Genomic DNA, 105,463 nt, shown 5'->3' with positions numbered 1-105,463 from the left:
TGTTAATTTTGAAAAAGAAGATTAGTCTATGCAATTATAATGGATTATTATCAGTCAAAATAAGGTAATGAATAAATATATATTTCGAGGATTAATGATCTTTGATGAGTTAAAAGATGCATTGATGTTTTCCAAGATTTATCTCCGATTTAGATATTATCAGCTAAAGATTAAGGAAGAAGATATTCCTAAGAAAGCTTTCAGGACTCAATATGAATGCTATAAGTTTATGGTAAAGTCGTTTGGTTTAACGAATGTTCCTGTGGCATTTATGGTTTTGATAAACTGAGTATTTCAGTTATACTAAGACTAATTGATGGTAGTGGTCATCGATGATAATATGGTCGTTTAAGACTAAAGAATACGATGCACATTTTTGCATGATTCTCCCAACTCTTCGAGAGAAAAATTGTATGTTAAGTTGATAAATGTGAGTTCTAGTTTTCTAAAATTACATTCTTACCCATGTGGTTTTAGCTGAGGCGATAAGAATAGACTTTAGGAAAGTACAAACCATAGTCAAATGATAAATTCCAGAGAGTGATTCTGAGATTCGAAGTTCTTAGGACTTACTGGTTATAATTGAAGGTTCGTAAAAAAACTTTTCGATGATTGTCTCCCCTTTGATCAAGCTATTGAGAAAATATATGGTATTCAAATAAATTGATAGTGACGAGAAAATTTCAAAATATTAAAGAGAATACTGATAGAAGCCTAGTGTGAGTGTAATCTAATCTGGAAAATACTATGTGGTCTATGTGTTTCATAATGATTTGGGATGGAGTTTATGCCAAAGCACAAGTTATGGCTTATGCTTTATAGAAATAAGAATCAGGGAAGAAATTATCTGACTCACGATCTTGAGTTAGCATGAGTTGTGTTCATTTCATAGATACCACTGGTGAGTGATGTATTTATATTGATCTCAAAAGACAAAGTATGTGTTAACTAGAAGGAGTGAGAATAAAATAAATGGATTGAATCCCTTAAGAATGATGATGTACTTATTGACTACCCCAGGAAAGGCTAATGTGGTAAATGATTCGATAAAGCTGAAAGACATTTCTATTCTGAGAGTTTGAATGCATAATTGTCTTTAAAAAAAAGATAGTGCTTTGATTGCAGAATTAAAGTTGAAGTCTATTGTTAGATGAGTAAATGATCTTCAAAGAAAAGATGAAAAGTGATTGTCAAAGATAGATCAAGTAGGAAAAAATGAAACCATAGACCAGTTTGATGGATGCTATTATTGAGGAAAGAGTCGATAGTAGTGGCAGATATGAAAAGAATTAGCATCGAGTATGTTTCTAATGTATGTCATGCCAACAAGTTAAAGTAGAGCATCAAGTGACTTCTTGATTGTTGTAACCGATTTCCATCACTTAGTGGGAATGGAACGAATTACAATGGACTTTGAAATAGGTAAATATTATTTAAGATAATTTCAAGATAGTTGTCGATCGACAGAAGTTACTTAGACTTGAAAAGAAAAGAGATATTTATCAAGTTAATGATAAGTGTTTCTTAATGCATCGATTAAATCATTCTCATGTTATCACTGAAGGATTAAGATTCATTCATAATTTAACTTGTGAAAAAGAACAGTACTTATTAAAGTACGTTAGAGAAATCAATGTTAAGGAAGTTGATTGAAAAAAATAGAATAAGATACAAAAAAGCAGTATCTTCATCTTTTTACATCCAGTACATATTGAAATTCGAGGATGAATTTTTCTTAAGGGGAAAGATTGTAATACCCTAATTTTGGTTAGTGACCAAAACATAAATTTTGAAAGTTTGGTGACAAAGTAAAAAGTTGGAAAAGTTTAGGGACCAAAATTGTAATTTAAAAAATTATGTATTTGACCCGTAATGATATTTCAACCCCAAGAATGATTTTCCATGGGAATCATAATTTTGATATTGAATTTGTGTTAAAAGCTATAAAGTAGTAAAAATCGAAAGAAAATCGGATAATTGGATCGAACCAGAATTTTACAAAAATTTGAAGGATGATAGATAAAGGTTGTAAATATTATTTCCAATTTTGAAACAGTGAAATTAACTTGGATCAATGGAATGAAGTCGATTTTACATATTTAGCTGAAATTGAAAATTAGTAACTAATTATGTTTTTGGGCAAAAGTGGAAAATAGATTTTTATTTGTTCATAGTTGATTTTGGAATATTAAAAGGGATGATAGTGCATTGGAAAGTTGAAAGTATCATGTTTCATTAAGGTAAAATGATAATTCACATTAAATGAATATTAAATTCATTATATTAGATTAAGCCAAGTGTATTATGTTTTAATTGAAGAAAAATCAGAAATATTTAGTTCTTACCGCCACAAAACGTGCATCACCATAGCTAAAGGTAAAATTTATTTTTATTTTTAAGTTTACTCGATTGATTTTTGAATTAAGCTATTAGATAGAGATTTAATCCCCTTGAAATTCTCTATCATATGGTATAAATATTACATGGAGATCATGCTTATATGATGAGTTGGGAATAGGGTTATGTAGGCTTTGTTGATTTTGAGGATTTGATGAAAGATTTTTATGTTTTTTTATGTTGGAGATTAATTCTAAAGCTTGTATGATGATTAAAACTACTTGAAATTGGGTGAAATTCCATTTGGCCATGACCTAGGATTTGAGAAAATTTTGATTTGGTTAAATTATGTTAGGGCTTTGATTGTAGAAGCCTTGAAATGTTGTTTAAAGGTGGAATCCATGCTTGAATCAAGTGAAAATCAAGAACCCTAACCACTATGATATTCGGCCCTAAGGAATTAATTAGGGAAAATTATGAAAATTTTCCTAGGCTTAAAAATGATGTTTGAAAGGTTCTACAAGCTTTAGAAAGTTATTTGGGTCATTTATAATTTTATGAAAGTTGGGGGATTTATTAAACAATTATAGAAAATTATTGGTTTATGACTTTATGTGAACTTATTTGGTCCATTTTGTAATTTTATTAATATTGCACTATAATTTTTTAATAATAATATATAATAAATATAATAAACTAATTCGATTAAAAAGGTATCATAGATTTTTCTTGAAAACATCCATTCCAAAATAAATAAATAAAATCCATGTCAACATGGTGATTTTTTTGGATAGAAAACATAGTGAAATAGATGGTAATAGGTATGTTTTTAAGAATATATATATATATATATATATATATATATATATATATATTACTATATTATTACTTACTACACTGATGGAGTTAGCATAGGATGAGGTGTGTCAAATAACATCCCAAAATTTTTAAAAGAAAAAAAAAATTCTATATAATATTTATATGTATAATATAATTAAAAATGAATGGCACCTTTTTAAAAAGGTTTTAACACTCCTAAAAAAATTATCCTATATTCGAAGAATTGATAAATTTTATTTAAATATATAATTTAAAATTATTACACCATATTTTTAAATTTCTAACTCTACCTCTGACTTACCAGAAACAATTAATTATTTAGACTAACTAATGACGTGATCAAATTATGTCAATTTAATCGACAGATGTTGGTTCAAGTGGTAAGCAGATTGATGTCCTTTAAGCAATGTCTCAAGTTTGAATCCTTGTGCATGCAGAAAATCTTTTTTGGGAGACTCGCCTATCAAAATCAGGTATGCGACGTAGATCAGTACGAATTAATCAAGACGAACCTTGAAACCAATAAAATAACCAAAAAAAAGTATGCCAATTTAAATAGCAGCGATTAAATCACAAATTTAAATGCAATATAAGATGAAGACAATAAGTAATAAAACTCCGTGTTAACCAAATTTGAAAATGAACAGTTAAAAAATAGAATAAATATCATATGAATATATAATTTATTTCTAAAATTAGATTGAAACGAAATCTATGGAATTTAAATTATTTAATATATTTCATAAACATTAAAGGAATGGATTATAATATTGAAATCTAAAGTTTAAATTACTAAATAATTATGTGGAAATTTTTATTAAATAACTAATTATTTAAAACGTCTTGAATTCAGATTATTTAATCGTCCCTATTTATAAAACACCGAATTAATGCAGACAACAGCTCAACCACAAGCAATCAATTGCTTTTTGTTTAACGAATAACATAGATTAGGGTTTCGTTTTGTTTAAAAAATTGTTAATCTTTTTTATAGTCGCTTACATAAGGATCTAACCTTTCATAACGACCGAATAAGCACAACATTTTAATATGTGCAGATAAGGGTTTAACCTTTTAAAAATATCGAATAAGGGCATATCATTTTTTTAGTATGGAAAAAATAAGGGTATAGTATTTTAAAATTTTGAACGTTTTCTAAAATTAATATCTTATTTGCACAAATTTAAAAAAGTTAAACTCTTATTAAACTGTTGTGAAAGGTTCAACCCTTATTGAATATACAGAATATTATGTTTTTAATCCACCCTTTTAAAAGATCAAACTCTTATGCGAGCAACCCTAAATATTATATCCTTGTTTGAATATTACCTCCAAAAAAATTTAAGGTGAAAGAGTAGTTTAAAAGATGATGAACAAACTGGTCCCCCAGACAATAGAGGGACGCCACTACAGATTCACGTATGATACAAGTTATCAACGAATTGAAAGCAATGGGACATTAGTGGGAAGCTGAGCAGGCCATCAATGGCAGTAAATAGCTCGACCACCTATGTAGTACTATATTTAGCAGATAAATGAGTGATTAAATTTCCTAGGCTTTAATGTTACACGGCACACCGTCCTAATTTCAAAGGTACATCAATTAGGGTAGCTTTATCTTTAGGGTTTGCATTAATTTGGTTTCTGGTTTAGAGTGTCCATTATAGCGTTATTATGCGTTGCATGTTCAGATATTTGAGATGTCATACATCCAACTCGATTCATGAAATTCGAATACTCATAAAACTCGGTTTATTGTACTTTCGAGTCATGAGCGTCTAATTCATATTTATGGAAGTGCAAAGCTGAGTTCGCCTACATGTGGATACCCACATACGGAGTTAGAATTAATATTGATAGAAGCCGAAGTATTAGATTATTTAAAAAAATATAAGACTGATTAAGTATTTAAACTTGAAATTCAGTATGACCAAGCAATCTCAGGATTAGGAATTGTTGTTATCTTTAAAGTCCCGACTTCAAGCACGTATCTAAGGGTATGAGCATTCATTGACAAATAGTTGAAAGTATTTGTAAATATTACCTTGTATTCACCCTATAATAAAAACTCAAAAGACAACTTCTAATATGTCTAAATTTAAACTTACAACGCTTAAATTATAATTAGACTAAAAATTTGAGAACACAAACTTATCATTCTTTAATTCGACCTCTACTTGATTAAATATTTAATAATTTTTTATATTTTTTAAATTTAAATATTTATTTGACATGAATCAAAATAATATTAAATCAAACTAATTACTAATGGACTTGATGTTCTTAATATCGAATTTAATCAGATTCGATAAATTAATAACGAATTTAACATAAATATATCTTAACCCAGATCTGTAGTCCCCATGTGCCATCGATCTTTCCCTTTCTCTTCTTTCTAGCGCAAATTTCACAGAAACAAACAAACAAACACGAGGGAGAAAAGTGGTAAAGGAATCGTATTGTCGTTGGAAGCAGCCAAGCTGCTAAAATCCAAGTGGTAGTGGTGGACTTTCAATCTTCTCCCTGCCATAGTTCAACTGTTTCTCATTGTCTGAAGCTCTTTTCTTTCAGTGTTCTACTCTTACACCGATAAATCATAGTACTAAATTGCAGTTACGGATGCGGTTGCAGTGCGAGTGATATGAACCTTACAGTTATATTTGTTTCTAAAATAACTACATATTTAAATTGCCGATGTGATTAAAATGTCGGAGTGGGTTGGAAAACCAATACGATGTGGCTGTAATTTAGTATTATGCGCTACATACTCTTAAAACCAGCAGGCAGAGAATATCTACAGCAACTACAATCCAAACCCTTAAACTACAAATAAACCCATCCACATGAAAACAACGGCACTGATACATTTCTATGTAATGCTCATACATGTTGCAGTGTACACTTTTCTGGACCTGTGAATGCATGAGAGTTTTAAACATGTCACACGAAAGTTTTCAGTTGGTCAAGCTCCTTCGAGTTTAGCCAACAGTTTCATTTAACAAACGATTTGAAAATGATTACTAACGGACACACCAAGAACGAGAAATTCGTAAACATAGACCAGTCACACAGTAAATTTAATTGCTCAAGTTTGCAGCACAAATCTCCCTCTCTTCTATATAATATTATTAGTTATACCCCAAATCCCCAAAGCCTCAAAATGAAAAGGAAATGAGATCCTCATCTAGTGTTTTATAGCGAGGACTGCAACATATACCCCCCAAAACCTAACCTAACAATAGAATACGTCATGCAATATATATATATATATATATACATACAAAATAGAAAACAAACTTACTGGATTAAAAAAGTTGCAGCAAAATGATCAGCTAAGTCTCTCTCTTCGAAATAATGCCAGATGGTGACGAAGATGATATATACTCTATGTTTCTTGGACTCCTTCAAGAGTCCGAGTAACATAGAGTATACCTTCGAAGAAGGATCCGAGGTTCCTCTCAGCGCAAACAAGGGTTTCCCAACCTTTTCGATAATAAAACTCCAGGCTGAATTATTGCAGCTGACATGATCGCTCCGATCCAATCTTCTCCCATGCTTGTATCAGTACTCAACTTTAGATTTATTCCCAAATCCCACACCATTTTGATTATATAGAAACTAAGTGCCTAGGGGGGAAAATAAAAAGAAAATAAGACTCGATAAAGAGGGAGAAAATTTGAAGAAGTGTTCTACTTTTTTTCTTTTGCTAGATCAACCCGATGCTTGTTGGATCATGCCAGGAACCCATATTGTGTTCCAATAAACTGCTGGATCGGATAAACCAATTTGCTCAAGCTGATTCTGGCATGGTACTTTGGCATCTTTCATGGTTATTCCATTTTCGACATTACTAATCATTTGAAGATCTTGGAAAGGTGCTAAGGCTTCAGTGTTTTTAACACCACCATTGTTGTTGAATTTGTGCTGGTTAAGAGTGGAAGCTAAAAGAGACGCAATGGTGTGTGATAGAAGAAGATGAGGACCCAAAGATATTGAATAGCTCGAAAGAGTGGGTTATTCTGGTAAAGATCAATACTGTCCCCAGAAGAAACCCTAATCCAAGAGCTCATACTTGGCTGATAAGGAAGATTGATTAATCCACAGAAGGGTCATTAGCTAACCCATAAACAAAGGGTGAGTACTTGAGGTTGAAGACAATGGAGGGATAGGATTTGCAGTTGAAGAAGCACCGTTCCACCACCGAAAGCTGAACAAGACGAGTAGAAGAAGAAGAAGAACTTTCCTTTTAACACGCTTGTTCTTCCGACGCCGCCGATAGGAACGTTCCTTAGAGTGCCACCTCTTGTCCAATAACGCTTACAAACTCTGCAAAAGTGTCTGGGCTGGGATAAACTGTAGTTGTTGTAGTAGCAGAATTTTGTTGGACGAATCACAGCGAGGACACTTGAGTGCTTGTTGCCGCTGTTCTTGGCTTGGTTTCTCCATCAGGGTCTGCAGCAAGAGAAGGGAAAGAAAGAGATGAAGCAGGGTTAATAGGGTAAAAAGAGGACGACACAAAGTAGATACTCTTCCAAAAGCAAAGCAACAAAGAATGGGTCATGTTTCTGCGTAAATAATTGATTGATTGAGAGAGAAAGAGAAACCTGTGACCATTCATTGCTAGTTGAAGAGATAGTGACCATCTTCTCGTAGCTACTCAACATTTCCATCTGTTCTAGGCTAAAGGAATCGATGAAACTAAGAGACAAGGAGCAGGTGGCAAGGTTGAGTCTTCGTTGAATGGTGTTGAAGCTTTGAAATATTACTATGAAATATGGATGACTCTCTCTCTATGTGATTTAGCATTACAAGAAAGAATGCCCCCTTTAAATTGTCTAATTCTGCCTTCAGTCTCTTTACTATTTGATTTTGAACATTAAGGTCCATCATTTGTAACTATTAACCTACTTTTCTTTAAATTTAAATAAGGGTGTAAATGAACCGAGCTTGAATAAATAATGTTATAATTGTGTTTATTTCTTTATTTTGAAGGTATTCTTATTTGGTTCATATTCGTTTAAATAAGTTGAAAGTTCCCTCGACGTTTTCAGTGGTTGGATATTTTTACTTTCAACCCAAATAAGTTGAGGGACTACATTTTAAAAGTTCAGAGAGTTTAAGGACCGGGGCAAAAACTAAACCTTTTATAATGTTTCATTTTGACGAATTTGCACGTGATTGGGGTGTGTCTATCATTGAAATTAACTAGTATTTTAATGGAATAAAAGAATAGGAGAAAGGAATGTATGTTAACGGAGCACAAATATTCAAAATCCAAGAACGAGACATGAGGTGAAGAGATGATGATGAGAATAAGTTGAGAAGTTCAAGAAAAGGGACACTACATATGAAATTATTCCATTCCACATCACTATACGTGAAAACATTCCCCCCTTTGAATATTGGGAGAGGGAATCCCTATAGAGAGTGCACCCCATCCCCCAATGCTCTAGCAAATCCCACTCCTTCGTTTTTAAATATTTCAACGGGGTCCTCAAAATATTCATAATTCTTTTTGTTACTTTTCGTCAGATTTAATATGAAGTATATTTAAAATTCGCAAAATATATGTGTTCAATATTTCTGTTACACCACCGTTCTTATTGAACTATATGCATGTAACATATATATATATATATATATATACACCGAGATTTATTCTGGAGGGCTCAATTTCATGTATGTTTTCCATGAGCTAATGGTGTGTGGAGCATAAGCAGGAGTTGCAGGGCCATGTGGTGGGCAGCATAGCTTAATTATAAAGTTTGAAAAAGGAAAAGGTAAGGGTTGAGGAACAAATGGATTTTGTAGTATTTCAAGGGATCCTCCCACCTCCTCCAACACCCCACCTCAATTATTCCTGCTCACCCTTTGATTCTTCTCTTCAAAAATATAATAAATAAAAGATTTAATTCTACTTTCAGTCCTTAATACTCTTTGAACTTTCGAAAGTTTAGTCTCTACTCGTCTGATATGAAAATAATTAAAGTCGGTTTAATTTCAATATCCACAAGATTAGTTTAAAATATTCAATTGATATTGATATTGCATTAAAATTTAATAAAAGTCGGTTTGAAAACACAGTATTCTCGATTAGACTTTAATTTCTGAATCAGCCAAATAAGGAGGCTAATAAAATTAAGGGATTAAAAGTATAAGGTTTATTATTTAGAGATTAAGTAAAATAATTGTAGATAAATTAATTTCAAATGTTCAAAGAGTGAAAGAGCATATGGACTAAATTTCAAAAGCACAAAAAGTAAAAAGATATGGAGCAGAATTATACAGAAATTTAAGTTAATTTAAGGACAGAAATTTACAACTAATTATGGGCAGGAGGTATTTGGCGTGTTTAGGTTAAGGTAGATGATGATCGCCTTAATCTAATTAATAATCTGGTGTATGCCATGTTATTGTTCTCAATTATGCTTACTTTTTATAATTTATTCATTATTATTATTGTTGTTGTTGTTGTAAACTTTATCCTTGTTAATTTGAATGGTTGGTACCGTCCGAATTAAAGTTGATATTATGACATAGAGCATGATATGATAAAAATAGCACACATGGACCAATAATATTAATACTTATATATAACAAGGTGATAGTACTTGATGTCCATATGGTATTAAAAAATGATAAATCCCACTTTAATCTCTCGGTCAAACCTTTGCAATTAGGTCCCTAATATGGAAAAATAATAATGGCAGTGATACCAGGTTTCCTGGTCATTAAAGGGTCTTCCAGAAATACAAAATTTTAGGGTTTTCGTGGGTCTTAAGAATGGTGTGGGAATGGGACAGATCCATACATTTTTATTTTATGGTAAATTACACTCAATGTCACTTTTATTTTAAGTCTATTTTATTTTAGTCATTAACTTTTTCAAAAAATATAAGTTTTAGTCATTTACATTATCGATTTGTTATGTTTTGATTATTAAACTATTAAATTTTATTAGTTTGATAGCATGACACATTATAAAAATGTTAATTTTTAACTTGATCTTTAAACGTTAGACAAAATATTAATTTGGCCACCATTCTTTTCCCTCTTCTTATACAATTAAGGGCATGCATGGGTCGGATCAAATTTTTGACTAGCCTGAACCGACAGGAGTATTATATCCCTCCACTCCTCACTTGAATTCGACTCGATTTCTATGATAAGAACATATGTATATAAACTGACATTTATATATAATTCTCATTTTTATGTAAACTATAAATCTAATTGAAAATTAGAGAGAGAGATATTATAACAATTATCTATAAATATATAAATACCAATTATACTATTATTCTCGAATCGGATTTGATTAAATATTTTCATCCTACACTTAAGCTCAATCTGACTTTATCCTTAAAAAATAGAACCCAACCCAACTTAAACATATTTTTTCGGGGGGGGGGGGGGAAATTGACCCTATAAAATTGACCCAACTTAAAAATTTTATTTGATTGATTTCATCCTTACCAATAATCTTATATCAAAATCGTACTGTCAATGGGGCTCGAAAACAATTTTTTGGAACGTTGAACCTCTATCAAACAATTCTATAAGATTAGGCTCTTCTTTAATACTTAGCTTAAAATACATGCAACTAGTAATAATTAAATGATTATTCTTTGGACATATGAATCTCAGTTTCTTAACGGCTATTGTGATCTTGGACTTTCGATTACATGTAGATATCGACCGTCTCGTAAATATATGATCGTCGTTTGTTTTTATTATTTTGTCGTTATTAGTTTAGTTATGTTGATGAGACATTGCTAGAGCGATAGTGGAACGCTGGTCCCTCATTTGCCTATGATTTTCATACGACAATATACCTTGCATTTGCTTAGGGATTTTGGATATCGATATTCACTCAAACCCACATTTATATATAATAGACTCTTAGTCCACTGTTTTCTTTCTATTTATTTATTTATTGGTCGATTTGATTCACCCAAATGTTAGTTTAATTAGGTTTTATTATTAAGGGTATAGTATAGAAAAAGTACTGAATTATGTTTAAATGATGATTTTGATTATTTATTTTTTTAATTTATATAATAATTATTAAATTTAACTGATAATTATAAAATGATTATTAAATTTTATCATCTATATAAAAAATGATCACTAAATTATTATAGCATTGCAGTAACCGTTTTGTAATATTTGATAAATATAATGACTATTTTATAATTTTTAAAAGTTCATTGATCTCTGGCCTACTTTACACTATTAATAAGCATGGTTGCTAAACTACTGATTATATATCGATAAAACGATCATATATGTCTAAAGAATGAACATAAATCAATAGTTCAAGTTCATTTGTATGTCAACATAGGAGTAGTTTCTCAACTTTTGTTAAGTACAAGGATCATATTCTGATATATTAAAGTAAAGAGATCAAGTTGTTCATCTTATAAACTAGAGTGATGAAATTCATAATTAGACCGACTTTTTCATTACGGGCCATAATTTAAATTTGGCGGAGCCCAAAGAGCCTTTGTTTTTATTTGTTTTCCATGGGCCATAACAAGCCGACCACTAGATGTTGACAGCGACTAACTGCTTTAAACAAACCAAAGGCATGATTTAGCCCAAAGTGACACCTATGTTTTTGGACCACACTTTGCCTAATACATATCTTGGTCTCCTTCAGGAATCGGACCAACAATCTCAGATTATGATAAATTTAATCTAAAATGTTGAATAAGTTTGGGATAAATCACTCCACTTTTAGGGTGCTAACGTTTCAGTCACTCAAACGTTAAACCCCTAACGAAAGTTAATGTTTTGACCATCCAACTTTTTTTTAAATAATTTAAAATGATTACAAGATAATATATGTTTATAATCATTCTTAACCACTGGCAACCCATATCTTATAGGGATAACTACTCCAACATGTAACCTCTATAGAGAACAAAACTAGCTTTACAATTGAGTTCATCCAATGGGATATGATCATCCAACTTTAAAATGCTAATGTTTTGGTCATTCAAATAACATTTTTTTATATCGAAGACGACTTAAATTACATTATTATATGCAAGAGAGTCTAAACTATTATATTTAGTAGTGGTCGAAATCGAAACATTTTCATCTTAGACAAACAAAGACCCCTACCTGCTCCTAATTTTATAAACTAGGGGCTAGAAACCCTAGGTCGTCGTAGAATGATTGTGAAATTATATAGGTGGAGCCTAAAATAATGATAAAAAGGGTTAAAATTTCCAACCAAATTACATTTACATGAATTATTGGGGTTCATCAAGCCCTATTATTGTACCTACTAAATATAAATTGAACCTTGGAAATGAATCCGTGGCCCCCTAAATAGTTTAGGGTCTAACATGAACGCTTCAAATATAGATATACGTATATATTCACAACAGATATAATTAGATTTTCTTTTTAAATTATATTCATATATTTTAAAGATTATTGTTGAAAATCATGTCTTTATTATCATATGTCGAAGTTGAATTTTTCAGGAAGAAATGAAATCCGTTTATATAAAAGCGGGGAAAGTATAGGATAATGGTAAAACAACCCTCGTCTATAATGAATGCAGGAGGGGTCCCTTGGTACAGAAGGTGACAGCAAAGTCAACCTCCAATTGAATCGACTTAACTTGAGGCAGGAGCCACAGTCGAGCGTGACCTCCTCATACAATTAGACAATGGGGACCAATCTACTCGATAAAATGTACGAGACGATGTGGTCCTGTTTTGCTTTCGAGCATGGGAGTAGGAGCAAACCGGGGCACGAGGGGCTTTTTGGCAGCTTCCCACTTACGTGCAACCCCGTTGGCTTAGACGCCAAACTGAGAAAACAATGGGAGAATTATATATAGGGTGCTATAGGAAAATTGTATGTATTATGATAGTTGAGGGGCCGTCTTCAAGCTAACAATGGACCATTTCCAATGGGTTCTTTTAATCCCACTTTTACATGTTTTGCCAGCAAACTGTCCCCATTTCAGGAAAAGGACTATGGATAGTAATAATATCAACCCATCAAGTAGTGGTCTCATTCGTTAAAAGAAGTTTTATTTTTTTTAAGGATTTTGAATTTAAACAGTTGTATTTATGAGTTTGTGCACCTTGTCAATAGTTTAAAAAGATTATGAACAAATACACATTGTAATCATCGTAGACTATTCCTAAAAAAACTATCACTAATATATATTTTGGTTCGAAATGTAGTCATAAGGGATTCGAATAAGTTCAAAATTAAATCAATTCAAATCTGATTTTATAATAGATATTTAACTTGAATTCGATCGATACTAACCTAACATATAGAGTCACTTCCTTTAAAAGAAATGGATTCATGACAAGTCAAAATTTTTTAAGGATAAGGTCAAATTGGGTCAAGTTTCAGTTTAATATGAAAATCAAAATGCAATCCAAGATAATATTATAAGTATTCCTTATATATTTAGGGTTAATTAAAATAATACATTTTTATTTATTTTTTTTTAATTAGTATCTTATTTTGCCTAATAAAATAAGATTTTTTTATAAATTAAATTAGTTCGAATGTGAATTTATATCTCAAAAATTGAATCCAAATTCGAATTATATGATAAATAGAGATATGTTTAACTCGAATCGAGTTTAAATATATCAAAAATCTAACTTGACCCGACACATAATCATCCATAATTTCTTAAACCAAACTCTTATAGCATTATATTTTTATCTACAATACTTGAATTTAGAATCTTCCTTAAAGGACATTGAACATTTAATCGTCGATTCAACAAAACTTCTATATATATATATGTATGTATATGCAATAGAGAACAAGTCAAAACAACAAGACTTTTTTTATTAACGAAACAACAAAACTTGATATGGATAAAACGGTCTTTGCAACAAGTTTCTTAACGTGAAAACAACTTTATTCTTCAAGTTCTTTCACCAGAAGTCCTTTAATTATAGTTCAAATTTTAAATTGGTCTTGAAACTCAAAAACATTTCAATTGAGTATCCAAAATATCAATATTATGTTAATCATGTATTTTCATCAAGTTTATAATCAATTCGAATATTAAATTTCAGTTCAGATATATGTGGAGTATTTTTAAAATATGTAGATCAAATTATAAATACATACATGTCTATCATATAAATGATTTGAATTTAATGTGTTAAAAATAATTTAAAGTGTGAATTTAGAATCTTAACTATAGTTTGGGGACATCACTATGAATTAACCTTATAAATGCAATAAAGACTAAGTCAAAGAGCACCAGTACATGATATGGATAAATCTTCACTATACTTTTCACTCTTGTCTGACAATATTTAACGTTATATACCAGTTACCTCCTGTCAGATACACCCTGTCAAAAATTTTGGTATAATAATATTAGGTCCTTATAAATTTAGTGAAATCAAAATTTTATCTTTTCTAATATTTTTAATTTAAATAGTTTATTCCTTAAAATATTTGATCATAGATCAGTTTCTATATTTAATATACATGTTTTTGCATTAAAAGTCATGAAAAGTCTACAGATATATTTATGTCTATTATAAATATATATTTAGAATACAAATGTGAAATAATTTTTTATTCATAAAATTCAAACTCGAGACTTTATTAATAGAATACGATGCTCCATGACATTAGATTTAAGGCCTTGTGAGCTAAATTTATTCCTTTGAGCTTTTCTACCTTCTTTCAACTGTGGAACTAATGGTGACAAGGACCGAAATGGAACTTTATGGTCCTCATACATGATTCTCTCTTTAACCTTCTTATCTCTCAAAAGCCTCCCTTTTTTTCTTATTCTTCTCCATTGTTGTCTCTTCCTATATATAATCCACATCTCTGCTTTCTCTCCTTCGTGTTCAAACCCGGAGATGGCAACCAGCAAAGCCGAAGGCAAGAGGAGGCTAATGGAGTTGGAAGAAGAGGAAGATCAAGAAGAAGACGAAGATAACACCACCGGTGACGATGAAAAGAAGAAGAGAGGGAAGAGAGGATACTCCGGCGGGTCAACCCTACCCGCCTGCCAGGTCGAGGACTGCCCTGCCGACATGACCGACGCCAAGCGCTACCATCGACGGCATAAGGTCTGCGAGTTCCATGCCAAGGCTCCCGCCGTTCGAGTTGCTGGGATCCATCAACGCTTTTGCCAACAATGTAGCAGGTTTGAGTTTCCCATAAACCCTAATTTTGTAATTCAACTATACCATAATTAAAAATGTTGACTTGTTGACTTGGACTTGTAGATCATTGATCTAATTTTGTGATTATTTTCTATTTTCATGAAATAATATTTTTTTCTATTTAGAAATATTTCAGATTAAAATAGGAAGATGGTGAATAAGAGTCTTTTTAATTAAATATTATTGTATATTGATTCTCACGGGATGTATTCGCTTTAATTTTTTTTAAATAAAAGATAATCAAATTGTACTTTATGATTATTTAAAAATAAAATTGAAACTGAATATGACATTAGAACCAAATATTTTGGTTTGGTTCGATTCAGCTTTGCAATTTCTATTTGTTCATCATTTTTTTAATTCAATATCCAAAAAAAGGAAACTTCAAAAGTTAAATCAAATACAAACATATATGTTTAAATTCATAAAAAACAATATTATTAGTTGTATGATTTTATTAATTTAAATTTATCTTATAATAAATTTAAAACAATTATTGATATTATTATTTTTTAATTTGATTTAATTTGAAATAAATAGGTTTCATAGAAAATTGAAATCCAATCGACAAGTTAGATGTCTAAATTGAACTGTAAGATGAAAAATTCAACCCGAATTGTATAATTTGATTGAAATCGATCTTTTGATTTTATCAATTTCGTTACCCAATTGTACTTATGTGAGAGAGTTGTCACTAATCGTTTTTTTAAGTATAATATTTATCTATATGAATTTGTCTTATTTAGAATTAACCCAAACTATATAATCTCTTTAAAATGATTATGATAATGCAGGTTTCATGAATTATCAGAGTTCGATGAAGCGAAAAGGAGTTGTAGAAGGCGTTTGGCCGGACACAACGAACGACGTCGGAAAAGCTCATCTGAATATCATGAAGAAGGATCGAATTATTAAGTAGCTTGAAGGCAAGCTTATGATACTTCATAACTCACCCTCGAATTTACTATGAAACCTATATATAGGAAGGCCTTCACCAATGCTCATCTAAGATGAATTTTAGATGTAATGGTTTGCTCTCTCTCTTCTGTCAATCTGAATTATGCACCTTTTCTTGCTAGCTCTGCAAGAAAATCTATCTTTATCTATGGAAAGCCTTTATATATATGTGTGTGTGCGCTTTTTTGTCGGTCTCCTTCGGCCGTTTAATGCTTTCTTGTATGCTTTGGTTCATTACATGCATTATTTCCAACATAAAAACTAAAATCTTTAGGGTTTGGTCATTTATTTGTAAGCTAGAAACTTTAGGGTTGTTCAATTAACAAAGATATAAAGGATATATATATATATATTAAAATCGAGGTTTTAATTATTCATGAGTTTTGAGGGTTTGTATAGTATGAATTGGAAGAGAGTTATCTTTGTGATGGACATATTATTTTATTAAGAAACAATTACGAATTTTGTAAGGTGTGTCTGAGCATTAAGTAATCAATGAAGATCAGAGAATAATTAAGATAATCTTGAACGGAAGAATACATACAATTAGTGTGTAGTTAGATTAAAGATTTATATCTCTTGTACTACGGATATTATAGTGAATTTTTCTCTAAGTTAGACTCTGTGAGTATAATATTTGGTCCATCTTATCTATGTAAGCAAACTATTTTGTTTTCTTATTTATAGAATTATTATAAAATATACCAAATATATAAAAATTTCAATGCGGGTTAGAACTAGAACATACAAATATGTACGTACGTATATATATATATATATATATATATATATATATATATATATATATATATATATATATATATATATATATATATATATTTGTACGTGGGCTTAATACTAAAGTAAGTGTCAAAACTATATCGCTTTTCTCGAATAGGTTCTTAAAGTATTTTTTGACTCATCCCGGTGTATAACGTTACAAACGTTACCACTTTAGGTGCCCGGACCGTCGACGATATTAATTTTTCCCGTTAAGTGACACGTGTCCCAATCTGGTAATTTTAAATTTTTTATTTAAAATTAAAAAATCAAAATTATATATTTTAAAAAAACACAAATTTTAAAATAAATCCAAAAGTTTGAAAACCTTCATTTCAACCCCTAAACTCACGCCGATTGTTGGCATTTGTTGTCGATGAAGCTCCACCCGACCTCACCTCCTTTGGTGATCAAAACCCTATGAAACCATGATTGATCAACGATCGATCGACGACGAATCGATTTTTTATATCCTGCGAACCCTAAGATAAAAATTACGATCCCACGCTACTTCGATGATCAATCAGCGACAATTACTACAGTTTATAACTAGTAAGATGGCAAGGACTACGTCGGTGGTTGTGGTCGTGGCCAGAAAGGGCGACATTAGTGGGTTAATGTTAGGATTTGGAGATTTTAGGGATTTTTTATATTGTGAGATAAATTAAGGTTTTTAATAAATATAATAATATTTTTTAAAAATAAAATTTAAAATCACCAAATTGTGACACGTGTCACTTAACGGAGGAAATTAACGTCATTGACTATCTTGACACCTAAAATGATAACGTTTTTAACGTTAGACACGGGTCAAAAAATACTTTAGACACCTATTCGGAAAAAGGGGTATAGTTTGAATATTTATTTTTGTATTAAGCCATATATATGATATGAAAAAATGACATTAGGGTTCCCTTTTATATGTTGTGTTGATTGAAATTACTTTACCAGTGCCATGGATTCAGTTCTGCATAATTTGATCACTCATTTTCTGATATCATTTGTTAATTGAAATAATTAAAATCATTAATTATTTAGATTAGAAAGCTTACATGGATTTCTCTAAAATTCACTTTTTCTATATAAAAAACCCCATGTTAGTGTAATGAGTTAAAATTGTTGATTTATGAAAAAATTCACAGAGTCAAGTTGATTAGAGTAATAAACGAAGATAACAATTTAGATTAATCAATGAGATTATAAATTAAGATTAAATTATATCAAATTAAAATATAATTACTAAGTTCCAAATCTAAACATAGAAGATAGACTGAAATCAAGTTTCACCAATATAGAACTTGCATTATTTTTTTTCTCACATGAACAACGTATAATCTTAATACCTTTAGCTTGAGACATAAGCAAAATTTTATATTAAGGAAACAAATTTTTAAAATTTTAAGAGATAAAAGACAAATTATCGGAAAAAAACACACAAAAAAATATATAAAATATATAATAATTTTAAATTTATAAAAGATGAATATCCTCGGTCCTTTCCAATCCCTAATCCATGCTTGTCTTTAGTGTTAGGTAAGTCTTTTGATCTGTCAAGTGGAACGGCTAAAAGAAGGGGTGTCGAGAGTTGGGAATTTTGTAGTAACATGTTTGTGTCTTAAAACCACCTAGACAGCTCTCTTAATTATGGGTCTCATGAAGTTCCAGCTTTTTGTCGAACCTATCGTTGAGAATAATGAGCATAAACAGCTGCATTACTGCGCACCACCCATCGTTTTCCTTTGCTTTTACCATATGGGAATCGGAGGTTGTTTTGTTGCTTTGCATCATATACCAAATTAAAACCAAACAACTCAGCCCTAGCATGTTTTTTATATATTATTTTTTAAAAAAAAATAGAATTAATAAAAACAGAGAAGAGAAGAAGAGGGATAAACTAACGGCATATTAGAGGAGGAACATGTGTCGAAACTATAGACGGGGGCACAATGAGGGGCCTCCCATGATATAATTTGAGCTTTGCATTAGCAGAAAGTTGCCATCACGTGTCATGTGTTTAGAAAGTGACCCAATTGGTTCCCATTTCCACTAATGTCTCTGTTGTCGATGTTGTGATGTTGTTTGTGTGGTTCTAAATCTTATGATTGATTCAAGTTAAATTTTTATTTTAAAAAAATTCAAACCAAGTTGGAAGTTAATAAAATCTTATGATTATGGGTGCAACCATAGCATTCCACTATTTTTTTAATCATTCGTTTATATTTATTTATTAAATTAAATATACGAGTACGAATAAATTTTTTATGTTTATTTAATAAACGAACGATCACAAATAAATGTGTTTGGTTCGTTTATATTCACTAACAAACTTTTTTATCGACTCGTTTAGAAATCATCTACTCAATTCTTCTTTTTCTTTTTTATATTTTAAATATTCGTGAGATAGGATTGAATTGAACATAAGATAAACTTTAGAGTTCAAATTATAAAGTCTAAGGAAATTAAGGACTAGTGACATAGTTTCACTATTTTTCTTTGCTAGCAAATAAAAGGGTGAAAGGAGAGTATTGGTTGCCTAATATGAACAACTTTGTTTATCAGTTCATTTACACCACTACGAACACGAATGGTAAATGAATAAATATGAACACCTTCAAAAATAAATAAATGAACACGAACACAACTGTATTTATTCAAACTCGATCCATTTACATCCCTAATGACGATATTATATATACTCGTATAGGAATATAATTCAGATTTAGTCAAAGCAAAGCTAAAATAAAATAATATATATATAATAAATAATTAAATCATAAAATAATTAAATTATTTTATTATAAAAATTATTAATTTATATTTTTTTTTCAATTATTTAAATTTTATAAATTTAAAATCGAAAACTCCTATGAGAATGATATTTGTGTACAGATATGTTGAGGAAGAAAATAATATTTGGCAAATACTGAATGACCAAAAAAACAGAATCAACGTATCAGAGATTTGTCACTCTGTCTGTTACCCTACGTCGTTGGTATCGCCACCAAGTTCAAGCATCCGAGTCTAAAGAATTTGGCCGAAACAAATAACACCAAACCACAAGCATCTACAAATTCGTTACCATCAAAATGTCGGTTCCATTATTTTACTTCCCCTGTTTCATCAGTAGATCCGCCGAACAAATGAAACAAAACAGAGAGCTTGATTATATATAAGCTCTGGGATCAATGGGAAACCACAAGCAAATCAACAACATTCCCATGGTCATGGATGCTGCAGCCGATGATGGCACTTCACTTGATTCCCTCTCCTTTGCAGGTCTCGTGTGTATTCAAGATCAACTAGCCAACTCTCATCCCCACCGAGCCTATAACGATAAAGACGACCACGAGTTCGAGTTCATTTCGGGTGCGAATCCACCGTCTCTCGATAGTGGTAGCGAGATGTCCAGTGAAAACCGTGGCAGTGAGGCGAAAGTTTCGCGTAGATCGAATCGAGGTAAAAAGGAGCGTGGTGGGTCGAGATCGTGGTTTGGGCAGAAATTGTTGTTATCGTTGGTGTCGCCGTGCAGGGAATGCCATGCTGTGAGGCCAACCATGAAAACACCTACTGTGCCACAAGGAAATAGTAGTATCAAGTTGCGTTAGCGGGAAGTGTATGCTTTGTTTTCGTTTTTGGCTCTTTTTCAGAATTGAATTTGGTTCTGAATCGACCAAGAATTTATGGTTAGCCTTGTTGAAAGGAGTAAGAAAATTATGATATTCGAAAACAAAACTTCAAGTTAAATTAGTCATATCATCAGTGAAAATGTAACTTTCACAGAAGCAGTACACCACACTTGCCTCCCAGCCAATACACAGAAGTACCAAACATGATTGTAGGGTTGTAGACTATCGCCCCTTTGAAGAGCTATTCTTAAGTCGTGGCACCACAGTCGTATTATTAGTCTCAAACTTTGTTCATTTCCAAAATAAAATTTTACAACACAAACCTTTGTATACCCTTAAAGTTTTGCGTCTAAAACCGAGCATAGACCAATGCTCTTCATAAACTCAGAAACCAACGTCCTTCCTCATCTCGGATCACACCACCAAAAGTTGTGACATCCTCTTACAATTTTCTGACACCGACAATATTATTTTATACTATCATCTTATAAGAGGAGATTAATAAGATATTTGACGATTAACTCTCCCACCACCTACAATATTTACTAACGAGTATGATAATGTTCAATAGGTTTCATCTTTCATGCTCTATCCTTTTTCAACTCAGACTCGCCTTCAACATAATCAGAATTAAAAATGAGACTATTTCGTTAAAGTTATAAACACCAAAGTATAAAATCTAATACTATGTCGCAATTTGAACCCTCCTTAGTAGTCAACAACCGGCCATGCGCCCATGCCTTGCAATTGGATTGGCCCTGAGTTGGCTCGAAGTACATTTCAAAAGGCCAACCGTACAAAGATCCAAATGAACCAAAGCCCGGGTTCAAGGGCTTTTTTGAACCCTTCATTTCTAAAACACCCTTCTTTTTTATTAGCTAAAACACCCTTCGATCATAATTCATAAACAAAAGGTGCGTATGTTTTAAGATTAAATATTAAAAAGGACTAAACAGTATTAAATTAATGGGAAAAAGTTAGCTACTGGAACTAAATGAAGGTAACCAGACAACCATGCATGAAACTGACATAATGAACATTAATAAACATTGAGGTTCGGTTGTAATTTAATTACACATGCAGAAGCATCGTATATAGCCTTAATTAGTGAAGTGGAACATGTGTTACGGTAGCCCCAGTCTTACCTCCTCGGAATGACAGATAAGAATTTGACCCCAAAAAAATTCCATTACGTTCCCATATCGTGTAAACAAACATGGCCAGAGAAGCGGGTCATATTATTTTATTACAAATTCCCTTTTATATTTAATAATTAATATGAATTCAAATTATAATTTAAGTAGAATCGTGTTAGATTTTTTATATTATCTTTTTCACTCACAAAACTTAAATTCAAAGATTTGCTTGCAAGTATTAAATTCTTTATCATTTCGCATTCATTTTTAACATGAACTGCACTAATAGTCATTAATTTTTTTATCGTCATTTCACTTTGATCATCTAAATTGGAAAAAAAATCATTGAGCTCAATGCCGTTAAAATTTATTTGAAGCGTTGGACCAATAACTCGTTAATGACAACTACCATGTCACGTTAATGAAACCCTAAAAAATCTAACCACCATCGCTCTTCCTTTTGTTGTTATTTTTAACACCATTTGATGGTTTCTTCGATCGAAAACATCAGTGAACTAATCTTTTTCTTCTTTTATTATGTTTAAACTTGCCAAAAAAAATCAATATCCTCAAATTTCAATCAAAATTAGAAATTGAAACTTTTCGATTTGTCACTGTCAACTGTTATATTGACTTAAACAATGGCGAATCCAGAAAAATTTTATAGATTGGACTAATATAAACATAATAAAAAATTTATATAAAAGATCATATATATATTTTGATCGCCTACCGTTAAAAAATAACAATGACGTTAACATGATTTTTTTAATTATTTTTTAGTAATGACATGGTATTATCTTACGATGATATATCAACATCACCTCTAATTTTTTAAAGGTGAGAGACCAAAATGTAACATTAAGTGCAATTTAAAATAAATAATAGTTAAGTAACCAAAATAGAAACTAAATAAAAATGGATGACTTAATAAGTAATTTACCCTTTTGAGCGTGGGACCATGACCTAGGTAAACCTAGGCCTAGATACGCCTGAACTTAAAATCTTCTCGTCAAAAATAACATTTCTACAATTGAAATTAATTGATGATCACTCTATTCATCAAACATTTAACATCCGTGGTGGCTTCTAATTAGGGAAAGAAATTTTAATGTGTGACGTCAAATTTTTGAATTAAAGCTAATGATGATTGAAATAAAAGTGAATTAAAAGTTCACTAATTGTACGTAAGTTTTAAGTGTTCGATGACCAAAATGAAAACATCCTAAGAATTCGGTGATGTTTTATAATGACTATCAAATTGACACTTTCGTGATTTTTTAAAAGAAAATTTTAACATGTCACGTCAGTTTTTCTCAATTACGACTAATGACAATGAACATAATAAGCAAATTAAAATTTTGATAATTGTATTTAAATTTTAATTGTTGGGTTAACTATATATTGGTCACTTATATTTTGTGTTTTGTCTATTTTTCTTCACTGATTTTAAAAAACATAAGATATAATTACTTTAGTTTTTTATTTAATTAAGATGTGGTCACCACAAGTTAATTGTCGTCAATAGCTAACATATTAGGTGACATGGTATTTTAGTATTAATCACACATTCGGTCTCTATTGTTTACATATTCTCTCAATTTAGCCATACTTTTAATAAATTTAATCCTCTAACCTAATGATGGCATGTTTCAATGGTACCACGTGTTGTGCTACGTGTCATCATTCAATTAGAGGACTAATTTTATTTTAATTTAATATATTTATTTTTCCACCAATCAGAAGATGACATGTGTCATCCCCGGGTTGAAAGAGAACAAAGCAAAGCAACTTGGGTAAAAGGGATTCAAACCTAAGTCACTTTGAAAATCAAACATGTACCTAACCATTAAGCCAAGACCAATACTTAGTTTAAGATATACAACATAATATATATTTTATATCTTAGTGTATAAATACTTAATTTAAATTCATAATACTTTTAAATGCACTCAACGTGTATTTTCAAATTAAAATAACAATAAAATTGTTTAAATTAAATTAATAATAAAATATATTTAATAAGTTAATATAATTTTTTTAAAAGTTAATATATATATAAAACATTATGAATTTAAGTTAAATATTTGTACACTAAGATACAAAATATATACATTATGTTGTCTATTTTAGATGAAGCATTGGTCTTGGCTCAATTATTAGGTACACGTTTGATCTGAATTTCTTTGGCCCCCATTTGATTTACTTTCAACCAAATGGTGACACATGGCACGTGGTACCAGCGACATGTAGCATCATCTGATTGGAGGATTAAATTTATTTTAATTTATTAAAAGTATGACTAAATTGAAAGGATATGTAAATAACATTAACTAAATGTGTGATTATATCAAAATATTTAATGGCAGTTAATTGATCTCATCTTAATTAAATAATAAAAAAGTAGTCATATATTATATTTTTTTGAAAATAGTGAGGAAAAGTGAACAAAATACAGACATAAGTGACAAATCATATTTATGCCCCTAAATTGTTCGATGATCAAAGTGAAAGCATCAAAAAAATTTAGTGATTGTCATTATAATTTAACCATTTTTATTACAAACAGTTTGTTACTTTACCTCATTTGCTTGCTTAGAATCATACTAACATGAATGCAAGGGCGAAACTTGATGATAAAGTTTGAGGGGCCAACGTAAAATTTTAAAAAATTCATATGTTTAAATTAAAAATATTAAAATTTTTGTAGGTTTTAGTTTACATTTTCCCTAAAAATTAAGGTCTAACTAAAATTTTTGAAACTTTCAGAGACTTAATGAGAATTTTTAGAAATTATGAGAAGAGGCTTAATCAAGAACATTAAAAAAATTTAAAGTTTAATCTAAATTTTTAAAAAATTTAAAAGTACCAAATTAATTTTTTTAAATCTTAAAGATCTACATTATAATTTTATAAATTTGAGGGGGGCCATGACCCACTAATCCCTCTTACCTTCCGCCACTGCATGCATGGGATTCGATTCTCTTAACCATTTTTATAATCTCTCAATATATATCCACACAACTAATCAGAAGAAACAAAACAACCACCCAGAAATGAAAATGTTAACTACTGATGATCGTGACATTAAGATGAGTTTCAAGAATATAATAATAATTAATTTGTTGTCGTTTTTAATGCAATTTCTTAAAATAATATTGTTATATACATCCATTAATCAAATATATTTAAAAGTGGTTGATCAATCATTGATATGATAATAATATAAATTTTAACTTGATTTAATAAGATTAACTTTTTAAATCATGTTTCAAAGTAGATTGGATATAATTTTTGTTAAAATTTTAAAGTCGGGTTTAGACAGAAAAAAACCATATCATGTATATTTAGCAAAAATACAATATATATTTTAATTTATTAAAATTAATTCAATTCAACAATTTTTTAACGGTAAAGTATACAAATGGTCTCCTGACTATATGGCGTTTCTTTGTTGAGTTATCGACCATTAAAAATTACAAAATGATCCTTTGATTATATGATGTACTTTGTTGAGTCCCTTGACTATTAAAAGTTGCAAATCACCTATGTTCCAAACTCGTTTTTTTTTCCCTTAAAAACTTGATGATAGTCTGAGTTGGACGTTAACCTGTTAATTGAGATATTAAAATCATTTGAGATTTTGAGATCAGATTTTATCATATCACAATCAACATGTTAACGTTTAGCTCAAAGTGTCGTCCATTTTTTAATAAAAAAAGAACGTGGTTGGAACATATGAATAGTCGAGTGATCATTTCGTAACTTTTAATAGTTAGGGGACTCAACAAAGTAATACCCTATAGTTAAGGGACTCAACAAATTAATGAACTATAGGTAGGAACCATTTTTGTACTTTACCCTTTATTCAAATGATTTATATGCAATACGAACCAAGTGACTTTAGTGATAAATAAATTGTTATTTCTCGAGGTTCCGAGTTCGAGCACCAGAAATATCAAAATGTAAGCGTCCAATATCAAATAACTAATAGTTATCTTTAAACATATGCCACGTTGTATTTACCCTAGATAAATAAAAAAAAAGTGATTTATATGCAACAAATTACCGTCCAAAGACGACCATAAATGCAAAATAAAGGTCATGGTAGGTTAAACTTTTAATACACATTGAATTCCATTATGTCTAACAATAAATAATTTCCTTGAAAAAGGCATCCTTTAGGTGAATACATTAGAATCTAATATAAATGTTTAAATTGAAGGTCTATCTATCTATAACTCTTATGATAAGGGCGTTTAACAAATTATGAATAATAATTGTACTATACATAAATTATTTAATTAATAAAAATTATATAACGACATTCAAAATATTAGGTAGAGTTCTTTTTGGTTATATATATATATAGAATAATTTGGAGTGATTATAAGATAATATATGAATCATTTTTAATCATTAATGATGTGCATGTAACTATTTTAACTCATGACCTCAAGAGAGAACAATATTCTCTTACCACTAAATTCACTCAATGAGTTATGTTATATACAGGCCAATTTCTGAAATTTTAGTCGCCTGGGGCGAAAATAGAATTTAGGCCCTAATAACAAGTATAAAAAAATTGAATTGTAAGAACAAACAAAACTAAATAAATTTACTTGTAAATTTTTTTATATTACGTTTAATAAATTATTTAATAAATACATTAAATTTTAAATAGAAAACATCAAAAAAATATTAAACACCCAACAACTCACACAAACAAGTATGATCCTCTTTTAAAATGGTACATGTTAGGTTCTAACCTTCTTCATCTTATCAAAAAATTAACAAAAGAATAATTAAGTGAAAAGTAAAAAATAATTTAAAAATGTTACATCAACTTCGCCGTTACTTTTTTTAATGGTGGATAGTAAACAAAATAAAAAAAGAAAGAAAATGTAACGTTAAGTATGATTTCGGTTTTTTCGGTTTTTAACTATTCGGTTACGGTTTAAATTTTAAAAAACCGTTTATTTCGATTCGGTTTAATTTTTGATAAAAAATCAAACCGAATACACCCCTAATCTTAATGAATCACATCCATCAAATTTAAATTAACTTCCAAGTAACCGTTCACTATTTATTTACACGTAGAAAAGAGATAAAGATTCAACTTAAAAAAAATGAAAAAATATTATTAAGGATGTGAATCCGTGTAATAATGGGTAGGCCCGGTCACTAAATCTCCACCGCTCAGTTAAACCCACAATTACTTCCATTGCCGTCTGACTACATGGTTCTTTAACATCGATGAAACTAAGCTGTCAATTGGTGTATCCTAATCTGTATTGGGTTTAATTCTGCTCCAGTCCTTGTACTCTTTACGAGATTCATAATTTAATTCCTGTTATTTATATATTGTCTTTAGTCTAAGATCCCGGGATTTTTGGTAGACACATTGTAAAAGTATGGATTTAGGTATGCTCGAAATGAGCTACCTTCTAAATTAGATTATTTTATCTCGGGCTTGGACGAGAAGGAGCTCAAATTTTCTTGGGTTTGGGGTTTCTCTAGCTCAAATGTTTTTTACTTCATTTTTCTCATACTCAAATTATTTTGGATTTAGGTTTTTTGATGCTTGATTTATTTTAATGTCAAATTTATTAGGATTGAACTGGTTGACGTATTTAAATAATTATTTTTTTATATTCAGATTATCACATATCCAATTTCTTGGCTTGAATTAATGTATGTTATCTTTAAAACTCATTTTTTCCTTCTATTTGAACGTTAAACACTATTAACAAATTTATGTGAAACTTAAAATATGCAATACTTTAACATTCAAAGATGTTATTTAAAAATTAAAATGTCATTGATAATATGCATTCAAATTTAACAAAATCAATTGGTAATATTATCAATTAAACTTTATGTTTTTTTAAAAAAAGTAAAAGAATGAATCCCGTAAAATTAAAAGTACATAGTCAGAAATTTAGAAGTCCAAAAAGAACAAGGATTGAGAGAAAAATTAAACCCCCTTGTATCATTAGTCAACGTAATGAAGAAATTTTAAAATGCAATATTTCTGCACAACAGTTTGTGCTGCAATCACGTCCCCTGCAAAAACGCACACATTCTCTCTCCCTCCGAAAAAGCAAAGAAATAATAACAAAAAGGGAAAGGAGAAATTTGAAAATGATGAGGCTATAGCGAAAGAGCAACAAGGAGAGGAAAAGCTAAAGCACAGAGGAACTGAACCGAAGCTTAAGCTTAAGTTAGAGAGTAAAAATGCTGAGATTTACTCTGTTATTGTTTCTTGTTTTCTGTTCATCTCTCGCTTCATCTTCAGCTAGGCCTGGTTAGCTTCCCCTGTTGCATTTGTTTTCTCTAATTTGTGATTTAATTTTGTAATCTGGATTTTTTTTATTTGGAGATTCGGTTAGCTGTATTTGAAGTGTATATTCGATTCCTTTTGATCAAGCTTCTAATAAACGAGTCGCAGTTTTATGATTCACTTTGGTGATTTGGTGGATTGGCTTTTGCTGGTTTTTGACATGAGAGTTTTATGTTTCGCGTTGATGTTAATGAGTTGTTTAGATTGAGCCGAAAGTAACGAAATCGGAGGATGTAATTGTTTGTGTGTGTGTGTGTGGAAACAATATTCCGCTTCTTCTTCACCTTGGCCTGGTTAGCTTCCTCTACTGTATTTTTTTCGTCTAATTTGTGATTTAATTTTTTATCTGGATTTTTTTAGTTACTTGGAGATTCGGTTAGCTGCATTTGGAGTCTAAATTATATGAATTTTGATTAAGCTTCATTTTTCACTTTGTTGATTTGGTCGATTGAGTTTTCTTTGTTTTCTGGAATGAGAATTTTGTTTCTCTCAATGAATTTAATGAGTTGTGAAATTGAGTTAAAACCAATGGAATCCGGGAACATGATTTGTTTTTGCTGGAAACTTTAAGTCAACAGTGTCTTTATCCAAGAGTTGATCGATTTAGATCATGTTTGGATGCGAGAAAATGTAGGAAAATGATCCAAAGAAAAAAACATAAATGTACACATTTTTTAATGAAAAAAACTTAGAAAAGAAAACAATTCTGCTATGGCCAGACAGATGAACAATGTGAACAATTTATGGTTTGCTTGTGGATACAGTAGGTATGCTTCCCTGTTCCATGCCAGTAGGATTCATCACCGTTAGAATATTATCAAGTTGTTAAAATAAAAGCCGTTAGAATATTATCAAGTTAAAATAAAAGTGTATGTATAATTGTCTATATGGAACTTTGTCTTGTGAGAAAAGAAAACAAAAGAAAATCGTATGCACTGACTTTTCTGAATCAGTGAGACTGAGTTGTAGGCTGTAGCTTAGAGTTTGTAGATAAGATTCACTTTTCATATTTATCTAGTAACCGATTCTTATTTGGTTAGTTCTTGCCACTAAATAATCATGTTTTCTTGTTGCAGCACCTTTTGCTATGCGCATAAGCTGTGGGGCTCGAGAAAATGTCCGAACTCCACCAACATATGCGAATTGGTATAAAGATTTTGGATATACAGGTGGAATTCCAGATAATGCCACAAGTCCAAGCTTTATCACTCCTCCACTAAAAACACTTCGATATTTCCCTCGATCTGAAGGTCCTGAAAATTGCTATGGTATAAATAGAGTACCAAAGGGACACTATACTGTTAGGATCTTCTTTGGACTAATTGCACAACCTGACTTTGACAATGAACCTCTATTTGATGTATCTGTCGAAGGAACTTTGATTCATTCACTGAAATCGGGTTGGACCAGCAATGATGAACAATCGTTTGTTGAAGCCCTTGTTTTTCTTTTAGATGGCACATTATCTATTTGTTTCCATAGCACTGGTCATGGAGATCCAGCGATTATTTCTATTGAAATTCTTCAAGTTGATGATAAAGCATACAATTTTGGTCCCGAATGGGGCAAAGGTGTAATCCTGAAAACAACTTCAAGACTGACTTGTGGCACGTCAAAGCCAAGATTTGATGAAGATTACAGCGGCGATCATTGGGGTGGAGATAGATATTGGCACCCCATCAGAACTTTTGGCCAAAATGCTGATGAACCGAGATCCACTGAAAATGCCATTAAACAAGCTTCAGATGCACCAAACTTCTATCCAGAAGCCCTTTATCAAAGTGCAGTTGTTAGCACTGATAGCCAGCCAGATTTAGCTTATACCATGGACGTGGATCCCAATAAGAACTACTCAATATGGTTACACTTCGCAGAGATTGACTCTTCGATCAGAGGTGCAGGCGAAAGGGTATTTGATGTTATGATAAATGGTGACACTGTATTTGAAAACATAGATGTTGTGAAGAGGAGTGGTGACCGCTATACTGCACTTGTACTTAACAGAACAACTGCTGTTAGTGGTAGGACACTGACTATAACCCTTCACCCTAAAAGTGGCAACCATGCTATCCTTAATGCTATTGAAGTCTTTCAAGTTATAGCAGCTGAATCAAAAACTTCACTGGACGAAGGTAATGCTTTCTTCTATTACTTATGCAGACTGTTTATTCTGTTGTGTTATAGGACATTGGAATTTGGAAGTTGTTTTTTAATGCTTATGAGCAAGGTTTCTTTCTAGAAGACATTTACTAACTTGATAATTCCCGATTCTAGTTAGGGCTTTACATGCATTGAAGAAAGCTTTGGGGCTTCCTACTCGTTTTGGGTGGAATGGAGACCCATGTGTCCCCAAGGAGCATCCATGGAGTGGAGCTGATTGTCATTTTGATAAATCTGGGAGCAACTGGTTCATCGATGGCCTGTAACTTCTTGAGCTTTTGCCTTAGCATTGAGTTTTTATTAATTTCTTCTGAGACACTCTTTTTATCAATTTGCTTCTGTTGTTTTTTATTTGAGTATACTGATGTCTATGCCATGGCTTTTTCTTTGTTCTTGATATGCTAAAAATTTATATTGATAGTTTTCTGTTGAACAATGAAAAATAGGACAATTCTAACTTATTTGATCTACATTAGTGAGCATGAACTTTTCCACCTTAAGTAAGCTGTTAATCATAAAATTGTTTTCATCCTTTTGTTACTATGCCATAGAGTTTTTCTTCTGAAGTTATAATCCAAATCATTAGAGTTTGTTTGTGTCATGTAAAATAAATATGAGAATGTGTTCTACTTCAATGCCAAAGACAGACACGTATTCACTCAATTACCCAGTGGAATTTTGTTACCTAGTTACTCAACCACTTCATTTACTCCCATTTGCTAGCAAATGAATCTTATCTGTTCAAGAATTTTCGGAGTTCCTTAAAAGGTTTTTTATACCTTGTATTTGTGTGTTAAAACCGCCGCATATAAGATATGAGAAGAAAATATAAGTTGAAACTGCTTCCACTGATCCCCTCTCTTCCATTTGGTTTTACCTAACCTCTTTGGCCCTAATTACTGCACTTTATTTATTCCTACATCATCTGTGGCTCCTGGTGTTCTGAATGCAAGGGGTGGCTAAATGATCATATGTGCATATTAGCTTTTGGAATGGTATCGCATAAGTTTTATTTGAAGTCTGCTTGCCATGTGTTAACAGTTAGGATTGGGCTGTTATTCGGCCAGCTTTAGTCTGTTAAGCCGGGTGTGTGTTATAGTTGGTTATGAATTAGTTGGGTATTTGGTTATTTGTAACGGGCTTGAGTTTGTTAGTTGAGATTGTTTATCGATTTATTTGGTTATGGTGTGTTAAGCTACAAGTGTAACTGGCTAAGAGTAGATTTTGATCCAATTTAAAAATTTGATTCATTTCTTGTGTTGGTTTTAACTTTGTTCTTACCCTAATCTCATATAATACATAAAACTAAAACCTAGCTGCCGCTTGTCTCTTTCAACTCCATAGCCGTTCCCCGGCCAACAATGTCACGTTTTTCACACCATGCAAGGGTGTACATATATACATACCAGAATATAAATGTATCAATTTTCTGAACCTAAAGTACAAATGCTTTAAACCTTTATTTGCAAACTTATTGAAAGCTTATTATACATTGTCTTTATCAGTTATGATGGCATATCATAAGTAATTTCCTTTTAATTTGTTCATGATCAGTGATCTTGACAACCAAGGTCTAAAGGGGTTCTTGCCTGATGAAATATCCAAACTACATCGCCTACAGAGCTTGTAAGTACAAATAATTTCTTAACAATTTTTTTAAACTTGCCTTTTTTTGCTATGTAATTGCTTTCTACATAAAAATTATTTGCCCTTACTTTCTCAGACGGTCCTCTTCCTATATGCCTGATATACATATCTCTTGTTTATGTTGTGCTTGGTCTCTAACTCTCTATAGAAACTTGAGTGGAAACACAATTCATGGGGCCATTCCATCATCACTTGGAACAGTCACCACCTTACAATTCTTGTAAGTGTAGCATAATTTCTTTTCCTTAATGAAGATGCTTGTGATTATGATACCATCTATATTTTCAGATGTAGAACTTAAAACTTTGGTAAGTATTTTGTGCACGAACATCAACATTAGGTTGATTATGAACTACCATATCTAATGTTTTCTCGATCAATGATGTATCCTTGGAGTTGTTAATTGAATTATTCTTTCAATCCCCATCACGCTTAAAAGGACCTTAAACTCTGGATGAGAACTTGCCATTCTTTGTCAAAGGACAATTTGGGTTTAAACTCCAGTGTCCGTGCTATAAGAAACACATAGCTATTTCACTTTGGTACCTACATTCAGTTGAGTTTTATCAATCTAATTCATGAGATGTCTGAATAAAAATTGCAGGGATCTCTCCTACAATTCCCTCAACGGATCAATTCCTGAAGGCCTAGGACAGTTGACAGCATTACGCAGATTGTAAGATTTCATTTTGTTGATTAACCCTGTATCTGAGCATAGTACAGTGTAGACTGTGTGGTCTGATCTATGTTGTGATGGTGCAGGAATCTTAATGGCAACTCTCTGTCTGGAAGAGTCCCGGCTGCGCTTGGAGGAAGGCTTTTGAATGGAGCTAGCTTCAAGTATGCCCTAAATTGTTATTATTAGTATTTGTCCAAAATGTTACCTTTGATGAATGATGATGCCAGTTGCTGCAAGTTCTATGTATCAAACGCCTACTTTTGTTGCTTGTAGTTTTACTGATAATGCCGGCCTCTGCGGCATACCCGGACTACGTACGTGTGGACCGCACCTCTCTGCTGGTGCAAAGGTCGGCATCGCCTTCAGTGCATCTCTAGCATTTTTACTTCTAGTTATCTGTTCGGTTTGTTATTGGAAAAGACGGCAGAATATTCTTCGAGCACAGCAGATGGCAGGTTAGTTAGTTACTGTTGGCATAAATCTCCTAACAAAATATAACAAGCTCAACATTTATGTGTTCCCTGTGCAGCCAGAGGTGCTCCTTATGCAAAAGCAAGGACTCAATTCTCGCGTGATATCCAGATGTCAAGGCATCACAATCATCATCATAACCATGGCAATACGCGGACAGCCGCCGAGAATGGACCTAGTTTGCTATCGTGATTAAATCGGTTGATACAGACATCTCAGTTTCTTTAGTTCATGATATTTCTGCCAAAACAGGTCAGATACCCCCAACAATCACACTAAATGCGGCATTTCATTTAGCTTGTACATTTTCTTCAGTTTTGAAATTAAGTTGGGCAGAAAGATAACTTGTAAAACCTTGGCAAAGAAAGAACAAGTGCATATACGAATACAAAATCAGTGTGTTTTAGGTCAATCTGACTATCGATAGTGTTATTAGTTATATTTTAAAAATGTAATATAAATTTAATATTTTTAAATCTCCGAAGCTTCATCTGAAAATTATCAGTTCTCAATCAAACAGTCTTTAAAAAGATATTTCGCTTGCTAAAGCCTCTAAAGAACAGATAACCTCCGAGCACCCTATAATATATAAAAAGATCTCTAATAAATTCATCTAATAAAATAAGATTCAAGAACTAATTTCTGTATTTAGATAAACTCATATTTAATACTATCAACTAAGATTACTATAAATAGTTTGGGGTCATAATTGAGAAAGCGACTGAGACTAATTTTTGACCTTTATTCTTTCATTCATAGTATCAATTAACTATCTTTCTTTTATCAATTATGATTTTCTCTCTAAATTGGAGAAAATAAAGGTTGGATGAAATAATTACACACTATTTTTTATTTATCATTTTGAGTAATTATGTTGATAGAAAAGGAAGAATCTCTTGGCACTAGTGGCTTTCAAGCATTTATACCCAACAACGTGTCGTGGAACCAACAAATCCAAAAACAAAAGTGAAATAAAAATAAACCCAAGAAAATAACTTCACGTGACGATATGTCAGTAAACCTGCAGTCTATTCACTTTCCCTCACCGTACACCTTTCCCCTTCTCAGTCCCACCAGACCAGTTTCTTTCCTCTTCCTCTAACTCTCAAAACCCAGTCCAACACGCCAGCACTAAAACTCAGTCCCCTCCCAACTCGGTCCTGTCTCCTGCAACTCAGACACCTCTTTTATGTACCTCCCACGTGGGCTCTCTCTCTCTCTTCTGCTACAATCATCCACTCACTACCCGACACGCCACACACCCACCCTTCCACTCTGATACTCTGCTGATGCCCACACTGTCCCCAGCTTATGATAATAATCATCATCCCACTTACTTTTTTATATGTATTTAATATTAAAAGGCAGGTGCCGCTCAAGGCTGCGCATAGAAGAAAGAGTAGGGCATACGTAATCATCGCCGCTGATTTTTGTCAGGCGGCGGCTATCTAGGGCTTTTCGACTTTTTCATTTGTCTTCAAATTATTTTTTCTTTTTTGTTAAAATTTCAATATGTTCATATTTGTATTAATTAATTTGTTGGTAAATCTTGTAAAATAAAATAAAAAATAAATTATAATAATTATTTATTTGATAAATAAATATAATTATTAATTGATTAAAAGAGATTCGTGTATCAACAATTAAATTTAAAAAATCACAAAAAAGTATACATTCAAAGTATTGTTATAATTCAGTAAAGAGAAAAAGATTAAATATCAGACATATTATAATAATACTGTCATTTCAAAAACAAAATATTTAATTCTTAAAATTTAAAAAATTACACATGAATATATACATAGGAGTCATGAAGGAACGAAGAAAACAGTCAAAACAGCCGCAGGGGTTTTTAGTATCTGTTTATCATTGTTTCGCTCTCATGTCGTCTTCAAGAGAAGGACACTACAGGGGAGTAAGGAAGAGGCCATGGGGAAGATACGCCGCCGAAATACGCGACCCATGGAAGAAGACTCGGGTTTGGTTGGGTACATTTGACACACCTGAAGAAGCTGCACTCGCTTACGACGGCGCCGCCCGATCCCTCCGCGGTTCCAAAGCTAAAACCAACTTCCCCACCACCCCATCATCTTTACCTCCACCTCCGCCTCCGGCTCTCTCTCTGGATCTCAATCTTGCCTCTTACCGTCGTTGGCCTTTAGCTTCAGCTCTCCATCATCATCACCACCATTTAGCCGCCATGGGTGAGTTTCTTCAAACTGGGGTTATCAAAGAAATGCCATCGACGGGACCAACCGGTGTTGTTGGTGTTTCGACCGGTCCTCCGGTTCCGGAAAATGGGTCCACGGCGTCATTTTTGGGGATTGTTCGACGTGGTTTGCCTATTGATTTGAATGAACCGCCACCCCTCTGGCTGTGAAATGTTGTTTTCTCAGGCATTTTAAGGTTCTATTTTTATTTTAACTTTTAACGATCGTTAGGTGTCTTTGGCTGATCCTTTTTTTTTCTTTCAGTATCAGAATCATCAGAGTATATTACAAAGTGAAGAACTCTGTGTACATACGTTTCCATTTCCGACTCGGTACTCAAATTGAGTCGTAGCCGTTTTTAGTGTAAACTCGCCCGAAACAGTCCAAATCTTTACCGCTTCGAATCAGGTTGAAATTTATTTGTTGAAAAACTATCCAATCGTCGGTTTGCGATATTTGGAAACTTAATCGGACGATCAGAAATTGATTTTTAAATAGAGTTAAAAAGTTGAAGCACGCGGTGGTGTATTGAGAGTGGGGATTGTACACTTGGCGACGGCAAATACACAGTTAAAATTCGAACCATGCGTATAGCTCGCGTGTTAAGGGACCTGGTTTAGATAAAAGTAGCAGCCTATTATATTAGACCAATTCGCCTGTTCAAGCGCGTGGGAAAGTCTGTAACCCGTCTATACTCTCTAGGTTTCTATTATTCTCCCGAATTTGGTACGATTCTAGTTATACAAGTGGTGGATCCATGCGACTCCTCATCAAGAATTTGTATGGCTATTATTTTGAGAAAAATTTTAAATTAAATTTAATTTATTAATAAAATTAAAAATTAAGAGAATTTGCATATAGAGTATAATTAAAAATTAAAAATTTGTATAATAAAATTAAAAATTAAGGAGAATGTTTCGGGGAATAGGGGATATGGTTTTTCAAGAAATTATTTACAAAATTGGATGATTTTATTATAATTTTCAAATTTGCTGAGATTGAAATAAAACCTCTTACAAAAGTTGTTAAAATCATATCTGTTTCAGTTTCTATAACACGTTTTAACACAAATACAAATTGAATAATAATTAAATATATATTATTTTTAATTATTTAATAAAATATATTATATTTAAACTTTTAAAAAGTAAATATTGTAAAGTTAAAATTTTATAAAATCATATTACAGAAAATAAATTATGATATCATCTATTAGGTGTCGTAACATTGCAGTCTCGTGTCATATAGTCTTCCTTTGAATGGTATCCATCAGAAGAAGGAAAAGTAAAAACCTAAAATGGTAGCCATCCTCCATTGACAAACAAAAGGGAAAGCAGCAACAATGTGCCTGAAGCCGGCCTACCTAAGCTAGGGTAAACCGAACTGCACCTGTTCCTAAAATCATGCATTAGGGTTTGGCAAATCATAGGAAAAACAATGAATGGTATTGCCGGCAGTGCATCCTCGTTATATTGAAATTTTAGATCATCTATTGGTTGGGTCTTAGAGTTTGTTAGTCTTAAGGGTTTCTAATAAAGTTTAAAATCAGTTTGGGTTGAACTCTTTTCTCTAATGTAAATTACAAGTATCTTTAACCTAAGACTAGAGTCGGGATGAACTTTCACGGAAGTCATAAATCATAATAAATTGATGGAGAAGTATTTAAACTAGAGTCCCTGGCTTCAAAATTAAAAAGAATCTAAAAAGCAATTTGACCCCAAAGATAGTTGGGGAACCAAGACTTAATTTACCTAGTTTTAAAATTGACATGACCTAGAAAACAATCAAACCTAAAATTTTGAGTCCAGACTTAATTTACCCAACTCCAAAATTAAGAGGGACTATAAAGCAATTGTCCCCTCTCAATATACATACGCCTCCATCTTTGTCCTACCTATTTGTTTAACGGTCTAAGTATAGGCTAGTCTATGTTTTAACAAACTCTTCCTATATTGTTTCCTCTATTCACTAAGCTCAAACTTAAAATTTTATTTAAGAGACATCAAATTTCGTATCATTCAAAAAAATTTAGTAATATATATATATATATATATGCTAATAATATTATCTTGGCGAGCTGAATTTAGATAAATCAATCATTGTTTGTCCATCTTTATTTTAATATGTTTATAAAGTAAATGCATGAATCACATTCATGGAATAATATAATAATATATTGAATAAATGTTTACAGGGCAAACTATACCAATAGTCATTAATGTTTGAGTATGTTTCCATTTTTCCCACTAAAGTTTCAAAAGTGATAAATTAGTCACTAATGTTATAGATTTGTACAAAATGGTCACTGACGTTACGAATTTGTAACAAAATGATCACTCTACCATCATCTCCGTTAAATGATGACATGACAACATTAAGATAATGATTAATATTTAGTATTACCCCTAAATTATAGCTAAAACATCAAATCAATCATTAAACAATAATTTTATATTTAATTTACTGCCAAAACTTTCTAATTTCATTTTTTTCAAATACCCCACTATCTCCACTAAATTCAAACCATGTTCCTTAAAAATAATAAAATGATGGAGATTTAAAAATTGTTTCTTTTTCATTTTTTATATATACTTTCTCATTTTCATTTCTTCAAGATGAGAGATTGATATTGTTGATGAAAGAACACAACAACAAAAATTGCAATATTGTTAAAATAAACGGAGTCAAATGCATAAATTTTACTCAATCACATAGACAAAGAGATACAAAAAGCAACAAACAAAACAATCGAGCTTCAAAACTTGTTGAAGAAATTGGACATGGATAATTATACATGACAAAAAGTGGCGCGTGAGACCGTAGCGATGCTTGTGTCTCAAAAAAAAGATGAAAACACTACGAGAACAAGTAGTTGTCACAGTGGAGTTAACAATGTTGAATCATGGTGTGAAGTTGAAGATCAACAAGACAAAGAAAGAATAAGAAGAACGACAATAGTTTACAAACACTTTGATACTCCAAGTGTTTACGTTTGTGAGAGAAAAATCTTTTTTTTGGGTTAGTAATTGACATTTGAACTTAGTTAATGTTTTACATGAAGTAACATTGCATTAAGTGAATGAAAATTATGCTAATTGAACTTGTGTTAATAATCTTTAAATCTTACTAAATCCTTAAACTATGGTCAAATTCAAGAAAACAACATCCAACAATAAGAATAGTTATGATTATATTTATGCACATTGTATGTTCTTTTCATGCTTACACGAGTGATTAACAAGCAATAGGGCATACAATTGATGGTTTGATAGGAAAAATCATGTTGACAATTGCAGGTTTGAAACTAGCAGTAGTTTTCATAGCAAACTTCAAACTAACAAGACAACCATAAACTATTCAATAAGTCAAAAAAATACCAACATAGAAATGTCATCATTAAACACATTAAATTAGCTAAATAATTTGACCCAAAACGATCAATAAATGAAAACATTTGAGTTATTGATTGATGTAATGTGTTACTAATTTGTATTAGCTTGTTTGCTAACTTAACCATGTTGAAAACATTTTTTTTTGATATTTCGATATAACAAATTAAGTTAAATGAATTTTAAGATTTTACAAATGATTTTACAAATTATATTCGATTCAATTAATCGAATATCAAATTATTACTCCAAGTTTTTCAAGATCAATTTTAATCCTTACTAAATGTGTAAAAATTGTGATTTGTACTTAAACTATTTTTGAAACAATTTTCACAAAGTATTTTGAACCAAAATCAAGCCTTAAATCAGTTTTTCAAAGGCATGCACCGATGCATTCTCCATGCATCGATGCATCAGGCTATTTTTCAAACATCGAATGCATTTTATGCATCGATGCATCCTTAGTGCACCGATGCACTAAGTGTCCCAACTGTCAAAATATTTGAATTTTACACGAATGCACCCGATGCATCCTTGATCATGCATCGATGCATGAGACGCTCCACCTAGAAAAATTAATTGCTTTCACACTTAAACGGCTATATGATCTTCACTAATCATCCCCAACGTTCAGAAGTGATTCAAGGTGTATTTAAACAAGTTCTGAAGCCCTTGATCAACAAGAAATCATAGAGAAACAAGAGAGAAAGCATCAAACACCAAGTTTGTGCAAATCAAGCCAATTTTCCTTTCAATATTCATTTTGCTTTCAAGAACACCATTTGTGCTCATTTGTAATTATCTTTGAGTGTTCTTTTCTTGTTCTAGAATTGTGCAAACATCTTACCTTGTGAGGTTTTCCTTGTAAGTTTGCAAATTTGTAATCTTCTCTTTGGGAAAAGAGTGTTCTTAAGAATTGGGGTATATTCTTGAGGGTATTATAAGGTTATCTCTTTGGCCTCAAAAGAAAGAACAAATTAGTGAATTTGTTGGAAAATCCTTAGTGTGGATAGCTAAGGTAGTGGACGTAGACTTTGATTGAGAAAGTCGAACCACTCTAAATCGCTGTGCAAATCTTTTTAATTTTCTGCAAAAGCTTCCACCGAATTTTTAATTACCAATTCACCCCCCTCTTGGCTAATTCCGTCGATCGATTAACTCAACAATTGGCATCAGGGCCTAACTCATTTGAAGGTTTAATCGCCTCTTGAGTCGATTCGGGAAGAGTTATATCGATTATCAAAGTCATCAATGGCCTCCGCTTCAAACTTTGACTCCGGTCTCGATTCGATGCCCGTCAACAAGCCTCCTTTCTTCAATGGAGCTAACTATGCCTATTGGAATAATAGAATGATGTACTTCATTCAAGCAAGTGACATGGGAGCATGGAATGCTGTAGAAGAAGGATACATCAAACCTCTCACTCATCCAAGGTTGTGGAGTGAAGGAGAGACAAGAATGTTCCAGCTCAACTCCAAAGCCATCCATATCATTTTTTGTGCTCTTGGACCAGATGAATACGAAAGAGTTTCATCGTGTACAACCGCCAAAGAAATATGGGACAAACTTCAAGTCACTCATGAAGGTACCGATGAGGTAAAGAAATCTAAAATTAATATTCTAACGCATAACTATGAAAATTTCAGGATGAAACCAAATGAAGATATCAAAGCTATGACGGATAGATTTTCAACGATTGTCAATGGTCTCAAATCATATGGAGAGATCATTTCAAATGAAAAGCTTGTGAAGAAGTTAGTCTACTCGCTCCCAAAATCGTGGCAATCAAAGAAGACGGCAATCATCGAGTCTAAGGACTTAACGTCCTTAACTCTTGAAGAGCTAATTGGGTCACTCCTCACTCATGAAATGATGCTCGAAGATGAGATGGACCTCGACAAAATTGACGAGACACCAAAGGAGAAGGAGAAGAAGAAAAACATTGGAATTGCTCTCAAATCCACAAAAGATGAGAGTGATTCGAATAACGATGACGATGACGAGAAATGTCATTGTTTGCCAAACGGTTCAGAAAAATGATGAGACCTTATCGAGGAAGAAAATTCAAACGAAATGAAGGCCTCAAAAATGAACCGAAAGAGAATGACCCAATCATTTGCTACGAATGCAAAAAGCCAGGGCATGTTAAATATGATTGCCCATAATTGAAGAAAAAGGGTCAATCAAAGAATAAGCACAAGGCTCATGTGGCTACATGGAGCGATGAAGAAAGTTCCGATGAAGAGGAACAAGAAGTAGCTAACTTGTGCTTGATGGCATTTGGGGAAGATTTTAAGGTAACCTCTAACTCATCCGATTTTGATGATTTATCCTATGATGAGTTATTAGAGGAATATAATGGGTTGGCTTCGGATTATGAGAAATTATTTTTAAAATATAAAAACGATGTTTCAAAATTGAAAAATGAAAACAAACTCATATCCAAAACCAACAACGATCTTGAAAGTAAAATCAAAGATTTGCAAATCAAACTAGAAGAGTTTGAAAAGAAAAATTTAGATTTGCAAAATTTACTTTCAAAGATCAATGATGATCATCAAAAGAAAATTGATGATCTTAAAACTTCTTTTGATAAAGTTGGAACAAAACATTTTGAAAAAGGTGGAAATTCAAAATCCAACTTTGTTAGAAAAAGTTTTAGAAACTACAATCATAGAGGTCCCCAAAGAACCTCTAATGGAAAAATCGTTAGAAGTATGTGGGTTCCTAAAGAACTCATTACTACTAAAGATAAAAATATCCTACACAAATGGATACCTAAGGGGACTAGGATTTTGGAAACTAATGAATATGGACCCAAAAGAATTTGGGTACCAAAAATCAAAAGTTAATCTATGTTTGTAGGGAAAGGAGCATTGCTACAAGGCACGGGAAACAAATTCAAATTCATGGTACCTTGATAGTGGATGCTCAAGACATATGACCGGAGACAAAAGCCGGTTCATTGAGCTTAACGCCAAAAATGGAGGAGAAGTGACTTTTGGAGACAATTCAAAAGGTCACATGAAGGTATTGGTACAATAGATAATACTTCCATACAAATTAAGAATGTTTTATATGTGAATGGATTAAAGCATAATCTATTGAGTATTAGTCAATTATGCGATAAAGGATTCAATGTCTTATTTGAAATTAATGGTTGTAAAGTCATTGACATTGCATCTAATCGGATTATGCTTGTTGGTCATAGAATAGGGAACATTTACATGGTGCATTTAGATTCTTTTGATATGACTAATTTATGCCTAGTTGCTAAAGATGAACATGATAGCTGGTTATGGCATAGGAGACTATGACATGCTAGTATGAGTGTTTTGCAACGGCTAATTCAAGGTGATTTAGTTCGAGGGTTGCCTAAGCTTAAATTTGATAATGATAAAATCTGTGATGCTTGTGCTAAAGAAAAACAAAAGCGTGTTTCTTTTAAATCCATTAATGACGTATCAACTAGTAGAGTATTACAATTGATCCATGTAGATCTTTTTGGGCCAACTAGGACTACTAGCTTGGGTAGAAAACAATATGCATTTGTCTTGGTAGATGACTATTCTAGATATACTTGGGTTATATTTTAAGTACTAAAGATGAAGCATTAGAACAGTTCATCACATTTCAAAAATAATCCAAAATGAAAAGGGTTACTCTATAACTAGTGTTAGGAGTGATCATGGCACTGAATTTGAAAATCTTGGATTTATTGAATTTTGTAATTCTAATGGTATTAGTCATAATTTTTCAGCACCTAGAACCCCTCAACAAAATGGAGTTGTTGAGAGGAAAAATCGAACTTTAGAAGAAATGGCTAGAACCATGCTTTGTGAAAATAATTTGCCAAAATATTTTTGGACGGAAGCCACAAATACCGCTTGTTATGTTGTAAATCGAGTAATGATTAGGCCAATTTTAAAGAAAACTCCATACAAAATTTTCAAAAATAAAAAGCCTAACATTAGTTATTTTCATCCTTTTGGATGTAAATGTTTTGTTTTAAACAACGGTAAAGAAAACCTTGGCAAATTTGATGCTAAAAGTGATGAAGGAATTTTTCTGGGTTATTCCTTAAATTCTAAAGCCTATCGTGTATTTAATAAAAGAACTTTAGTTGTAGAAGAGTCTATACATGTTGTTTTCGATGATAATCCCCTTCCGAGGAAGTATTCTTGTGTGAATGATGATATAGGTGTTATAAATACAAATGACATTAGACATGAAGTTGGAGAACCATCATCAAAGGAAGAAACGAAAAATGAGGAAACTCATGATCCTCTTGAGAATCCAACCATTAAAGAAAGGGAAGTATCTTATCCAAGAGAGTAAAACTATGTCAAGGATGGTGAAATTATAGGTGATCCATCAAAAGGGGTAACAACTCGATCTTTTCTTAGAAATATTTGTAATTATGTTGCATTTATCTCATGCATAGAGCCTAAGAATATTAAAGAAGCATTAAATGATGAACATTGGATTATGGCTATACAAGAAGAGTTAAATCAATTTGAGAGAAGTAAAGTATGGACATTAGTTGAAAGGCCTAGTAATAAATCTACTGTAGGTACTAGATGGGTATTTAGGAATAAGCTTGATGAGAGTGGTAATATAGTGAGAAACAAGGCTAGACTTGTTGCTCAAGGGTATACTCAAGAAGAGGGCATAGACTATGATGAAACATACGCTCCCGTAGCTAGGATGGAAGCAATTAGAATGTTATTAGCATTTTCATGTTTTCATGAATTTAAATTATATCAAATGGATGTTAAAAGTGCATTTTTAAATGGTTTTATAAAAGAAGAAGTGTATGTGGAACAACCTCCAGGTTTTGAAGATTCAAAATTTCCAGATCATGTTCTTAAATTAACAAAAGCTCTTTATGGTTTAAAACAAGCTCCTAGAGCTTGGTATGAAAGATTGTCAAATTTTTTAATTGAAAAAGGTTTTTCAAAAGGAAAGGTTGACACTACATTGTTTTTAAAGCATAAAGGTAAAGATTTATTAGTAGTTCAAATTTATGTTGATGATATAATATTTGGTTCTACTAATGATGTTCTTTGCCAAGAATTTTCTAAGCTAATGCAAAGTGAGTTTGAGATGAGCATGATGGGGGAGCTCTCATTTTTCTTGGGACTCCAAATCAAGCAAAGAAAAGATGGCATCTTCATTAATCAAGCTAAGTACATCAAAGATATGCTCAAGAAGTTTGGATTGGAAAATGGGAAACCTCATGACACTCCAATGAGCTCTTCAACAAAGCTTGACTTAGATGAAGGAGGTAAATGTGTAGATGTTAAATTATATAGATCAATGATTGGCTCTTTGCTTTATCTAACTGCAAGTATACAAGACATTATGTTTAGTGTTTGCTTATGTGCTAGATTTCAATCATGTCCTAAGGAATCACATTTACTAGCTGTTAAGAGAATCTTTAGATACCTTAAGGACACTCATAGTTTAGGACTTTGGTATCCTAGAGACTCTAGCTTTAGCTTGCATGCCTTTTCTGATGCGGATTATGGAGGATGCAAATTAGATAGGAAAAGCACCTCCGGTACTTGTCAATTCCTTGGAAATATTCTGATTTCTTGGTTTTCAAAGAAGCAAAATTGTGTTGCATTATCTACCACTGAAGCGGAATACATTTCAGCCGGTAGTTGTTGTGCATAAGTTTTATGGATGAAACAACAACTCTTTGATTATTAAATTGAAGTAGGTACCATTCCTATCAAGTGTGACAATACTAGTGCTATTTGTCTCACTAAAAATCCCATCCAACACTCTAGAACTAAGCACATTGAAATAAGACATCACTTCATTATAGACCATGTCACTAAGGAATATGTAGTTCTAGAATATGTTGATACTTTGCATCAATTAGTGGATATCTTTACAAAACCCTTAGACAAGGAAAGGTTTTGGACACTTAGAAGAGAATTAGGTTTAACTGACCTATCTTCACTTAGTGTTCAAAATAATTTAAGCACTTTTAATAAATACTGAAAAATGCTTATAATAATAATTTTTGATTGCATTCTTGCTATTAGTTAGGGGGAGTTTATGATTCTTAGTGAAAAATAATTTTATGTTCAAATAATGTTTAAAGATTAATTAATTGATTGAACATAATTAATTTTTGATATATGAGTTGCCAACACCACTAGAGCCTATTAATTTAGCATTTTTAAGCGTTTGAAACAGATTTTTCTTTTGACATTTTTGTGCTTAATGCACCGATGCACTTAACAATGCATCAATACATCCCTTTGAATGTGCATCGATGCATCCGCATGATGCACCGATGCATGCATTGAATATGCATCGATGCATAAGACCATGCACCGATGCATCCGTCGGGTTTTAGGTTAAAATGCTTCATCTTCTTCATTTTTCTCAAAACCTAAAACACTAAACACACGGCCGTTCGCCCCCCTCTCCCTCAAATCTCTATTTTTGCTCAAAATCTTCGGGAAATCATCGGATTCTTCAAGATTTTTATCCTACAAACCTGCTACAATCATTAAATCGCTCAAAACATCTCCACATTCCCCTTAATCCGAATTTTTCAAGGTAATTTTTCAAAAACTCTATTTTATTAATTTTTGAACTTAGGACTCGTTTAGATTAGTTCTAGTTTGAAATAATTATCGGGCATTTGTTATATGATGATTCTAAACTAGTTTCTACAACGAATTTCATCAAAAACACATAATTTTTCAAAATTAAAATTTCGAATTAAAAAAAATTAAAATTAAGTGATAGTTTTGATTTAAATGTGTTGTTTTCATGAAAACTATACATATTATGATATTATTTTAAAATAGTTTTCAAAACTTTGCCCATTAGGATTATGTTAGAGAACCTTGAATTATTGAGGACTCATTTGAGTTTTGGGATTGATTTTTGTGCATACATGTGTTTTTAAATTGCAGGTGATATTTCTTTTCCGATTTCCCTAACCATGTCTAATCCCAAACGCCCTAGGTCATCCTCGAGTCGGTCTCACCAAAACTGTCCTCCCGCTCCTAGACCTCAAAATCCATCCAATATTCCTTCATCCCTCATTAGTACTTGTTTTAACATGCCTGAAAACCGTAGGGATGAATTGTACTCTAGGTACATGAACTCCTTCCAATCCTATCGTATTAGGGAAAAGCGTATTCTTTCTCTACAAGCTATGATAAAACTTGAATTTGAATACCTCTCAATTCTTCGTCGATGGAAGTTTGATAAACTCTTTTCTCTTCAACCCATCGTCTTTTACCAACTTGTCCGCATCTTTTATTCCAATGCGGTTTGTATTCAGAACACAACTCAGTGCGGTACTATAGCGATTAGATCCTATCTTTTAGGACAATATATCACTATTACTTCTGAATCTATCGCATCTCATTTTGGTTTAGATGACGAGGGTTTATTTAATGAGAAGGGAGATGTGGAATATCCATATCTCCCTAATGCTAGTGTCAGTACCTTTAGGTCTCACCACGATCGATTTCTTCACTTAATGATCTCTTAGTGGTTTAGACCATCCGCAGGTCGGTACTCCACACTACGTACTACAGACTTATGGTGGATGCACTATATAAAGAACAAAAAGAAAATCAATTTTTCACATATTGTCTTTAGCGCGCTTGTCGATATCATAAACATCATTCCCTCAAAGCATGTAGAAACCCTACCTTATGGTTGTCTACTAAGCAATTTGTTTATCAAACTCGGCCTAGATGTCTCCCTTGACAATCCTATCCCGCTTCAAAACCCAATCAATATCACATCCTTAAAGAAATCGGATTGGAAATTGGATGAGAACACCGGACTATGGTCTTTTCGACCCGGTAAGCAAACCCCGGGAGCTAGTTCTTCACAAACTGCTCCTAGTTCTTCTCGTGCTCCTCCTCCTCCTCCAGCTTCTGACGCTGATGATGATCCAGAGCTTCAAAGGCTTATGAGAGATATTGACGATGAAGTACCAGCTCGGCAAGATGATCAAACGCCACCTTATTTTCGATCTTTTCTAGAGTCGTTTGATCTGCGTTTTGCCTCCATTGAGTCTACGATTTCTGAGTTTCAGAGGGAGATATGTGATCGTATGGATGCTCTAACTCTTGAAGTTCGAGCTCATTATCCTCCTCCTCCCGATCCTCCGATGGAGTAGACTTGCTTGTCATGTTTTCTTGTTTTTAAAACTTGGATTGATTTTGATTTTTGTGCTTTGTTTGGTACTTTGAACTTGATTAGTTGTTGGATGTTTGTTTGAGGATGCTTGAACTTATTATATATATTTGGTTTGACATTTTAACGCTTTCTGTTTATTAATTTTGCATCATTAGAAATTTATGACCAAATTATGCCATTTCACATTTTATTATGAATATTGTTTATGAAAACTAATGGCTAATCTCTCTTTTGATTGTGATCTTAGCAGCTTATTATTAATAAATCAATTGGCTAACGTTTTATAGAGTCTTTTTGATTTAACAAAAAGGGGAGAAAATTTAAGATGTGCTATAGTAAGGGGGAGTAAGTTTTTGATGTGCTATAGTAAGGGGGAGTAAGTTTTTCAAAATCAATTTCAAAAATAATTTCTTAAACAAATCTTAAAATTACTCAAATGTTTTGTTATATCAAAAAGGGGGAGATTGTTGAAAACATTTTTTTGATATTTCGATATAACAAATTAAGTTAAATGAATTTTAAGATTTTACAAATGATTTTACAAATTATATTCGATTCAATTAATCGAATATCAAATTATTACTCCAAGTTTTTCAAGATCAATTTTAATCCTTACTAAATGTGTAAAAATTGTGATTTGTACTTAAACTATTTTTGAAACAATTTTCACAAAGTATTTTGAACCAAAATCAAGCCTTAAATCAGTTTTTCAAAGGCATGCACCGATGCATTCTCCATGCATCGATGCATCAGGCTATTTTTCAAACATCGAATGCATTTTATGCATCGATGCATCCTTAGTGCACCGATGCACTAAGTGTCCCAACTGTCAAAATATTTGAATTTTACACGAATGCACCGATGCATCCTTGATCATGCATCGATGCATGAGACGCTCCACCTAGAAAAATTAATTGCTTTCACACTTAAACGGCTATATGATCTTCACTAATCATCCCCAACGTTCAGAAGTGATTCAAGGTGTATTTAAACAAGTTCTGAAGCCCTTGATCAACAAGAAATCATAGAGAAACAAGAAAGAAAGCATCAAACACCAAGTTTGTGCAAATCAAGCCAATTTTCCTTTCAATATTCATTTTGCTTTCAAGAACACCATTTTTGCTCATTTGTAATTATCTTTGAGTGTTCTTTTCTTGTTCTAGAATTGTGCAAACATCTTACCTTGTGAGGTTTTCCTTGTAAGTTTGCAAATTTGTAATCTTCTCTTTGGGAAAAGAGTGTTCTCAAGAATTGGGGTATATTCTTGAGGGTATTGTAAGGTTATCTCTTTGGCCTCAAAAGAAAGAACAAATTAGTGAATTTGTTAGAAAATCCTTAGTGTGGATAGCTAAGGTAGTGGACGTAGACTTTGATTGAGAAAGTCGAACTACTCTAAATCGCTGTGCAAATCTTTTCAATTTTCTGCAAAAGCTTCCACCGAATTTTTAATTGCCAATTCACCCCCCTCTTGGCTAATTCCGTCGATCGATTAACTCAACAAACCATATAACAACTCTTGTAGAGTCCAAAACGTAAACACTTGGAGTATCATAGGGTTTGTATTCGTTCTTGTTCTTTCTTTGTCTTGTTGATCTTTAACATCACACCATGATTCTATATTGTCGACTGTATTGTTGGTAGCTATTTATTCTCGTAGTGTTTCCAATTTATTGTTTTGAGACACAACCATCCTTCACTCTCACGCGTCACTTTTTGCTATGTATGATTATTCATCTCTAGCTTCTTTAACAAGTTTTGAAGCTATGTTGTTTTGTTTGTTGCTTTTGTGTCTCTTAGTCTCTTTGATTAGGTAAAATATATGCATTTGACTCCATTTGTTTTAACAATACTACAATTTTTTGTTTGTTGTGTTCTTACAATAACAATCTTAATCTCTCATCTTAAAAAATTAAAATGAGGAAGAATATATATATAACTATTTTTAAATCTTCGTCATTTTTTATTTTATAAGGAAAGCAGTATAATATAGTGGAGGTTGTGGGATATTTCGAAAAATTTGAAATTAGAAAGTTTTAGGGTTAAATTAAATATAAAATCATTATTCATTGACTAATTTGATGTTTTAGCTATAGTTTAAGGGTAAAACTAAATGTTAATTGTTTTTTAACATTGTCACGCCATTATTTTATCGAATATGATGGTAGATAGACCATTTTGTAACAAATTGATAAGTTAATGATCATTTTGCTACCAATCAATAATGTTAGTGACAAATTTGTCACTTTTGAAACTTCAATGGAGAATATGAAAACTTACTCAAATATTAGTTACGTTGGTGTAGTTTGTCCATATTAATATAATAATCTCAAGTAACACCTTGAAAACATTCTTTAACAAAATACTATAATCAATAATAATCTCACTTTAATACAAAACAATATATTTGTAATATCCCAAAATCCGATTAGTGACTAAAATGGGGATTTTGAAAGTTTTGTGTTCAATTTAGAAATAAATTAAAAGTTCTGGGATTTAAGTAAAGAATTTTAATAGTGGATTAAATAGCAAAGATGGATGAATTAAAGGGAAAAATGATCTTTTTATGGGAAAGATTTTTTGAGTATTATAAAACGTGGAAAATGTGAAAGTTTCCAGACTTCTCTTCTTCATTCTCTTCTTCTCCACCGTGAAGCCATAAGCAAAGGTAAGATCTCTTGTTGGTTGATATTTAGCTGAATTTAAGATTTGGTTATGATCGTTGGATGATAATTAAGCTTAAGGAAAGCTTAAATCTCTTAAAAACAAAAGATGGTGGAATTAGGAGAGATTAAAGATTAAGAGTTTTCAAATGAAATTTTGGAATAGAGTTCATTACTCAAATTGGAAGATAAATTTGACTTGTCATCAACTTAATTAAAAGATATGGAGTGATGGAATTGAATTTAGAACAAGTAGAAAATTTAGTATGATTCTTGAATTCCATATGAAAGATAGGATTTTGAGATTTAAGATGGGATAAATGAGTACAAATGGGCTTAAGTATGTGTGTTTGAGTTTAGTATATAAAAGGGGTTGGAATATGAAGTGTTTAAGTTTAAATGAAGTAATTTTCGGAATGAAAATGTGATTTCTGGACTAGGGGAATCAGTACCCATTCAAGGGGGAACCGATACCCCCTCAAACGAACCAGAATTACAGAATGTCATGGGGGAACCGATACCCCCACAGTAGGGTATCGATACCCCCTAAAGGAAAAATATGAATATTGGTTTATTAAGTTCGTTTAAGTTGTTAGTATCGAATTACAAGGTGTAGGTATCTAATAATTACCTTAAAATGTATAATTGTGTAGATACAGAGCTTAAACGAGTTCTGGAACCATTGACAAGTAAGATCGACCGGGGGGAATAGATAAGAGATCGATATTGACTAGTGAGGCCAGGTGAGTGCATACTTTTGGTATCTTGTGATAATGGAAATATGACTCGCGATGAGTCTATTTTCTATAGTAGAATGCATGAAGTCATGAACATGAGCATGGTTTGATATGATTATATGTGCTATATGTTGACATGCTTTGTGTGTGATACATGATTTATGAAAATATTATTATATATTAATGGGAAACCATAAAATAAGTTATGTAATGATATGCTTATAAAAGAAAAGCCATGTAGGTATATTCTATTTACAGAATAATTAAGCCAAGGGTCATTATGATATATAAGAATGAAATGTAAGCTACACATAAGTGATAAGTCATGAAGATATGTGATTATAAGAAGATTCAAGAGAACCAAATATAAATCGGAAGATAATAAATTAGGTGACTCTAGGAGAATAATAATATATATATAAATTAGGGGACATGAACATAATGATGATATGAACCTATAGGATAAGCACTATAGGAAGTGTGATATACTTAAAGGAAATTATGATATAGGAATTATCGAATGAAGAACTATAAAATTCCTATGAGAAAGATTATAGGTATTATATGAAACGAAATTAAATAAATAGAGTAAACTAGTATTTAAATATTGTGAAATAAATGATATAAGTTATATGTTATAGAAAAGATTAGTGTAATAAATCATGTAACTGATAAAAGGGAAATGAGATAAGATAAGTTACAATCACCTATAAGATTCAAATAAGATTCTATGAATATGTAGCGTAAACTATATAAGGGAGATTTAGATATTATACGATTTAAGCATGAAATGAACATAAGATATAGTCAGGTGAAATTATTATATGACATGAGTATATGAATATGTTAGATAAGTAATATGGGAAGGTCGTTATGTTAAATGAAACAATGATCTAAAACTGTTAGATTTTTTATATGATATGAAGTATAGTACAAAGTACTTGAAATCATATAAGGATGTTATAGGAATTAGAAATATAAATTATATGGCCTTAATGTATCAATTATAGGAAAAAGGAGTACATGATGTTGTAATAAATTATAGAAAGTGGTGTAATGAAATTATATGAATAAGTGAAAGAGTAAAATAGTTTATCAATATTGACCTAAATTATATTATGAATTAGTGGTATAAGAATATAATATAAAATATGCAATAAGAATCTATGTGATATGACCTATGAGATCATATGAAATATTATATGACTATGTAATTATATGGAAAAAAATACAATTATATGTGATAAGCTCTATGATATGTGAATCATATGAAAATGTTCTACGTGTAAGTGAACCATGTGTCTACACATATATGTGATATGTGATTTATATGACAATGAACTATGTGAAAGAACTATGAGACTGCGTGTATATGTGAATGTGTGACAACATAAATATTAATGCCCATGTTATACGACATGAGAGCTAGAGGTATAGTTGACATGCAAGAGTCGAGGGTCTACGCGGTCCTTCGGGACATATATGTATTCTTTGGAACATGTGTGAGGTCTTTTGAGACACATACTTGATCCTTGGCATATGTATATGATTCTTAAGGAATTTTCTACGTGGTCCTTAGGGTGCAATTCTACGCGGCACTTCAGTGCATTTCTACGCGGCACTACGGTGCAATTCTACGTGGCACTTCGGTACATTTATACGAGCTGTGGTGACAACATTAGTGCACAACCTCAATAGACTCACATATCTGCAGTTCTCACAGTGTACATGGGTTAATCAAGAGATAATAACAAATACACTATATATGATATATATGTTTGTTAATGTTAAGTGTGTTAGAGAATCTCATGATGATACGTTGGTGAATTGGTATAGTTATATATGTGCTATATGATGTGTATGTATGGTGAGTAAAGGGTCATATGATCAAAGAAATCAATGATAATGATAAGAATTATAATAAAGATAAAGAATTGATATGCATATGTTTGTAGTTATGTTTGATACATAATGCCTCACTAAGTCATAGACTTAGCGTGTGATTGTTTCACACGTAGGTTACAGAAGCGAGAAGAGAATCTAAGAGGAGCAAGACAGGTTAGCATCTTCCTTACAACGTTTCAGATCAGAAAAGAAATGTTTCATATGTATTTGATTCTTTTAGATGTAGTTGGCATGTAATATAAAAAATTTGAATAGTATATGCTCTGATAAGTTTGTAAACTTTTATGATGAAATAATATGAAGCTTTCTTTAACAATTTTCATTATTTTAAACAAGTAAGAGTTTTAAAAGTTGATGTGACACCTCAGACTCGAATCCGAGTTGGGGGTGTTACAATATTTCTTTTCAACGAATACCTCTTTTCGTCACTAAGGCAATGTCGTGAACAAAATGCAAAACCACCTACGCTGACGTGTCTTTTCATTTATCTTTTTTGTCTATTTAGACATTTCATCCTTTTACTCTACAAAAGTTAGCGTATTAGTCTCTCTACATTTTTTTAATGAGATTATCATCATCAACATTGAAACATTAATTCTTTTTCTTATTAGGTTTAAAGGTATCAAAACCCTCAAACTTTAAAAATATAATTAAATTTCTTGTTTTTCTTCAAACAATTAAATTTCAAAAATTTAATAGTAATTATTAAATTAAACAATTTGTTTCGATTAAGTGATATGATATGTCATATCATAATATTATAAAATTATTTTTTAAAATTATTTGTTTTAATATTTTTAAAATTATTTTTAACTTTTTTTATGAAAAGATTTAAATCATACATGACAATATTATAATTAATCATGATTATATTATACAAATTTATCCCTTAATATTTGTAAAAATTGTCATTTTTTGTTATTGTTTTTAACATTTTAGATCTTAATATTTTAATTTTCGATCAAAATATTTCATGTTAGAAGAAAATTATTAATTGACTGATGGTCAACGTATGTTGTTGACGTAATATTTTTACGTGTACATAATTGAGAATATAAAATGTTATATTATTACTTTAAATGAAGTGACACATGTCACATCATTACCGTAAAAGATGTAATACATCATAGTTAAGTACTTAAACGCATGTGAAAAATATAATGTCAATAATATGTATTGATAGTTAGACAACTTATAATATATTTTAGTATAAAATATTTGAATAAAAAATAAAATACTAAATTTAAATGCTAAAAAAATGAATTAAGACGAAAGTGATATATATATATATATATATATATATATATATATATATATGCATTGCATTTTATCTCCATTTTTAATTTTATGACTGTCGGAGGTCTTTCACGGAAGCTGCTCTCAACCTGACGTTGGGGCAGCCTACCACCCTACCTTCCCTTATCTTATTACATATGATAATAAGGTTTTGTTGTTGTTGGAGTAATTTTGTTAGATGCGTTCTCAAATGACCCACGACCAATCCCTTGTCGTTTTGAAACAACAATTATTTAAATATATTTAACTCAACTGAAGAAATGACTGAAAATAACACTACTTGAAAATGTAGGGAGTCCCTATTTTGAATGACTAAAGCATCGAGGGACTGAAAAGCAATTGTCAGATAATAGTAGATGCCTGCGTAATCGGCAACGATTGCCCACCCAATCTTCGTTATTTGAGTTTAGTTATTTTATTTTGAGTTTAATTGTTATATTTTGTGTGATTATTTTATTTTAGTTTGAATTTAGTACAAAATTTATAATAATTATTTTTGTAAATATATTTTACAATGTTAAATACGAGGATGCATAAATTAGAGAAAGTATATTTCAAGTCAAGAATTAAATAAAATTAAATGTTTTATTTAAAAAAAAACTTGTTAATTTAGTAAGAAAAACAAAATCCGCTACTGGAGTTGATGAAACGTATGAAGAGCCCAATACGCAAACTGTTTGTGATTCCTTTTTCTCTAACACTTCACCTACTCCCACCGTCACCACTTAAACACTTCGTCATCAGCGCCACCGTTGCTGCCTGACGTAGCAGGCCCCTCCATTTCAATGTCCAAACACTCTCTACGGAGTTTGGAGAGATAAGAACGTTCTGGGACCCACACCCTGGCTACAAGAATCTGTCGGCAGCCATCGCTTTATGCAAATCATCAACGCTTCCTTACCTTTGTTAATTTCTGTTTTTATGAATCAAATCCAAATTTATTTTAAAATGACCTTTCGACATTCATTTTATTTTCTATCAAAATCCAAGTTAGACTTTAACACCAAAACAAATAATGAGATTAACAAAAAAATTAATTGAAATTTTATTAATATCAAATTATAAAAATGTATGAATTAATTAACTCATAATTTCAAACTTTGATGAAATTAACGTGAAGTAATTCAATGTGTACTATACATCCACGTTATCTTTCTAGAAACTAAACACGTATGGATAATTTTTTAGGGTAAACTATTTGTTTGGTCATTCATTTGTGTATTTCTTTGGTCACTTATTTATTTTTAAATATATATATATATATAACGTTGCATTTTATTTTTATTTTGATAATCTATTATTAAAAAATTATAACAATTATAATGTGATATTTTATAATATTTTTAATTTTTATATCATTATATTTATATCGGTTGAATAAAATCAATTTAAAACAATAAAAGAATAATGATATATAAATAAAAAATAAAAAAACTATATATTTAAAGATCATTGTAAATTTTTAATGACAATTGATTATTATGAAAGCAAATGATAATATTAAATATGATATAAAAATAGGATAAATAATGCAGTTAGTACATAAACTATCAGTTTTGATCTATTTTAATACTTAAACTTTTAATTTTTTAAAATTATACATAAAGTTTAATTTTTGTTTTATTTTAAAACATCATTGCAAAATTTAACGTTACGTTTTGAATTTTTTTTGAAAATTTAGGTGCTAAACATAAAAAAATGATAGTTTACATACTAAACACATTGATTTTTTTATAGTGAGTACTAAAATGAAACAAAAACTAACTATTAAGTATGATTTTGAACAAATTAAAAGTTTAGGTCTAAATCAGATCAAAACTAATAGTTTAAATACTAAATGTATAATTTATCCTTAAAAATAATTAAAAAATAAAAATAAAAAGAAATAGGTAATTTATCCTATTTTATAGTTTATAATCCACAAAATGAACGTTAGCCGTATGGCGGCGATTTTCCCGATATATCATCGGTGACCGGTAATATTATCGATCTAACACCGGTCAGACTGTATTTCCCGATCTAACACCCTTAGCAGTAAAGCGCCCCCTGCACCGCGTTATACGATGATTTGGCGCCACGTGGGGTATAGCGCGCGCCCTGCACCGCGCTGTACGGTGAGCTGGCGTCACGTGGGTATAACGCGGCCCCTGAAGCGCGCTATACCTATATATCTGACACGTGGGGTATAGTGCGGTGCAGGGGGCACGCTATACCCCTAATTACTCACGTCCTCATCTTCCCTATAAATATCCACATCCTCAATCACTTTTATCACACCAAATTTTCTCAAATTCTCTAAATTTCTCTCAAATACTCTCTTTTTAAAGTATATTTTATAATATTTTTACTATTATGTTTTTACTTTATTTAATATTTTACTAATATAATTCTTTTGCTGATATATAATGGAATGCAGTCTACTTCGCTCAGATAGAAATCATATATCTCTACACTTTGCTGATACGGTAACGTTTTAATTTAAATTATTAGTAATATTTAGATATTTATTTAATGCATGATTATTAGATTAAGAATTAAATATCTCGACACTTTGCCGATACGGTAACATTTTAATGTTTTAATTTAATTTAAATTATTAGTAATAATTAGTTGATTCATTTAATGCATGATTATTAGATTAAGAATTAATTTTTGTAATTATTTATTTTAGGAGAAGGACCGTGTATTAGATCCTTTTATTAGGAATCTTAAGTTAGTGATACCAGTCGTGTCTTGCCATATTTAGTAGAGGCTGGATTCAGTTATATAGGTAGATATCAGGGTCACTGTAAGATAGAGCCAGACCTAATTTCTGCCTTAGTAGAGCGGTGGAGGCCAGAGACCCACACATTCCATCTTCCGTGCGGAGAGTGCACGATCACGCTTGAGGATATTTCTATGCACCTGGGGCTTCCGGTGGATGGAGATGTGATATCGATGATAGCTTCCGGTTCTTGAACTGCTTTGTGTCGGGATAGTCTAGGACGTGTCCCGGAAAATTTTATCGGAGGTAGGATACCGTTAAATTGGTTAGATGCCAATTTTCGGGAGTTGAGCGCAGACGCCTCTAAGGATGAGATTAAGATGTATGCACGGGCATGCATACTGCAGCTGATTGTGTTTATTTTTTTAATCTTCATCGGTGATTATCAAATGACATTAACTTGAAGTAAATGCAAATTAAAGTAGAAGAATTATTATTTGACAATAAAATACATCATTTCCTCATCAATTGTTACTTGATGACAACAGAAGTGGACATATTTTTCTAGTGTGTCATGGGTTTCTACAATGCCCACATCTTCTGTCTTGTCTAGATCTTTCTCTAATATCCATATCGCAATAAAATTTACGCCATTATTTGAGTTTAAAAGTGCGACACTATTAAATATGTAAAAAAAATAAATGAAACAAACCCGATTTAATAAATTATATATGAACGAACATATAACACAATAAAATTTTTACACATCAACATAAATAAATTAAATAATATAATTTAATATTATTACCTGCACCGCAAAACTATTTCGACGTATGCTCCCGCTTTCCAATTTTACAAACACAAAAATTAATTGAAAATAATTAGTATAATATTTTTTTCAAATAATCATAATAAACAATAAATAAAAAAATTATAACAAAATTACCTTATAACGAAAAATCGCACGAACTTCTAAATAAAATATGAGAAGATTGCCAGAATTATTGAGTCGTTGATGGAATTGTTGTATTAATTTATAAGTTGATATGAGAGATGTGAGAAATTAACCGGCGGAGAATGATATTTATAGCGAGGAAAGTTATACAAAATGCGATATCTGATCCGCGCTATATAAAATTATGTTTAAAGGTATGTCGCGGTACCTACCCCGCGCTATATAAAATTATGTCAGGAGTAAAGGTATAGCGCAGTACCTGATCCGCGCTATACCCCTACGTGGCGTATAGCGCGCTGCAGGGGCCGCCCTATACCCACGTGGCGCCAGCTCACCGTATAACGCGGTGCAGGGGGCGCGCTATACCCCACGTGGCGTCAAATCATCGTATAACGCGGAACAGGAGACGCGCTTTACTATTAAGGGTATTAAATCGAGAAATATAATCTGACAGGTGTTAGATCAATAACATTATCGACCACTGATGATATATCGAAAAAAATCGCCCCGTATGACATAATCGAGTATGTATTATAATAAAGAAACTATATTTTATTATAAGAAATCAATAATTGTGGGAAAGCGAAATCTTTGACTATGAGCCTCATATGCATCGACGACAGAAGACCGGACCCCACAGAGAAAAAGCGGCAGCCGCGCTTCCACACTTCCCACTAACAGCGGTGGCGCCCTCGTGGGACCCGGTCTTGCCTCCTTTTAATTTTTTTCATTAGAATGATTAGGATTTTGGATAGCGGTAGACATACGGATTCAAAAGGATCGGACGGTAACACGTGCAATTCAAATCACGGATCTCGAGTTCATTATCCCTACGAGGAATCGGTTAATCTGTGTCTTTCAAAGGTGGGGAATTACCAGCACACAATCCTGTTCATCGAAATAATAGGGTAACTCGCAAAATAAGAAAGTTGTTACCTTATCAATTCATCAAACAATGGATTTGTATCCAAAGAACAAATTACCCAAATCACAACGGAACCCAATTGGCAGATCTATACGTAGTAATCCCCCAATCGCATTAGATTACTCAATTAAACATTTTAGCTAATCACCGCATTGAACCTTGTTTTCCTAATTAGATATTTAAATATAACTTTTATGTTTAAATCATTTGATACTTCATGATTCAAATTGATTCTTATCATAGATAAGAAAGTAGAAAAACAAATATCAATTTGGATCAATGAATTAAATTAAAATACTTAACTAGACATCAATACTTTAAGTACTGAATTACACATTAAAACATGATTTAAGTTTCAATATATATATATATATATATATATATATATATATATGTCCGAAGAAGTTGATCTTACGTTAACTCATCCGAAAAAAAAAATACAGGAAATAGTTAAAAACAACAGACAAAAACTAACATTTATCTGTTGCAAAAAAGGGGAGATCAACTTCTTCATCAAGTATTTACGGTCGCTCTCGCGTAATTTTTAACATTCTGCCGGGGGTTTTATTTATTTAAATAAATGTGGTTTTTTAGGCTAAAAAGATTAATAATTTAAACGCGACAAATAAAAAATTAGTGCTTTCCGGCTCTAGACATCGGCGATGGCAGGCTTGTAATGCCTTGATTTTCGAGTCAGTAATTTCGGTCAATTCGAAACCCGTCAATAGAGCCCATTATATTTTTCAAGCTAAATTAGACCAATCCTTAAGGGTATTGGGCTTAGATTGGCCCAATAAGCTAAGGATAGTGATGTTTTTAAAGGTGAGTTAAAGGAAGAAGGACTATAAATGTAATTTATCAATAATTGTTTCAAGGGCAATAAAACCTTTCTTCTCCAGAGAATTCCATGAAAATAATCAGCCTAAAAATATATCCTCTTCTTTTTTCCTTTCCTCTCCCACAGTTAAACAAAGAGGTGAGAGCCCTTGAGATTTCAAGCATAAATCGAAGAAATCAAGGTAAGAAACATATTCTTCATCTCTTAAGTTTCCATTACATCTTTTAATCTTAAGATTTGATTTATATTTTCAAAAATGGGTTTTTATAGGTTTTAAGAAATTAAGTGATTCAAGCCATTTTAAAAAATATTTGACTTATAAGGAATGTATTTAAGTTTTATTCAGCCTCTAGTTGAGTAAATAACTCATTTCAAATATGTTGTCAACGAAAGAGGTTGAAGAGAGTTTAGAAACTAAGGGTAAAAGAAAGGTGGATTCCTAGTTGTTTGAGATAGATTATAGCATCTAAAGAATCCAGGTAATACACTATTAGCTTTTCCATACCAGTTGTAGGATCATTAGAAAAAAGTTTAGTTTGAAAGTTGAATATGATCATGTTTATTAACATTCCATGATAGGTTTTATGTTTAATGTTTTCAACATATTTTTAAGTCTTGGTCATGCTCTCTTAATATCATATAAGACTTTAAGAATGTTTGAGGACCTCGCTAGGGTCATTGGGATTGAAAAATAGAGTTTATCGTGCTTGTTTTATGATTTATGTAGGTAGAGTATTGATACTATAAGGTTAATATCGATACATGTTCTTCGTTTATGGGTAAAATCGTGTTTTCTGGGCAAGAGTATCGAAACTTTGGGTCATAGTTTCGAAACTCCTAGGAAGTATCGAAACTAGGCATAATAAAATGTTTAAAAGTATCAATACTTATATAAAATATTGAAACCTTTACGGGAGTATCGATATTATTGGCTAGAATCGATACTTTCAGTTTGTTTTGGGTCAAAAAGTTCATTTTCGAGAGATTTAGACTCGAAGCACCTCAACACTTCTTTATATTACCAAATAAGACTACAAGTGAGAACATAATTAATGTTTAATTAAACGTAGAAATCAAATAATTAAGGAAAAATAATACTAGTCTTGTTTGATGCTTAGGAAACGATTCGGATACCCAAATTCCTTTAGAAAAACTGGTGGAGTCGAAGTATAGATGCAGTCCTTAAAACTGAGGCCTGACACTTGCAAGAAGTTGGTTTGTCACGAATATGATATCCGATGTAGAATTCCGGGGGCTATATCCTAGTAGACTAAAAGAGTACGTGAGCACCGAGATGCAGTAATCCCTCAGTCGTATCATGATGTCTACAGTTGTGTAGAGAGTGAATATCCTTATTTAGCATATCATATTAGTAAACTTAATAGTTAGCATTTCAGTGATATACAGTTAGTATGTTTTAGTTATTAGTGTATTTAGCTCAGTCTTTGGATTGTTTCCGTAGACATGTCAATAAATTCAGCAGGTGAGGAGCAGTAGATAAACCAAAACTCAATTTAGAACATTGCAGATTTAGAGTACGTCTCAGTATTTTTGAAAGGACATTTATAATTGAAAGCTTTATTGTTAAGTTAAATTGTGATTTCAATAGAACAATCTATATTATTTTTATAAAATGTAAATATTTTAATTTGAAACTCCTCATTATAAAGATTTTATTTATTAGTTTATTTTAATTTTAAAAAAAAAGTAAAAAAAATTAATCAGCCACTTCAATGATTTCGTGTAGCATCTTAAGTGATTCTGTGTAGTACCTTAAATCGATTAATTGTGTCGTACCTTAAATCGATTAATTGTGTCGTACTGGTAGGGTGTTACAAGGTTGGTTAAGATCTATATTGAGAAGCGGACGCCGTTTGATTTCGTGGTGGTATAGATCGATGATGGACGATGAATATGAGTCGCTCTGTACCTCACCGTTGAACGTCTCATGATAATCACGATGATCGAATCTCAATACTTGGAATTGCAATCCTTTCACAACATTAGGCCGAGCCAACGCATCGAAGTAAAAAACGTGGGGACTCGCCGCGACAGCCGGAACGCCGTTGGCGAAAACAACGACGACTGGCGAAAACACCGACGACTGGCGAAACTTTCCCGAAAGGGAACCGAAAGGCGGAAGATCCGTACCCGGCAACCGCCCCGCTTCCGAGGTTGAGATCTAAAGGGGAACAATCGACCTTGAGTGACGTCGTCTCACGGCTCGATGATTCCACCGTGCTACTCTGGCTAGAGCTCTGATTGTTGTTACTATCATTATTGTTATAATTACCTCCAATATTGAGAATTTCACCGGGGAGGGGGAAATTAGTCTTCGCCTTGGCGCCGCGAAACTCCCTGGCGGCTTCCTCAGCCGTATCGAAAGTTCCTAGCCAAACACGGCTCTTTTTCCCTGGATTTCTGATCTCAGCTGCGTAACGACCCCATGGACGCTTCCGTACACCTCTAAAATGAGCCTCTTTATTATCTCCGTTGCCGTTTCCCTTTACTTCCGCCGTTTTTTTCCCTCGGCGCCATTAATGGACTCCAATTACCCCGTTTTAAGAAAGAAAGTGACGAAATTTGTTGAGATTTTCGTTTGTGCTTTGTAACGAAGGGCGGGAGGGCGAGTTTTTATATAGTGGGAGGACGAATCTGCGAGGAATTGAAGGAAGCGAGGTGGCACAGTCAACTAATAGATTTGACTGAATGATGGCAGTTTGTAAATTTAAGCAAACGTAGATTAAGTGGCTTGTGGGTTGTCTTGAAGACATCATTCTATCTGTCTCTATCATCATTTTTATCATCTAACGGCAGTTATACTACGGTTGATTGTGTGCGGTGGTATGAGTTCCTCTCATTCAATCTTCCGGCGCGTCCATTCAACACTCTACTTTAAAAAAAATTGTATCCAAAATATTCATACAATAAATATATTGTAAAAACACAATTTAATCCAATTTTCATAAATTGTTTTCATACTTATCAACATAATATTATTGACTATTATATATATAAATACAAATTATTATATTAATTCAATATAATATGAAATTAATGTAATTTTTAATTCTACTATTAAAATAAAATAAAAAATTATTTATATAATTACAAAAAAAATATTTATAATTAAATTCAAATTTCATATTATTGATATTAGTTCTTTTAAAAATTTAATGATATAAAGGTAAATTATCGTTTTAGTCACTGCATCATCATCGTTGTTTAATTTTGATTATTAAGTTTTTCAATAAAATCATCACTAATATAATATATATTATTTGATTATGCAATGCATCAAAAGCAAATTCAGTGATTAAAAACAAAATGATAATAATTTAGTGATCAATAGAATAATTTTCTATTGAGAAAATGAAGCGCGTGAGTTGAAAAGTTGTCGGCATGTTTGGCTAAGGAGCCGAGCGACTTTGCTGCTAAAGCCACGCCTTCATTTAAATTCACCTGTTGAACCGCTAGCAATGACCGAATGATGTTCGCACACCGCCCAATCAAATCTCACACGTTTCTTTCGTTCCAATTATGCGTGTTGGTGGGCACTCTAAACGCCACATGAGTAGGCTCTGACATCTAGTATTGATCTCACCCGACAGGCATCTTCCCCCACTCCCTTCAATCTTTGAGTGCAATATACGCTCTTCATTAAGCAAAATTACTCCACTATCCATCTTAACGGTTTCAAATAGACTTTTGAGTCGAAGCTATGTATGATGAAATTGTTGAGGATATTAATAGCGCTAATGCATTGTGCTTTTCAATGAAGTAGAAAGACAACTGGCCATAATCTACATGTGTTTCAGTTGGTGAACGCATGCCAAGAGACCGAGTACTTGAAATTGGGCCATGCCATATGCAAAAACAAAAACAATCCAGTCCAAGTGGCCGCCTAATTTGAAGAACCTGCAATTTAATCCTATTTGGGTTCCAAACCAAATAAACATATGCATAAGAAATGGAAATATATAAAAAATGCTATTTTAAATGTGCCAAATAATAATTTTAATATCTGAATCCATAATCCAAGTTACCATTCTATTTCCGTGTGGAACTCCGAGTATATATAGGAGTGGAAATGGACCTGCCTCCTCCTCTTGATGAAGCTAATCAATTTTAGTTAACAATTGTAAGTTGCGACACTTGAATTCTATGTAATGAAAACATTGTTCCACCAAACTCTCCTTATAGAAATAATGTTAGTTCAAGGGTACACCAAATGATTTGCTTCCAAGTTCTGCAACATTCCCTCTGCTTCACTCATGATCACCTTCCACACGGATGAACCCAGACAAGGCCATCGTCTATGAAAATTTAAACGTTTTCTTTTAATAATTTGTTAACGTTCTCAACAAAATATTAAGATTCCAATTTAATCGGCTATCATATTCTATAGATGATCTGCAAATATCACTTTCGGCCAAGTCGAGAAGATTGGATCTCAAACAGGACATTTTCATCACGTCTTCAAAAACTTAAAATCAGACTTCATTTTCAACATGAACAATAGTAATATAGGTTGGATGATATCATTTTGTTTTAACCGTACATGATTATCATCACATTGATATGCTACAAAATCCAAGTTATAATCAAATATTTACAAAGCATGATCCACATTCAAAACTTGCACGCAGAGAAATGAATCCTCTCTCAACCTCTGGTTTCTCCCTTTGTTCTACCACCCAACAAATCCCAAGAAACTGAACCAAACAAAATCATAAATTAAAACATCAGAATCAATAAACACAACAACAACGACACTAAATTACTAATTATAACGCTAGATTGAACCTTGATCCGATGACAGAATCAATACTCGATACCCGGTACGTAGTTCTAGCAGGTGAAGCTTGTAAAATAAGAAATTTGAGATCTTTTTCCCAGAACCCTGCTTTATGAAATAATAATACCCAGATTCTGGGAATTTTGAAAACAATGAACGAACCTGAGAGAACGAACAGCGAGGTGCTGGGAAAGAACATGGAAGAAGAAGTTGGCTCCGTGAAGGAACACCACAACTCCGGTACACCCCAGCACGAACAGCTCCATCATCGTTGCAAATCAAAGAAGCCTTATCTCGCCAAACAAAAACAGAACCCAAGGAAAGTCGAAATACAAAAGAAAAAGAGCAGCGGCAGAGTCAAAGCACTCCCTAGATTCTTATATAATTGGACTTTGCTTGATGATTATCTAATTAAATGTAGACTATCATAGTGGTGTTATTATATCAATTTGGGTTAATTTCATAAGACGTCCTCAAGCTGTAATCTATATTCTATGTTGATCCTTAAATTTTAAAACATATCCATTGAATAATTTTATTAGCTAATCATCAGTTTAGGATTAAATTCTAATTCGGATATGATACTAAATATATTTAAAAAAAAGCGCGCGCATATATATATACCCAGTACAAGGTCAGGACATACTTAAGACTCAATTGTGATTTATATAAGATTCTACAAATTGCCCACCAAGAGTAACGGTGGTGGGATTCAAACTTCGCCTTATAAGCTCAAATTCTTGAATCCCAACCACTTGGGCCAATACTAGTTGGCACAACTTTGAGAGTTTATAAGCATTTACATTATATATTTTATCAAATATTTTTTTTTCCAAAATAGAGTGATGATCCTAAAATATTTGATATTAAAACGTTTCTTTACTATTTAATTTTACGTTGAGTATTCTACTGAATATTTGATAATCAAATAGAATAAATTGAATGAACAACGGTAACAATGATTCATAATAAGAACATCATAAGATTAAATAAAAGATAATATCATGTTTTGAAAAGGTGAAAAACACATAAAAAATAATCCAAGTTAATTCTAGATATATTTAAATATAGAATAAACTAGGTATTTGGTACTTAAATGATCAATTTTGATATGTTTTAGTATTTAAACTTTTAATTTTTTAAAATCATACCTAATTTTTAGTTTTTGTTTAATTTTAGTACCTCATTATTAAGAACTTAATGGGTCATTTGCCTGTGGCACCTTTTTATGAGTAAATTACATCATTCAAACTATCTTTTCATTTATAGTTTGGTACTAAAATTTACTTTTTTTTATTTAACTACTCAACTTTCAAATTACTCATAATTTAATCACTTTAAATTTAAAAAAATATTTTTATTTATATATTAATAAAATAAATAAAAAATTAATGTCACAAAATTATTAATAAAATAAATTAGAGTGATTAAAATAAGAGAAATTTAAAAATTGAGTAGTTAAATTAAAAAAATTTAAACTTTAGTACCAAACTAGAAATGAAAAGATAGTTTGAATGATGTAATTTACACATAAAAAAATACTGCCGTTAAGTTTTCAGCGTGATACTAAAAATGAAACAAAAACTAAGCATTAGACATAGTTTTGAAAAATATAAGTTTTAGTATTAAAATGGATCAAATATGATAGTTTAGGTATTAAACGCATAATTTACGCTTAAATATAAAAACTATAGAATATAAATTCTGGTCTGCCAACTGCCATTCTCGGGTTTAGGCTTAACCACAAGCTATGATAAAGTTGTGACCGACCCGCCGCCACCAACCACTGATGCTGCACTTCTGGCTCTGTCTACTTGGACTTCTAGTTTTCATATGGGTCGTTGTTCTGCAAGTGATCCCCTGTTTTACTTTATCAAGCCTTACAGTTTACACAATTGGTGGTCGAATCTTAGTCGTAGTCCTTGTCTATACTCAAATTTAGAACCTAGTCCTTACACTTTAGTTAGATGTAGTCATTTTCTATCATCAGTTTGTCCATTAAGCCACAACTTTTTAGAAAAATATTCATTCCAACTCATTACGTTGAAATAAATTTCTTTTTGTGTGCTTAGAAAATGACACTTAATGGACAAACTGAAATAAAATAATGAAATTATGTTAAATTTGATATATATCAAACTGAAATACAATAGTTAAATCTTAAATGTGAGAATAGCAAAGGGACCAAAAGTACAGTTTGACCTATAATTGTTTAAATCTTTGTTTATTATTGGGATGTCGAGTCATCATGACCTCAGTGAGTCTTATCCATTTATCAATTGAATACACATGGAGCCGGGTGGATTATTATTAACCCAAACGTATGTGATGTATTGTATTTCTTATGGAAAATTTAATTCCAATACATCCGGATAAACATAAGATTAGAATATAGCATGAAATAAATTATCTTCGTAGTAAAAAAATATTATTATTTCTTGAAGATTCAGATTTGAGCATCGAGAATGTTAAAAGTGTGAGTGTTCAATATCAAGAGGTTAAAAATTATCTTTGAACATATATTACTTTATATTTACCACATATTAAAAAAATCGAATCTAATAAATTTTAACTTAATTCAATTTTATGAGATTGTCTTTTTTAAAAAAATTGAGTCAAAATTATATTAGATTGAGTTTTTTTTAAGAACTATATCAAATCGAATTTAAGTTTAAGATAAAAAAATTTTAACTTGACTTGAGAATAATTGTACAAGTATCTCATTCTCATATATATTTAAAAATAATTATAATAAAATCTTTGTCTATATATTTTTCAGTTAAATCTCTATTTTATCTAATAAAATAAATTATATATATACCATATCAAGTACGTAAAATTTACTTAAAAATTAAATTAAATTTTGAGTTAATGAAAACTTTTTAAATTTGGATAAAATCAAGTAACATATGAAAGACAAAAACTCGAATCAATAAAAAAATAACCTGATTCGAGCTATAATTGTCCCCAAGTACATAAACATATGTGACATTTAAATTATACCAATCTATCATATTTCCCTTGAAAAATAAATTATTTTAAATCCATGCGTAGGAATAGTTAAGTTGAAGTTTTATCGTTTAATTAGCACAAGTGAGGTATTTTACAATAATTAGACTTTCCTTTTATAAAGAATATAATTATTTAATACAATGTTATTGTATTTACGCAATTCTATAATAAAGAGGGATATCATCCCCATGTTTTCCCGTTTGTGTTTTAGGCGCACCAGCATAACGTGACAACCCAGCAATCCCTTATATGCCATATCTTGTGGGAGGAGATGCGTTGGCCTTTGGATTAGTTAATTGTTGTTGCTTAACCAATTACCACCTATGTAAATTTCAAGTTGGAAAGAAAAGGCAATGTTTTGCTTAATGGTGGGACGAATAGCCTCAAGAGTCTTAATTATGCCGCAAAAGGATATGCACATTCAAGTACTCGGAAATCAACTAAATGAGAGTTGACATTGACGCTATTGAAAATTCATGGAGATCGTACTACTCTAATATCACATTTTGCCCCCCTAAACTTGACCACGTTTCACAATATGCCCACTAAACCTTTATTGTGCATGACAACTTTCCCAACTTGGTCACGGAACTTGAATCTTTGGTCCTTTGAATGATGTGATTCTGACATATCACTTGATTTTTTGTTTAGAAAAATATGTTTCTTTATCAAAGTGTCACAATATCCAAAAGTTGCCAGGTTCCAAGGCCACTATGGACAACAAAAATGTTTAGGGACCAAGTTGGACAAAGTGCTAAAGTTCAGGGCATTACTCACTTTGCATCAATAAGATATCAACTCTACTTGAAACCAAGGATGGTTGATTTATTATTCAGTTAAGCATGCTATCCATGGGAGCACATTTGATCATATAAGCTACAAATTATTCAAGGGAGAAACAGGAAGAAAAAGAAACATGAAACCAGGTGATATAAGGTATTTAACTTATTCAGAGAATAAAAAAATTGGTATGTGATACCTACTTCCAGACGCTCAAAGAACAAATGTTGTAATAACATAGGATTTTCACATTTGTCCAAGAATAATACATGCATCAAAGTCCTACAAGGTTGGTCGAATTTTCATGGAGATGAATAGCACCGCACATCCCAACCACAATCATCCATCTACAGTAAGAAGAAAATAGGTTCATGGTATTAGAAATTTGTTACCATTTTATCCACACTAAAGAAGATAAGCAATGATATTTGTGTTTCAACTGCATTTTATAAAGGTTCAGATCACATCTCTATCATCAACACACAAAAAATGTGAGGATTTGGATACAGAGAATACAGGTTAAAAAAAATACGAACTTGAGCAGTGGCCAATGGAAGAAAAAGATTGTATTCTAGGAAGGCTATAGGTTCAAAATCTAGGGTTTGGACGTTTGGTACAGCCAAAGTCGATATATGCATGAAATTCAATTTGTCAAAGACAATACTTTATGAAAAATGCTCATTCCCTTACAGCTCCTAAAGATTTAGAGCGGTTCATTTAGCTTTTACAGGCATTAATAAAAATAACAAAATATAATCATATTCATAATCTGATCCGTTCAATCATAAGCTTGGTTTTAAAAAGCGTAAAGCGCCTAGGGTCCTAGACGCCGAAGCGCTAAGCGCTAAGCGAAAGCGCTCGCTTTATGCACACGAAGCGTCAAAAAAGCCGAAATTCACAAAAAATACAGAATATTTATAAATTATCTTATAAATACTTAAATATCAAAGTGTCGATGCATATATTCAAAACTTATAAGTACTTAAACACCAAAATATAATTCTCAATTTACTTATAAGTTATAAACACTTAAATATTTATATATCACTAACCATACAACTATAAGAGCATATTAATCTCAAAAGATGGTCTACACTAACACCAAAAGTAGTCTAAAGTGAGATGAACAAAAGTATTTTTCTAAACCTCAATTCCTTATAACTAAAAATCCTCTAAATCGTCATCGTTATCAACTCGGTCAACACCATCTCCTTCATCACTAGACACTCCAATATTTTCTTCCATCTCATCTTCATCAACTAAGCATCTACGAGATGGTCTACTAGAGATAGGATTATGAGCAGGAGATTTTCCTTTATCATTTCTCGATGGTCCGGCTCCATCATTCACTACTTTTGATGCTCTAGTTAGATAACTAGACTCATATGCACCGGAAGCGTCAGCAACATCACTCCATGTCAAATCCTCACCAACAAACACCGCCTCATCATCATCTTCATCATCTTCCATTCTTCCCATCAACCACTCATTGCTCTCATCAATATCTTGCAAAAGAATGGGATCGATCTCCTTACTTTTAGCTAGACGCTCCAAGGCATGATTGAATTTCACAAACACCATGTCATTCAATCTAGATTGTGCTAATCTATTTCGTTTCTTAGTGTGAAGCTACAAGAAAAAAACCAAAACTGGATGTTAGCAACATTATGCATATATATATATAATTTCCAGCAATATTATTAAGAAAAAACATGTAAAAATAACTTACTTGTTGAAAAAACTCCAGTTTCTCTTAAAACTTGTAGCACTACAAGTGAGACTAAGAATCTGTATAGCAAAGTTTTTCAAGTTAGGAGCCGAAGATCCATACATTGTCCACCAATCAGCTATAAAAAAAATGTAAAATGAACATGAAGCATAAACTATATTTGAGAGAATAATTAATATAATTTAAAACTTAAAATATAAAGTAGCATTTTTTTACCTGGTGATTTTGTTTTCCTTTGCCTAACAGCCAAGCTAATACCAAAGAGACCTTCTGCCTTTCGGTATTTAACTAACTCGTCTGAAATCTTGTCTTGCGTTTCTTGGTAGTGAACAAGCCTCAACATGCATTCATAAAAACCGTTTTCAACTTCTTCACAAAGCACACCACCAACTTCATCATAAAAGATCCCCGGGTTCAAGAAATGTCCCGCAGCATGCAAAGGTTTATATAGTTGACATTCCCACCTATGATCTATAATTTCAAAAGCTTTCTTGTAATCATCCTCTCGATTCGGAAAACTATCACTGTCGCAACCGTCTCTCGGTTGGACTCTGAAATTGGGCTTCGACTTGAAAATGTGGATTGGAGTCGCCATCGACCACTTTAAAACGAATTTAGGTAGGTCGGACACCATCTTACCTGATCTGCGTTGTACCAGAAACGTATCGAGTTCGGGAGTCGGTTACGGTCAAGGAAGGATTAGCACCCTTGAACTGCCCTTTCGGTACCAATTAATTCACCGGTTGTCTTTAATTACGAAAATTGAAATTTAAATTAAAATTTAAAATATTCTATTCAAATTACTTACCTTTGATAGATTGGAGTTCTTCTAGACAAGTAAAAAATGTTAGATAACAAGTAGTAAACAAATATTAAAAAAGGTAAACAAAAAAAATGAAGATGAATAAATAAAAATAGAAATAAAAGAGAAAATATTAAATAAAAAGGAAAAAGAAAAAAACATAGATAAAAAACGAAGCTAGTAAAAAATATGATAAAAATAAAATAAAAATAAAATAAAAACATGAAAAAAATAATGATAAATAAAAAGTTAAATTTTGAAAGAAAATATAAAATTTAATAAATAAAAAAAATTAATTCACGTTAGTGACTACAATATAAATATTGAAATATGCATGCTCAAAATGAAGTAAACTGGAACTTAATGAAGTGATTAAAATAAAAGGTTACAAACGGTCAGGGACTAGAACGTCATTTCCCCTAAAGTCTCAAAAACACGGGTGTATATGGGGCAAAACTGCGTCGTTTTGACTTCGCTATTTAAGGCCAAAATATGGCCTTCCTCCACCCGTTTCCCCTCATTTGTTTCCTCGCACTTTCTCTCTAAGAGAGAGATCTCTCTGGACTCTCTCTAGAGAGTCCCCACCAGGAAGACGTCGTTCCACGGTCAACCACCGTTAGCCGTCACTGTCGGCCACCGTCGACGGTGGCCGAAAAAACAAAAACACCCGCAAAACTCCCTCTCAACGTCCTCAACCCAAAACCGAAGTTCAAACACCCAAAAAATGCCCCCACATGCGTAGATCTAAACCAAAAGTCTCGGCCTTTTACCTTTCCGCTTTTGTTCTCGCCGTTTGGTCTTTGTGTTTCGTTGTTTTGCTTGTTCTCTTGGTTTTATCGTAGCGTTTGGTTGTTGGTGTTTTTGTGTGTGTGGTTTCGATGCTTTTGTAGTCTCTCGGTTTTGTTTACTGTATATGGTTGATGTTGTTGTGTTGATATCTCTCGGGTTCTTTCTGTTCTCGAACGATGGTTTTGGTTTACTTGTGTGGTTTGGTTTATCTATTGTACGTTGAAGTTGGGTACGGTTGATACCCGGTGATGGTGGTTTGGCTCTGTTTTGGCCAATGATCTCTATGTCTGGTTTCGTTTCTTGGTCGTCCCCCCTCTGTGATGGTTGGCCGTGGGTTTTTATAACCTACGCCGGCCGTTGGGAGTCCCGACGATCTCGGGATCGTGGTTGGTTGGCCGTCTTTTTATAGCCCTTGAAAGGGCCGTTTGGTCCCGATAATCTCGGGGACGATCTGCTCACGTTGAGGTCGTCGTTGGGCCGGAAATCCTGGGATGGTTCAGTCCCGGGATCTCGGTCGGTTGCTTCGATGATTGGCTCCATTGGCTGTTGGCGTTCATGCTTCTTCCCTTGACTTGATCTCAGCCGTTGGATTGGGTCAGATCCAACGGTCCAGATTGACTTGTGCCTTTTCCCCTTTTGCTATTTGATTTGTGCGGCGCTTGGATACATTCGTTGAAACCCTAATGCTCCCTTGGGCTAGTTCAGGGCCTCCAAACCGGACTGAGACTTGTTGGACTTAAAATAGATCTGGACCAAAAAAAAACAATTAAATTAAATTAAATTAAATGAATAAAATGAAATGAAAATAATAATAATAACATACTAATAATAATATAATATAAACTATATAATATAATATATATATTTCAAAAATATTTTTTAAAACTATATATGATATTCTTAAAAATTTCCAAAACTATATATTATATAGTTTTCAAAAATGATTTAAAAATATTATATAAGATTTAAAAATATGTTTTTAAAACTATATATTATATAATTTTTCAAAAATGTTTTTTAAAAACTATATATTATATATATTTTCAAAATGATTTCAAAACTATATATTATATATATTTTCAAATGCATTTTCAAAAACTATACATTATATATGTTTTCAATTTTTTTTTAAAAACTATATACTATATATATTTTCGAAATGTTTTCAAAACTATATAGTACATATATTTTTAAAAAAAATCAAAAAATTATATTATATTGCTATAAAAAACGGACGAAAATGAGTGTCTACAATCACGAATCGCCTCCTTAGCTCTATCCATTGCCTCATAGATGTACCCCATGGCTGGATTTTTTTCTCCATCAACTAGTCTAAGAACTTTCACTAAGGGGCCCGTCAACTTGAGAGAATAAAGTACATTCCTCCAAAACGTTTCTTGCAAAAAGTAAGACTTTATTTTCTTACCTGTGGGTTCTTTAGACCACTTGCTCGTTTCCCACTCTTAAGAAGTCACCATCTTCCTCAAATTGTTTTTTTGTTTGTGGATCTGGGCAAGAGTGATGAAGGAAGTAGCAAATCTTGTGATGGTCGGTCTATGCAAGTTTCTTTGGTTTGTGAACTTTCTCATCAAGTTCACCAAACCAACATGACAATATATATCCATTTAAGTAAATGGCCTTTTTTAAAGCATTTTTAACCCTAGGAATGTGTTTGCCAATATCCTCCAACATCAAGTCTAGGCAGTGTGCAGCACATGGTGTCCAATAGAGACGTGTTCTTTTAGCTTCCAACAACTTCCCTACAAAGTTAGAGGAATAAGATGAGTAGATGACATTAGACAAAAGATTATCAAAAGACTAAATTTGCAACTCAACTCTTACATGCCTTCACATAAGCTGATGCATTATCAGTCACCACCTGCACCACATTCTCTTCACCAACTTCCTCCACCATTTTATCAAGAACATGAAACAACAAATCAACATCCTTTGAAACATCAGATACATCAAGTGACTTCACGAAGACCGAACCCTTTGGGGAGTTTACCAGGAAGTTGATGATATCGTTTTGAACAACGGAATCACGCCATCCATCCGATAGTATTGAACAACCTTTTTCTGCCCATTCTTTCTTATTTTCCACAATTTGGTTTTGAACTTCCTCTACTTCCTTGTTAAGTATGGGAACTCTTAACTCGTACATACTTGGTGCTTTCATCCCGGGGCCAAACTGTTCGATTGCTTCGATCATTATTTGAAAACTCTCATATGTTGCGGCATTAAAAAGAATGCCTACATAAAAAAAAATTTCCATCAGCATAAACAAAAAAAAGACTTCCAGCAACTTAAAACTCAAAAAACATTAAATATTTAATTATTTATAATACCTGCATCGTAAAACCACCTCCCAATCTCATGGCAAACTTTATCCCTAAGGTACTTTCGACACGTTTCATTGATGGTTTGTTGTCTCCCTTCCTTCCTAGCTTTGATTGCTTCTCGAGGATTAGGAGTGAAGTACATGTCCATAGGACCTTTTTGCCTTGGTTTTTGGGTGGGGGCATCTTGCTACTACGGCCGCCTATTTCAACAACATCTTCTTCTTCACCATCGTATTCATCAGCTTGTTGTTGGTGCATCCAATTTTTTGCTTGCATATGTTGTTCTGCCTTTGCCGTTTGTTTCTTCATCATGAACACATTTAATTCTTCCCGCACATGCTCCGGACAGTTTGGACATTTACGAGCATCCTTAAAACCACCAATCACATGCAGTTTGATCCGAAACACACCTCCCTTAAATGTTTGTCCACAAAAAGAGCATGTAAAGCTGATTTTATTATTCAGATCTTGTATTGTATATTTCCTAACCGGGTCTTCTGACCTGTTCTTTGAAGAACCCGCCTTACCCGCCATTGAAGTCATTCTATAAAAGATAAATTAAACATAAAGTCAAACTAAAATAACAAGTCAAACTAAAATAACAGAACAATACCAGTAATCCAGTATGCAAAGTTACAAACTATACCAGTAAGGCAGTAACAATTATAAAACAGTTTAACAAGCATTTTGCTTGTCTTAGTCTACATGTAAAATTCAGCAATACTAAGTACTTAAAGAAGGAGAAAGCAATAAGCTATAAAGAAGAACAATATTCTATAAACTATAAAACACAATTTTGCAACAAACTATAAGTATATAAACAACAAAATTACGTACCGGTTGATGAAGTGCAGCAGCAGCGTGACTCGAGTGAGATGAGAGGAAGATGATGATCAAAACTTGAGTCGTGAGTCAGGAGTCGTGAGCGTGAGGCGAGAGGCGAGAGGCGTGGAAGATGATCGCTATCTGGGAATTTTTTTACTGCTCAAGGTCAACCTCAATCGTTCTCTAAATTCTTATATTACTGCTTATTTAAATCACATTTTTTACCCTAGCCCACCTAAACTAAAAGCCAATCTAAGCCTGAATAGCCCACTAAACCCTAAACAAGCCCAAAAATTATATCTTCTAAATTCGCGATTAAGCGCCGATTAGCACTTTGCTAAAAGCGCTGTAAAAGCGCCGATTACTACCGCTTAATGAATTTGTAGTGCTTTTGCTATGCTGAAGCGTCAGAGGCCTCGCTCGAGTCGCTTAGCACTTTAATCGAGCTTAAGCGGCGCTTTTTTAAACTAAGATCATAAGACCTTCAAAAGCACCTATCTATGATTAAATTCCTTCCAACTCCATAAGAATGTTAAATTTATGAACAGGGGAAAGTATCTAAAGACCCTAATAAAAAAGCTTTATTCCACCACCTTGTCTTAGAGTACATTTATCAAAAATGTTGCCCGAACTCTCCGACATTCATCATACATCATCATTGCAATCTGGGTGAAACAACAAATCATTATTGGTTTCATATCCTACTTATACTGGCACGAATAAGAACATAAATAGGTTTAGTTCAAGTTAAGTTGGAAAACTTATTAATTATTAACCACCAAATAACAATCTCACCTCAATTATGCATAAGCAAAACCCATATCATCTCAAAGTGTTAGATTTCATGCATTTGTTCTTTGAAAAGTTGTACTGAATTGCATCACCGAGAGCCTTTTATCCATTTCCCATCCATAGTGTACGTCAAGGAGTAAGCAAGTCTCAACATTCAGAAAATAACATGGTTCACTTTTCAGAAGGTTAACAGTAATTTCAGGAACAATCAACTTACTAATTAAAAACGTTTAATTTTTCATTTTATGGCTCTAAAACCATGAAACTATAGGGCATAGCATTCAAACTCTTGCCATTTCACAATTATGATCCACTCAAACACCGAAGAAAAATTCAGTAGCAGTCCCAAAAAAAATTTAAAATGAAAAACAAATACAATTCACTCCCTCTCTATGCCTTGTCCTTCATCTAGTCTTGTATTGGCGTACAAAACAATAAAAAAAGTTTACATTCTTCCACTTATTTACAAGACAGAGAGAAGTGATTATTTTACCTATCCAAAAACGGAAGGGAAGAGAAGGGAGATGAAAGGGGAAGTGCAATATGCAACATTTGGCTATTGTTTTTGAGTGGTTGTCTATGAAACTTCTTGTCGTCCAGCAGCCGTTTATGCCTAGCAGATACAGCCTACTTTCCCTCATAAATTCTAGTTATAATAAAAAAATTCCCCTTACTGCTATTTTATTGCCAACACCTCTTCTGGTTACAAGATATCCGACAAATAACAAACATGGCAACAAAGTACTGAAGGTTATCCTTAGGGAAGGCGGGAAACCACATCTTCTGTTATTAAGGACCAAATTTGGTTTTAGTATCTCACTTCTGTAATTAGTTACTCTCAATTCAAGTTTCATTCAGTCATTAAGAACGCAAGCTTTCTCTATCAGAAAAATAGGCAGACTTCCTATGTAGTTAAAAGTTAGAAACTTCGAATGCTTTAATACCTAATAATTTAAACAGATCAAAAAAAAAGTGTAAAGAAATACCTTCAGCGGTCCAACCGGATCTCCGGCGAGAAACAGAAAGCATGGAAGTCAGGAAAGCTGAAGCAGTGGCCGTGTGATACGGCAGCAGCGTTTCCACACAGCAGCTCATCTCCACCGGTGACCTATTTTTTTCAAATTTATTAAGAAATATTCTATTAATTTATTTCCTAGGAGATAAAATATAAGAATTTAATATCCATTACCTGAAAATACGAGCATGTAACGGGTTCTGGTTGGAGATCCGAAAGGGCGAGCAAGCGGGTCGCGGCATAGACTTGGTTGAACCAGCGAGTCTGGTTGCCGCTGAAGCTCGGGCGGCCGCGGAACGGATGACGGACCTGGCGGCGGACATTTTTGGTGGCGGGATTTTGGAGGTCTTTGGGTTTGTTTGTACAAGGGTTTAGGCTTTCCAGGGGTTTTGCATTTAGGGGTGTTTTCTGTGTATATTCCCGTATGGTAAGCTTGTATAATCTTGCAAATGATCATCTATTGGGCTTTCAAATGATGGGCAAAATACTCCTTTGGACAATTCTTTGCGTTCATTAGCGATTTTCATCATTCAAATCAGCTTGTGGGCTCGAATAGTAAGATTTGTATGTTTATAATTAAAATTATGATATATTAGTTCAAATGGTAAGTAATTTGATATCGTTCAGAATATTTTGAATTTAAATCTATGTATATGTAGAAAATTTTTACGAAGAGATTTATCCAATAAAATAAAGTGCGCGATATACATCGATTTGGATTAGTTAATATGAAACCCTGTAACTAATGACGAAATTCAACAATTTTTTTGAGAATACCATTTTAAGGGAAAAAATATATTAATTAATTAATAAAAAGAATATTTTTATAAATACTAAAATTCATCTGTTCACATGAAAATTTAAGAAATAAAATATATCGATATAATATCATCTAAAATTGTGTCTAAGTTTTAGAGATAAAAATTCATGAACCACCTAATAAATATAGATATTTGAAATAAAACCATAAGTATAAATTGAATTAAAAATTATTTTAAAAAATTACACTCAATTTAAATGAAATTAAAAGTTAAATACTTAATAATTTGATTGAGGTTATTAATTCAGAAAAGAATGAACAATTCAAAGAAGATAAACAACCAAACAAGAAAAACATTAAAAAAATTCATTTCTTATAGTTAGAAATGAGAAAAGAAAATAGATTTTCATTCTAAAAGATAAAATAATAATATAAAAATAGATGTTAACTTTTTTTTTATATAAATGATATATAAGTGGTTTTCAAATTCTAAAGTAATATACACGTTTTTTAGAAGTCAAATTTAATAAGTTATTATACATGTTTTTCTTGATAATAAATTTAATAATTTAGTATTTACATGGGGTAAACTACAAGTTTAATACTTATGTTTCATTTTAATACCTATTTTTTTTAAAAAAAAATCATACCTAACATATAGTTTAAGTTTCATTTTAATATCTCGTCGTGAAAAACTTAATGCCACGATGATTTTAACATTTTACCATAAGATAATGATGTTACATTGATAATAATTTTAATAATTTGTAAAAATTAAATGAAATCAATACCTCGTATATATAATTTCATAGAATTAAAATTGATGTATCATATGATACATATTGCAAAATGTTATGTGTAATTATATTATTTATCCGTTTCCTTTACATTGGGTTCCCTATATTCATTGGAAATTTGAAACATTCTGGTCCCAAAATAATTACTTAGGTCATCTCGAGTCCTCATCTATACTCTACAGCATCTTTATCTCTACTCTAAAGACAAAATAATAATTCATCTCCACCACTATCTCTACATTACCACTATCTCTACATTACCACCAACTCTACTTTATTCACAATATTTAACTATTATAATATTGATTTTGTAAATAAAAAATATACATTTCTAATAAATATCAAGATAAAATGCATAAATAAAACATTCACAAATAACATTGCGAAAATACAAATAAATAAGAAAATGTTGTTTGAGTTTTATTAGTAATTTCTATGTTTTTATGTTTGTTGTAGTTTTTATGTTCCAAAAAATTAGTATGTTTATTTATCTAATTTTAATGTATTTTTATCTATCTTGCAATTTAATCTATTTGAATTTACAAAAAAATCAGAAAAATTAAAAAAAAATGTAACGCAACTACAATGCAACGCCAGTTGTAGCGTGCATTGTAGCAGATCGCCACAATATAACTACAAATTCACGATGGGCTAGAGCATAAGATCATCTCTAAACGAGAGATCTTCGCCACTCCAGCGATGCGCTGGAGATGGCCTAATCACACTTTAAAGTTTAAATCAATTCTTTTATAAATATATTACGGTCAGAGCCTAACCTAATAAAAAAATATAGTATGAACATTAAATCCACAGTGACTATATATTATATAAATAATGGACTTGCAGAAACATTTGTCTTTTAAATTGTTATATGTTATAAATTCATATGTTAAACCAATGATTATGTTGTACGACAACCTAATATAAGAATAAGTACCGGAAATGTTAATATTTTTTAACATTTTCGGTAGAGCGTTACTTAAATGTTATTTTTTTCTACCAGAAATGTTAATTTCGCTGCCTATAATGAATATTTCTGATATTAACATTTTTTTTGTAAAAAAATAATATTTTAGGGGCTAAATTTTAGGAATTATAAAGTATTAGGTTCAAAAGAATTATGGAGAAAATTCTTGGACTTTAGTTATAATTTTTCCTCCCTTGTTTATTATAAATTTAAGAGATTTATAAAATACGTTAGTTTATTATGGTAAAATGATATGAAGTGGTTGGCAAATAATTGTTTTATCATATCATTATTTTATTAAACAAATTGAGGATAATGAATTAGGTAGAATGAGGACAAATTATTGGGTGAGATGGGAATTTTATTATTTTTAATATTATTATTTTATTTAGATTACTATAAACCACACATTGAAGATATTCGTGGGAACATTTCAGTTTTAAAAACAGAAGCAACAAGGAGGGATCACCATCCTATTCAATTACTTTAAATGACTCAACTAACTCGATCATATAGCTCGTTTATATCAATAACAAAGAAGCAGTAGATCAAGAAGAGAAATAAAATGGTCGGTGGGGTGAAGCTCTCGAATTTTTGATGATCCGGATGTCGGAGGAAATATTCTAGCGGTGGAAACACTAGAATGGCAATGAGGAACAGCATAGCTCGGTCTTGGCTCCATCGAATGTTTAAGGAGACAAATCGGAGCCTTTTTCTTCAAGGAAACCGAATGGCATTTGGTAGATCTACAATGATCCATAAGGTTTCTCGATGAATGGAGGTCGGATCTAGGATGAAGAGGATAAGATGCTTCGAACATGTAAATGAAGTCTCGAACGGTGACAAAATAGGTGTTGATGCGGTGTACCGGTGATCGTATGGCAAGTTTTCTTGCTTTACTTGCAGCGCAGAACATGAAGAAAGGATTTTTTTTTTGAAAATGAACATGAAATGGAGTGCACTCGATTTTGGGGTTGTATTAAAGTGCAAAATACTCCCACGGAAGTTGCTCTCAACCTGATTTTGGGACAGCCTACTATCTTACCTCCTCTTATCTCATTACATATGAGAATAAGGGTAAACTAATATATTAAAGTGCAAAATGGGTAAATCACAAGGTGTGTCATCCAAGTTTGGTGAGATCTTTACCTTGTCTCTTAGTTTTCAAGTGGTTATAGTTATGACATAATAGTTTTTACAATATCAATTTATTCACTAATTTAAGTAATTAACTATTGTGATGGCATCATTAGTTTTCAATTTTACCAATTGAGTCCTCAAATTATTATTTAGATTTTAATAAGTTATTTTTATGGTGAATGAAATTATTTTGGGTTCGAGTTCGTATATTTGATGGTCTGAAGTTTGTTTTACCAAATTCGAAATCGGTAAGTTGTTTTCACTGATTAATCACCCGAATCGATCTGTTTTTCAGAATTAAGCCTCGTTTTTGATGAAATGTTTATTGTTATGCATCTGAGGAATTATTGGAAGATGATTTCAAGATCGAGGGCATTCGAATAGAATTTAATGGTCGATCAATATTGTACGAAAATCGAGGTAATACTTTACTACCTCTTTATGCTTTATGAAACATGTGAATATTGGTAAATGCATGAATAAGATAATATTGGTCTCATATGTGTAGTTAATTAATTTCTACACTTGATCCGAATAAGATAAAAATTCAGTAACTGATTATGGTTCAGATGACTTTTATAAGAAATTGATGGATTGTTAGAATTAAAATTTCAAGTTCTGTGTTTAGTGATAAAGGAATCAACTTGGATATGTAACATATAAATTATTTCATCAAAGGTACTTGGATGGGAAATTATGAGAATATTCTGGTAGGGTAAAATTACGAAAATACCCTTATGTTGTAAGATATCAAGAATTGTCCCTGGAAGTTGACTAATAACTTTGAAAGAATATATTGATCTGAGAAAACTACAGATGTGCATAAGAAATGCTAGTTTGCTTAGAAAATTTGGATAATCGGGTTTTAACCCAATAAGGTTTATGCAAGATACTAGAAGTCCGTTAAAGAATTATTTCGAGATCAAAGAATGTTCGAGAAAGCAATTAACCATTGGATCTCTAAAGTATAATTATTTTCGTTAAGAGTTAATACCGAAATTATCTGGTTAAGAAATTACGAAAATGCCTTTGAGATGTGAAAATAGTCCAAGTTGACTCTAAATGAGAAAGTAACATGAGAATTTGTTCTTAAACCGATAAATTACTGATTTAATGGTTGAGATCCTACTTTTGTATGGAAATTTCCTAATAATTCGTTAGTAATGTTTGAAAAGACTTTTAACCTGGAAATCTCCGAGTTATGAGTAAATACCTGAAGAATAAATTATCGATGGTGTTATTTTTTCAGAATTGTTTGAAAGGACTGGAAAAGATGATACATTTGAATTAAATGATAAGATCAGATGGAAAGAAATGATTGAAATACCCTTGTAATGGAATGACTCAAGAATATCACCAAGTTCAGAAATGAATAGATATCTTCAAGCTTTGAAATGAATGGAAAAACATTGAGCACCAAAATGACCAAAATGCCCTTATGGTCTATACTAAGTAAATGTCTTGGATTAATTAAGAAATTCAAATAAACATGGATGTTGTATTGCTCTTTAATGTTATGAAACACAATTTAAGATGGGCAAACAATGCTAGTGCTATATTAGTACTTGAATGACATAGATATCACTTGAATGATAGTTCGTCTACTCAAGTTTGGATTGATAATAATTATGGAAGTACTCAGCTCAACTCAACGCTAGAGCGCATTCGATATTAAGAAGTGGATATTCGTGAGATAAATCAATCACGAATACCAAAATGATTTTAATATATGACCAAAGTGAACTGAACGGAAGTACAACATGTATCCGAAACTCAGAAGTGTCTGAATTACTCTGGAAAAATATGAAGTAACCGGGATAGCATTAATTGCTAAATGAACCAAGGAACCTTAATGACGGAGAATTTAGTAAGTAATTAGATGAGTCTGGAAAATACAATAAACTTGTATGATGTACGGTCCATATGGTTATGAACTAAGAATCAAATACGTCATCAATTCTTGATATTGTTGTAATGTGGAAAGAAAATAAAGATTATAAGGATGCTTGTTCGATTCCTTAAGGTATATTTAGCGATGATTCTGAAGATGATTTATGGACAAGAATTGTTGGTATTATAGAGTGAATACCAGGAAGGACAGTGAATTGACCAATCGACATACATCAGTTCTGAAAGTTGTTCAGTTCAAGTTGTTCGATAATCCGATTGATTGTCATGGATGGTAATTACCCTGAATATTCGTTTCTTTTTTTCGACTCAAATCACTCCGGTTATTCTAGATGCACATGAAAACATAGTGGGATTCTAAAGTATTAACCTTAAATGTCTGATTAGATTGGTTATTAATCGGTTCTCTTCAATATGACCTCGTTCTTGAAATTCGATCAAATTTCATAAGTTTCGTGTTATCCATGCAGATGACTATAAAATGCTTCTGATAAATATTAGGATTTCTCTAGTGTGTTCCTTATATTTTAATAAATTGTTTTATTGTTTTAACATGAGGTACACTGAAATTTATGATTAATGTTTTATGGATGCACCGACTTAATAGTGATGGCTTATGGATTTGTATCACGATATAAATATGTATCTTGGAGATACATATTTGTAAAGTACAGCTCTGATCAAGATGGAAAATTTTTATGTACCTAATGTGACTCTTAGGTAGGCTCTGCGGCCCTGAGATCATTCTCGGGTAGCTCGGGTAGGCCCTGCGGCCCTAAGATGTGTTCTTAGGTAGGCCCCGTGGCCCCAAACTTTCTTGGGTAGGCTCTCAGGCCCTAAGATGTTCCCTTAGGTTAACTCTTTGTAAGATGGTTTTAAAATACGAGTTTAAAAGCTCATCTATAGTATGGTTTATGGGATTTTACTGAACTATCATTTGATTAGTGTACCTATAATGATTTTATCGTATTGATGGAACACACTAGATATCCTATTCGACCTCATGAAAACGTGATAGTATGAAAGGTTTCTTATGAACTGAGATACACAATTGATATACGTTTGATTCAATAAGGAAATTATGGCTTCCCATTTATCTGCATGTCATGTAGCATCATCTGGTAGTTCTGTATTACTGAGCTTTCCGAAGCTCACTCTATTACTCACCATTGCAGGTTAAACGAATTGTATCAGTGCATCTATCGAATTCAGTAAAGGAGCTCTTCCGGCGTTGTTTGTAGAGTATGGTACATGTGATTAGGGGGCATATAGATTGTATTTTGTTTTTATATCAGAGTCTGATAAACCCGTTTTATTTCTGAAAAATAATAAATCATTTTATGATTTTACATGTTTTAAGAAGAGTTTTAAATTTTCTACTATTTTTACGGTGGGTCGCTCCGGTGGCCCTAATGTGACACTCTAAATCGGATCGGGCTATCCACATCGGTCTGAGGGTGTTACATTACGGTCAGAGCCTAACCTAATAAAAAAGTATAGTATGAACATTAAATACACAATGACTATATATTATATAAATAATGGACATGCAGAAACATTTGTCTTTTAAATTGTTATATGTTATAAATGCATATGTTAAACCAATGATTATGTTGTACGACAACCTAATATAAGACTAAGTAAAGACGTTACCGGAAATGTTAATATTTTTTAACATTTTCGGTAGAGCGTTACTTAAATGTTATTTTTTATACTAGAAATGTTAATTTCGATGCCTATAATGAATATTTTTGATATTAACATTTTTTTGTAAAAAAATAATATTTTAGGTAGTGCTCCACCGAAAATATTAAAAAAATATTAACTTTGTTGATATCGCCTTTTTTAACCTTATATTAACCTGTTTTTTCTTATATATCCCGACCCAAAGCGGGTAATGTTGTAAAGGCAAAAACATACATCCGCCATTCACGGAGAAGATAACCAAATGGAAATGGATGATTTTTCACTTTCTCTTATTTATTTATGTACTTTTTCTTTTTAGAATTTTGGAATTATATATGTTTTCTTTAATTCTGTAGTTTCCAACTTTACTATGATGATTACCTTTGCTAATTGATAGTGTTAATAAATAGAGAAGCGTTTTAAAGAGGACAAATTGTGAAGGTTAATAGATTTATTATACAAATTAGAAATGAGAAATAAAAAATTATATCGAAGATTAAGTTAGTGATATTGTCAAAGATCTTGCAATTAAAAGCGAAGGTGTTACACATCCAATCAGATACATATTTTTAAAATATAATATTAATTTGATGATAAGTGGTATTTAATCTTTTGATTGTTTAATTTGACATCGAACGTTCTAGTGGGTGAAAAATGCATGGCAAACAATCATAACGATGACATGTGACGAAAACATCATAAAATTGAATGGAGAAGAATACTACGTCTTGAAGAGGTATTATTAAAAGTAGTTTTAAGTAAATAAAATATTTTATCTTAGATAATATTAATAAAAGTTAAAAATGATAAATATCAGTTTTTAAGATTCCAAAAATACTTTTGAAAAACAATACAAAATATAGTCTAATTGAATGAACACCCAACCCAACTGGATAACCCCTATTTAGTTCCAAGTTAAAAACTAACTATGAATAGCAGATGTACCACATAATTACTTGCTTATTTTATAATAAAAGGGATTAAACCCCTAATGTTGGCTCCTCTACGCTATTATTCCATTGTCTAATTTAGGGACCACTTGTAAGTTGCCTAAGGATGATGGAGGGTAACAGTTTGAGAAAAGAAGGTAATGAAGTTTACTTTTTCTAGTCTTGGCTTTGAAAGTCTAACAAAATCAACAAACCTCACCTAAGCATAGTTTGTGTGGACTAAACAATTAATGTATTAAGAATTTCGAGGTTCGATATTTAGATGAAATATATTTGGATTTTTGGGTGCAAGTTGAAAACAGATCAAAGTGGGTTAGTGTCAAAGGCATGCACATGCATCTATATTCAGCTATTGAGTGGAGTGGAGTGGAGTGCCGGAGAAAGCACTGCCAATAAACATCACTAGTCCTATTCATACATGGTTGTATTTGAGTTTTTTTTTCCCCAATGGAATCATTTCATGGGAGGCGAACTTAAGGATGTGGGGATTTCATAAACAAGAAGGCAAGGCAACAAGAACAAATCCAGAAATGTCACTCATCGGATATAAGTTACTCATGTTCATGAAAGATTAATATTTTGGCAAGATTATGCTTGAGATGAACCATCACTGTCGATTTGACTTTAGATTGGCTCGATCTAGAATATAATTCGATTAATGCGTTTATCCAACATCGAAAATAAAAAACGAAGAGAATAGCATTGAAACATACTTACATTTTTATTCAATACATTGTTTGATAAAGTAAAAGAAATATAAAGCACACAAGTCTCTCATAGCATATCTTTTAGCATATCTGCCTCAAAGGCAAAAGTTGCAAACCCTGAAAATAACAAAGTAAAACACAAGACCCAATAAATAATCTTCAATCTTCTTTACTAGTAAAGTTTCATACTTATGATTTAATTAAAGAAAAAACCAAGCAGTTCCCTCCTTCATGGCTCGAACTCTTCCTCGTTCTCCTCGAACTCCTCTTGGTTCTGGTTGTACCTTCCCATGTTGTAACGATTCTCATTGAACTCGTTCCTGGAAGCGAATCCCCTCGAGTTCTCCAACTGGTTCGGATAGTAATTGTTCTCGTTTCTAATATCATGGAAATACTTACCGTTCTCCAAGAATCGAGTATCGCTCATGCCTTGCTTCTCGCCATTGTACCCATTGTTGCCATTGTAGTAGTTGTTATTGTTGTTCTCTTTGGTGCTCCATCCTTTCTCTGTGAACATGGCTTCTCCATAGGCATTCTTCTTGTACTCATAGTTGCCATTGTAGTAGTTGTTGTTTTCCTTCGTGTTCCATCCTTTCCCAGTGAAAGTGTCCTCTTCATTGTTGCCGTTGTAATAGTTGTGGTTGTTGTTGTTCTGGTTTTGTTCGGTGCTCCATCCTTTCTCGGTGAACCGAGCTTCGCCGAGATTTTTCTTCTGGGTGCTCTCGACGGCGCTCTTGCTGTGGAAGTAACCGTCTTTGTTGTTGTTGTTTGTGGATTCAGGGATCATGCTGTAGGGCTCATCGGGGTGGAACTTAACCGGCGTGACATAGGGTTCATAGGTTCCTTTGGTGTTGGTTTCCGGGCCGTAAAGGCCGTAGCCATTCTGGGTCTGGGGAGTGAACCTGGGCTCTTGCTGCTCTTCTTTGACGGTGGGCTGTTTTTCATTGTTGTTTTCCCTTGGGATTTTGCTGAAGAACTCTCTGGCATGGATCTGAATGGAGAAGAGGGCGAAGAGGAAGATGATAGACAGGAGTTTTGGATTGGAAGCCATGGCTGAAGAGGAAAGTTCACTAATGAGGAAAAGGCGATGATGATAAAATGGTTTATATAGAAAGGGGAATAGATTTGTTTCCACTCGCTTGTTCAAAATTTTCTTCTCAATTAGCTGCAGATGGGACGGGGAGATGGTGATGATTGTGGCCCTTCCATCAGACAGAGAAAACCTTATTAAAAGAGGGCCATCACTTTGTGTTTGCTACTTTCAATATCATACGTGTCTTCAAACATAATTTTTATTTTAAATTATTCTCTAAATTTTAAAATATTTTATATCACTTCTTAAATTATGATTTCATTTTAAATTAACTTTTAAACTTTTAAACATTATACATCAATCTTTTACTATCAATATTATTCCATTTTGATCATTTCGTTCACGTGATATCATCTCTATTTAAATTTTTTTAGTTTCATGAGAGTTACTTTTTATAATATCTTGGAAATTGAACTTGTTACTTTCTAAAATGATAAATTTATTTTTGAAGGTTTTGAGAATTTTTTAAAAGATCACGAATTCAATTCTTGAGGCTTTCAATTACATATTATCTTTTTAATCAGTAGAGTTAATGCATTTTAACGAACATATCAAAATGGAATGATATTGATAGTTTGAGGATTCATATAAAATCTTTAAAAGTTCATGGATCAATTTAGAATATGACATAATTTAGGGATCAACATTACGAATGGGTATGGATCGAGTTTTTGGCCAACCTGACTTGGCATGACCCAACATAAATATATTTATAAAAAAATCTTAATATTATTCGATAAAATAGGAATCTAATTGAAAAAACAAGATAGAAAGAGTGTTATTGCAATCATCTCTAAATATATAAAATATAATTACATTATTTTTCGGGTTGAATCGAGTATTTTTCACCCTAAATTTGAACATGACACGGCAAACCTATTCTCTAAAAAATTGACTCAATCTAACCCATACTTGATTTTTTTTAAAATACCTTAACATAATAGAATCTAATTATGTTAGAATTCATCATATTCAAGTCATGTGTCCATCCTTAATTGATATATACTATTTTAAAATATATTTTAATTTATATAGTCCTAGTTTGCAAACATCACATGTAATTATCTTATATTATAAATTATTGTATAACTTTGAATCAGTGTGAATATTGATAGGCACCCACAATCACCAAAGACATAATAAGTTACGATAATATTATATTGTAAACGAAACATATTGTCATGTCTATTTTTACGGTCATACTATAATGTTTATCATTCATCGTCGATAATGATATTCGTTTGTATCTATTATTTGTCTAAATCGTTTGATTGAATTTTGTATTCTTTTATATGAATCATTTTAATTTTAAATGAAAAATGACCATCTAGCTCAATTGGTAGAGTACAATGTTCTTAATCTTAAAGTCGTGGGATCGAGTCCTATGGAGGGCATTTTATAATTCGGAGGTCTCCTACAGAAGTTGCTCTCAATCTAGTGTTGGGGGCCAGCCTACTATCTTACCTCCCCCTTATCCCATTACATATGGGAACAAGGGACATACATTTTTTTTATTTTAATTTTAAATGACTAATTCATATACTTGTATAATTTAGAGAATTATTCAAAATATATAATTGCTTTACACTTATTATTTAAAAAGTGATTTAAAAAATCAATTCAAATTCAGATTCTTTATAATTTCATCTCCTCGTTGTTGTACACAAGTTAAAACGTGTAAGCTTTTCCACTTAAGATTCCGTAGTGTGACACTCCACTTAATCTCTACGATGTTCATTACTTAAATTCACTAGTATTGTGTGATCATGTAATTTGTATATAAAACTGTTGAGTATTTCGCATCTTCTAAGCAAAACCTAAAAATTCACATTATTGCAATATATTAATAGCCATTTGAATTAAGTTTGGTGCATAATTTAATCTCTATCATACTTAAATTCTAGATTTAATCCCTAAAATTTAATATAATTGAGATTCTTTTATTTTATAGCATCATTACCTAATTTAAATAGGTAGTAATTTCAAATAAGATAATAATGTGAATTATTTTTTTATATACATATCTTCAAACTATGATTCTCAAATTATGATTCTCATTTCAAATTGAACCTTCAAATTTTCAATATGTTAATTTCATCTTCAAATTATGGCTTTCATTTTAAATAAATCTCCAAACTTTTGAATATTTCAAAGTCATCTACAAATTATAACTTGTATTCCAAATTGGTCCCCAAACTTTTGAACGCTCCAATAACTCCCCAAAATCATTGAAAAGTTTAGGGATGAAATTGAAACATTCAAAAGCTTGGAGACTATTATAAAATAAAACTACTAATTTAAGGATGAGTTTAAAATATTTAAAAATTTCAAGACTAAATTAAAATGATATTTATAATTTGAGGATGTAGGACATAATTAACTCTAAATGTTACATAGAATAAAAAGATCCGTGTTTGCATGATGAGTTAGAAAAGACATTAATGTAAAAGATGTGAAAAGATTCTAAATGGAATAATCCGTGTATTATTTATGTAGAGTAATTAAAGACGTTACAGAAGCATATAAATCAGATTAAATACTGAAACTAAACCGTAAGATTGATCGAAGACCAAAATCATGTTGTAGAGACTCTCAATCATTTGACAATGAACACTATAATATTCTACATCGTTGGTGATCAAACCTGAAATCTTAAGAGATAACAATTATCCCTTTAACAACTGAGGCAGTTTGATGTTTAATGTTTGATTATATCTTCTTCATTTTGTATATTCGTATTATAGTTTATAATTCGTTGATCATTAAAATATTGTTGATTCATTGGGTTGCGCAGGTGATGTCGTGATTATTATAGTTAAAACATATTTTAAAAAAGTTTAAATATTTGATTTGTTAATTGATTAATTAATATTAAATATTTATTATAAAATAATTATTTTAATCTAATTTTATTCTTCTACAACGTCAGAAATCGAATAAATAATGTTACTTTGATATGCATCAAAATAGAGCTTCATTCTCATTCGCATTGTTAGAGTGCAAAATTTGCAACAACATCGTGAATGAGGGCAGCTTAGATATGGTTGCATCCGTCCATATTCTTTAATTGTAATTCAACATTGATTACCAAATGTTTTTAATACAATTTAAAGAGCCTCTAACTGTTGCCAAATCAAATGTATTTTAAAAAAACATAGGTGTAAGGAGGTGTAAACATAGGTGTAATGTTTTTTAAAAATAACATTTTATGTAGCACCCAATATTAATATTTCCGGTAGAAAAATAATAATGCTTTAGGTAGCACTTTACCAGAAATGTTAAATATTTTAGGTAATGAACAATATTAATATTTTCGATAGAAAACATAATATTTTAAGTAACGAATTACTGAAAATATTAAAAAAATATTAACGATAACGGCTTTCCTCGGTAATTATATTAAAGATGTCATAACACATCCCTATGCAATGATCCTAAACTTGACTATGAAAAAAGTCCAAGGTAGCTGCCTCAAATTTCCAACTAAACTCCCAATTCACAAAGCAGATTTTCTGTTGGTGTAGTTGGTATTTGGTAGGTTATCAAGTGAAAATTCATGGGTTAAAGTAGTTGAAAATCAAATAAATTCAAAGTTATTAGTTGGGTTCTGTGTAAATAAGGCATCCCCATCACCTATACCAACATTTAAAATTAGAGTTGGCGTTGTAATAAAAAGGTGGGCGAGCTTAGGTTTCTTAGGCTCTACAAGGGTCAAAATGCTACCATTTAGGTTTTTTGTAATACGATAAATATTGGGGTAAGTATACTACGGGTTACTTAATATACTCAAATAATCAATATAGTCATTAAAACTTAAAAAAAAAAAGATAATCATTGCAATAATAAGAGTAAATTTTGATAAATTTAATGATATTTTATAACTTTTGAAAGTTTAATAATTTAAAAGATCTAAACATAGTTCAATGACCATCAATATATAGGTACCATATATGAAAACACCACGCGACCAATAAGACAAGGATGTTTCAATATCAAGAGAATTTTCTAATAAGAGATGGGGGAGATTATATAGATTTGAATAATGGATTATTAATGCTCAACTTCCATCATTCAAAGAACCAAGACTCAACTAGTTTTTAAATATTTAATATGTTATTTTCTTTTCTTTTATATAATGTATAAACTTATATAGTTTTGGAAACAAAATATACCATACTTTAGATGAAGTGGGTAAAAGCCAGTGGTCCAATATAAGGGGCTAAAAGAACACAAAGGATAATGGTAATAATTATGAGAATAATTCGGTACGTCCCCCTTCATGATAATTGTCACAACCTGACAGGCGACGCATGCATTCTGAAAATGATTTGATCTTCTTCATACTAACCAAACATCTGCGCATATAGTTCATCAGTTGGTATCACTGCTTTGCAGTAGTCTCTAATTGCGATGATGATGCATTAAACCAAAATCAAATACTTGCAGGGTGCAGATTTAAAAGGATCTATTTAGATATCGAAATGTATAAATCCAGACCCGGATTCATGTAGTTGGCAACAGCTGATATGAGTATTATACACCGACCCTGTAACACCCCAAATTTCATTTGGCTTTAATTTGATTTTTTTCCCCTTCAAAATTTGCTATAAGGCCCATGTCACCAAATTTTTAGAAGTTTAATTGTGTACGGTACTCCAAATGTTAAATTTAATCCCAAGCTCTTACCCTTGTGTAGTGAGCCCCGCGATCTGTCGCCATGAGCGCTAGGCAAGGACGTCGACCTTCTCGCACGCGAGGTCAACCTGTTAGATTCTTCGATCCGACTGAGGACCCACCACTGCCAATAGATCCTCCTGCCCCTTCTGGCTTTTCTGTTTCAAGTGATCCTCCGTATGCTCTCAAGATTGGTATGGCAACACTTGTCAGAAGGAACGTCAATTGTTGGGACTGAGTCTGCGGGAATGGTTTTGGATGAGACATTAGGTAGACAGTTGATTCAGGGTGTAGTTAGAGCAACGAGTGCTACACCTGAAGTTCCCATTATGCAAACTTTGATCGATAATGAGGTTAGGATGTTTGAAGGCCCGATTGGTGGAGCCCCTATTGAGGCTAAGAACTTGCTCTATGACACTGAGAGCCACATGGATCAGCTGGATTTAGATCCACCGAGGAGATAATTGGGAGTCTTTTCGATGCTAGATAGGAATGCTCACACCTGGCGGGAGTCTATAGTGAGCAGCCTTCCTGCTGACGTATGACTTGAGATTTCTTTAAGGAGCGCTTCAAGAACTGTTACCTTGGAGGGCGTTATCTGGCTAAGAGACGACAACAGTTTTAGGATTTGGTCTAGGGAGATATGACAATCTCAGAGTACGAGATAGAGTTTTATAGGCTATTGAAGTATGGTGATAGTTTGGTGACAATAGCCCATTTCCATCATCGATTACCGTCGCCTTTGACCGTTGTGTTCATCATCTCCCCGATCATCGTGACCGTCAACCTCCCGCGACCAATACCCCTCTAACTCCTCACTGAGAACTATCATCTTTTTCCGTGAATCGTCATTCGAAGGCTCATTAGAAAGAAGTGTCACCGCCATTATTTTGTCTTCTTTTTTCAACCAATTCCGACATTTGTTCATCACACCACCACCGCTATTGAACTCCTCAAGCTTTTTCAAGAAAATCCCGACTTAGTTTGTTCCCTTATCGTTGCTCCATCGACGTACAACGTTTAACCGCTGTGGGTACTCAAGACCCTCCCGATCACTCGTCAACTCAACCCAGCTCCTTTCGATCTATCAGACCGTGCGAGCCCGTTATTACTCGTTCGAGTGCTGTTGTAGAGCACAACAAGGTCGATGTTCAATAGACTTTCTAGTATGATTCCTTTTTGAGGTTTGTTCCTTATGTGTGATATAATTATTGTCTTTTCTAAAATATGATAGATTACCCGAATTGATTTATAAATGTTTTACCTAAAGGTGTGTTTGGTTGGGGGAATGTGAGATTCCCATGGGAATGAAATCCACATTTCCCCGTTTGGTTGGTCAGGAATGTCATTCCCGGTAATCTTACATTTCTAATAGTGAATTTTTTGGGGTATATTACTGTAGATGTCATTACCTCCCTTTCCTTAGGTGTTGTTGGATTACCGGCGTTTTGGACTAAAATGCCCTTAATTTTTTTTCTCAAAAGTATCATTATTCTGTCATTGAATAATAAAAATTCTATGAATGTTAAACTACAAATTTATCCTTAAACTATTTTAGATTTACAAAAAAAAATCTATAATTAAAATTTTATATGAAGTTTAGGGATTAAAATAAAATTTTAACATTTCATTAAACCTTTATATATTTTCAATTTTGTAAAAAAAATTATATAAATTTTATGAATTTAAATTTTTTAAAGAAAATATATAAATATTTTCCAACTTGTTAGAAAAAAATATATAATAAGGATAATTTGGTCAAATATACATTCCAATAATCTTTTATTCCTTTAACCAAACACGGTAACTTACATTCATGCTAAACCAACCAAACACAAAATACAACATTCCTAGTAATCTTATTCTCTGGTAATCTTTTATTCTCACTGGTAATCTTACATTCCGTGAACCAAACACACCCTTATTGATATCATGGTTTCATGATTTACCGATTATGAACTATGTTTGCTCAATACATGATCTCTAGTTATATGTTTTTATTGGAAAATATAATTTGCCTGATTTATGGATAATGAAATTATTGTTTACTATCTAAATTGTTTTATTGAGATACTGTCTGATTACGATTCTGGAGTATGGAGGTTTGACTCTGATCAAGTTGATAAATCCTTACAGACCTAAGATGATCACTGGGTAGGCTCTTAAGTCCTAAGGTACTCCCTTGGGTAGGCTCTAAGACCCTCAAGATACTCTGTTAGGTTGACTCCTACGCCAAATGAACCTATGGTAAATCCTTATAGATACATTTATGGGAATTGTATATTTGTTACAGTTGAAGGGCAATTAAATGTTTTTACTGAAAACTTTACTGTCACTTTTATGAAATTTTTACTGAACTACTTTTTGAAATTACCAATATGATTTATTATCTACTTATTGGAACACACTGGGCCCTCTAGCTCACTCCCCAATCTTTTACCCCTTTTATATTTTTTGATAGACACTCCAAACCACTCACTTGGAGAATCAACACATTTCGTGCTATACCATTTGTTGTAATATTTTCATCTTCCAAACTGTCTTTATTTTGGTGACATATACCTATATTTTTTATATTTGTTTTACGACATATTTTGTTCTATTATTGATGTGTTGTTAATTGGTACACTTGACGATATTTGATAATTGTTTTACTTAGGATTTTCATGTTTTACAATCGTTTTGGATATATTATGATTTTAAAGTATAAAAGAATGTTTTGGAAAATTTAACGTAATTCACTAGACCTAGTCATGACGCATAGGCTGGGTCTAACGGATTACAAACCCGGTATTGGGTGTGCATCGGCCGTCAAATCTCTCACCTATTAGTTGCAAAACATGACCTTAAATTCCAAATGACAGTAGATAACATAAACTGGCAGCAAGCTGAGATGATTTACACTATTTCAGGGTTAGCCACTACTATTGAAGGGAAGATTTCCTTGATCTAGTTGAGCCGTGATGACAGCGCCATCCAAGCACTCAGTACAGGGAAGGTAATCAAAGCAGATGCCTGAAATTCCCACCAAAATGAATTACATGTGCAATTTAAGATTCCAGGTCCAGAATAAGGCAGTAGATATGCAAGAACATACCAGAAAGAATACGAGTTCATCGTTGGCAAAGGTTGCAGTGAATTCGTTTCTTCGCATTTCTTGTTTGATGAAACCTTGCAGCTGCCAAGAAACAGACAAGAATGAAGACATTTGTTTATTCCAAATGCAAAGGTTCCCAGTGAAGGTATGTGCGTGTGCGTGTGTATATTTGGACTTGGGCAATATTGATGCATATTAACTTGTAAAGTTATTTATCATTTTTCCCATAAATTTGCAACAACCACAAGGAATACATAAATTGATTAAATACAATTTTCTTGTAAATCTAAATCCTTAAACCGTACAGAAAACCAAATTATGTGCTTTGGTAACGAAAACTAATCTGTTATCACTTACACAAGAATGCAGAATTCATGTTAGCATATATACAAAGAGATGGTTGACAGATGATTCAAGTTGGAAGTGAAAGACAGTTCACCCTTTCTAACAAATTATATCAGGGATTTGGAAATTAATATCAGCATATAGATTAAATTGGTTGAGGCAACATTACACAGGACTCTAATATAAAGCCAACAAAAGTTCATGATCTAAGTCATCAAGGTACTTGTACTATTATAGTTCGAAAGAAAAATAAAAACTTTTTGGCTGATTGAACCATGATTACCGACAATCTTGTTTGCAAAACTGAGCAACACACATCAATGGTTGGAAGAGGCCAAAAGTTTCCATAGATTCAACATGATTAAGAGTAAAAACTGGTTTAATAGAAAGAATCATGCCTTGGAGTTAGTGGTCTTTCCATTGAGCATCTTTTATTGTTGGAAACTTTCACTATGTATACTATGAAGTTCTCACATGTAAAGACCATCAAGAGTGACATGATTATTTTTCAGATACATCAATCCTACAAAATCCCATTGCAATGTTAAGCATACCTCATGGTGATATTTTTTAGTTGCTGAGTAAAATCTTCTCGATTGTGGAAAAGCTTGAGACATGTAGTAATTCATGGTAGATCCTAGTCCAAATGAATAATGTTCCACTGCCCCAAACATCTTTGGAAGATGTATTTCAGAATGGTCACTAATAAACTACATTTGCATAAAGATTAGATTTGAATAAGACTCACATGAAAGATAAGCATCCGGAGGAATATCATTGCTTTTAATTAGAAGTAACTGTCGTCGGTATAGTTGTTCATAATGCTTTGAAAGAAAAAATAGTTTTACCAAAAAAAATCAAATGTATCGAGACAGGAAAAAAAAGGTCCGGAAGAATATGTCAGCTTATTATATTACCTTCAAGAATGTGCATCTCATACACCTTTGCCTTTGATATTGCAATGCCCTAATCTGTACAACAAAAAGCAATGATACAAATTAAAAGATTTAATATAATGGCAGGACGTTATATTTCCCCTTCTTTTAAATTTCCGTATGAATTAACATATAACTGATATCACTAGCGTCCAAGGAAAACAATACTTGTGCAATTTGAAGTGCCTGCTCACGATGTTGAATCTGAATCCATTGCTCTGTAACAACTTCTGCCGTTTAATAGCAAGGGAAAGAAATTTAAAGTGAGAAAAATACAAAATAATTTCAAGATCAAGCATATCAAGAGATAACAAAATCAAAACAGAATAAATATTTTCAAGTCTTCTACACAACAATCAAGGAAAGCACAAATTAGTCGCTATTGAGTTCTGACAAGAATGGTCATTTCCATTAACAAATTAATAAGAGTATCAAGAGAAAATAAATAACTTTCTGTTTAAAACATCTTAATGGCGACCAGAACTCCCCACCCCCCGGCGGGAGACAATATATTATAAAATTGGAACAACAATAAGATGGTTTTTAATGCATTTTTTCTGTTATTAATGAATTTGATTTTTAAAATTCATAAAGGTTTTAATACATAGAAATGCTCAGTAATTCAGAGTATTAGATAGTCACAATGTCTAACAAACTAGGAAGTGACAAAGAAGTCCTCTTCATTATTCACAAGCAGACAGTCTACAAGGCAATGAAATCAATGAAAGTAAAATGCCGACCTTCTCAACTTTCGAAGTAACAGCTTCGAGCCTTTCCTCAGCGTCCTGCGCTTTCAATTCCAAAACGTGAAGTTCAAAGTTGTTCTTTCTCGAAACATCCCAAAGCAAATGTACCTAGGAGCATCAAGCCTACAACTCACTTCAGTTGATTATTGCAAATAAACCAAGCATTTATTACCACTCATCAATAACATCAGGCAAGGAATCCAATAGGATAAGCAAATGGAATAGAGATTATATCTATAACAAGCCATTTAAAACGAACCTCCTCTTGTAAAGCTTTAAGCCTTTCATCAGCAAGTAACGACTCATCCTGCAATTAATATAATGTAAAATAAAACTTCAACTTGCAATGTCCATTTAAAAGATAGTAACTGAGTAAACTCTAATTCAGTACACTGTACAATTCAATCTTCTATTTTCAAATTACTTATTTCCCTTTTCTAGACATCAATTGGGGAAAGACGTGCAATCTGGAAACTTTGAGATTCCCATTTCAGGATCGTAAATACGTTTATCAATCCAGATTTTATTCTGATTTAAGTCTATCACTGCTCTTCTAGATTTATTCTAGCTTACATACTTTGGAATGCTTAATTCTAGTGACAGTTATTCAGACGTGAATTATCTCCACTTGCGATTATACTGCATTTATAAACTAATAAAACCAAAGCTTCTTGAGAAAGAATTGAACCTTAAGACTGGATTGAACAGACCGAAGATAAGTGATATTGTTTTCCATGTCCTCGAGAAGCTTCTCGCGTTCTTTGAGAAGAAGGGTTTTAGCATCGATCCTTTGAATTGTTCCATCGAGAACAGATTCTGCAATCATGTTTACAAGCATGAAGGAGTGAAGAATAATGTTTGTATTTGTTTCTAAGCAAGTATTTAGAAAAGAAATTGAAAGCGGGTTTTGCCCAAACGAGAGAGGTTCAGCTTGGCGTCATCCAATTCACGGATCAAGAGATTGCGGTTGTCATCATTTAGTTGATTTTGCTGATGAGAGAGAGAAGAATAAGAAACGGGTGAAAATGGCGGGAAGGAGAATCGGGTTAACCGCTATTGCTGCCTTGCTAACAAAATCAAAACAGAATAAATATTTTAAAGTCTTCTACACAACAATCAAGGAAAGCACAAATTAGCCGCTATTGAGTTCTGACAAGAATGGTCATTTCCATTAACAAATTAATAAGAGTATCAAGAGAAAATAAATAACTTTCTGTTTAAAACATCTTAATGGCGACCAGAACTCCCCACCCCCCGGCGGGAGACAATATATTATAAAATTGGAACAACAATAAGATGGTTTTTAATGCTTTTTTTCTGTTATTAATGAATTTGATTTTTAAAATTCATAAAGGTTTTAATACATAGAAATGCTCAGTAATTCAGAGTATTAGATAGTCACAATGTCTAACAAACTAGGAAGTGACAAAGAAGTCCTCTTCATTATTCACAAGCAGACAGTCTACAAGGCAATGAAATCAATGAAAGTAAAATGCCGACCTTCTCAACTTTCGAAGTAACAGCTTCGAGCCTTTCCTCAGCGTCCTGCGCTTTCAATTCCAAAACGTGAAGTTCAAAGTTGTTCTTTCTCGAAACATCCCAAAGCAAATGTACCTAGGAGCATCAAGCCTACAACTCACTTCAGTTGATTATTGCAAATAAACCAAGCATTTATTACCACTCATCAATAACATCAGGCAAGGAATCCAATAGGATAAGCAAATGGAATAAAGATTATATCTATAACAAGCCATTTAAAACGAACCTCCTCTTGTAAAGCTTTAAGCCTTTCATCAGCAAGTAACGACTCATCCTGCAATTAATATAATGTAAAATAAAACTTCAACTTGCAATGTCCATTTAAAAGATAGTAACTGAGTAAACTCTAATTCAGTACACTGTACAATTCAATCTTCTATTTTCAAATTACTTATTTCCCTTTTCTAGACATCAATTGGGGAAAGACGTGCAATCTGGAAACTTTGAGATCCCCATTTCAGGATCGTAAATACGGTTATCAATCCAGATTTTATTCTGATTTAAGTCTATCACTGCTCTTCTAGATTTATTCTAGCTTACATACTTTGGAATGCTTAATTCTAGTGACAGTTATTCAGACGTGAATTATCTCCACTTGCGATTATACTGCATTTATAAACTAATAAAACCAAAGCTTCTTGAGAAAGAATTGAACCTTAAGACTGGATTGAACAGACCGAAGATAAGTGATCTTGTTTTCCATGTCCTCGAGAAGCTTCTCGCGTTCTTTGAGAAGAAGGGTTTTAGCATCGATCCTTTGAATTGTTTCATCGAGAACAGATTCTGCAATCATGTTTACAAGCATGAAGGAGTGAAGAATAATGTTTGTATTTGTTTCTAAGCAAGTATTTAGAAAAGAAATTGAAAGCGGGTTTTGCCCAATCGAGAGAGGTTTAGCTTGGCGTCATCCAATTCACGGATCAAGAGATTGCGGTTGTCATCATTTAGTTGATTTTGCTGATGAGAGAGAGAAGAATAAGAAACGGGTGAAAATGGCGGGAAGGAGAATCGGGTTAACCGCCATTGCTGCCTTGCTAACAAATCTAGTCTTGCAGATGGTAAGAGAACGATCAAGGCCCTTTCGATATTGCTATTCTATTGCTATGTTTTTCGAGCCAATCATCAATTACAGGTCAGAGCCCATTTCAATGTTGTAAGAGTACACTTGACAAATATTTTTCTAAACAACCAAGGTTAAGCTGCGCCGTCAGTAATCGAATTATAGCCCTAAATGTTTGGATCAAGGAATGTGAGGTTCTCATAGGAATAAAATTTACATTTTCATATTTAGTTGGTCGAGAATCTCATTCTCGGTAATGTTTTATTACCAATAGTAGATTTTTTGGGTATATTACCGGGAATACCATTACATCTCTTTCCTTAGGTATTGTTGAATTAACGGCGTTTTAGATTAAAATGCCCTTAAATTTTTATGTTTTTCAAAAATATCATTCTTCTGTCATTGAATAATAAAAATTCTACGAATGTTAAATTACAAATTTATCCTTAAACTATTTTAGATTTACAAAAAAAAATCTATAATTAAAATTTTATATGAATTTCAAGGTTAAAATAAAATTTTACCCATTCATTAAATTTTTTTATATTTTTAATTTTGTAAAATATATATATATATATATAATAAAATTTTATGAATCTAAATTTTTTAAAGAAAATATATAAATATTTTCCAACTTGTTAAAAAAACAAATATATAATAAGGATAATTTGGTTAAATATACATTCTAATAATCTTTTATTCCTTTAACCAAACACGGTAATCTTACATTCCTGCTAAACCAACCAAACACAAAATACAACATTCCCAGTAATCCTATTCCCTGATAATCTTACATTTCCAATGATAATCTTACATTCCGTGAACCAAACGCATTCTTAGTTTTTTGATTTGCTCTTTTACTCGTTCAATGTTTATTTTTTAACGGAAAGACGATGTGGTATTTTTCTTTTTGATACGTGTTAATATGAAATTATAAAAATAATAATTATTTAATTCAGAAAATGGATATTGATTAAAGTTTTCTTATACTCCCAATTGAGCCAAAATAAAACCTTAACGCTTGAGATCTTGTACGATGAGTCTTTCGCATACATTTAATCTTTTTTCAGAATGTCAATTCAAAATACCAAAAGAGAAGATTTATACGTAGACATCCCTTCTTATTGTAAAAAACAATTCCAGCCCCTTCTTTTGTATTATTTTCGTATTTTTTACTATCAAGTGTGTTTTTACTAATATAATCGATAACCATCAAACTTAATATTTTTGGCTTATTTTAAAAATAAATATTTAAAGTAATATCATTTTAATTCAAATATTTAAAAGATATCATTTTATTTAAATATTTAAAATATAATCATATTTTTATTTAGGTGTTTAACTTTTTTTCTCATATCAAATTAGTTTTTATGTTACATGTATATAAATTATTTTTAATAATGTATAATTTATTATTTTATAGTTTATAATATATTTTATTTAAAAAAAATTAATAGTACTTTTAATATATATATATATATATAAAACTTTTAGTAATTTAATTTTTAAATTTTTTTATATATTTAAGTTTTAAAATATTGTTACATTTTAAATTTAAAATGATTTTTTAGAAATAGTTTAATAAGTTTTTGAAATTTAAAAAATAAAAGCATATTACCTCATTTACTATGTCACCAATCAAGCCATGTCATTATAAAATACAATATGAGCATCATAACAATAAGGAATGGTTATTCAAAAAATAACATCAAATATATTTTTTGAGTTTAAAAGTTATATTGAATAAAAAAAAGCTCAAAACAATCCTATATTTATGGCTTAATATAAAAAAATATCTAAATTATATCGTTTTTTTTAAAGTGATGCTTAAACTTTTTTTTCTGTATGTCTAATGTTACAAATGTTATCATTTTTTATGCATCAACCATAACTACCATTATAAAAATTCGTTAAATGACACATGTCACATTTAGATAATTTAAAAAAATATTATAAAAGAACTTAAAAAGTACTATTATATTTAAAAAATCTCAAATCTCTTACCCTAACCTTACATTCCTTATCGACCAAAGTCACTGACGTGGCCTCCTCCCTTGCCATCTCTCTTTTTGGTCGCCGCCAACTTTGTTGTCACCCTTACTGTTGGGTTCGTCGGATTACGTAGGTGTCATGAATTTTAAATTTTTTTAAACATTAATTTCGTCGGGATTCGTAAAATTTTGGGTGGTTGGATTAATTTTATCGTCGACTGAAGGTTCAATCGAGTGGGGGTCCGACAACAACAAGGACAAATGAAGATGGCATATGTGAGTATAGGGATTGGGATAAAAGTTTTCAAAGTTTTAGGATTTTCTTAAAGATTTTCAAAAAATTTAGGTTTTTTTTAAAGAAATTATATTTTTAAATTTTTAATTTTAAATAATCTTTTCCAAATTAGCAAGATGTGACATGTCTCACTTAATTTTCGAATACTAAGGGGGTGTTTGGATTGGGGAATGTGGGATTCCCATGGGAATGGAATCCACATTCCCCCGTTTGGTTAGCCCGGGAATCCTATTCCCGGTAATGTAAGATTACCAATAGTGGATTTTTTGGGGTATATTACCGGGAATGTCATTACCTCCCTTTCCTTAGGTATTGTTGGATTACCGGCGTTTTGGACTAAAATGCCCTTAAATTTTTTTTTTTCAAAAATATATTTATTCTGTCATCGAATAATAAAAATTTTACGAATGTTAAATTACAAATTTATCCTTAAATTATTTTAGATTTACAAAAAAAATCTATAATTAAAATTTTATATAAGTTCAAGGTTTAAATAAATTTACCCTTTCATTAAACTTTTTTTATTTTTAATTTTGTAAAAAATATATAATATTATGAATTTAATTTTTTTAAAGAAAATATAAATATTTTCCAACTTGTAATATTACACAAATATATAATTAGGACAATTTGGTCAAATATACATTCCAATAATCTTTTATTCCTTTAACCAAACACGGTAATCTTACATTCCTGCTAAGCCAACCAAACACAAAATACAACATTCCCAGTAATGCTATTCCTTGGTAATCTTACATTCCCACTGGTAATCTTATATTCCGTGAACCAAACGCACCCTAAAAGTGATAATATTTATAACGTTAGATATCTAAATTAATTTTTTATTTAAAATAAGTATAATTTATACATTTATTCTTATATTAGTTATATTTAAAAAAAATGAATGGGCAATAGAATAAGTGGTACTTGGACAAGTTCTACATTGATCTGACAATAAAACGACAAGTTTTTCATTGTCTAGTACGAATAAGAATGCTTGAAACTTTGAATCTATTCCAGCAATCAGGACCATATATATTTTTTATTCTCCAAAACATCCTAAAATCATACTTTAATAATTGACTAAAACAAAGATAAAAAGAAAGAAACTACAAGCTTTAGGGAGAAGGACGAAGTACAAGAGAAGATGGATGTAGATTATTACATTATTCAGGTTGACAAGAATGCAACAGAGGATGATTTGAAGAAGGCTTCTTTGGCTAAATTCAAACTGATCTCTGAAGCCTATGAGGGTTTTCCCTTTCTTTTTTGGCTTTTTAGCTATTAATTATTTGTTAAGTTTCATAGGAAAGAGTTGGGTTCCTCTGTTGACAATCACTGATTGATCATCTGGTTCCCCTACAATTTAGGCTATAAGATTTCCCATCAACTCAAAAATTTCATCTTTTTTCATACACGAAGCTTACATTCATACTAAAAAGTTACCCGACTTTGATGTTTGCAGGTTTTAAGCGATCCACTGAAGAGAGCTGTCTATGATCGGTATGGTAATGAAGAGCCGAAAGGCCAAGTTCCACCTCCACATGGTGGTGGTGGAACAACATTTTCCCAAACTGGGGATGATCCAAATGTTTTAGGTCCAAGTCCAACCCCAGGACTGCTGATGACATTTTCTCAGAGTATTTCGGGTTTTTTAGTCCCTCAGGGAGAAGTGGTGGTGGTGGTGGAGGCAGCAGTGGGATGAGAGGTGGTTCAAGGCCAAAACCCTTCGGTCTCAACCCCAAGACTGCTGATGACATTTTTTCATAGTATTTCGAGTTTTCTAGACCCTCCGGGAGAAGGGGAGAAGGGGAGAAGGTGGTGGTAACAGTGGAATGAATGGTGGTTCAAGGTCAACACCCTCTGGTGTCAACCCCAGGACTGCTGATGACATTTTCGCATAATTTTTTGGGTTTTCTAGTCCCTCTGGGGGAATAGGAGGAGGCGGCAGTGGGATGGGAGGTAGTTCAAGGGCATTTGGTGGCATATTTGGTGATGATGCATCCAGTTCCTCTGGTGGAAGTAGACCAATGAATCAAAGTCCTCATAAAGCTCCTCCTGTTGGAACTACATTACCTGTAGCCTTGAGATTTGTATAAGGAATCCCTAAGAAGGTGAAGATTTCAAGAGAATTTCAGATGCTAATGGGTTTGTCTCCTCTCCTAATTTTGCATTTGTTCCCTCTTGTCTTCTGTCCCCGCCATTTGGAGGAAATCCTGCGAAAATTTGGAACACGAACCATTGTTGTTTTGTGTTTGCGAAAATGGTGAGAGCTTACAAAGTTTAACGTGTGGTATTGTAGGAAGACGGTACAAGTGGAGGAAATCCTGACTATTGAAATCAAACCTGGCTGGAAAAAGGGGACGAGGATTACCTTCCCGGATAAAGGAAACGTACGGACGTATGCAATCCCTGCAGATCTGGTTTTCATAATCGACGAGAAGCCTCACCAAACATTCACACGCGACGGCGATGACCTTATCGTCACGCAGAAGATATCGCTTTCCGAGGCATTAACGGGCTACACAGTCCGTCTCACGACATTGGATGGAAGGAATTTGACGGTCCCCATCACCGATGTGATTAATCCCAGACATGAGGAGATCGTTCCCATGGAAGGTATGCCGATATCGAGAGATCGATCGAAGAAAGGTAACCTGAGAATCAAGATCATATCAAATTCCCAGCGAGGTTAACTGCAGAGCAGAAATCTGGAATCAAAAGTCGTTGGCACTTGGCATGATTGGTCGTGGACTCGTGATTATTTTTAGGCTCGGGTGAAAATAAAATATAAAAAAATTAAGAAATATGTAATATAAAAATTTATTAGATTTTTTATTAAATTAAAAAATAGTAATTCAGATTATAAAAAATTTCAAAAAATATATTTATGAATACAAAAACTTATAAAAAAATATTACATTCGATCATTTTATATGCAAAACCATTGATGATAGTGTCAACATTAATGCTTTTCCAACATATAATCTACCTAGAATTTTAAGAACATTCTTTAATATGATTCAAGCACCATAATTAATAATAAACAATTGTGACTTTACGTGTGAGAGAAATATGATAAATTGAAAAATGAGAATAATAATTCTCAGATGAATCATAAAACATGAAAGAGAAAATAAACATGCTAATTATACTTAAAGTTTTTCCTCTCATTAAGTTTTAAAGAGTTCAATTGGATTTTTTTTTTAATTTTGAGAAATAAGTATTAAATTAGAATTTCATGGAAGAACAATTTATTAATGTTAGTATAAAATTCAATAAAGATAATTGACACCTTAATAAATTCATGGGCCTTATTATTTTATTGAGTAAATTACGTGTTTAATACTTAAATTATCAGTTTTAGTCTGCTTTAGTACCTAAACTTTCAATTTTTACAAAACCATAAGTTAAGTTTAGTTTTTGTTTCATTTTAGTACCCGCCGTTAAAAGCTTTAATTTTTTTTATTTCATTCTAGTACACTTTCAAAATTTAACATTAAGTTTTAAATTGTTTTGAAATTTTAAGTACTAAAACAAACCAAAATTGATAGTTATGTACTAAACGCATTAAGTTTTTAACGACTGGTATTAAAATGAAATAAAAATTAAATATTATATATGATTTTGAAAAAAAATAAAAGTTTAGGTACTAAAACGGATTAAAACATATAATTTAAGTACTAAATGCATAGATTTTACAGTTTTTTAATTTATTATCAAAAAAAAAGTAAGAATAATATACTAAAAATTATATTTTTTGTTGGCCCTAGCGGGCGCCTCTCTTGCCCGGCTCATGGTCGGCCCTGCACTTGGCACCAAGAAGGTCGACTCCGATGATGATCACTAACAATATTGGGTTTGATGCCATTTTTATCCCAAATAGGTAATTTCGATATGATCCGATAGGGTATATTTTCTAATAGTATTTAAGTCTGATTTTATGGAGTACGAGGTGGAATTTAGTTTAGGGTGAAAAACTTTTAAGTCGATCTGACCCATGGTAACAACAAAAGTTTCTATATATATTTTATAATACTCATCTTACTTTTTTTATATATTTATGATCGGGTAGAATATAAATTTTTACTCAAAATTTGAGTTGGATGGCTTTGATGGAGGAAATACACCCCTTGAGTTGGTTTGAATAGAAGGTGTATGTTTCTCAAATAAAATTAAATACGAGGAATGATTTATGTTTTTCGAGTCGGATCAAACTAGTCAAGAATCTAAATCATTATGTTCTCTAATTATAAAGTAAATAAATTTATTAATCAAATAATTACGAATAGTTATTAAATTCATCAAATTTCTACAATTAATATAATTTTACAAATATTATTTGAGATAGTTCAATCATCATTCATAAATGACATATATACTTAATCCAAATAAGAAATATATCATAAATAATTTCAAAACGTATTTAAATTGCTTAAAAATCTATATTTAAGAAAAAGATAGGAATATGCTGAAATTTCAAGTTTGCCGAATGTCGAACATATCGAACCTGGATGAAGGGGTTGAACGCCAGAAGGTCACGAGCAGCAACAAGATGAAAGCTGGCCATTGATAGGCCAATTTTTCGTGAGTGTAATCGAGTAACCAGGTTTCTAGAATCGCTTTCCACTATAAAATCTCCAGCACATCTAATACCCGCCGGTAAAGTATGAGCTTCAACAATGGATAGATCATTCGGGCCTGGTACAGTGCGTCCAAACCAGAGAGGATCAACCATTATGTCGCGAACAATCCACCCAAAATCGGAATATCAGGTGATGTCGGACATGCACCGTCGACATTTATTTTTAACTCAACAGGATTCGGTTTATCCAGCGAGCAGTGGCACCATCAGAGGTGGATGGAAAGCAAGTCCATAGTCGACGGATAAAACTGTTACAATGTTGTGCTTTCACATA

The 105,463-nt window shown here is 32.1% G+C and overlaps 6 protein-coding genes, 3 long non-coding RNA genes and 3 pseudogenes across 12 annotated transcripts; 4 read left to right on the top strand and 8 right to left on the bottom strand.

The window, feature by feature from the left end:
- Positions 1-7,270: 7,270 nt before the first annotated feature.
- Positions 7,271-7,885, bottom strand: LOC120137142 (annotated as a pseudogene).
- A 7,068-nt stretch (positions 7,886-14,953) lies between these two features.
- LOC120137209 (squamosa promoter-binding-like protein 3) lies at positions 14,954-16,488 on the top strand. Its single transcript, XM_039153019.1, has 2 exons — positions 14,954-15,346; positions 16,160-16,488. The coding sequence occupies exons 1-2, from the start codon at positions 15,057-15,059 to the stop codon at positions 16,278-16,280; spliced, it is 411 nt and encodes a 136-aa protein (XP_039008950.1). The 5' UTR covers positions 14,954-15,056; the 3' UTR covers positions 16,281-16,488.
- Positions 16,489-28,026: 11,538 nt separating this feature from the next.
- On the top strand, positions 28,027-33,474 carry LOC120137199 (receptor-like protein 4). The gene is made up of 9 exons (XM_039153010.1): positions 28,027-28,171; positions 29,284-30,339; positions 30,482-30,629; positions 31,922-31,993; positions 32,163-32,234; positions 32,619-32,690; positions 32,777-32,854; positions 32,967-33,148; positions 33,223-33,474. The coding sequence occupies exons 1-9, from the start codon at positions 28,102-28,104 to the stop codon at positions 33,354-33,356; spliced, it is 1,884 nt and encodes a 627-aa protein (XP_039008941.1). The 5' UTR covers positions 28,027-28,101; the 3' UTR covers positions 33,357-33,474.
- A 1,569-nt stretch (positions 33,475-35,043) lies between these two features.
- On the top strand, positions 35,044-35,602 carry LOC120137114 (ethylene-responsive transcription factor 12-like). The gene has a single exon (XM_039152957.1). The coding sequence runs from the start codon at positions 35,047-35,049 to the stop codon at positions 35,542-35,544; it is 498 nt and encodes a 165-aa protein (XP_039008888.1). The 5' UTR covers positions 35,044-35,046; the 3' UTR covers positions 35,545-35,602.
- An 18,664-nt stretch (positions 35,603-54,266) lies between these two features.
- Positions 54,267-61,523, bottom strand: LOC120137132 (annotated as a pseudogene).
- A 2,029-nt stretch (positions 61,524-63,552) lies between these two features.
- On the bottom strand, positions 63,553-64,106 carry LOC120137106. Its single transcript, XR_005517410.1, has 2 exons — positions 63,931-64,106; positions 63,553-63,685 (listed from the first exon to the last, which is right to left on the bottom strand). It is a non-coding gene; the product is annotated as an uncharacterized LOC120137106 (long non-coding RNA).
- A 3,646-nt stretch (positions 64,107-67,752) lies between these two features.
- Positions 67,753-76,248, bottom strand: LOC120137176 (protein NUCLEAR FUSION DEFECTIVE 6, mitochondrial-like). Of its 2 annotated transcripts, none has more exons than XM_039153000.1 (3): positions 76,029-76,248; positions 75,826-75,947; positions 67,753-67,907 (listed from the first exon to the last, which is right to left on the bottom strand). In XM_039153000.1, the coding sequence occupies exons 1-3, from the start codon at positions 76,175-76,177 to the stop codon at positions 67,900-67,902; spliced, it is 279 nt and encodes a 92-aa protein (XP_039008931.1). In that variant the 5' UTR covers positions 76,178-76,248; the 3' UTR covers positions 67,753-67,899. The 2 variants fall into 2 exon arrangements, with proteins under 2 accessions (XP_039008931.1, XP_039008925.1); XM_039152994.1 differs by lacking the exon at positions 67,753-67,907 and adding an exon at positions 74,615-74,712 and having other exon boundaries at positions 76,029-76,247.
- On the bottom strand, positions 73,703-74,178 carry LOC120137193. Its single transcript, XR_005517418.1, has 2 exons — positions 74,060-74,178; positions 73,703-73,766 (listed from the first exon to the last, which is right to left on the bottom strand). It is a non-coding gene; the product is annotated as an uncharacterized LOC120137193 (long non-coding RNA).
- An 8,511-nt stretch (positions 76,249-84,759) lies between the features above and the next one.
- On the bottom strand, positions 84,760-85,871 carry LOC120137153 (protein E6-like). 3 transcript variants are annotated; one of them, XM_039152984.1, is made up of 2 exons: positions 85,385-85,871; positions 84,760-85,210 (listed from the first exon to the last, which is right to left on the bottom strand). In XM_039152984.1, exons 1-2 carry the CDS (start codon positions 85,818-85,820, stop codon positions 84,999-85,001), a joined length of 648 nt encoding a protein of 215 aa, XP_039008915.1. In that variant the 5' UTR covers positions 85,821-85,871; the 3' UTR covers positions 84,760-84,998. The 3 variants fall into 3 exon arrangements, with proteins under 3 accessions (XP_039008915.1, XP_039008919.1, XP_039008909.1); XM_039152988.1 differs by having other exon boundaries at positions 84,760-85,216; positions 85,391-85,871; XM_039152978.1 differs by having other exon boundaries at positions 84,760-85,343; positions 85,410-85,868.
- Positions 85,872-94,448: 8,577 nt separating this feature from the next.
- On the bottom strand, positions 94,449-98,041 carry LOC120137124. Its single transcript, XM_039152966.1, has 6 exons — positions 97,854-98,041; positions 97,425-97,472; positions 97,160-97,273; positions 95,082-95,150; positions 94,896-94,949; positions 94,449-94,688 (listed from the first exon to the last, which is right to left on the bottom strand). The coding sequence occupies exons 1-6, from the start codon at positions 98,001-98,003 to the stop codon at positions 94,449-94,451; spliced, it is 675 nt and encodes a 224-aa protein (XP_039008897.1). The 5' UTR covers positions 98,004-98,041.
- LOC120137098 lies at positions 95,654-96,365 on the bottom strand. Its single transcript, XR_005517408.1, has 3 exons — positions 96,348-96,365; positions 95,919-95,966; positions 95,654-95,767 (listed from the first exon to the last, which is right to left on the bottom strand). It is a non-coding gene; the product is annotated as an uncharacterized LOC120137098 (long non-coding RNA).
- A 3,650-nt stretch (positions 98,042-101,691) lies between the features above and the next one.
- On the top strand, positions 101,692-103,287 carry LOC120137088 (annotated as a pseudogene).
- Positions 103,288-105,463: the final 2,176 nt, after the last annotated feature.

This window comes from Hibiscus syriacus, unplaced genomic scaffold (assembly GCF_006381635.1).
Source record: "Hibiscus syriacus cultivar Baekdansim isolate YM2019G1 unplaced genomic scaffold, ASM638163v2 tig00001957_pilon, whole genome shotgun sequence".
In the NCBI taxonomy this organism is placed as follows: Eukaryota; Viridiplantae; Streptophyta; class Magnoliopsida; order Malvales; family Malvaceae; genus Hibiscus; species Hibiscus syriacus.
The sequence above is the reverse complement of the archived record's forward strand: the minus strand, read 5'-3'. Positions and strand labels throughout refer to the sequence as shown.

Excerpts from the sequence above, each read along its gene's own strand:
- LOC120137199 (XM_039153010.1), top strand. The coding sequence starts at position 28,102 with ATGCTGAGATTTACTCTGTTATTGTTTCTTGTTTTCTGTTCATCTCTC. Across the intron at positions 28,172-29,283 it reads TTCATCTTCAGCTAGGCCTG|CACCTTTTGCTATGCGCATA; the intron begins GTTAGCTTCCCC and ends TTCTTGTTGCAG. Across the intron at positions 30,630-31,921 it reads AACTGGTTCATCGATGGCCT|TGATCTTGACAACCAAGGTC; the intron begins GTAACTTCTTGA and ends GTTCATGATCAG.
- LOC120137124 (XM_039152966.1), bottom strand. The coding sequence starts at position 98,003 with ATGCTTGTAAACATGATTGCAGAATCTGTTCTCGATGAAACAATTCAA. Across the intron at positions 97,274-97,424 it reads TTAAAGCTTTACAAGAGGAG|GTACATTTGCTTTGGGATGT; the intron begins GTTCGTTTTAAA and ends TGATGCTCCTAG. Across the intron at positions 95,151-97,159 it reads TTACTTCGAAAGTTGAGAAG|ACGGCAGAAGTTGTTACAGA; the intron begins GTCGGCATTTTA and ends CCTTGCTATTAA.
- LOC120137114 (XM_039152957.1), top strand. The coding sequence starts at position 35,047 with ATGTCGTCTTCAAGAGAAGGACACTACAGGGGAGTAAGGAAGAGGCCA.
- LOC120137153 (XM_039152978.1), bottom strand. The coding sequence starts at position 85,820 with ATGGCTTCCAATCCAAAACTCCTGTCTATCATCTTCCTCTTCGCCCTC. Across the intron at positions 85,344-85,409 it reads AAAACCAGAACAACAACAAC|AACAACAACTACTACAATGG; the intron begins CACAACTATTAC and ends AACACGAAGGAA.
- LOC120137176 (XM_039152994.1), bottom strand. The coding sequence starts at position 76,177 with ATGTCCGCCGCCAGGTCCGTCATCCGTTCCGCGGCCGCCCGAGCTTCA. Across the intron at positions 75,948-76,028 it reads TTACATGCTCGTATTTTCAG|GTCACCGGTGGAGATGAGCT; the intron begins GTAATGGATATT and ends TGAAAAAAATAG. Across the intron at positions 74,713-75,825 it reads ATCCGGTTGGACCGCTGAAG|ATTGCAATGATGATGTATGA; the intron begins GTATTTCTTTAC and ends TGTTTCACCCAG.
- LOC120137209 (XM_039153019.1), top strand. The coding sequence starts at position 15,057 with ATGGCAACCAGCAAAGCCGAAGGCAAGAGGAGGCTAATGGAGTTGGAA. Across the intron at positions 15,347-16,159 it reads TTTTGCCAACAATGTAGCAG|GTTTCATGAATTATCAGAGT; the intron begins GTTTGAGTTTCC and ends ATGATAATGCAG.